Raw genomic sequence first — 144,179 nt, 5'->3', positions numbered from 1 at the left:
GGTGTGATATATTTAGATTATTATCAAATTCCAAATGAGATGTTAAAATCATTCCTTGTATGCAAGCAGAAGTGAATTTGGGATATTTATTCTATGCTTGGGGGACCTTACTGTATAAACTCACCTCTAGTACGTGATCTGTTCTTGTGAAAGGTCAGATAAGGGAAGTGGACAGTCAGTTAGAAAGGACAGTGATTATTATGGTCTGATGGCACTGTCCTCTTGGTGAAAACCTAGAAATCAAGTTCTTGTTTAGAAAGAAAAGCCTGTCTCAATATTACCAAGCACTTTTCTAAAACTCTCCTGGGTGAGCTTGGGCTGCAATGCCCAGGTGACACTGCCACAGCTCTCAGACCAGGGCTGCAGCATCAGGTCAGGATCTCAGATTTTATGCCTGGACACAAGCCATAAAAAAGAGCAACACCCAAAATCAGTTTCCATATCTGGTGGAGGAGAAGCTGAAACATCTCAGAATTCCTGTCTTCTCTCTCTCTACCCCAGTCTCTAAAAATGTAGACGTTTTGTCAATAAAATTAAAACTTGCAAGTTTTTTCATTAATTTTCTATATTTTGATAATTTCCATTGCTGCTCTCTTACTTTATTAAAAACTTAAAATTTTCACTTAGTAAAAAATTCTATTTTACATCTAGAAAAATGTTGTATATAAAATTTTCAAGAGGCACTTTCAAGGTTAAGTTTATATTCCGTTGTTAATGAGGATAAAAACAACCAAAAAGTGCCAGGAGAATGGCCTAAATTTAAGAAAAAGGTGAAATCTTCAACCAGATTGCAACCCAAACCTAATGTGAGTTTCTCACTGAAGTGATGCTCTACATTATCACATATGAAACTCTTTTCCATTTATGCTACACGGATTACTAGCAATCATATATTTGACTGGAGTGTGTACATACACAAAGCCACTTAGCTTTTAACCCAAGCAGTAATATCATCTCAGCAGGAAGCTGTAAGGATAGAAACATTCAAGATCCTGCAGCATCCATATATTATAACAGCAAGACTAATACAAGAATCTTAATAGAATTTTCTGCCTACTGCTAACAGGTTTGCCCATTAACTCTGGGAACACGGGGAGCCTCACAGGTACAAGGCAACATTTTCAAAACCCCCAAAGTGGTTTAGGAATTCCCACAGGACTTGGGCTGAGTCACCAGGGAGTGTTAAAAATGGCAAACAAAAAAACTTTAGCCCATGAGCTTGTTTCCCACACAAAGGTCTTCAACAAAGACAGAGACAGACAGGAGCCCATCTCTGGGGAGGTGACTCTCAGAAAGGAAGGGCTTACATTAACTGGAAGTTACTTTTTCCTGGAGCCTCACTCCAGGTCGGAGCAGAGGCAGTTGGGGCATGCAGCTGCTTGGCTACCGCAGTTCTTGCTGTAGTGGCCCCAGTGCTCGAGGTTTTTCCATGAAAGATCAGCCCCTGTTGGTGCTCCTTCAGCAGAGCCTTGGAACAGGGCTGTGACTTTGTTGGAGCAAACTCCAAACCCAAGCACACACCCCACGACTCTGGGTGTGCTAAAGACCAGCCAGACAATAATAACTGTGAGCAGTCACTGATGAAGTAGAAAACTACAGCTGGATAGTGGAATTCACAGTGAAAAATGAATGTCTGAGCAAGTGTAGGGTTTTGCTTTGACTTGATATTTTGCTAAACCTTAACAGATTACCGTCCCCTTCTGTGGGTTGGGGATGCTCTGGGATCCATCTGGGATGGGAGTTACTACAGGAGAATTGTCAGATTTAATCAGTTTATACCTAAAGTTTCTAGAGATGTAAATTCAATGTCAGGCCAAAGTACTGCTATTGCTTAAGTACTACAGAGCCGGTGCAGCATTTCAAATCTCAGGTGATTTGAAAAGAGGCACTGCATAAAGCATAATACAAACATTTCATGTTTGGGGAAGCTGCTGCTATGTTGCTGTTATTATTTTCTTTCATTATTTAAATTCATCATTAACAAAAACTTAGGTCATACCGAAAATTACTGCTTAATATTTTATGACTTTCACATGTTTTTCTCTTTCTTTTTCCACCTTTGTTTATGTACTTGGAGTAATTGATGCTTTTTAAAAGGATCGATTCATTTTTAAACATGAATCACACAGTAATCTTACAAGGGAAAGAGGAATTAGTCATAAAAACAATTGTGTATTTAAGCAGAGAAGAATGTGTAGAACAGGATGGGGGGGAGGAAGGGAGGCTGAGATAGACACAAAGCTGCCATAGCTATTTTAATCAGCAAAAATAATATTGTCGTGGAAAAAAAAAAAAAAAAGAAAAAAAAAAAAAGCTGAACCAGCTTCATAGCCAGCAGAGGGAGCCAGGAAAAGCCCTTCGTATCCACAGTTAGGGACTAAAGACAAATTAAAACAGATGCATCTTTTCTACCACTATTTCTCCCATCTTCCTCTCTCTAGTGTCACACTCCTGGCTGCCTAATCCAGATTATCCATTTGCACTACTGTGAAGGCATATTAAATGCAATGAAGTATCTTCAAATATTTCAACTCACTTTCTATCAGAGACCAACAGGATTTATCCAATTTATAGAGAAAACAGAGAGTTCTGCACGGACTTGGATGATTTGCCTGCTGTGCACTCTGATCCTGATATCAGAGACAACAGTTCTCCTGCAGTATTCTGCAGAGCTGAGCCACAAAATGATGCATGCACTGATCCATGGCTCGTGCTTCTCCCAAAATACCTCTCCATAGAAGACTATCCCTGAACTGAGAAACTGATAGCACACCTGAGCGGAGAAATGACTAATGCTGGATTAGCCACGGGCTCAGACATTGCTGTTATTCATCAAATTGGACAGCAGATGATTTGAAGCCTTATTCAGCCAGCAACAGAAATGACTGAAGAACTTACTGGGTAGATTAATAATATCATCTAAATCACCTCTAACTGAACAGACTGGATCACGGTGAGTTGTGAAAACCCAGGTACACTTCTTTCATTGCAAGCTGTCTTATTTACACAGCTCTGAAAATCTCAGCCAGAGCTGGGCAACTGCTCCTTTGCAATAAAATCCAGAAAACTTCCTTTGGGAGAGGTGGGTCCCTATTTTGCATCAGTTCAGCATTTCTTGGCTGCTCAATTTGGGCCCTGCTCTTCAGCTACAGAAACACAGCAGCAACTGTTTGAATCACCCAGCATCTGAATGGTCTGATCTCTCAAAGAGGTGCATCAGTGTCTTCTCCAAGTAGGCAGAAGGACAGACTTTGGGCAAATTGTTCATAAATAATTTTTTTCCCCATAAGAAAATTACTTGTTCCCAAACATCATAACTTTAATGTAGACCATCAGAGTACCTCCACTCACTTCAGTTTCACTATTGCTGTATCTTGGCTGTTCAAAGACAGAAGGTTTTGCAGGGGTCAAGTTGCAGACCTTCTTCAAGACGTTTTCCAGGGCTTCTGAATACAGATTTTTGTGCAACACTAACAGAAAGATGTATTCATATTCATAACCCTACAGGTTCACAAAAAGCATTTGAAACAAGCCATAATATTCAGCACAGCATCACTTCACTTATCCCACCTGAAGGACTTTGATCTACATTAGGCATTCACAATGTAGCAGCTATAGTGAACCAGGGACCAGGATTTTTTTTGAAACTTACTTTGTAAACAATGCTAAAGTGAAAGGAAATGTCAGTCTATTCATGAACAGGATGCTAACAGAAAAATCTGAAATATGATTAATAAAGCCTAGCTCTTCTTCAATATTCTTCTGTGCCCTTTGGACTGGCAGAACAAAAAGTAAAACCAGGCATTTTAAAAGTCTGTAAGTTGGTTATGAGTGCACTCAGGACAAAAATGTTTTACTGAAGCTTACGTCATGTGCTATTATTTTCCACTCTGACACAGAATCATGGTTGTTCAGCCCATAACAGTGATATGCAAACATCTTCAGCCTCAAGCATTTGCTCTGTGACAAGGAATACAGAGCACATTATGTTCCCAACTCTCAGAGCAAGGATAGGCCAATATTCTACTGGATGAACAGAAAAGAAAGGAAGCAAATGATTCTCCATAGCCTGTATTTATGTAGAGTCTTCTGCAATGGTATAAATGTTGTGTGTTTGGCTGCACACTTTGGATTGCAAATGCTGTTTGATCTACCAGACCTACCCTGAACACAAACATATTTCCCTTGCTGTTGCATATTATTATTTCTCTTTGGGGTTTTTTTCCTGAATATTACTTAAAAGTCTTGTCAGAAGATTTTACAATGCTGTAAGAATGGTGATAAAACTCAGTTACAAGGAAATACTTAGCAAAGAGGTCCTAACTTCTTTTCACAAATTCAGTGGTTATAATAGTCCTGGTGTTTTCCCCCTTTGCAAAGTGTGTCCATGTTTCTAAGAGATACTGATATGTGTGCCTTACCAATGTCCTTTATCTTAAAAATAGCATTAGTTACACACAATATAGCAGTTGCTTTGGTAACTGATTTTTCCCCTTTTAAAGGCTGAATAAATAATTGTGTAATACCCATTTAAATTATCACTGTATGTGATTGCATTGGTCTGAAGCAACTATTATATCATAATTTTTTCTGTGGTGCCATGAATATGCATAAATGTTGAGGTATGGCATGATTACTAAGTAAATAACTGTGTCAGCATGGCATGTTGTGATTAAAGGAAAGTATTTGGACAATGATGATTTTGAATAGAAACTGCAAAATTAACAAGTGTTGTGGGAAGGAAAACTTCAGCTAGTTTCACTCTACTGGTAATCTCCACTTTAATGAGAGTCCCAAGTGGGCAGGACTTCGGGAATTAAACCATTACATCATGTGTATTTTGAGCTGATTCCAGTCGCCAAATCCAAGCCTGTTGTTTTGGGATTCTGGGCAAAGCAACAGAAAGAGACAAATTTCTTAAACTGCACAAACTATTCATGCCTGGCCTGGAGTCCACTTCCCCTGCAGACTCCTCATCTTCTAGAGCAGCCACAGCTCCCAGCAGAGCAATCCTACACTGCACTGGTTGTACAGCACATTTACAGTGCAGTGTCCCAGGGAAGCAGGGGAAACTCCCTGCAGGCTTAAGATCCTGGACAAATTCAGGGAGCAACTAATTAACAGTCAAGTAACTCCAAGTGACTTCACTGCCAGAGTCCAGCTGATCTCAGGGAGAGGAAGGAAGACTGTATCCCTCCTGGCACAATGAACCACATGACCCAAAGCAACACCACTTCCACTGATAAAACACTTGTGACTAATGTAGGAATGCAACTATTTTACATATGTATGGACATACTTGGACATAGTTCAAAAAAAAATGATAAATCATACCACTGCATTATATCATTTCTCCCCCCAGAATGAGTGAAATACATTTGATCTCAACTATTATAACATCTTTCTAGTGACTTACTTAAAATAAAATACAATATCACTGAGACCATTAAAATGTCATGTTTACATAACAAAGATTTAATTAAGATTCAGATTATAATAATAATTTAACACTGAAGCATAGAGCTAAATTTCTTTTGCTAAATTCAAAAGGGTTCATTATCACAGACAGATGTGTCAGGAGCACACCACACTATCACACTGGGGAATTAGGTGCAGATTGGAGCAGATGACCACATTCTTGTATCTGCTGCTGAATGCTCAAGTACATCATCGCCCAGTCAAAGATTCCTGGCAGTACCAGAGAAAGAATAAATAAGGATAAATATTTCTTAAGAATGATTCCTTACAGAGATGGACCAACAGATCAAATGTGTCTCAGACATACACTACCAAAGTCAACCCAACAATTCCTACTGATTTTGGCATTAGGCCCTAAGAAAAGAAGTTGCTTTGGAAAAGCAGTAGCCCTGCCTTAAACTCTCTAGGAATGTAAGGATAGTGGGTTAAGCAGCAGCTTCAGTCTTGAAAGTCTCAGAGGTCCTTCAAGAGTGACAACACAGTAAAAAAACCCCATGAAACAGGCACAACATCAAATATATAGAGCTTTATAAAAATACACTGTTTTAACAAAGCAATTTGTAGACTGGACACAAGGAGCAGCTGATAAAGCTGACAGGAGTGACTTGGTGCATCAGCTCCAAAAAAATTTTATTCCTTCTGCATTGTTTAATACTAAGAATTGACTATTTTCCTCAAACTCTGAAAAAGTTGCCGCCACTGGGCAGTATTACCACCCATTGCCAGCTAAAAGGGCAGTACATCAGAATTAGAAGTATCCTGGTTTACTGTCTCCAAGTGCATGGTTGGATATCCTCAAACATCATCCTGACAGTGGCCACTTTAGAGGAAATATGCAAATGGGTGTTCAGGTTGTTTAATTTTTCTACTTACAGGTCCACACCTACACCTTGGCCTGCTCAGGAACTTAGAAAGAATTTCATTCACTGTCATCAGTTATTTCCCTGTGTATGTGCAGAGATCTATAACATCCTTGTTTGATTGGTTTCACACTCCCAGCACCTACGATAAAGATTTTGATGTTTTCAAACAGCCATTTCACATAATCTGATGCCCAATGGGATCTTTGTTCATTTAATGCTTGTTCCATGGGATTGTCATATCTTCTGTGCTCCTGTTTCAGACATCCCAACCTAATTTAAAACACACAGTGCCACTGACCTGCTCTGATGCTTCACATTAACCAGTGGTTCCACCAAGTGAAGTACTTCCCTTTTATCACTATAGGCAGTGAGTTTCATGTGATCTTATTTTCAACAGCAAATTACTTCCTGTTGTGAGTTCAACTGTTTGAAACACTCTGCAAAGGATCCTACGCTGCAGGAAATAGTCCTGTTCTATTTAAATATTTGCTAGTTATACAAATTACTTCCTTTCCAAATTGCTTTGCACGTTTTTTTTAGTTTTTAAATTGTTCTGTTTAATTATCAAACTGCTTTCAAGTACAGGGTAGCTTGTTTGGGGTTTTTTTCAGAATACTACTAGTTTTAAGTTATTTCTGTAAATCATACGTTTTTCTTACATGCATTTCTACTCCCACAAAAGTAATTTGAAAATAACTACAGCATCAGAAAAAGTAATGCTGGGATGTTTAAAGGGTAAAGTTTAAGTGACAACTAAACAGTGATTTTTCCATTCTGATGAAGACAGACCTTGTCATTTCAACCCTTAAAAAATCAAAATAGCTAAAAAGCTAAACATTACTTTTTTTTTTTTAAAGCCAAAACGTATGATGATTTTATTTCAAATGGAAAAGAAGGTCATCTTGGGTTAAATTAAGTGCATTAACCAAGTACTTGGAATACATAATGAAATGTTTTGGAGGCAAATGCAGAGTGACATGAGCCTAATAAACTACCAGCAGCTCTGATTTGATCCCAATGACACCACTTCCAGGTTGTTTCAAAAGGTCACTGTAAAAATAACCATGCATTTTTAGGATTAGCCCTGATACCTGCTTGCTCAGTGGACCAGCAGGCATCAAGCAATGACAAAAGCAGTTTTATGAAAGTTGAGTAGTTAGGGCTTAACTCCGGGGTTGACATCAGGATCTAATTTTAGGTGGCTCGGTCAGGCACTGGCTCTGCCCTTCCTCAGGAGCACTGGCCCCGGGAGAGCTGGGGAGAGGAGGCTCCCACTGGGACAGGCTCTTCTCCACCTGGCACCTGCTCAGAAAGGGAGGCACTGTCACATCTGATTTCAAGTGTTGACATTTCTAACACAAAAAATGCTCCAAAGGAAAAAAGGAAGTATGAGAGTGCAATGATCATTCTGCATTACTTTAATCTTCACCCATTCAAAGCCCCAAATGCAGACTTTGCCAACAAATAGGTTTCAAGAAATGCAATTAAATGTGTGAAATGAACTATTTCTAGGGTTGCTGGGTTTTTAACACCATTTACTTGATCATCTCATTGACAAATTAGGGAAAAGTCCACAAACAATTTTCATCCACAAAAAATGAAATCGTCAGAGCGGCTAAAAGTTCAGACTTCAAGGCTGCTTTCCAAAACCACCAAAGACCTGAATTATTTGTAAACTTACAGGAAATTTGTCTGCTGCGCAATACAATTGTGAAACAACTAAATTGTGTAGGAGGAGGACAGCATTTTGTAAAAGAGGTGGATAGCTCTGAAAATTAATAATGAAAGCTGCACTTAAGAATGCAGGAAATTCCTTAAGTTTCTCGTGCTGAAACTGAAATATTAAATTGTAGCTTATCTAGGCACCAGTGCCCAAAATGCTTTTGTTAATAGTGTCAATACAATCCACCTCCTGTTCATTATTGGCTATGCTTCAAAAACTTAGTCTTCTCCAGCTAGATAATCTTTTAACTTCTGTCCATTTACCGCATTTTAATCTCACAGAGCAACAGAGAGAAAGGTCTGGTTAAATGAACTTTCTACAAAAAGGCTGGTAATTATTGATAAAAGAAGCACTGTACAGTTTGGAGATCTTTTTGTAGGCATCACCAACATTTCCGAAAACTATTTGTTCCTGACTTTTTGCATCCAGGGATTTTTACAGTGATGTTAAATGTTGCTTTTTGTACAGTTACAAATTACAATTAAAACTCTTTCTACAGATTGAATTTTTTTTTTTTTTAAGACAGAAGTATGCAATCATATCTGGGAAGGAAAAGTAATGAATTTATAAAATCCATGTTTACTGATGAGTGAGCCCTAATTCTGACTGTGCTGAATAACTCCAGTCTGAAGGAACAGGAAGGGTTACAAAACATAGAGAATATTGCAGTATGAAAGGGAACACAGTATGTTCATTCAACAAAGCAAGGAACAAGAGCGTTCTGAAATTTAGGCAGAAGGCTGAGTGCTTACAGTTTTCCTTTTAATTAAGGTGATAATTTTATATGACTGTATTAAAAACAAAAGAAGGTGCCTGATCATTTCTGGGAAAACATTGCTTGAAGGTCAAATTCCACTGCAGCTGCATAGAGGTCACCTGCGTTTCATATAAAGGGCAGAACTGGCGCTGTGGTAGGAGAAAAAAATACCTCTAATGCGATTTTTCATCAGCTTTTGGATACTTACCGCATGATTATACTTAAGTTATTCTTAAGTTATTAAGTTGTTCTATAAATTTGTAAATCTGAGGAGCCCAGTCTTTGAAGAGTCTTCCAGAACTAACCTACAACCATAAAAGAAGACAGGCATTTAGAAATCTTAGCAAGCTTTGCCCATCAAGACATTTTCTGGCAAGTAAAGTTATTTCATTATTTTAAAGGCTGATGAAGTAAAAGGATGACAAAAGCCATAAATTACCTCAAATACACAATGATTCTCTATATGTTCAGTGCAAGATACCAGTCCTGCATCAGTCAGCTGAAGTCTCATTGTACTGCCAAGTCTTGTAGGTTAATATTTAGATCAGTGAACAGCCACTCCTTCAGATGGAGTCATCTCCTTCTGTTGATACTAGGCCAAAAGGAACTCTGATATTTCTCTCTCATAAAGGATATTACAGTGAGCTTTGTGCCCATCCCTCTCCAAATACATGTTAATAATGCAGTCAGAAATTATAAAGCATGTTGTTTAACTGGAGAAACTGATAGCTTGACACAGGTTAGAAGGTTCACATTAATGGTGCAGTCCCCAAAATAAGTTCCAGAGAACTTAAGTGAACATCATCACACCAGTGAAGGAAGGAATTTTTAAAACACTGTAACCAAGAATGTAATAACTATTAAGGATAATGACTCTTTAGCTCTGTGAGCTGCTAGGTGTCTGACTGAGGAGTATTTTGAAAACCATCCAACTTTGCTGTTTACAATTAACTACAAACCAAAAGATTCTCCAAAAATATCATGTTGCTTCATTTTACTGGTGATTGAGGTGACTGTCCTGCTCTGCTCTGGTGCAGCCTCACCTCGAGCCCTGTGTGCAGCTTGGGAAACCACAAAAAAGAAAGATATAAAGCTATTAGAGAGTGTCCAAAGGAGGGACATGAGGATGGTGAAGAGTCTGGAGCAGAAGCCGTGTGAGAAGGGGCTGAGGGCACTTGGACAATAGTGGGATTGTTGGGGTTGCCCTGTGTGGGGCCAGGAGTTGGACTCGATCTTTGTGGGTCCCAACTTCCAACTCAGGATACCCCATAATTCTATGACTCAAAGTTGACTGAACATCAATATTGTTACCAGATAACACAATTTAGCATTCACTCTCATTTTTCCAGAAAGCTGCTGAAGTGAAATATTTAGAAAAACATCTCCATCACTAACACAAACAGCAGAAAGTAGTCCTGTTACAGTACTTTTAGACATCAATTTTCGTGTACTGAATATAAAGTTCACCTTCGGGGCTTTGTCTCATGCTTCCTTGCTGATGCTATCTATGCACACTTTCAGGTCAATATCCCTGCTCCTTCCCTGCTCCCTGATCTCATAATTCAGCCACAAACAGCTGGATCCTCTTCCAGCCCTGAGCTGCACTGGGGATGTGGGGTTGTGGGGCAGGAGGGTGCCCATGGCAGTGCACCCAAGCAGGGCACCCCACGTCCCAGCAGAGGATGTTGGTGCAGGCCTTGCCTGCAGCACCCAGCAGGGCCTGGGATGGTGATGATGGGATTAAAGCACTGCTGTCACACAACCCAGCAGGGTGACACCCTGGGATCCACGACTGCTACATGGTCTGACATGTGAATTGATTCCAGCAGGGACACTCAATTCTAGTTCCTTAGCAGATCTGGGCTTCATGCCAAGTTTTAGTAAATCATAATTAGGAGCTCAGATGGCAGGGATTGGTATGATGATCAGATCCAAGCAGGAAACTTGGTTCCAATCCCCTCTTTTCACCAGAGAACTAGAAGAATGACCACCCAGCACTGAGAAAGCTCAATTTAGCAATGCTTATTGCTCAGTTTAACAGAGTGAATTGCATGTAATAATCTTCCGCTCTCAGAGCAATCCGTCTCCTGAAAACTTCTACTTCATCATTGCAGACTAGCTCAAGAAGAAATTATTTTAACCTTGGCATGAGAATTCTGGATAAGATATTCAATACGCACAACTGGACAAAGAAAAAGGTCATAGGAGACATACTGCTCTGAACCTCGCTTTCGTTTTTTATAGTTTTCCAGTTGTATTGGAGACTAAGAACACAGTAAGGAAACTATTGGTCAGAAACAGCTCCTCTCCTCATCAGAGCTCGACTTGGTGCAGGAGGCAGAGCACATATTACTCAGGACAGAGCTCCTGGGCTGAGGTCCAGCTTTGCAGCCCCAGCAGGGAATGCTCCTACAGCAAAGGATTTCTCTCCCAGCCAGCTGTGGCCAAACCCCATGTCCTTTGTATAATGGAACACACAGACCAGGATGTCAGAATCCATTCCAAGAATCTTGCCAGATAACAGTTAACAAGGATACTCATCTTTACATATTTTATTAAAGCTGATGGCTTTTATGTGAAGGCTTTGGGCTTTGCTGGAGAATAAGTATGAAAGAGTCTACTTTACTTCCTCCACTGAGGTTACTTCTCTAGTTTTCCAAGCAGCAGGACTGCAGCAGAGTCAAGATAAAAGAGTAGGTCATGCATAATTAAATATTAATTTCTACCACGTTTTTAGAAATGCCAATATTATTCTCAGTATGTGTGAGAACTTGAGTGGTTCAGCGCTTTTCTCAAATGTTTTACTTACAATAACCTGTTCATGATATTTTCAATAATTCAAATTTATTTTCACCTTTTATAATTAATAGGTTATCTATATAAGATCTTATTTTTCTTATGCTGCATATTTTTCCGCACCAAGTTAGTCTAATATTAAAAGTAGTTTCAGACCAGCTGCATCTTTTGAGGGAGTGAACATTTTTTCTTAGTAACTTTTTAAAGGAATTCCATCTTTGGATGCATTCTACTAACATTAAAGTACTCTGTATTCTACTGACTTAATGGGTAAATTAAACTAAAAATAATATAATTGGCAAATATCATCCCCTACACTTGGTTTAGAGCTGGCACCTCCTTTTTTTAATCAGTTATAAATAGATGTCGTATCTAACAGGATCACATTCCTTCTTGTTAGTCAGCGCTTTAATAGTAAAACACTTGACCACTGCAACATTTTTCTACTGGAGTAGTTAATGGAAACCTCAGTACAGGTCCTATTATGTATTCAAACTATTTGCCAATTTCCTCTCAGCACGTGAAAACCCTTATTTGTGAGCAATGTGCTTCATACACAGGGACTATCCCAAGGAAGGCAATTACTGAGTAAACCATATTTACAGCATAACGTCCTCCACAGCATAACAGGATCAGGCAAAACACATGAGAATGACTTTTACTGATACCAGAGCCTGCAAAGGAAGAGCCACCCTTTAAATCAGCTGTACCCAAGGCTGACCTCTGCTAAGGTAACTCAATCACTTTCCAGTCAGCAGCACAGTGATTTTATAAAAACATCTGTTTTCATAACGGACTTCAATTTTTGCTGAACTTGCTACATGTTAAATTTTTAATTCAGGTGTAGCTTCTCTTTTAGGAAATACAGAATATTGAATCATTTGAACTTTAAGATACAGAAGTAAAGAAACAGATTTGCACACATCAGTGATGTCTCCATAAGTTTTATGGACATCTACTTTCCTTTAAAGCACCTAACAGATGGCTCACAAGTTTCCAGAAACAATCACAAAAGTCAAACTTATAGGTCAAACCATCTTCTCTGAATATTAACAATAGAAATGGCTGTAATTTAAAAACCAAAAAACCACAGCCCTACTGAAGTATTCCAATATAAAAATAACATGAGCATAAAATGCTCTAACACCTCCTCAGAATTCAAACTGCTCACAGGAAAGAGTGGAAAAATCCAAAAATCATAGCAAGGAAAAGAAAAAGGTGATTAGGGATATACAAAAAGAAGTTCAGGAACAGTTGTTCAAAGACCTTTCAAAGTAGGAACGTGGAACTAAATGGGAAATAAAATTCATGTCCTAGAACACAACATAATCATCTTGCAAACTAAAAACATGATGGCAAAATTCATCTTATATGAGCAGTGATGAAGCTAAAAAAATCCTGGTATTTATGACTCCTGTAATACATAAAGGACACCAGAAATCAGACCCAAAACACATCAACAACCATCCCCATCAAACACTGAAGGGAAGATTTTAGAAGTCAACTTCAAAATGACTCTTCATGTTTTGAAAATGTCTTGTGTGATCAAACTCTTTAATTCCCTTATAGAGACAGTTCCTCAGGAACTGTGCTAATAAACAAGGAACTTTGGACTTATGTTTTCTACCTCACGAATTTTCAGCTGAGTTGAACCTCCAGCTATGAAACCAAGGAGCAGTGCCAGCTTTTGGACAAGCATAGTGGGCTGTGTGTGCAAAGATTCTCTGCAAGGCAGACTTGAGTGACTGGCTTGTATCAATGAGAGTGTCCCACTTCCTTAGACAATGGTGACAGCTTTTTTTTTTTACAGTTATGAAGGTGTTTTCAGAGCAAAATACCCACATGATTTTAGCAGAGGCTTTGCTGGCCCTCTAAGCCTATCCAGGTGAAGCTGACAAAGCATGTTGGTATGTTTCAGTGATGACTTATGCCCATTCGTTTTGTGTCATTTTGGTTTTCTTGGCATCTGACTGGATTCTTCCTAGGGCATTGGAATGGGAAAAGAAAATTGACTTCGGTAGATTTTTTTCCCCCGTCGCTAATGTTGAAATGGTAGAGCAGCAATTTTTGAGTTTGGGTGATGACTATGCAGTGAAGGCAGTATGCAAATTTGGATCTTGTTCTGAGGATGGAAGTTTGCTCCAATAGTTTCTTATGGACAGAGTTCTTCCCTCCCCTCTCATCACTGATCCTATACCTAAGCTCCCCTCACACCTCTCTGCCATTACATTTTTTAATATCTTGAAGTCTTTGCTGCTCCAGGGGAGGATCTATTCTTCTCATGTGTCTAGAATGAACATAATTGTTGTTTTTGTGAATGTTCAAGCAGCATGTCCTGGAAAAGAACTGCTCAGGGTAGCCGGGGACTGGAATCAGTTACCCACTGAGTTCCATGGTATGTTGTATCTCTGAAAGCATGACACAGCTCATTAATAACTTTTTCTTTACACCAGTACAGAATATGACTGGAAAATATATCTAAAAACTATACAAGTTCAGGCACTGTAAGGAAATATGCAATTTCTTACCTTTCATTTATCAAATTTTGTAGGAATTACCCCTAAGTTCCCAGTAATTGAACTTAACTAAAAATTGAGATTTTGCCTCTTTTTCTGAGGCCGGAGGAAGTTTTCCACACCCAGATGGGTGTTTCATTCCAGGCAATAGGAAGATTTTTGCTTTGCTTTCTTACTCATGTCTTCAGTGCTGCTCGTATCACAATGAAAAATACATGCTCAGCCAGGGAGAAGGGATTTTTCACTGCACCAGAAGGAGGAGGATTTCCACGGAGGAGTGGAGTGCTGTGTCTTCAGGACCAAACTCCAGTGCTCTGGTGCCACCTGCATTGCCACATACAAATGTTCTTTCACCTTTTTTTGGAGCCAACCCTTTCTATGGAAGTACCTCTCTCACAGTGCAGCTCCTTTTCTTTTTTCTATTGAAACCTTCTTACTCCTTGAATAATTCCTAAATTAATTGTCCCAATCACATGTAAAGGATGGGCTGGGTTATGGAATCTCCCCACAAACAGGGAAATAGCTCAAGCAGAAGTGATAAGCATCAAATTCTTTTCTGAGGGCTCATCTGAAGGCAGAGGTTAGTTCCACGTTTCAAGCTGGCCACAAGGTGTGGCCCCATTCTAAAAGAGGTGGCAATGCCTGGAATGTAAGAATAACTGACGCAGACTCTGCTCTACCTGGGGTTTTTCCATTACAGATGTGATATCTTAATGATAGGTTGGACTTGAATAGTCCTGCATGGAAACATTCTTTTGGAAATTAAAAAATCATAGTCTTCAGATTTTTTGAGAGATTTTTTTCCTCAAAAATCCTACGTAATTTTCCAGGAAGCTGTGTCACTGCTATCCAATTTTACCAGCTATTGCAAAAGTCTATCTGAGGTATCACTTACTGTTTAGTTCCAGAGGTAGTCTTAAAAGTTTTGGTGGGACTTTATTAAATTCTTGTATAATCCTACTATTCTTGCTCCCTTTAAATTCCCCATTCTTTTTCCACAGAGGTTTGCACAGCCTGTTAAAGCAAAAACCTGGAGTCAGTATAATCTAATTTGGACATTCTGATGAATGAATTTAAAGGGAAAAATTGAGTCATCATTAATTTGCAACACATTGCCAGACTTAACAGTAAATACTATCACCATAGTTTTGGAAATATCTATCACAAAGCTTATGCTCCAAGTCTTTTACAAACTGGTTTACTACCACAAACAAACAATCTCAATAATTTCATGCTGATGTAGACAGCTGGATCCCAAACCCCTATCCTTGAAAATATAAATTTAAAAGTCAAAATAACTTAGCTTCTGCCTTCAAATATTCTTATAGAAAATGAAAACAAGCGAACAGAAAATGGTTTACTGTTATTTAATTGGAAAGCAGAGGTTTAGTTTGAAACAAACACATTTTATGACTATCCAGGATGAACAAATTGGAGTAGAGAGCTAATCATTTATACCAGCATTGCTCCATGCATCAAGGATCTTTTATGCTCTTGGGAGGGCATTACAAAAATTAGAGTAATGTAGCAGAAAGAATGAGTTTGATCTTCCGTTACAGCATTATTCTATCACCCTTGCTTTGCATTTCTGGCAACTTCACAAGGAACATCTCAAAGACTGAGAGAAGTGTGCCTGCTGGTCCGAATTCACTGGGCTTATCTTGGACTGGGAGACTTCTAAAAAATATGTAGCAGATGAGAAAAGTAGTATTTCCTCTGTGCTTGCTCCCTTTCATGCAGAAAGCTGTATATTTGATGAGAGCATTTAAAACCTTCTCCAGACCCTTTGATCATGTTGTTAATTTTGTTTAATTGGCTCCATCCCTGCCTCAAGAGCAGGGAATTTATAGGATTCTCTTTACTGGCATATGAGCATCGTAAGGGGACGGACCCAACAAGTTTCAAATGGCAGTTGGGAAGATACTGTGAAAATACTGTGACAAGCAGCAAGAAGTTATGAAAGTGAACTCAGGATTCACATTTTGAACTAATTCACTACTTCAAGTCAAGGAAAAATTCATATACATTCATTATTATTGATAATAACAGCAAAGCAGGGAGATAAAGCCCAACTCATAGGCATTATACATAATCTGCTTTGCAGTGATCACAGAAGGCAGCCACCTTCAGCACAATAATCCAAGAATGCCCTCAGAGGCAGTATAAATTACAGGGGTTTGATGCTGAATATATATATATTTTCAAGATTTCCAATAAACATTTAAAGGAAAATAAGATTAAAGTGACTGCTGATTTATAGTCCTGTTCTTCAAATATCAGGATCAGAGTTTCCAAAGGTGGTAAGAAATCAAAACAAGAAGGGGTCTGCAATGTACTGCTCAGGGCAGGCCACATCCCATATCTCCAGCTACAAATAAGATCCTGTGCAGAATTCTACCAGAACATGGAACTGCAGTGTTTTGTAGGAGATGCTGCAATAGAAACTTCCCTGCAAAGTCTCACCCTTTACAACACAAAATTAAAAAAGACTTCAAGAAACTTCGCATTGAAATCAACAGAAAGTCTTTCAGTGACCCTTGGTTTCCATCACTAACTTGTAACACAGCTGAAATTAAACATCTTTACTGCAAAATAACAAGCAAGGGCAGATGAGGAGGTTCTGTAACTGAAAAATACATTTCAGTAGGAAAGTTCACTGGCTGAGTAAGCACTTCACACAGTACTTTTCTTAATTTTTTTACATATATATCATAAAACCAACTTCTCACATTAATGATACAGACATGCATATATGACAATTTTGTTCTCCATGCACATTCTCCACTCGGGGTATATTTTGTGAACAAACCTCCAAGACACAAACCCTGATAACTCATTAGAATAAAAACAGTATATTAATAAAATCAGTGGCATAATAAAACAATAATAGCTTAAGCAACACCAACATTTTGTCACCCATGTATCTCCCATTAAAAAGAACACTAATATCAATGCCACTGATAAAAGCATGACTTCTTTCTTCTGTTACACACAAAATATCACTACCATATAATTAATGCCAGTAAACTCACAGGCTGTACTTGTGTGTTGCTTTTATCCCCCTTGGAAGGAAATAATTCCAATGGTTTTCGTCATATGCAAGTTACTTTTGCTTTTCAATCCTAAAAGGAAAACATAGTTTAACAATTCATTAGGCACTGTATTCTCAGTCCAGACTCCTGTGCCCCAAAGAAAGGGGATTCACAGGAAGGGAAGGATTGCTTCTGCACTGGAGGGACTCTTGCCCGTGTTTGGTTTGCCACCACTCCATGAGGGACTGAATCCATAGTAGCACTTGCTGTGGTTGATAAACTGCTTCTGCTTACCAAGGCCCTAAAAAACATCTTCCAGCAGTTGTGGCATTAGGTTCTAACTCAGCTGAAAGTAAAAATATTTACTGCAAAAAAGCAGGAATTGCATGAAAGGGACAGATGATATTGAGCCCCTTGAGATCTGAGCCTGCTTTTGAGAAGCACCAACAACCTTTGTTACTGACTATCCACCTGCTGCAGGCAAAATAAGGCTGATTTCTGTTATGGATCAGCCCACACACCACAATATCTGGTTCCAGCACATCCAGTGATGCAATCTGACCAGAAAGGTGAGAAAAGAGGTGAGTCACTACTGTGAGATGAGACACACACGGGCACTGATGCAACAGCAAGGGGGTGTCAGTTTTTAAGTTAATGCTGGAGCGCCAGAATAGCCCTCAATCCTGTGTGCTTTGGTAAGAACACTCAAAGTTAAGACTCTCTCGCTCAGAAGAGGTAATGCTCATCTGGACCCACTTTTTAATCATGTTTCTTCCTCCTCTCAAAAGTTACTTGGGCAGGGATGAAGTGGGGCCCACTGAAAGCCACCTTCAGTACCAGAACTCTGAAATGAGGCAAAGAAATTGCTCCTTGTATCTATGAAATCATAGGGATTTGATACTTCTCCATGCTACTTCTGACTACAAGGTCATGCGTTTAAAAGCTCTGGCCTTACACTAAAGCAGATGTGTTTATTAAGATATCTTCTGCAATTCATTATCAATTCTAGAACACAACTTTTTTTCCTGAACAGAACAGTATCATTATTCATTGCTTTTCACTTGCAAACAGCTGCTATTTGCATGTGAGTGGAGTCCTGCTTCTTAAAACAAAGGAGAGAAGGAAAAAAAGTGTGTAATATTGTTTCTTATGGTCACCAGCTCCAGCCTTCACTGCTGGGTATGAGGTCTCATAAAAGAGATCTTGCAAAGCTGAGCTGTTCTTTGTGTTCTTCTGCACAGCTAAGACCACGCATCAAAAGAATGTCTTCTGCTGGAATGTCTTTTCCATACAGAAGAGAATATGAGAAACTTAAAACTCCATGATGAATGTGAAAAGTCTTCACGAGCGAAGAAGAATTAAGTGCAAGCTGCTGCAGCCTCTGAACTCTGCAGCACAGCTCAGTTCTAACAGCATGAAAGGAAGAGGTGGAGTAGACAAATGATGGTAAATTGCATGAAGTAGGAGGTTAAAAGGGAAGAAAAAAGGTAGTATGTCTTCTGGAACTGAAATTGCAGGAAAACACCAGAAAGTTGGAAACTGAAAACAGAAGTGGAATGAAACCTTTATATGCTGTGTGAATCACTGTTTGGCTAGAAACCAGGAAATAATTGCTGGAACAGGCAAACAGTGAAAAGCCATTACAAGACCCTCAGCAGGAAACAAGCAAGATGGCTTGGGAGAAGCTGCTGGGCTGGCTCCGGACAATCCCACTGATGATGCAGGTTAACAGAAAACGGAAAACAGGAATTAAGGAACAGACCCCTGCTCATGTGAGATGTAATACTACAATGATCTGACCTGACAAGCTACAGGAAACATTGACCCTAAGAATCACAAATTAACTTGGTAAGAATTAATCTGCCTAAGCCAAAAGGTGACATTAAAATATCTAAAATGGAAGCAAAGGATTTCTTTCCCCTATCCTTCCAAAAAGTGGATGGCTACATCTGGTTTTAAAAGGAGTACTTATTTTTTCCTACTTAAAAAAAAAAGTTTTCCATAAAATGTTGGCTTTTCTTGGTAAAATGCTGATTCATTAAAATAGAAAAAAAAATCATTGAGAAATACACAGAGGTCTTTAAACTGTAATAAGGCTCTAGAAAAGAGATGTCATTTGTGTCTTGTACTTCCATGAGAGAAAAATTGAAACATAACTCTAAGAAGACAATAGCAAAAATAAGATACCCTAGAAGCATTTCCAAATTCAAAACATGAGATTTTAAACCAAAATCTTTGGACCAAACATTTTTGTATTTTCACTGTTTACTTTTTCTTTTTTTTACAAAACAAAATCAAAAAGTACTCCCGTTAGTTTTAAAGGCAAACTTATAGAATAGTTATCTCCAAACAGTAGATATTTACTTAGCTTGATAATTGCAAGTACAGTTGAGTAGGACAAGTCTTTGAGAAAGAGCAGAAGGATCAGATTGCACTAACAGGGTTTAGGAAAAAAAAATGTTCTTCTCTCACACAAGATTATTAAGAAGCTGAAGACATTGCTGCACTTTATTTATCAAAGTACCAGGCATAAACATTTGTTAAAACCTCCCTCCTGTGAGGTCAGATCCCAAGTTACCAGCAGGAGGGTGCTGAGGAGGAGCTACTGCAATGTGAATGAGGCTGTGCCTCCTGCCCCGTCTCAGATCATGATCTGAGTGAAATCTTGCTGTGAAGAGACTGGGTGGCCAGTGCTGCATCTGACCACTATGCAATTAATAAAAATATTCAGTCCTCACTCTTGGCAAGTCTGACTTCTTGGTGGTCATTAAATATTACACTATTTGGCCTTTGTAACAGCCATGAAGACACACTAAAGTGAGGAGATTTTAGCCCTTGGCCATTAACATAATTAGCTCTTATTCTGTTTTTTCAGGCCAACTCAGAACACTAAATGCATGTACAATTTTCCTAGTTCTTATGAAGGACACAGATGTGAGACAATTGAAACATCTCAGAAAACATTTATCTTTTGGAGGAAATATACATTTCTTGTGCCTACTAATGTCTTTGTAATTTCACCCTCTTAAGACATAATAGCTGTCTCTTTCTTTTCCCTGATATAAATTAAAGGTACCCTTATTAACTCAATAAAATAATAATGGTGAAAGAGAACAAGTATCAGGCCCATTTTACCCTTACATTGCATAAAACTGGTATTCTTCAACAGAACTTTTCACTGTGACTGGTCTCTAGAAATTAGACCACTAAGGAGAAAAAATATTTACACAAGACTTCAAGATTTTACAATTTAACTTCATTCTAAATTAAAAACCAAAGCTTTTGTGCACACTATCACACAAAGACTACAAAGAACAAGGCTAGCAGGGAGTGGTATTTCCCCCAGAATACTCTTTCAGATTACTAAACCAAAGATTGTGTCTCTTAATTAATAGCTGTTGATTGACTTTTCTTTCATAAAGTTGTCCAGTTGGTTTTAAATTTATGAAAACTTTTGCTTTCCTCAGCATCCTGTGGCAGAGAGTTCCACAGCTGAATCCCATGGCTCTAAAGGAGCACCTTCTTTTGCTGTTCTGAACCTGCCTGATGCTACTTTCATTTCATGCCCCACATTTTGTTGGAAGACTTTTTCCATGCCACTTTGCTATCATGGACATCTACCATTTCCTTCATTTACAGGCTAAAATGTCCCACTCTTCATTCATTCTCCAACAGGATGCAGCATCATTCCTTCCATTTGGAATGCTGTTTCCATGATTTTCCCTCTTCTGGAATTCTACTGCATTTCCTTGGCGGCACAGAACCAAAACTTTGTAGACAGTGTTATGGATTAAAGTGCACAACACACAGCAACATTATAATGCTTTCTGGTTTGTTTATATTTTTCCTGATTTTTCTCAATATCCACTTTTTTGATCACTCCTGAGTATTAAACTGACACACTGAACTGAGTAACACTCAACTGAGTGATACTCTGACCCTCCTTTGAGCAGGGGGGTCAGAGCATAATTTCTCTAAATGTCTCTTCCAATTTCAACAACCCAGTGAGTCTGTGATGCAAGCTTAGGGGACAGCAGATGAAAGATTTCTGTTTTGCCACTGTCCAAGACACTGGAATCACTCCTGTCCCAGGGTTATGCACAGCCTCAGCAACCCCTGTTCGAGAAAAATGAACACAAACTGGATCAAGCACAGAAAATCATTACTAAGATGAATGGGAAAGGCAGAGCTTATCTTCCACAAGAAAACTAAATGAACCTAGGCTCAGCCTAGCAGACTGAAGCCTGAAAAGGTTTAAGATTGATGTCTGAAGTACATTAGAGAGCTAAATACATTGAATGTCTATTTTAGCTATATGATAGCATTGAATTAACAACAAATTGTCCAGGTGTATGAACCATTCTTGAAAAAAACTCAAGCTAGAAAATAGGAGAAATATTCTATGAAGCTTTTAAACAACATTTTCATCTGCCAGTATCTCTGGAAGTACCAAAGTCAAAAGCTCATTATATTTAATATGGAATTTACCAAATTTTGACATTTTTGTGAGCTCTTTCTTTCTTGAAGCTAAATGATGGGAGAGACAATCCAATTTTACAATGTGCTTTAGCTTTCATGGAATTTCAGACTGTAATGGAATATGACACTTGAAATTTCTCTATCTACATCTATCTCAAGTGCAATATATGCAGCTTGAATCTATGAGCTATAGCAACAAGTCAGAGAGAGGCTTTCCACAAATTCTGGATGAAATTCTTTACAATATAATGAGGAAAAACTTCAAAAGTCTCAGAACTGCCTATACTGAAAAAAGAAGGAGCAGCCCAGAGAAATACAACTCTTGGAAAGGGTGATTAATGACTTAGAAATTACAGTTGCTAACTCTTTCTAAGGAGATGTGACAAATGTTTACAGAGGTAAGCAGCAATTATTCTATTAGCTCAAATAAAGGCCCTTATTAATGACTGGAAACAACAACAAATTCCTTGAACATTAGATCAGAAAATTCAAGACAACAGCCTGTATTCTGCCTATTAAACCAGAAGAAAGTACAATCAAATTAATCAAACTGAACACGCTTCTACACATGCTTTTTAAAAGCTCGTGTTCCCTGACCTCCCTGTGCATGAAGCATTTAAGCTACACAAAAGTGGGACAAAGTTTGGGAACCCATTGGCCTCAGCCCACGAGAGCTGTTCAGCTGCTGCTGTGTCAGAAGACCCAGCATGTCAGATTTTATTTGAGCTGCAAAAGTCAATCCAGTAGTTAGGAAGTGCAGAGCATGAGACATTATACACCTCATAAACTCTTTTAGTCAGAGCATTCTACACAAAAGGCTTTGAGTCACTGACTTTTTCAGGACGAGTTAAGTACATAAAGCATGTCCAGTGCACTGCTGCTATGAGGAAAGGTCTGACACACCATGCAGAGGATTTGTGCCTACTCAAAAACAGCTTGGGTGGGACCCCCTCATCCTCCCACCAGGACACACATGTGCATCATGTTTTGGACATGCTGGGACAGATAAACTCAGGTGAGAGATCTGCTTGTTTTCTGAACAAAAAATCAACAGAGTTTTTCTAACTCTTTCATTTTAAACAGGAAAAAAAAAAATTGTTGTTCCAGTTTTTAGACAAATATCAGCATCTCTGAGGATCATTTTACTCCTCCTTTGACAGAGCAGCGTTACCACATTATCTCTGGAGAGGACTCAAGTCTCCCTACAATTCACATTTTAATTCTCATTTTAATCACTCTCTCTTACCAAGTCTTGACCTCACTAAGGGAATGGCACATACATCATCGGCCTCAGGGGAGTCAGTTTGAGACACTGTTTTGTACATAAATTATTTCTGAATATGCATGTAAGACATATAAAAGTGCACAACATTTAAAACTTTAATTACTATTATTGCAGATTATAGGAATCTCCCTCTTATTAAAATGGTGAACTTCTGACAGGTTTTAAATAAATTACTCCCGTGTGGTGGAACAGATCACATCTAGGAACAGCCAGTCCAGTCAATCACCATCCTTCTGTGGAGCAATAGTGATGGCAGTTGCCTTGTAAACCTTCTTTGGAGAGCTCCTGGGGAGTAGAGCAGGGGTGAACAGGTTCAAGGTAGGCTCAGCTGTCAGTGTTTTCTTCTGGATCTTTTTTAATGTTTTAATTGGACTGCTTACTAGATTTTGTTTCAGAGTCTTTTGGACACCTGAGCTGATTTAACAGTATAATTAACTCATTTAGACTTTGGTACTCTGAACAAAAATTTAATTTGAATGTGAATACATTTATTTGCTCAAGTATATTCCTTTTTCTCTACTTAATTCTCCTGTCATTTATTGAAATTTACTGCTTGAAGAACACACTTAAGTATTTCAGCCAAAAGGTCTGGCTCAATCCCATCTCATTTGATGGGAAGCCTTTGAAAGACTTGGCTGGAAGTGGATGGGTTCCTAATGGCTCCCTGAAGGAACAGCAGGTCTAAGGGGCAGCTGACTGGCCGCCACTGCACTTTTTTCACAAATATTTATCTAAGTGCCAGTATACATTTTATATTCTTCCTTAGGGTCAACAAACCCTGAACACTAAATAACTTTCTACAAACTAATAAAAGTTAAAGAAAACTTCCTTGGCGTTTCCTGGAACTCTGAAGAGAGTAGAGCTGAAGGCTTTAGCTCCAGCTTCACTACAAGTGGCCAGCTGCCACTTGAGCCATCCATTTTCTTTAACTCAAAGATTTATGATGACCAGAAATGGTTCAAAGACCACAGATATAATGCACATGGAATCCTCAGTAACCCACATGTAATAATATGAATATGACGATTCTTAATTAACCCAGATTCTACAGTTTTCATATTCTGTGGCCCAGATTTACTGACATCTTGCAGCCATTCACTGGTTATTCTGGTACTTGCCTGTATGGAACTACTAAGAGAAATTATATATTAGCCTTGTCTCTGTAACTTACAGTAACTTATTATACATAAATGGAATCATCTGGGACTGCATCATCCTAAATACTAAAATAAATGTGGAACAAATACCACCATCTAGATGTAGCTACATTTGGCTCTATCAATATGTGCCATATTCTACTCAGAATAAATAGCTCTTCAATTTTCAAGAACGACGTTTGTAAAATTCTGGTCTTAGATGAAACAAGCTTATTCCAAAGTTACCAGTTATGGAATATTACTTTACAAATTTAGATTTTCAGCTTTTCTGTAACTCCCCAAGTCGACTCAAGCATTAATGCTTTAACTGTGATGATGGTCAGATAATTCATCTAACCCAATTTAGCTAGAGATTACCACATTAACACAAAGTTTTCATTGAGTTTTCCTTCAAGTGATCAAAAGTCACAACACTATAGCTGATGCTGCATCTATCCTCTATTTCACCATCATCATTTCAGTTTATACCATGAGTCATATCCCACAAGGTCAAAAATGTTAAATACAACAGAGGATCCATTCTATATAATGCAGATCTCTGTAACATAATTTAGACTTACTCTGATACAATATTGCAAATTACTTTTGGTTTATATGTTCAAATAATAAAATTCATGTAGCTTATAATAGGTTTTGATAGTATTATTCTTATGTTACTATAACACTGAACACATTAAAACGCAACAGGATGTAAAGACTCCACCTTGCACCACTTCAGTGGAATTAAGATCTTTGTAACCAAGAGGCAGATCAACCCCAAAACATAAATTTTACTATCTACATAGTTTAGAAACATGAGACAGGAAAAAGTTCAGTAGGGCAAATAGTATAAAGTAAATTTAGTACTGAAATATATTTTCTATAGAACAGGCTGACATTTTTTTTGAAGGTTTGCAAAAGGCACTTTATGACCCATTAGGAAACAAATGCAATATTTGTAGCACAAGTGCATATACTGTAACATTTATTGAGTCTATTTATCTGAGATAAAACACATAGGATACAAAATGTGAAAGCCATTACTATGTTTTGTCCCCATTTATTTACCTGGCCAGGATACACTATTGAATTTCCCAACTCGTTTATGACGGAGTCATGGGAATATGGCAATTGCATAAATAAAAGTCAAAATGCAAAGCTGTAACCATTGAAAAAGTACAATTGCCTTTTATAGCAGTTCTTAATCTGCTCTTTCCTCACCACAGAAATACAACACATTAACGATTTATTGATCTTTGATGTCATCATACGACCTTAAAAATGAAAATGCATGGACTTAAACAAAACCTCTTTTCTATACCAGATTAATGCAGTTGGCCTTCGTTGTGACATTGTTACAGCTTCCAGGGCAAGTGTTTGCAATGCTGGATGCCAAATGTCATACTCATGGACAGAGCAATAGGAAAGAGAGGCCCCACGGATCAGCATCATTGGTTTAGCCTGGTAATGAGAAGTAACCTTACATAGAAAGTACTTGGGTACATCTGAAATAAAGCATGTCTTTGCTGGAAACAGTGATTAAAATACATGAAATTAGTAATGAAATTAGTTTTCAGCTTCCAACTAGGCCATACCCAGACTGAAGACACAAAATACCTTCTACCATGCACACATCTCAAGCTAGAAGTGCTGGAACCTCCACACAACAAGTGATTAAAACACACCCAGATCTTGGGTCCTTCCCGATTTTAGTGAATGCACAGAACTCACAGACAACATTCTGCCCGCACTGACAAAAGAAGTACTGATGATGGAGTCATATACTTTAATTTCTGTTGCCTTTTCTTTTTTTTTTTTTTTTGCACCAGTCATACTCAAATACCCCTAATCAGATAAACTGCTGAGTCATTCAGGGTGCAGCGCTGACTCATGGCTGCTTCAGTTTAGTTGTATGAAAGAAAAGCCTGAAGAAATTGTTTTAGTTAAGGAGCTGCAGCAGAAATAAAATTTCCTATGGTTCCACTCACATAAAAATAATTATTATATTTAAGTGCATAACTACCTTCTTGCCTACCTGGAACCTCAGTGAGAGCTTTACTTGCTGACAGCAAAAAAAGGAAAGATATTAATTATGTTCTCAAACAAGACACTTCCAAACAGAAAAGGTGACAGAAATCTCACAATTTTAGAAAGTGTAAAGTTCTGTACCAGTAAACAACCAATGTCTACCATGTCTTTGGTCTCGGAATTTCCCATCACTTGGAATGCTGGAGTAAGCCATCTAGAGAGCTCTTCCTGAGGTTCCAGCATTTATTCCAGAGGCTTCCCCTGCCTTTATGCCCTCCATGAACAACTGTAGTTGACATTCTACATCTTACTTGATATTTCCACAACAGAAGTAATGGGACATATGTTTTCCAGCTACAACAAGAACAATGTGTCGAGAGACGAGACTCTCAGATGAGGCAGTGCCAAATACTTCTCTGTTGCAATGATGTGGCCCCACTGATTTCAAGATGTGGCTTTAGGGATAAAAGAAAGAATGGAAATGCAGCTACATCACAGACCAGCTTTTGAATGAAGAGACAGAATATAGAGGAGTATGAGCAACATTATGGGTAACATATAATTATGTTTTAAAGCAGAACTATTAATCAAAATACTCATTAATGGAATCCCTGAATTTATTAATTTTGCTAAAGAGGTAAGCCACTAAACTGCCTTCGAAGTGGTGTTAATAGAAAGGTCAGTCAGTCATTACCAGCATAAAGTATCCTCCTGCACTTTGGAGAATTTGAATGCTTAGTAATGGATGTTAAAAGACAACCTGGAGCTTTTTCAGCATGTTTTAGCTGAAAAGGGGAATATTCTTCACATAGAAACATACCAGAAAAAACGGTAACCTTTTCACAGTAGGAAATGTCAGTGCTACACTACAGAACAACAGAAGCATTACATTTCTATTGAGGTTTTTTTGAAATGCGACCATGTAAGAGTTGACTAATGGTGAGCAGGGAGAGACACTCAGCAAATATTACAAGTGCTTTTTACCCTATTTATTGCAGATGTAAGGGATACAAAATTCCCACAAACAAACTCTACCTGTGAAAACCCAAACAATATAGAGCAAAGGCAGCTGGAAAGCCATATTTTTTATTTCATGGAAAGTTTTAATCAGCGACAAAAATATTTCTTTGGTTTGGTAAAGGGGTCTGTATAAAACATGTTCTTGATTATCAGAACTGTGAGCATTAGCATGTTTTCAGATTTTAAGTAAAAAAATAGATGTTTCAACAAAAGTTCTTCTTCCATCCCCAAACTGGTATTTAATTGAAAAGCCACCCTCTTTCCAGCAAAAAAAAAGGAAAATGTTTTGCTGAAAAATGTCCTACTTGCAACCACTGGTTTTAATGTTCAGCCTAAGAGTCTGGAAACCATTGACACTGATGAATTTGCTTGCAGTAGCACAGAAATGCTGCAAACTTCCTGCAATCCCCACCTCCCTTCAGGGACCCAGAAATAGCTGCTGAAGTCCCACCATGGGTTTAGCTGATTCAGGAGAAATGCAATCAGGCCAGGAAGAAAATGCACTGATTAGTTATTTCCCAGATAGGTGTTTTGCAGGTGAGAGCTGCAATTTTGGAGAGGCTTTTTGGCTCGTAAGAAACTCAGCCAAACCGGAGAGGCAATACCAACTGTTCTCATTAACTGACTCTTAATCCCCAAGTATAAAGTAATTTGTGTTCTGCTTTTAGGAATTAATCTAGGCCAAAGCAAGAGTTTCTAGTGAGCTTAATGCACAAGAAAATCCCAAATGCTGAAGGAAAAGCTTACAAACAAGAACATGGCTTGATACACATCTTACCACCTCCCAGATTTTTGGTCCTATTCTAGAGTTCTACAGCATTTCCAATCAGTAACAAGATAACAATGTCGATAAAGGAAGTCTGAGTAATGTGCGTGGAGAATTTAGTTACTGAACCAGTGCTCCAGATGTGGTAAACATAGCAAAATTTCTCTGGAAAATACATGAAGTGCTTTACCAACAAATTAATGAAGAAGAACATTTCTTAAAAATTCTTGTCCAGTCTCCACAACACTTGTGTACTGGACCTGTGATTGCTACAGACCAGTTTTGGACCACAACTAATCCACAGTAGCACAATACTTTTCCCTTGAAAGGATTATACTGATCCTTCCCTCTACCCATGATGAAAATGGAGCTTCTTCTTCCTCCTCCTATAGGTTAAGGGGGAGGATTTAGAAAGTTTAAAAAAAGACACTAAACTTTATTGTTATTGACCAGTCCAAGAATTACAATGTCTAAAAGCTTGTATTTTAAAAGATTCTTACAGCCATTTTGACAAGCTAGCATGGTTGCCACAGGCCTTTGAAATGCAGAAGGCAGAACAGCCTTAAGCTAAAAAAGTGCCTTTTCTTCATCCCGCTGAACTGTACTCAAGCTGAGCCAAGTTACAAATTGTTTAAAATTGACATTTTCTTCTTATACTTGAATTGCTCAGGAAAATTTAGGAACATAGGACTGGAAGGGACCTCCTGAGTCATCATATGCAGTCTGTAGGCACCATGTTATATAATTCTTCTCATGAAAGTATTGAGCTCCACCTTAAAAGCTGCTGTTCTTTTTCTGAACCCACTACTTCATTTGCAGGCTGTTCCAGAACCTCATAAAAATAAAAAAATCCTTCCTCTGATTTCCAGTCAGTTTAGACCCATTTTTTTTTCATAAGCAAAGACTGGCCTTTAGCTCAATAGTTCTTCTCCTTTTCTTGTATTTATTCCCTCAGGTATTCATATTGTCTCTGGTTTTCCCCTCCTATGCTGAACAAGCCAAGTCTTTTTTAGTTCCTTATCCTAAAATAAGCCTTTCACTCTCCTAATGAGCTTCAGGAGCACAGCAAGAATTAACCGTCTGTGGGCATCCTAAAGAGCTGGGTTTGCAGGACTAACCTAGAGCTGCCACACCACTCTTCCCCAAACCAAATCATTGACTATTCATCAATAATTCCAGTTAAGAAATGGATTAAGCAAAACTCCTGCAATGTGCCCATGTTCGGAGCTCAGCACCACCAGGGAACAAAAGGAAGACAGCGCTGGTGAAAGCTTAGATTTCTTATTTCTCAGGTTCTTTTGGAATTGATAACTCTGGAAGTATCTGCCCTAAGGACAAAACCAGAAAATATCAAGAAGGGTTTTTAAATGTCCTATAAAAAGCCACTGAAATAGTCTGAATTTTCTAGAAGCTCTCAAAAGGTTTTTAACCAATGGGGGGTAGGTTTTAAACATTTAGTGACTGCCTAGACAACAGAAGTAAGGGGACATAGTCCTTGCAACAACATAGTATACAAAGATTGGTGTAATTATGTTGCCTGTGTACTTCTTGGTGGATACAATAAACATAGTTCTGGGAAAAGAAGTGGGAAAATACAACATCAACAATAGGAAAGAAAAAACCAGAGATTATATAATCACATTTGATGAGTCAATGTTGATTTTGATAAAGAAAAACAAAAAAACACATGGAAAATTAGCTTGAGTATTAGAAAAAGCTCATGATTTCCTAGAGCCTGGAAACTGCAAAACAGTGAAAGCCTTAAAGTTTGTAGCAAAAATCACTGGATGAACAAAGTAGTGTTGATATGACAGAAAGCATTTTAATGCTCTATATTTTCTGTCTTCTATTTCTCAGGGTTTGAAATGGCGATTGTCAGTTGGGTTTTTTTAGCCTTTTTTGTGTTCTACACAATAAATTTCCTTGTAAATTCCACCCTGAATTTCTCTCTGTATAGGAATTTCAGGGTGACGGATCAGAAAGGCACCATATCTCTTTCTCATGTAGTGAACACTTCTGATGCCCTGGAGCAGGGAGAGGAGCCTCAACACTGTTCCACCATTCCTTTTGTGTGAGTCCATAGCTGAGAAGCACTGGAGAAAGGCACTGAGAGCAAGGGAATCCATGCATTTGCCAGCCTAAAAGATGAGCACTCATCAACAGTGTTTATGAATGACTTAGTATTCAGTGGTGCACTTGGGACACTCTTGTGCATCCATCATGGACACACACAAAGAAAGACACATAAACCAGAAAATTAATCCTTAATATGTAGTTTTAGCCAGCACAATGTGGCACTGCTGTGGCTCAGTTCAGCCTGACTTAACAAAATACATTCTGAAGACGCCACAGCGGGACAACAGCAATACATTTTACCAAGCAGGAGATTGGTGCTTCAATACTACATTCCAAAGTCTAACCTAGCTAAAGGATAAGGTTGGTACATCTCTTCAACATATCTCCACTTTTCTTCCCTCCCTGGGTAGCTCTGAAGTCTGCAGCAATGCAGATTAACCTGTTAAAAAAATAGAAAAAGAGTTATTTGTACTGACAAGAGAGGTGAGAATATATAACAAGAGTCTTTAAGGCCATCAGGCCTTGCATAGTTTTCAAGACCAACCACAGGCCAAAGGAGCAGTTGCTATCATAACTGATTATTCATTTGATTTAAAAGTCCTCCTGAGTCAGTTTTAGCTGTTATTGCTCAATTTTGCTGTAGATCCCAACAGCAACTACTCAGTAGCTCCTGACTCTGTAGGCTCTGTCCTCTAACAAGAAATACAGTCTCTTTTTGTAACTTTATATATTCTCTGTCCATATATGTATGAAATTTCCTCCATGTCTACTTTCACTCATGAGATACCATTGAGAGAAAGAAATATTATTCGATCTGAAGAGAAATAGCTCAATTTGAAATTAATTCTCTACTTTTGAAATTAATCTTCCTCATTACACATCTGCAGAAATAAGCTTTCTAACTGTCAAGAGGAAATACTGCTTTTTAGGGTGCCACCTTGCAACCCAGTAGTGTGCTCTCAGTGTTTTGTTAAAGCCTGCTCATGAACCCAGTTACTTCTATCCTATTAATCATGTGAAAGTAGAGGCAAGGATTGCTTTGTAAGGAATTTTACTACCAAAGAAAGGTGACAGCTAACAGCCATAAAGTCTGAAGTGTACTCATGGATTTCCTGGGAGGAGACAGCTGATACACATAACCTTCGGGCTAAGCAGGCCACATCTGAAGGTGACAGGGACATTCTGGGTTTATACCCACCAGCATCAGTCTTTTGAGACCAACAGAAAAAGTGGCTGGTTTTGTGACATGAATAACAGTTCATCTACACTTGAAACTCAAGACTCCAAACATATTTCACAGACATATTTTCTAGTTGGGAGCAGACTACTGTTTTATGAGCCCTCCTCCACTTCAGCTGCTTTTTCAGTGTTTCAATTGCACCGACAGAGTCAGCAAGGAGGCAGCTACTGAGCACGATTGGCAGCATCAGAAGGAGCCAAAGGCAGTTCCTGCCTCTGCTGCTGTCACCACCATGTGACAGCAGAGCCAGTGAAGCAATCTCATGAGTTAAGCAGAATCCATGGCCCAGCTTGTCCATGACCTCTGAGAAGCCAGCAATGCAGAGAGCCAGCACACGTGGCCATGGTGAGACATCATGGGTGGGTCAGGCAGGAGTCACAGGCAGGGAGGGAATGAGACCTGTGGACGGGAGAGGAGGTGTTTCTGGGCATGGGAAGGTGGCACACAGGGTGGTGCCAGTGGGACTGTAGGCACAGCTCTCAGCTCAAGCACTGTCTCTGCCATTCTGGGCAACCAAGGGAACATCCCCTGTAACAGTACTGGACCCTCCAAGAAACTCTGGTTCAGGCTGCAGCTCCTGCTCACCAAACAGCACCAGACTGCCAAGGCAGAGGGAGTGACCAGGCACATTGGCCAACTCTACCCCTTTCTGAATGTCAAATGTTGGCGGAATCATCAAGCAGCCATCAACAACCATGTCCCTGGGTTGCAGTGTCCTGTGCTGCTGACATGCTGGAAAACTTCAAGGATCAGACTCTGAAATAGCCTGAAACCTAAACATAAAGGCATGTGATGTGATCTACGGCACAAAGATGTAGAAAACACTGTCCTCTCAGCAATACCAAGTGCCAGACTTCAGGTGTGTTTTACTAACCTTTGTTTGTTTGTTTGACTACACATTTGAATAGAGCATCAGCATCACAACAATCATCAGCAGACCATGATCCTCTCACGAGTTCTCTTGCTTCCTGCCTTCCTTTGGCTGAAGCCACTCTGGTACTCACACACAAGGCAGTGAAGAAAGAGCACACAGCAATGCAGAGAGCAGGAGCTCTAGCACAGGATACATTCTGCTACCACCCTGTTTAATTAGTATTTGCAGTTCAAGGCTGCACAGATTACCTCCACCCACACAAGGTAATTTGAACACTTTTATTTCGTCTAACTATGTACTGACACGATGTTAACAGTTGCAATTTCAAGGAGTAAAATCCTTAGAACTGCAGTTACAGATCAAGAAAAATCTCAGATCTCTCCCTCTGGGTTCATAAAATTACAAAATAGCTGAGCATGGAAAGGACCTCTGGAGGTCATCCAGTCCACCTTCTTTTTTCAAAGCGTTAATTTCAAAGCTAGATAAGGCAATCCTAGGGCTTGGCCAGTTGAGTCTTGAAAGTCTCTGACGATGGAGAACCCACAAACTCTCTGGACATCTGTTCCAGCACTTAATCTCCCTCATTATAATTTTTTTCCTTCTGTCCAGTCATATTTTTCCCTCTTGCAACTTGTGACCATTGCCCCATGTCCTTTTGCTATGCATCACTCAGAAAATCTGGTACGTCCTCCCTATTACCACCCCTTAGGACCACTATTAGATCCACCTTAGCTTCTCTTCTCTGGACTAAACAAACCTTTGCCCCTCAGCCCCTTCTTCTATGAGTTTCTTAGACCCCCCAGCCACTTTAATGACCTGACTGCTCCCACACTGCAGCCCTCAGCACAACCCTCCTGCTCTGCACCAACAAGGCTGGGAGGGTTGAAAACTGTCCCTATCCAGGACAGTGACGCCAGGTGTGTGGTCCCAGCCTCCACATCAATTTAAAATTTGCAGTGAAGCCAGGTGCTCACCTGAGACCTCTGCATTTACTGCCACATCAGAAATCAAACTCAGTTCAGGGGATGAACAGGGTGGAGAACATATGTCAAAGATTTCTGCATTAAAGAGCAAAACCAATCAAAAACAGCAGTGAGGAATTGAGTAGCCATTTTCACAGGGATACTTAGTTGACACATGCTCTGAAATTGTGTTATTAAAACTAGAACAGAAAATTATATGTTTCATTACCCAGAATTAGAATGAGAATGGACTGGTTTGTGCACAAAAAGAGTGTAACTGAGAGGATGTTCAAGACAACAAAAAACAAACCAAGGCTGTCATCTGATGATATCAGCACCAATATTCTGCGCTGTCTTGAATGAAAAATTATCTGTATCATATACAATAAGTTGCATGAACTCACAAATAAACAAAACTCAGCTGCCATTTCCACACAGTAAGTTTAGACAGGCTGATTTGGTTTGGTGTAACTGGTTAACAGAGGGAGGACACAGGAATACAAGTCAGTGAGAAGTACAACTGCAAGTGACCAGAATGCCAGGCTGAAACATAGTCACAACTTCTGCTTTCAGGGAACTCTGAACCAGAAGTAAGAAGTAACAAGTTGCCAAGAGAGCAGAAGAAGAAGCAAAATTAATGCATTATGGAACTAGAAGAACACCGAGTAAGACTAAGTGGTGAGGGGTAGGTTGGGAGTAATCCTTGGCTCCTACCAACATGGGATGCATCTCCAGTTAAAGAGTCCAGGTCAGAATTTCAGGGAAGGTGAATTGCTGTTGCTATGTTGACATCATTACTTTACATTCACTGAAAGTTCAGCTTTCAGGTTTTGGTTTTTAATACTCCCCAACCTGCTTTGATCCAACCAGACTGTTTAGGAAATTTGAGGTTGAGTGCAGAGGTACAGACCTGACCCTCATCTCTCCTCAGGTTTTATGTTCCCTGATTTTCCAAGAATTACTCTCTATTCACACTGATAAATTAATTAGTCTTTCAAATTAAAACTAGGCTTTTTTCATTGAGCTCTTTTACCTCTCACTTTAAGACAGTCCCTCTTTCTTTAAGAAAGCCTATTATGGAGGCTGTGGACCAGTTCATGCCTCCCACAAGTGGGAGGGCTGCCATCTCATCTGTACTGATACACTCTGGTAGAGGCACTAAAGAAAAGTTAAATGGTTCATTATTTGGAAATCATTATTGCAAATGGATTTACAGTTTTTAAAAATCACTCTAATGCAACAACTAAAAAGAGTTAAATTCTTGACAATTCTGAAGTTGAGACTATTTAATGTCTAAAAATAAAAAAGAGAATATAAAAACTTAGAATAAAGTATAAGGACAAAATATTACTGGTTTCCAAGTTCTTTATGAAAAATTGTGTGAGTAACACTTTGGAAGGGTACTTTTCCTGCAAATAAATGTAATGCAAATACTGAGTCCCATAAGACCAAGTTTATAGCCCTTACCCTAAAAAGCAGTGCTAATGATTAGCATAGCTAAGTATGTAGTGTAATGCAGAGCCTGTTGCATATTCATTCATAGTGGGTATAATTCTCTTCTTAGAGACACTACCAAACCAGCAGCAGCTCTTGTATGTAAATGGAGACTTCCACTAGCTTATATTTAAAGGCATCTATAATAAAAAATAATTAACATGTGCGATATATTTACACATTTTTAAAGTGCACATTGTATGATAAGGCACCATTAAACATATATTATTTCGAAACATAAAACATCTTAGCAAAATAAACAAAAAAGAAAAATATTCCTTTAAAATTTAGCTTACATCCTCCTAAAAAAAACCTCCTGTGAATACATACATCTTTCAAAAAAGTGTGCCATAAGGAACTCTAGCTAACTTGGCACAGAAAGAATTTCTGAATGACCAGCAGACAAAATGAATGCTGCTTCTCCCTGGACTACATTCAGTTTCTCCCATTTTGCAGAGATCAAAAAGCTCTTATTTTAACTTTCCAGGCAAAGAGTATCTAATACTTATGAGTAGCTCATAATAATATTTTAGGCTGTGCTATGATATTCGAATACAACATATATTCATTTTCCTGAGTGAAATCTAACGTAATGTACAAAGGCTCAAGAATTCTATAAGTACGAAAAAAGAAGTCTCTCCTTAAAGAATGTCATCAGAAACAATGCCACAGATATGCCAATTAATTGATGAAGAAAGGGCCTCAGAGTCAGGATATGGATTTCTTCCCTGACTATGCAACTATACTCAAAACCCAACTGGAGACAGTCATGAGCGAATGTGCTCTAGATGACTCAGGACTGAGCTGCAGGGTTGGAGAAGACAAACAGCAGAGATTGTCTCCAGCCACCACTATTCTATATTTTCTTAGTATATATTTTTAAACACTTTCAGTGTATCATGGAGTTTTTGCTTGTAAACCCAGAAAAACAGACTTGAAGGCACCTTGTGGCTTCAGGCTCTCCATCCTCACAATGACATTATGTAATCCTTTTCATGGATGGGTCCAGCTCCACACTTTTTCTCATTAGTAAGGAATAATTCTTTTTGTTTTCTGAGATGTTAGGTGTCCTTGCATACTTTCAGAGTTATTATTAAAATCATGCAGTGATTTTCCTTTTCTTGGGCAACCGTCACGAGCAGCCTACTATACACCGAAGGTTTGTGAGAGGTACAAGGTGAGTCCATGATTAAAAGTCACAAAACACAGTATTGCTTAACATATACAATTTATACACCTAGATCTTAAAACCCTGCATATTTTTATGCTGGATATTGTTAGTTCAGTGCAATTTTTATAAAGCAAAGATTCAGGGAGAAAAATCAGCTTAAAAAAAATTAGCTTCCTAATGTGCTGCAATACACTGTGATCACTCTGAATATCACATGCACTCTATGTGTAAACCAAACTGAACATGTCAGATGTCTTCCCTTAAGAGAATCACTCAGATTAATCTGTGTTCCTTATAGTCTTGCTATTTATGGGTTCTTTATAATGGTTCTAATACATCTTGCCCAGATAGTACTAATAAACCATATCCCAACCTTTAACTGGCACACTTAAGTGGGCAAGTTTCAAATCCCATATTCTACTAACACTTAAAACATTCTTAGGTGTTCACACATCGTTATTTGTTGCTTAACAGAAGAAACCACTGGAGCTCCACTTCACACTTCAGTTTCAACCCACATAAAAAATAAGGCCATAACCCAAAATCTCTAATACTGGACTCTTTCCTGATGTTCAGGATGTATAGGAATATAGGGAAAACAATGTGTGCCATTTGCTCCTGCTTGATGCACATCATGATTTCCTAAATCAGTTGAAATTCAACTGCTGAGCCAGCAATTTCGAAGGCTCTGTGCACACAGGAGTTCCCAAATGAGACTGACTTCTACATACATGATCTACACTTTGTCTTTTTTTTTGCCTTAGTTGAAAAGTCAGCAAATTGTCCAACAGGAATGTTTTGGCACCTTCCTATTATCTCTGAAAACATGTCAAGTGGGAAAAAAGGCATTTGCAAACAAGAGGGAGTAGAATGTGGAAAGATGCTATTTTTGGTGCTATATTGGGAGGTACTCAATATGTTCAGGGAAAGACAAAATTTTATCCTTGGTCAAAGTTTTTTTTTTCCTTTTCCCCAATTCAGGCAAAATGGTATTGGACATGCTAAATAGAACAGAATAGACTCATAAAGTTGTAAGAAGTAAAGTCACTTTTCAGAACTGCAGCCATTAAAATGTACTGTCGACCGCAGAAAAGTTCTGTTCCACAGCGTATGATGTACTGCAACAAACATTACTTTATTTTCCATATATTACTATTTGTTTCATTATACTGTGGTATTGCAGCTTCTATTTCAAATGCTTCCTCTTGATGATAAGTTATTGCATGTTATAAGATCCAAAGAAGGGTCTGGAGGAAGACATCAATTTAGCATCAGAATCAAATGATCACAACTACTTGTTTGCTTCCAAAGACAGCATGGCACAGGGCAAAGTACATCAGGCTTTTCCCAAGCCTACTTCTTGTCACAAAATAATATAAATCAATTATTTAAAAAACATGCCGCTTTCCTAATTTTTCTCACGTTCCTCTAATTTCTAATTTTTAGATGATCTATGTATGTAAAGGACACTCTCCTCTTGTTTTGCAGTCCCTTTTTGATTTCATGTTTTGGATAATTTTTGTGATAAGCTTCCTGGCATATCCTAGCGCTTCCTCAGACCTAACAGGTGAGCATGGAGTGTAGTGGTGCAATGTTTTTATTGTATTTTTGTATGTTCTTTGTACCCTAATGGTTCCTCCCTACCTTCCCCACTTCTATTCCCAGTTGGTCTGTCCCAGACCCAAGCCCCGGTACACTCAAAATAGTTATCCCCTCCCCTTGTTCTGGCACCTTCCCTATCAATCACCCAAACCCCTCCTGGAGTTCTGGACTGTTCTGTGTCTGTCACCCAAGCCCTCCCTAATTACCCTTATATGGTCCCCGTCAATCCCCCGAGACCCTGCCCCCTCGGATACCTCCCCTCTTGGAAATCTCCTAAACCTCGATGCTCCATTGGGGCATGTGACCCCTCTCCCTCCACCCACCAAGACCATTGGACCAGATGTGAGTCCTTCCCTCCAGCGTCCCTCCCTCCTCATCCGCCTACTGGTCCCTAGTTGGGTTACGCCCCCATTCAACACCCCTTTATAAGGTGGAGCGACGCTGCAGCTATTGTTTGTTCGCCGTGGAGCTCCTTCAACGAACTTATATTGTCTCCCAGTGGCAAGTCTACCTGTTATTTTTTTTTAATCTTTCCCTTCCTCGAGGGCTGCTGACTGCCACGTGCCTGGGGCCTTCGCTCCCCTGGGTAGAGCAGAGGCTTCAGAGGAGCAGCGTTAAAGCTCCGTGCGTCCGGCTGCTCCCCACTCCTGCCGCACACCGCCGGAGCCAGCCTGGGCAGTGGACAGCAGCGGTCACTGCGACAATGGAGCCATCACAGTCCCAAGCCCTGGGAAATCCCTGATCCTGCCAATCACCCAGCCAGAACAATGGTGCCATAAGAGATTCTCCTTTCCCTGCTGTAGCTACTGACCATTTCCTGTCCTCTGCTACTCTATGAATAACCCACTAAAACATTTTTTTTTCATTTTCACTCACTGACATTTTCCATGTTCTGATAATCCTCCCTTCTTAGGTTGGCGATAGACATTCGCTACCTTGTTTCCTGCTTTTGCTTCAGTTGCTGCTGCTAAAATATTCCTTTGCCTCCCCCATTTTTTCACACAACCAAGGCTTTGCACAGCCTTCTCCTTTCGTTTGCCTTTGGTTCCTTGTTCTTCACTCATGCCTTGTTTTCCCCCCTTCTCTCATATAATTTTCATACCTTAGCACAGGAATTCTCTCAATTTCTCTGTTTATTAATTATTATTGTCCATCATTCTGGTTCCTCGTCAAGAGCCAAACCAGCCCCTCAGAGCAATTTTTCACGCAAGCTGTTTTCAAGTACTCATCTGCACTCCTTGGGGGAACTGTGTCAGTGACTGTACAGTCCCCACGTATTTGTGTAGCCTTGGACTGATTGACTAAACAGTCAATAACAAATCAATGGCCCAGATATGACAGCAGTATTTTTTCTTTCTGGAATAGAATAGTTTTGCTTTTAAGTTTATTCAGACTGAGAGGTAATTCCTTCAAATAAAGTAGTGGAAACCAGAGCATCCATCAAATCCAAAGAAGTGTTCAAATGTGACGTATTGTGCTTGGAATGCCTCCCTTGCCTGCATTACTCTCTTGGGATGGGAAATAGGAGAAAGCAGCGAAACAATAAGAGTAATGAATAATCACATACTTAGCAAAACCATTAAGTTTAGAGTCTGAAATTTGTACAACAGTCTGGATTTTGCTGCAATTTCATTTCATAGATATTACCACTGAAAGGCAAATAAAATTGGAAAAGACGTATTCCCAGAAAATCTATTATCAGAAACCCTAAAAAAATTATCATAAATTTAAGCATTTCTAGCTTTTACACAAGACTCAGAGGGACACCGCCTGCCCTGTCTAGTTACAATAAAGACCTGCTGGGCAAATGAAGGTCACTTGAATTTTTTAAAACTTAAAACATTGTCTTCTGCTAAATCACAGGGAAATACACCAAAACCATAATCAACTTTTCCTGGGTTTGACAATTGCAAAAGTCCTCTTTATACTCCTCATTCTTGACTCACAAACCACCACATCCCAAGGGACTGTGCACTCTGAAACCAGGAGTGAGTAATCAGGAAAAAGATGTTTCCCCTCTTCAAAGTATTCACTAAAGCATTCATCCTTTCAAAACTTCCAAACTACTATTTGTTTGGGTTGTAAATCTTGCAGCAACAATATTGACAATGTTACCGTAAACACTGTACAATGTCAATGAAATTGTCTAAAATGTAGACCAGGTCATGGAGATTTCTTCTGATATGGCACAGGGTGAGGTGGTCTCATTTCAACTGTCGGGAACACAGGAACAGCAAAGCCCAGAAAGAATAGTTTGATTATTAGACCTGTCTCAAAATGAAAGACTTATACTCTTCTACAGCTTGGGAAGGGACTTTTTTTAATTAATTCCAAAGACACCTTTGGAAAGAGTTGATACTATGAAGGAAGCCAACACTTTCAGAGAACTAATATTTTAGTATGCATCTGAAAAATGACTCACTGGCTCTGACTGCCATTTTGTTTACTGCTGTGGAAAGCTGCAAAATGTAGTTGTAATAAAGCAGACATTGAAGAGATGTATTTAAACACCTACTTATCGATAGATATATTCTTATATTCGGCTCAATGAGCTGACTTGTTACTGTAAACAATAAATATCACTTTCAATAAGACAAAATAATTGATTTAAGAAGAAACCATGGGGTGTGATTATTAATTAATGCGTTGTTTGGCAATTAAGAAGTATTTGCTGCATTAATTATTGAAATTACTAGGCATGGGTAGTTTACAATATTTCCTAATCTTTTCAACATTTTACATTTTAAATATCAAATCCCAACAATCCAAATATTGCTGGCAAATTGGAAAGCAGAGGACAACTCTTCTACAGTCAAGACAAAAAAATAGTTACGTTTTATGTAAGCAGTGTCTTGTCCTTAGGAGTCCGACATCATCACACGCCCCTGTAGACCACACAAACCATAAATGTCTTTGAGCTCCAAACTACCATTAGATAGTTTTTATTGAATTCTAAGTCAATACTAAACTGGTTAGCTGGCAAGTTCATAATCACCAGAGGTAATATTCACAGTTCAGGAGAAGGGGTCAAGCAAGAGCTGGATGTGCATGTGTGATTTTCTACTTTCATGATAAAAAGTGACAATGTTCAAAACACCCAATATTGATATTTTAAAAAGGAATCCTCTCAGCCAGAAAAGTCTTTGGCTTCACACTACTTGAACTGCACCAAGATTTTTGGTCATTAATGAAATTTTGGAAATAATTCAGCACTCAATACTAGCGACATTTATTAACCATTATCACATTCAATAAACCTCTCCAACCTGCGCTCAGGTAACAGTCTGGGCAGTGCCAATTCTCACATTCACATGGAAAATCAAGAGGGGAAAAATAACAAACACAAGAAGACAAACAAAAGCCACAACCATGGCAAAGCCAGACCATGCAACATCCACCACTGATCCCAGGTTACAGGGAATGGCTGCCACAGGTCTGCTGTGAGGTGAGAACAGTGAGTCTGAAATCCAGTAACAACTAGAGGTGGCTGACTACGGAGCCAAGGTGTGGAGAGCTGGTCAGAGAACACTCCCACGGTGCTCTTCCCTATCAATAAATAAAATACCTAGAGAACGTTCAACACCTTACCTGTAGAAGCACATCCTCCACAGCGTGAAGCTTCAGGAACACAACGCGAGGCTCATCAGCGTCCACAGGGAGCAGCCCTTACCTTTACGGTGGCCACGGCATCCTACTCCGGGTTCTTTGCCACACCCCGGCTCCTGCCTCCTCTAGAGTCCGTCACTGGTGCAAAGTGGGGCTTCCTGTCACCATGAGCTCATTCCTCTTCACAGCAATTCACAGCATCAGTCATGCTAGTGGATCATCTGGTCCGACCACTCTGCTCTAGGGTCATCCTAGAGCACATGGCACGGGATTGCGTCCAGACCGTTCTTGAATATGTCCGGGCTCAGGTCGCTGACGGCCGGGTTGCTGTGAGAGAAGCTCCTCAGCCTGGGGCTCTGCGCGCAGGAGGAGCTCTGCAGTGATGGCCGGCGAAGGCCGGTGGTCGGTAAAGGTGCAGCCCGGTTCACTCGGCATCACCTTCGTACGTTCCCCGTCTCTCAGGTAAGCACCGCGGGGACGCCAGCGGCCATGGGGCGGCATTTTTCCTCCCGAGAAACGACACGGACAGCTCTAAAGTGGCGATGGCCGATGGCTTCGTGTCGCCGCGCGTTCCCCAGCCGCTCCAAAATTCCGGCCACCGCCTCCACGTGAAGGGCAGGTGGCGGGAGGCCGCTGGTTTTCATATCCCCGAGCGGGCTGGCGAACCTGAAAAATGGCTGAGGGGCAGCGGGAGAGACATCGCCGTGCCCGGCGGGGAGCGGAGGCGAGAGGTGTCCCTGAGCTCCGCCGCGCTGCCCGGGCCGCCGCTCCTCGGGCGCTCCGGCCACCGCGGTTCCCTCGGCGATGGCCATGGGCGGCGGGGCGGCCACGCGGCGCCGGGGGGACGGGAAGGTGCCGGCAGGGCCGCCCGAGGCCCCGCGCCCGCCTTTCCCCGTGGTGACCTTGGGCGGGCGGCGCGGCCCTCCCGCCGAGCGCCCGCTCCGGCACCCACCCCTCCCACCCGCCCCTCTATTTTTATTTTTTTTTTAATTATTTTTTTTATTTATTTATTTATTTTGGCCGCGGAAAGAGTTTGAGGCGGGGGGGGGCGGAGGGAGGAGGAGGAGGAGGGAGAGGAGGCCGCCGTCAGAGCGGCCCGGGGACTTTCCCGGAGGGAGGGCGCGGGGGAGACCCGTCCCGGTCCCGGTCCCGGTCCCCGCCCGGGGAGGGAGGCGGCGGCGGCGGGCGGGGTGTGAGCGGAGGGCGGGGGGCGCCGGCCCCGCCGCCGCGGGGGAGACGCGGCTCCCGGCGCTGTGCGCCCGAGCTGCTGCTGCTGCTGGTTACGCCAGCCCCGCCGCCTGCCTCTCCGCTCTCCTCGCCTCTGATTCTGCGCACAGCCAGCCCCAAAGCCTGTCATTCTGCAAAACACAGTTTACTCAACAGAGAGAGCGAGTGGGGGAGCGGGAGAGGTGGAGAGAGGGAGACGGCGCGGAGGATCCCAGTCCCGCACCCCAGCATGGCTTCGGGGGACCTTTACGAGGTACCGGGGGCCGCGGGGCAGGCGGGCGGCGGGGGGGGGCGCCGGCCGGGGCGCCGCCGAGGGCAGCGGGGGCGCATTCGGAGCCGCTCCGCCGAGCCCTCGTAGTTGCCGAAGAGCGGAGGAAATCGCCGAGGGAAGGGCTGGGGTGGGGGGAAAAGGGCTGGCGTGTGTGCCCGGGGGGGGGCAGGGAGGGATGGAGCGGCTCCCCTCCCTTCCCGCTGCCTCTCTCTTTCTCTTTCTCTCTCTACTTTCCATCGGGCTTGATCTTAGCAGGCCTTGCAAGAGGGAAGGAGGAAGGAGTGAAGGAGAGCGAGAGTTAGCGGTAGGATGGGGAGGCGATCGCGGTGTGATGAGCCCGGAGAGTGGAGAAAGTCCAGGTAAAGTCATAGGCGCTCTGGACGTGCTGAATGTGCAGATTAGTGCGAAAAAATGCGCCTTAGCGCTGCCGGGAGGCGCAGGGATGGAGGCGGCTCTGCGCCCGCTGTGCAAAGTGCAGGAGCCGGCGCCAGGTTGCTTCACCTCCTGCCCGGGGTGCTGCGGGGGTGGCGGGGGCGGCGGCCGGGCCGGGCCCCGGCTCCCCGCGGGCCGCAAAGTTTGGCGGGGGCCCCGCTCCGGGCGGCCCGGGGTGCGAGGTGGGGCGGGCGGCGGCCCCCGGCCCCGCAGCCCGGCGTGCGCTGCCCCCCGGCCGCGGCGGCGGCGACAGCGGCGGGGCAGCATCGGGCGACGGCCGTCGGGTCGGGGGCAGGCAGGGAAAAAGGAGCCGGCGGGCAGTGGGCGAGACCTAGCCGAATTTTGACCTCCGGCACCCAGTTGTAATGCCCCAACCGAGAACGAGTGTAGCCACTCTTGCCACGCCAGAGAAGAAGAAGGGAGAAAGCTGAAATGAAAAATAAGACAGACTGGACATGGGTGTTTGAAATATTCAGTGCCAGTAAGTGGAACCAGGGTGGAAGGGGTAAAAACACCAAACATGACTGGATGTCCTACACTTCTTGGTCTGGGGCACCTCCTCAGGCTCCACGTTTCCTGGTGAAATGGCCATTTGTATTGAGGCTCTCTGGAGTGCATAGTGTAAGGGCTAGCACAGAAACCATCACCTTCCAGCTGGAGCTGTGTGCCAACCATCAGGGTGTGCTTGGGTGTGGAACTGCTTCTGTGGTTGGTTGGACATGGTTGGATTTATTCTCCATTTGATGATCTTGATGATCAGCTGTAGGGTCTCAAGTGCAAGAAGTGCAGTATCTGACAGGTTTCACGTAGACAGTTTTCACTTTGTCATTGTCTTTCAAAGTCTTTAGCGAGGTCATCACTAAGGGATGACACTGCTCTATTAGGATGGTATTTTACTGTGTGTGACACAGACCTCCTCTGAAGTACTTAAACTCTCCTACATGGTGTTAAATTATCGGAAGTACATGATGATCTGAATAGTGTCATTGACCTTTCCCCCCCATTTTGCAGTATCTGTCATTTAACTTCGTAATTTTAAGGATATTGTATGTCAGCTGTATTGCTGTTGTGACTCTAGAATAGCCAATGGGAGTTCTGTGAAGACCAACTTTGACCCAAAATGTTAGCAATACAATTTTAGTATTAGTAGTTTCTGGGTTGCATAGAAGATCTTTGCCTCATGTAGTCTGAATTATATTTGGATGTTTGGATTAGTTATAGAAAGAAATAAAGCTAGTATGTCTTAGGCTAATGGTAGCCATGCTGCTGGTTTAGCTCTGACTCATCGTTAAAAAATTCTGCTGTTTTATGATCTTTGTGTTGTAAAACAATGACGTTTGGTAGTTGGATGTGGGCTGTGTCACTGTGTGACATCCAAGTGAGGTTGCTCGAGTAGTCACCTGGTGTGTCCTGCGAGAGAGCAGAATCACAGCCCAGTTTGCAGGTACAGTTAGGCCCAGTCTCTTTGCAGGCATTTGCACACAGGATGAATGTGAATTTTTGGTACTGTGGTTCAAAGCCTCTGAATCACTTCCTTTCTTTGTTACTCCATTTGAAATACTTTTGCTTATCATTGTACAATATGGAAGAATTGTCTCCACCAGATCAGGTAGGTGGAAGAGGTGTGGCTGTTCCTTTCTCGTTGTGTGAGGTGTTTGGAAAATGACCTTAACTGGTCATGGTGTAAAATCTTCATCTTCATGTTGGACATGAGGCAAAAAGTACATGCAGGGCTTCAGTTATCAATCTGTCTGCATTTTGCATCTTCACTGGGAAGTTCTACTTGACAGAGGTCAGAAGAAATGTCTAGAAAGCTGAAGAGTTTGTATGTCTAATAGGTAGCAATTGTGTAGATGGTACTGGCCTCATTTAAAAAATGAATCAGTTTTGCTTCCCTGCTTTTCCCCCTTCCCAAAAAACCAACTGCATCAAGGGAATTTATTAAAAAGAAGCTCTTAGCTCTGGGATGTCCCACACCAGTTTGCACATGAGATGAAGTGCTTTGTGCCCTCAGAGCAGTCCAAGGTCTTGAACTAGTAAAACACTGGGTGGATCGCAGGATGACCATTAAACAGTTTCAGGATTTTACCTTGAAATAATTTGAGGCTGTGGGTGTAAATAAACAACTTGGGTCTTATGGTGACGTTCCAAAGGTATGGTGCACTCCTGATTCCTCTTTGACTCCTTAGTAATATCCAAATCCTTTAAGGATTCTTACTGAACTTCATCAAATAAGACCAATAATTAACTCTGCAATTTGGAGAATTTAGTACTGGCTGCAAAATTATTTATAAAGCCAATCACAATATAGAAGTCCTGATAGAGCACATGGAAAAAGTACAGTGTATATATTGCCTATATGAACTCATCATACTTTGGTGACACCCAAGAAACTTCTATAAATTTTGAAGTTTTGGAAATAGGTGTGCATATTTTTCCTGTCAGTTCATTCATTTTCTACTGTCGTGTTATTTTAAAAGGCTTTTCAACCTTTTAAACTTAAAGATAAATTCAATTACTGTCTTTATATTGAAGCAAAATAAGATCACAGACAAAATAACCTCCGTGTTTGGCTAGGTAGGTGCCTTTTTCTAGTTAGAAATGGCTTTTAATCATCTGAAATACCACCTATAACATTTGGGTTAGGACTGTAAAACAGGTACTAATTTATTCTAGAAGCAAAAGAACACCCATTAGGAGTTCTGTGTTTACTGGTAGTCAGTTCTAGACCTGTGTGTTAGAACCAAGACATTTTACAGCTAATTATTCCATTATATGGTAAAATGTAGGTGTTAGTTTTGAAGTTTTTAAGTGCATTTTTTTTCCTTTACCAGTTAAGAGTGTTGTGTGTGTTTTAGTGTAATTCTCAGGCTATATGAAATAATGGTTTGGCTTTGCTTGAGTTCCACGTGCTTATGATTTCAAGCTTTTGTGAGTGGGTGAAAGTGTCATGGAATATTCCTTTTTTTTTATCTTGCTTTTCCTCCTAAGAGGAGACCTGTTAAATATTAAAGACCTATGGTGCATGTTACCTTAGAAATAATAATCTGAAAATAAAGGACTGACAAAAAAGGGTCTTCAGAGTAGCCTTCAAGTAAGGCAGCACTGGTTTGCCTTGTGTTTCATCATACACTGTTGGATGCACTGACAGGAAATGGTCGTTCTTTTGGGGAACAGACAGAAAGGGAAATGTACTTACTCTTAAATACCAAGTTTGTTGATTCACATTAAAGTTGTCAGTAACTTGAAGTAACGTTTTTCATTTTCCACGTACAATTGGTTACATTATCTGAATCCAGACAGTTATCTCACAGACTCTGGTATTTTAAGTCTGAAATGGCTTTAGAGGGGAAAAATTCCATATGAACAGTGCTCCTAACTTTTTTCCTAGCCCAGAGCATCCTGTTTACTGCAATAAAAACCCCTTTATTGATGAATATGTGGTTATCAGTATCACAGAGATGCTCTTTAAGCTCATCTCGATGCTTTTTTTTTTTTAACATTTTGGGGGGTTGTATGCAATGAACACTATTAAACCTTCAGGGGTGATGACGTTGCAATCTAAAGTGGTATTTTACTATTGTGTCAGATTGTATTACGACACCTTTGGTAAATGATCTAAAGATTACAGCCAAATCTCTGAAGGGGTCTTAACATGTATGCATTTCTGGATCACAAAAATAAAACAGGTCTTTAAAGCTCAATAGTTATTGCATTAAAGGGGAAAAGTGACATTTTTTAAAATGGCATCTTCTTACTGAAATGATGCAATGCCCATGGACAGGAGCATGTCCACCACAATGACACGTTTCAATTCAATCTTAGTCTGTTTATGCTGCAGTGTAAGAACGAGCTGCAGTTTATTTCAGCTCATGTGATCCACCAGAAAGATAATGTACTTCCAGATAATTGCAGTATTTCCCATTTATACCTGCACTCAGGTACCAGCAAAGTCAAAACTTGAAGATAATAATGGCACTGTTTGGGCTGCTGAATCTCTATGACATGTGGAGACATGCAGATGGGAGAGAACAGGGTTGAATTTCTGAGTGCAAGGTTTGGCTTGAGATGTAGGGTTTAGAAAATCATCTTTGCTTTACAAGGAAATGCAAGTTTTTGAGCGTTGTGCTTTCCATCTTGCATCTCTTTCAATGGAGTCACTTTTTAGCAGAGATACATACTTAAAATCTGCTTATTGAACTGAAAAGCAGAAATCTATTTTTTAATTATTTCACGTGTGTTTTCTAAGACAGAGGTGACTTGGAAGAAGATGGTGTGTTTTAGTAAAGGTTATTATTTGTCAAATCAGCCTCTGTATTGATACAACTGATCTGTGGTGAAGGAGTAGCACTGACTTCACAAGCAGAAAACAGTGGCTTGAAGTAGGATTTGGGGAATATAGAACATTTAAGCACCTACTCCTTCTGTACACTGGCAAACTGTGTATGCAACATTGATTTCAGTAATACTGAGCTGGCACTCACAAGCTCTGAGATTTGGTCATCTGTAAGTAACGCCTTTCCATTTTTTTTAGTGGAAAAGCTTTACTAACAACTATTTTGAAGAATCATTATCATTGATCTATTCTCAAAATCAGTGTTTAGAAGACAACTGTCCTCAAAATCAAGTAACTTCCAAGCAGTATTACCTTTAGTCGGTAGAAATCCAGAAATTTTGTTGCCTGATGAAAATTTTCAGGACTCTGTTCCAAACGTGGTGTGATTTGCAGTGCAGACTGTATTCTTCAATCCTAAACTGGGCAATTATCTGAAGTATAAATTTGGGTATAAAGACAGTAACAAAGAATTAACCAGAGGTCCCTTCTGGCCAGGTCTTGGGACTTCTCTAAATTAAAGTTACTGAGTGAGGTTCAAAAGTGGACCTGGATAACTCTGGCAGTATTCATTGTCTTACTAAGAAATTCCAGTGTAGATCTGCATATGGAACATTTCAATGCCCATAATGACTGTCTTGTTTACCTACAGCGTCACTGTTACCACAAGCCTAACTTCCTACCTTGTAAACTGCTGAGCGTATTTTGGGACTCCAAAAACCAATTGATACCTTGTTACAATCTTGATAAAGTGTTTTATCTGGCTCAAGTGTAGCTTGCTTCAAGGTACAAGTCTTAAGTGTGCTCCTGCTTGGGAGGGACACTGAAATATACCCTTGTCACTCTTAAAAGCCAGAACATTTGAAGTGAAGATACCACCAAAGCTACTGAACTGAACAGGCTTCCTTCCCTTCAGTGTCCAGGTTCACTGCCCATAACGATCAAAAGATTAAAATCGCGTCATTTTTTCTAATACTTCCTTAATGAAAAATACAGTGCTTTATTTTGGGCTGGTCTTTGATTGAATATTAAAATCCAGCAATAAACTCATGGTTTAGTAATTGCTTCTGAAAGTTAAAATATTTAGAGAGAGATAGCTCAAATAATGGCAAAATTTAAATGTGGTTTAATATTGAAAGAAATGGGCTAATTATTTTTTTTTTAATCAATGGAGTGATTGTACTGGCCAGCTATGTTGTAAATAGCATTTCTTTGTCCATTCTTTTGACTTTTAGCATTAGTACAGTTTCTTGGCTCTGTACATTTTCATCAGTGCAATCCCTTTTTGTTGTTCCTTCTTATCCATATAATTTTCAGATAGTTTTTGCAGCACATTTATGGCACTGGCATCTTGACACTGGTAAAAAAATATTAATAAATAGTTTGCTGTTCCTTGCATTCAAACTATTAGAACAATATCATTAAAGTCAAATGTTTGTAACATACATTGTCTCGGTTTTGAAAGACAGGTGTCTGCTAAGGAAGGCAGAGGCCCCCCTTGAAGTGGCAGATATAACCCCTTTTCCCTCCAAGTTATTATATTTTGAAATCAAGAGCCTTTAGGCGAAGATGTGGGAAATAGGAATAACAGTTCTTTACTATATATATATATGTATATAACCAGTCAAACAAAACAACAACAACTCTGGCAGTAACAGCAATCACAAACCCAGTCCCAGCCTTCTCGGCTGTCGGGCCCTTTCCCCTCGGGTGCAGTTCCGCTCGCAGCCGGCAGGGGCGCTGGCGGCTCCCGGTGAGCAGGGCAGGTGCGATGGTTCCCCCGCGGCTGCAGGGGGCGCTCCGGAGCGAGCTCGGGAAACCCGCGGCTCTGGTGCCCTGGGATCCCGGGAAGGATGGGACAAAGGCTTCACAAACTCCTGGGCAGCCGATCCCGGGCTCTCAGGAACAGCAGGCTGAAACGGCAGGCTGGAACGGCAGGGACGGACGCAAATCCCGGGTGGCAGGCGAGATGTATCCAGATGGGAGAACCCCACGGAGGCCCAGGCAGGCAGGGCGAGCAGGGCTACAGTGTAGCGAAAGCTCGAAGCAGCAGCGGGGCAGGGCGGCCACAGCTCGGTCTCCAGCAGGGCAGGGAAAGCGGCTTTTGGGGTCCCGGCGTTGTTTCCAGCAGGAAGAAAGAACGGCCAAAAAGAAAGAAGCAGCAGCTCCTTTCTCTGCAGCTTCTCTCTCCGGACGCTCAGAGCGAACTGACCCCACACCCAGGTGTAGACAAAGGAGTAGCCAGGCCCGCCCCACTCCCCTTTTTGTCTTCTTAAGTACAGCTATTTGTCCCCTAGCAACATGCATATGGGAGAAAATTCCTTTAACAGGAAAAAAAACTAAGACTAAACTAAAACCCCAACATTATCCACCCCGAATTTTTTCCCATACTAACATGTTACATGAAACTTAACTTTTTTAACCATATAAATCTATGCATTACCCAAATTATATACAAATATACATGCTGATACTGATACAAGTACAGAGCCATGGGTAGTTCACCCTAAAACAAGGTCCCCTTGAGGTAAGCATCGGGTCTCTACATCCTTTTGCATCACCCACCAGGTGCAACCTGGTCCCTGAGCAAAAACAACCCCACGGATGGGTTTGTCTTTGCTCAAGGCAGACTTTACCCAAACAGTTTTTCCAAGCATACCTCTCATGTGCACCACTGGAACCTTATCCCCGTCTGTTGTTTGTAGGGGTTCAGATTGGGCAGGGCCTGCTCGGCTGGTGGAACCTCGAGTGTTAACTAACCAGGTGGCTCTTGCTAAATGCATCTCCCAGTTTTTGAAAGTCCCCCCACCCAGTGCCTTCAAGGTGGTTTTAAGCAGTCCATTACACCGCTCAACCTTCCCAGCTGCTGGTGCATGGTAAGGGATGTGGTACACCCACTCAATGCCATGTTCTCTAGCCCAGGTGTTTATAAGGCTGTTCTTGAAATGAGTCCCATTGTCAGACTCGATTCTCTCAGGGGTGCCATGCCTCCAAAGGACTTGCTTTTCCAGGCCCAGGATGGTGTTCCGGGCAGTAGCATGAGGCACAGGGTAGGTCTCCAGCCACCCAGTGGTGGCTTCTACCATTGTGAGCACATAGCGCTTGCCTTGGCGGGTTTGAGGCAGTGTGATGTAATCAATCTGCCAGGCCTCCCCATACTTGTATTTGGACCATCGCCCGCCATACCACAGAGGCTTCACCCGCTTGGCCTGCTTGATCGCAGCGCATGTCTCACAATCATGGATAACCTGGGAGATACTGTCCATGGTTAGATCCACCCCTCGGTCTCGTGCCCACTTATAGGTGGCATCTCTGCCCTGATGACCTGAGGCATCATGGGCCCATCGAGCTAGGAACAGTTCTCCTTTATGTTGCCAATCCAAGTCTATCTGGGACACCTCTATTTTCGCAGCTTGATCTACCTGTTTGTTGTTACGATGTTCTTCATTAGCCCGGCTCTTGGGGATGTGAACATCTACATGACGGACCTTCACGGATAGCTTCTCTACCCGAGTGGCAATGTCTTTCCACTCTTCAGCAGCCCAGATTGGTTTTCCTCTGCGCTGCCAGTTTGCCTTCTTCCACCTTTCCAGCCAACCCCACAGAGCATTGGCTACCATCCATGAATCAGTGTAGAGGTAGAGCTTTGGCCACTTCTCTCTTTCAGCTATGTCCAGAGCTAATTGGACAGCTTTGAGCTCAGCAAATTGGCTCGATCCACCTTCTCCTTCAGTAGCCTGTGCAACTTGTCATGTGGGGCTCCATACAGCGGCTTTCCATTTCCGGCTAGCGCCTACAATTCGGCAGGAACCATCAGTGAAAAGGGCGTATTGTCTTTCACTCTCTGGTAGCTCGTTATATGGTGGGGCTTCTTCGGCACGTGTCACCTGCTCCTCTTCTTCTTCAGAAGATAACCCAAAAGTCTCACCTTCCGGCCAGTTTGTAATTATTTCCAAGATCCCAGGGCAACTTGGGTTTCCAATTCGGGCGCACTGCGTGATGAGGGCAATCCATTTGCTCCAAGTAGCGTCGGTGGCGTGATGCGTGGAGGGAACCTTTCCTCTGAACATCCACCCCAGCACCGGTAGTCGGGGTGCCAGGAGGAGTTGTGCCTCTGTGCCGATTACTTCTGAGGCAGCCTGGACTCCTTCATAAGCTGCCAGGATTTCCTTCTCGGTGGGAGTGTAGTTGGCTTCAGACCCTCTGTAGCTTCGGCTCCAGAATCCCAGTGGTCGGCCCCGAGTCTCACCAGGCACCTTCTGCCAGAGGCTCCAGGACAGACCATTGTTCCCGGCTGCAGAGTAGAGCACGTTCTTCACCTCTGGTCCTGTCCTGACTGGGCCAAGGGCTACGGCATGAGCAATTTCCTGTTTGATCTGAGTGAAGGCTTGCTGCTGTTCAGGGCCCCAGTGGAAATCATTCTTCTTGCGGGTAACCAGGTAGAGAGGACTCACGATCTGGCTGTACTCGGGAATGTGCATCCTCCAGAAACCTATAGCACCTAGGAAAGCTTGTGTTTCCTTCTTGTTGGTCGGCGGAGACATTGCTGTGATCTTATTGATGACCTCAGTGGGAATCTGACGTCGTCCATCTTGCCACTTTACTCCCAGGAACTGGATCTCTCGGGCAGGTCCCTTGACCTTGCTCTTCTTGATGGCAAAACCAGCTTGCAGGAGAATTTGAATTATTCTCTCTCCTTTCTCAAACACTTCGGTTGCGGTGTTCCCCCACACAATGATGTCATCAACGTACTGCAGATGTTCTGGAGCCTCACTCTTTTCTAGTGCAGTCTGGATCAGTCCATGACAGATGGTGGGACTGTGCTTCCACCCCTGGGGCAGTCGGTTCCAGGTGTACTGCACGCCCCTCCAGGTGAAGGCAAACTGAGGCCTGCACTCTGCTGCCAGAGGAATGGAGAAGAATGCATTGGCAATGTCAATAGTGGCGTACCACTTCGCTGCTTTGGACTCCAGCTCGTACTGGAGCTCCAACATGTCTGGCACGGCAGCGCTCAACGGTGGAGTCACTTCATTCAGGGCACGATAGTCCACAGTCAATCTCCATTCCCCGTCAGACTTGCACACAGGCCAGATGGGGCTGTTGAAGGGTGAGTGGGTCTTGCTGACCACCCCTTGACTCTCCAGCTCGCGGATCATCTTGTGGATGGGGATCACAGCATCTCGATTTGTCCGATACTGCCGGCGGTGCACTGTCGAGGTGGCAATTGGCACTCGTTGCTCTTCCACTTTCAGGAGCCCAACTGCAGAAGGATTCTCAGATAGTCCAGGCAGGGTGTTCAATTGCCTAATGCCCTCTGCCTCCACAGCAGCAATCCCAAATGCCCACCTGAGTCCTTTTGGGTCTTTGTAGTAGCCATTCCGGAGGAAGTCTATGCCCAGAATACACGGGGCCTCTGGGCCGGTCACAATCGGATGCTTTTGCCACTCCTTCCCAGTCAGGCTCACCTCAGCTTCCAAAAGGGTCAACTGCTGTGATCCCCCGGTCACCCCAGCGATGGATACAGGTTCTGCCCCCACATGTCCCGATGGCATTAAAGTACACTGTGCTCCAGTATCAACCAATGCATCATATTTTTGTGGCTCTGATGTGCCAGGCCATCGGATCCACACCGTCCAGAAAACTCGGTTCTCCCGTGCCTCTTCCTGGCTAGAGGCAGGGCCCCTCTAGCCCTGGTTATCATTCTTTCCCTGGGCGTACATGCTCGAGGTACCTTCAAGGGGATCCGACATATCATCCTCCCTTCTGTAATACCTGGCAGCTCGGTCACGGGAGGCTGAGGCTACCTTCACCTTAGCGGAACCCCCTCGGTTAGTGCCTCCCTCCTTGAGTTCACGCACCCGCGCTGCCAGGGCAGGGGTGGGTTTCCCATCCCACCTTCTCATGTCTTCCCCATGCTCACACAGGAAAAACCACAGCTCAGCTCGTGGGGTGTACCCTCTCTCTCTAGCAGGGGGACGACGGGCTCTGACTTGGGGGCCTGTGACTCGCACTGGTGCCACACTGACCCTCCTCATCTCCTCCCTCATCTCCTCCCTCATCTCCTCCCTCATTTCCTTCCTCATCTCCTTCATCTCCTCTTTGAGGTCCTGGACCACAGCAGAGACATGAGCTTTCAGCGGGCCATTGATCATGCTGTCATAATGCCTGAGCCTGTTGGCAACAGAGCCCACTGTTTCTCGGGTATTGTCAGCATCAATCGTTGCAATGAAGGTGGTGTATTGCGATGACCCTAGCCTTGCCAGGTTCCACATCATCTGTCCTGTGCACCTGACCTTATCGGGGTCATTATCATGCTGTCCATCCTTCCCAAAGAGTACCTCTAATATTGCCACCTCTCTTAGCTGTTGGATCCCTTGCTCGAGTGTCTTCCACTGCATTCTATGATGATACTCCTGCATTCTTTCTTTGTGAATGAACCTTTCTCTCACACTCATTAAGAGCCGCTCCCAAAGAGAGAGAGGCCCTGGCTCCCTCACAAATATCTGGTCCACACCTGGGTCCTGGGTCAACGATCCCAGATACCTTGCCTCACCACTATCCAGTTGCACGCTTGTGCCCATAAGGTCCCAAACCCGAAGCAGCCAGGTGGTATAAGGCTCACGCCCCCTTCGCACAATGTCGTTTCGCATAGCACGGAGACTGTCGTGCGACAGGGACTCAGTGATGACTTCTGGCTCTGGCTCTCCTGCTGGTTGTGAGGGCCCTGGTTGCCCACCATCATTAACTGGTCATACTGATTTGGTCTTATACTTCCTCCTTTGCACAGGGGCGACTGCTGCTGGCTGTGGTTGTCCTTGTGGTTCAGCTGAAGCCTGGACGGTTGTAACATCCGTGGGTTCCACTGCTGCACCATCGGACTCACCCTCTTTGGGGCAGGGAGAGGGTTTTTCACTAGCTGAGGAGGTGTATTCCCTTAGCAATTGGCATATCTCCTGGCGCACCTGGCCCATCTCCTGGCACATCTCCTTGCGCACCTGGCCCATCTCCTGGCGCACCTGGCCCATCTCCTGGCACATCTCCTGACGCACCTGACCCATCTCCTGGCATATCCCCTGGCGCACCTGACCCATCTCTTGGCACATCTCCTGCATCCCTTTTGCCAGTACCCCCACCCAGTTTGGGTAGTCCATTTCTGAGGTGGACTGTTGGGCAGTATCAGTCTGTGGGGCGGGATCTCTAGTGTCTGGGGCTGTGGCAGGCTCTGGCTCTGGGGTAGGATCTCTAGTGTCTGGGGCCGTGTCAGGCTCTGGGGCAGGATCAGGCTCTGGGGTAGGAACTCTACTCTCTGGGGTCATGTCAGGTTCTGGGGCAGGATCTCTAGTCTCTGGGGCTGGTGTCCGGGTAGATATCCAAGCCAATCTCAACTTATCCTTGAATGCTAAATAGAGTAGGCCTATCAGCAGCAGATGGTTAGTATTCAGAGGGAATTTAAACCCTTCGAAAATTGATGGGGTGGGCCCAAAGAACTGGTTGAGGGGTTGGGAGAAAACTTCCCCTGGTGTCATTTCCTCACAGAAGGTACCATTGTTAACCCCAAAAACGTGCTCAGTGTGTGATAGCTGTTTATCCATGTGCCCACATTCCGGAGGAAGTTAAAAACCCATGAATTCCTCACCTTCTTGACCCATAACGCAAGCTGGATAACAGCAATGGTAGCCTTAGTCAGAGGACCCATATTCAAGTAAGGAGCTGCAAAGGGGAAGAATATAGCCACGGCTACATGCCACCCAAACCAGGGTAAACTAGACCACATAGTGCTGCCTAACAAGGTTCCAATATCCAGCACACAAAATAAAGTTATCGAGGAACTGTTATTCCTTTTTCACCTCTATCTCTTAATGCCCTCAGGCCCCACGTTGGGCACCAAGATCTGTCTCGGTTTTGAAAGACAGGTGTCTGCTAAGGAAGGCAGAGGCCCCCCTTGAAGTGGCAGATATAACCCCTTTTCCCTCCAAGTTATTATATTTTGAAATCAAGAGCCTTTAGGCGAAGATGTGGGAAATAGGAATAACAGTTCTTTACTATATATATATATGTATATAACCAGTCAAACAAAACAACAACAACTCTGGCAGTAACAGCAATCACAAACCCAGTGCCAGCCTTCTCGGCTGTCAGGCCCTTTCCCCTCGGGTGCAGTTCCGCTCGCAGCCGGCAGGGGCGCTGGCGGCTCCCGGTGAGCAGGGCAGGTGCGATGGTTCCCCCGCGGCTGCAGGGGGCGCTCCGGAGCGAGCTCGGGAAACCCGCGGCTCTGGTGCCCTGGGATCCCGGGAAGGGATGGGACAAAGGCTTCACAAACCCCTGGGCAGCTGATCCCGGGCTCTCAGGAACAGCAGGCTGAAACGGCAGGCTGGAACGGCAGGGACGGACGCAAATCCCGGGTGGCAGACGAGATGTATCCAGATGGGAGAACCCCACGGAGGCCCAGGCAGGCAGGGCGAGCAGGGCTACAGTGTAGCAAAAGCTCGAAGCAGCAGCGGGGCAGGGCGGCCACAGCCCGGTCTCCAGCAGGGCAGGGAAAGCGGCTTTTGGGGTCCCGGCGTTGTTTCCAGCAGGAAGAAAGAACGGCCAAAAAGAAAGAAGCAGCAGCTCCTTTCTCTGCAGCTTCTCTCTCCGGACGCTCAGAGTGAACTGACCCCACACCCAGGTGTAGACAAAGGAGTAGCCAGGCCCGCCCCACTCCCCTTTTTGTCCTCTTAAGTACAGCTATTTGTCCCCTAGCAACATGCATATGGGAGAAAATTCCTTTAACAGGAAAAAAAACTAAGACTAAACTAAAACCCCAACATACATTCATGCAAATACAAATATTTTGGTTTTGACAAAAGGAAATTCATCCTTTCTGCCTGTTGAATTACAATATCCCACTCTTCGTTTATTATTAAAACTTTACATTGGTAGTATTGCAATACTAAAAGGAAATACACTTCAGTCGGTTTTCTTCTATTATACAGAGCAAATGTAGATCACAGTACTATTTCAATACTATCTCATTATGAGTCCTGATATAAAACATTGCTGCAAATCTATTAGGTCTCTAAAGGCTTTCAAAAGAAATTGATATGATTGACCTGTGTAGAGAAGAATGATTCTTCTCATGCCTCACCAAAAAGAGGAATTAGATTGACTCTTACAAAATGGTAAAGGGTAGCAGTATGAGCAGAAGACTACAACAAAACACTAGAACAAAACCAGCATTTAAAACGTCTGTCAGAAAGACACTTCTGTCTGAAAATAGCAGTTCCCCTACTTGGGCTTTCCTAGATGTCTCACAGAATACCCCCAAAATTTGCACCCCATTCCTTCAGAGCAGCAAACCAGAAATGATGAGGATATTTTCTTCCTTCAGGCTCTTCACTGCATTTATTTAGATTTTGTTGGTGTTTCGTGAAATCATCTTATATTAATTACTTCTGTGTGCCTCATACCCAATGGATTAAGAAGGAATATGAGGGACTATGCAGCACTGAGTTCCATTGCATGCAGATTAGTAGCACCTGTCAAAATAAATAGAATTAGCAGATACATGTGAACATGTCTTGGTTTGGACAACAGTTAACATTTTTATAGGACATCTCACAGATCTCTTAGTCAATATGTACAGAAGAATGACTCTGGCTGGTGTAAATGGTTTTTCAAAAAACCTTTTTGTAAGACCCCACAAGAGCAGCTGATAACATAACAAAACCAAGCTATGGTCCGGAAGGATTGGTCATCTCTTAGACTACCTCGTTTACAGAGAGGTGTCTATGAACAGAGGTTTCAAACACTGGTATTGGGACCTGTGTTGTACAACAGAGTCATCAACTACTTGAAAATAATCACATTTACTCTTGATAATTTCTAGATTATTATTATTATAATTGTCAAGACAAAGGTTGACAGTGAAGAGCGGAATGACAGCAACTGAAATTCAGTGTTTACAAATGCAAGCTTATGATCAAAGGAAAAATAATCCTCACTATACATGCATAAAAATGAGCCCTGAAGAAGCTGTTACTATTCTGGAGAAATCTTGGAATCACTGTGGAAGTTTTCTGGGTGTATCCATGTTAATATTTTAATTTGGATCAGGTGCATGCTTTTGAAGTGAATCTCCCCGTGAGCCCCAGTTGCCACACCTCTGTTTGCATCACGGCATTGTCTTGGAGAGCAGTGACCACACTCTCTTCTGAAGAAACCAAACCAGAAAATGTGTTTCAGCTCCTAATGGGTGTCTAGTCCATGGGACCAGACTTCTGACGAACAGAAGTTTGCATGTGATTAAAAAAGCAATTGAGAATGAAAGAGAAGCTTATCGTCCTTGTGTCCCTGGGGAACATGGTGCTTCCACCTCTGCAGTACTGCACCCGCTGCCAGGAGACGCAGAACTAGAAGTAATGCAGAGAAGGGCCATCAGGGTGTTGCAGGGGATGGAGTGGCTGTCAGGGAAATGACACCTTATGACAACTTTCTGGCTGGGTAAAGAAGTGATTGAATGGTATGGAAAAGACAGATGGGGATGTTTAGTTAAGTCAGAGATGAATGCTATTTCTCATTGCACAAGAAAAGATATGCAGCAAAGGAAATAATTAGGCAAGTGGTGGAGACAAGGGAAGTACTTCACAGTATTTAAATCTTGGAAGTCTTTGCCATGGGATGTTGCGGAAATCAGAATTGTAAATGGTTTCAAAGAATGGTAAAACAGGTTCTTGGCGGATTGATCCCTTTATGCTTTTCAGCACAAACCAATCTTTAAACTGCTAATCATGAGTAGCTGTGAGGGCAGAGCAAGGGCAGCACTTACTCTATAGATGCTGTTTCCTAAGCATCCAGTACTAATTTCTATTTGAATATACAACACGTTGAGCTAAGTGGACCTTTAGTCTGACCTCGTATGGCAGTTCTTAGTTTTGTACTTACTACAGTCATTAAACAAACATGGTTATTGACTAAGGTGTTGATACAGTCTGCAGAGATCACAAACACACTTGCCTTACAAGCTGTATCCTAGTATTCTAATTCCTAACCCTTGTCAATTAATATCTTTGCAAAGCAAAGGACAAATCAGAATAGTGAGTTCAGTTTCTGGTTTAGAGCCCTCACAGTCTAGATTTAGAATCATAGAATCATTAAGGTTGGAAAAGTCTTCTAAGACCATTGAGTACAACCATTAACCCAGCACCACCGTGTTCACTGTTAACCACGTCCCCAGGTACCATATCCACATGCCTTTTGAAGACTTCCAAGGATGGTGATTCCACCACTGCCCAGGACAGCCTATTCCAGACTTCTAACAAGTTGCAGTGTGTGGTAGAAGCAAACAAAAGAGTAGAAGAGAGGAGGTGAACTGAACACTGAATCAAACATATGTAATACAAATGAAGTTTTATCTCCTTGTTGTAGCTCTACTTAATAACTGGGGATAAAGGGTTAAAGATAAACTAGAAAACATTCCAGTAAATGCATGGCATGAGGCAAATGATTGAGTCAATGTTACTGGAAAGTTACATTAATGGAATAATATGTTTCTGATGAACAAAACCAGGTTTCTCCTACGAGAAAAGCATTTCAGCATCTAAAAGGGTTTATCCACAGCTTTCCCACATTTATGATTTTGGATAGTATTCATAGGCTTCCTTAATACTGTACAGAATTGTCTGTACAGTATCTGCCTTACCTGAATATACATCAAAAAGCCACTAACTTTTAACAAACCCATCAAGTGGTTATTTTGTTGTTTGGGGTTTTTTTCCAGAAATGGTGATTACTAATATACTGATATATAAACAGTCTAATTTCTAACTGACCAGCCTGACCTGTCAAATTCTTTCACACATACACAATGAACTTTTTTGTGACATCACTTGGCAGTTACTGCAACAAAGGAGAGAGCATTGCTCATGTATCTTATTATTCTTAGTAGTACGAGAGATCTTAAAGTGTGACATTGCACAGTTTTTTAAAAGACTACTTTGTAAAATTTGTTTTACTCTGCTAATGAACTTGCCTTTAAATGTTATGCAGTTGAAATTTGCTCTCATATTTTTTTGGTTTTTGGGGAAGGGACAGTTTTGCAAAATATGAAATGACATTAATACACCTAATGAATTTGTCTTCCAGAAATCTTTTGTGATAGGTTTCAGGTGTTTTAGCACAGGAAATCTGACAGGAAAGGTGCTGGAAAAATGTTGAGAAGTAGGGCTCACATGGAAGGAAAAGCCACGGTAATGCTTACAGGGCTTGTAAATGGGTTCTGAGAGAAACTGCAAAGATGTTGATCACAAAGTGTTTTGGTGATTAATGTAAGGGAGGAGTAGCAGACTGCAGTGCAAATGGGAATGCATGAATTTAGGATGGCACAGCATGGGAAGGCCTTCATTGATGTGAAGTGACTGAATTTATCTCTACATATGCAGAGGAGGTAGCAAACTTCTAGGTTCAGCAATGGTGCAACACAGCAGTAAAGCTATGAAATTTCAAATGAAATATTTCAAATTCCTATTTGAAATTAAATAGGAATATGACTCACATATCAAAATCTATACAGGGAGGAGGAGGGAAGCTTTGGGTCCCAAATTAAGTACTAGGAATTAGAGGGAAAACTCCATTTATGTACCAAAATGATTTCACATGATTCCAGTGGAAATAACCTGGAAGTGCTTAAAGGAATGATAAATACTGGCTGAGGAGGGGCAAGTAGAACTGTATGATTTGTCTACAGTAACTGGCAGTAAGAGTCTGTAATAGAGTCCAGGCACATAAACTCAAGCTTTTCACAACCTGAAAATTTGAAAAGTTGAGAAAAAAACTTCCACTATTGTGTTCAGTAAATATTAGCACTGGTTCATCCTTTTCTACTGTGCTGACAAGTCAGAACCAATGTACTACAGCAGTCAGAAAAGGAGATGGTAGAGATGATGAAGAACTTGACAGTGTTATATCCATTTGGTCACAGACCAAGCAGGCTGCCTGTGTGGCCTAAAGGAACGAAGGAGCATCAGGGAGCTCTGCTCCTCCCATGTCCTCACTCAGCATTTGGAGGCCATTGGAAGGAGACTCATCCACTGCCTTTTCACCAGCAGCAAATGACTTCCAGTGCCCTTCCCATGCACTTGCATCAGGTGATGGGTTAAAGCAGGAGTGCCAAGGTGGCCTTGTCATCTCTTCCTGCTGACTAAGGTCTATGTGAACAGTCTGTTGTATGGCATTTATCAAATGGATCAAGATAATAAAAATTACAAGCTCCAAGGAAGACACCCTTTTTTTTTTGTACACATCACAAGCTTTGCATTATTATTCTCATCAGTCTTTTGTTAAACTGAGAATGTGCTTTCATTGAAGAGCAGCATGGCTCAACATGTGGACTAGCAGTTGTAGTCCATAACCTCGTATGAGCTGCCTCTTGCTGCCTCAGGAAGCATTAAGAAATTGCCAGAATTGATGGAAGACTGTTCTTTCTCCCAGCTGAATAGCATCTCCCCAGCTTTGTCCTGGGCACCACAAAGGATGACAGATCTTTTTCCTGCATTGTTTGACCCTCCTGTGCTTTGGCTTTCTGACATGACATCACTTTCAGTATTTCTAGTGAGTGCCTCTCAGAAGCGGTATCAGATATTGCAGTGGCACAGGGTGACCACTTACTGACAAGCTGCTGTGGGCTGTGATTTGAATTGTTCTGCAACTGTGCTGCTGTTAGTTTTTGTGCTTCATCCACTCATGTCAAACACCACTGACAACCTGCTCTGTTTAGGAGAAAGGCAAGTCTCCTTTTAACATGAACTGAACCTTCTATTTGTACCATGAATGATGCAATTTCCTCCCCTGCTATTAACTGCTGATCTTGTAGCCTATTTAGTTTACAGGGAAAAGAAGGTCTTGTTACTGATCAATAAGATATGTAGTTTACATATAGTTTTTATTTTGGCTATGCAGTTTGCATTGCTGGTATATCTTAGGTTACACAACCCTTGATTTTCTACAGTCCATTTGAAGATACGTGTCCAAAGGACAGTTGATAAACCAAGGACAATATTTTTTAATGGTTTTTTTAATCCCCAAGCCACAAGGCAGAATTCCTTTACTTAACTGAAATAAATTCTGCTTTAATGTAACACTTCTGTAAGATGTCCGGATTCCCTTATTAATTCTAGGAATTTGTGGAGCTCAGAACAGATTTAACAGAACTTTTCCTAAACATCTTTCTTACTTCATGTGCAGCTGCTGTTGCTCCTGCTACCACCAAAAGGCAGCCATTCCACGATAATAAGCATCTTAAAAGTTGCAGTGTAATGGCAATTGGTCTTTCCAAGTTCTGGGTTAGACACCAGGGATGTTGTTTAGTAGTGAGAAATCACCAAGGTATGTTTTGGATGTGCATTTAAATACGTACACTTTCACAGGCATTGAGGGGATATCTGGGGATTGCCTACAGGTATTTAGTAGTTGATACATCACTTATTCAAGATTTGGAAAGTACTTGAGAAGTAAGCCTCAAGGTTAGCAGAGGAGCTGTGTGATAAGCCTTAGATCTCACAGAACTGATAGCAAGACCTACCTTTTCATTCCTCCTCTGATTATATGGTAGTGCAATACGGCTTTGCAGAGACAGATACAGCCTAACTGAGGGAGACAGAGGATGAACCAAGGCTGGTTTACAGTCAGTTTTGAGGCTCTTTTTTTTCTTTTGAAGTGACTAGTCTGTAGCTCCATTTCTGAGAAGGTTACTTGAACCTGTGACTCAAACAGAGACATCTCTGTACGGGGTAAGCCGGTAGCTGCAGCACTTCTGGGACAGAAACTGCCAACTGTTCAGAGCACGTTCCCCTCTGCAAACATGGTGGCAGCTGCTTTCGATCTGTGGCTTCTCACTGCTATTGTGTGAGGGAATCACACTCTGAGTTTCAAGAGCCACAACAGAGAGTAAGTAAAGCTGTGGCTCATTTAGGACTGGGTGTTATTTTAATGAGCTTAATAAATCCTATACGGGACTGAAAGTTTCTTTGGAGTTCTCAGTCCTGCAAACCAGCGTTCTCAGTCTGACCTTTGAGCCTTGTACACTGCAGAGCTCTGAAAAACTGCACCAGTTCTATGCTGCACCAATTTCAGCAACATCAGCAACCCCAGTGTAAGTAGCTCACCCGCTTCAGCAGCTGTTCTCAGCATCGAGTTGATCAGACATTGTACTGCAAAGGGCTTCCACTGGCACGGCTCACCGTGGTCACAGACACTGAAGTCCAGGAGGTCCACACTCATGTAGAAACAAAATTATTTGCTTTGTGAAAGAGGTACCCACAGAAGACACGGAGTTGGAATTTTGTTAACCAAACTCATCGCATGATTGAAGCTGAAACGTTCATGAATGTTAATACTGTTCTTGTAAAGCATGAATGGCAAAGATTCATTCCATCTACAGTATGGACACTGACCTTCAAAGGGAAAAATTCATTGCAGCAGCATTTATCTCACTTTTGGCAAAGCAGGGTGATGAACTGGTACAATTTTTTTAAAAAGTACTATCACAGCTGTTTTCTGGCTATGTTACAATTTTATTAATGGATGTGTATTGTAAGTTACCTATCCTTGGACAGTCTACTCTGGAACAGTCAAACTAAAAAATTGCTTTTATAAAATTATTTCAGTGTGCTTTAATACCAAATGCTGAGAAATATGGTAGATATACTAAGAAAATTAAAAGCCCTAGGGCTAAGTATTTTTATAAAAGTAACTTTAAAAACAGGACTTCAACCAACCAAGTTGACCTTGGTTGTTACAGTGCTGGAGAGCTTTGGTTGTGCAAAGCTACGAGTATAGCACTGTTTGAATAACTTATCAGAATCTGCCAGTGGTGTAAGGTTGTGACTTCTACTAACACTAAATCTACAGCTTTTGATTCAGATGATTAGGGAAATGTCCAACATGCCAGTGAAAAGTTTTTCAGGTATCTAAAACCAAAAGATACCTGTGGGTTTGGCCCTTAAGTGAAAATATTCTCAATTTTCCAGAATGCTCCTGGTGCAAAAGGTTGTGTCTCTCTTCCAGGAAAAGGATGGCATCCTAGAACAGAACAGGATTGCTGCATCCTTCCTTTTGGTAGATGTGTGCTGCTCATTTTTGTGTGAGTGTAGCTCAAAGAAGCAGTAACTCTCCCATGTGGTATATGGATACGGCAGTCGCTTCACCAGCAGGGATGTACAATTTGGGCAATACACACAGCCATTTCAAGAGCATTCCTAATCCCAAACCACATGTTCTATTCTGAAAGCTCTACAAGGAACTTCTTCTTTATTCATCCCTGCCCCCTGCTCTTCCCATCCCTTCCCTTTGTGCTGCCAGTGGCATTTCCCTGGATATTGCTGGCCTTGTCTTTGGGAAGTCACCTAGCAGCCCTGCCCATGTCCAGCTCTCTGGAATCTCACTGCCTCTCTCTACTGCTTCCATGCACAGGAAAGCCTGGAGAATAAGACAGGCTGTCCACAGCTGACTCCACAGAGAACTTGGCCTCAAAACTAAACTCAGTTTAGTATTTTTGAACGTCATGTAGGCTACAAAAGTGCTGCAAGGACAGGGAAGTGTCACTTATGTATCTCCCTCAGTCCTCCCTCACACTTGGCTGCCCTGGACCAGGGAGTTCATGTGCCACTAATGCAAACACTCACTGAATTTACCCCGTGGAGTTCCCTGATGATGCAGAACTGGGTTATTTCTGTGGAAATTGATTCACTAGTCATGAATTTCATTTGAGAAAATCATGTAATTTTTGGTTCACTGTCTGCTCTAAAGTGACAGCAGTTCTTTTACATACCCCAACAGGCTCAGCAAACTATTTAGTCAGTTTGAGATTGAGAAGAAAACGCTGTTACATCTTCATTTCCCAAATGCAGCTGATGGTGAATCACTTGTGCCTAGTGAATGGTCTGTCAGGTCAGCAAAACCAACCCCTTTCTTATTTTTGGGCACATATATCCAAAAGACACTTATTCTTCGGATAAAAAATGTGAGTGTACTTTACTATGGTAAAACACATATATGAGACACTAACTCAAATTATTTAACTCCTTACACTCTATTAATGTTTCGTCTGTCTGCTTTCAGAACACTCTTAGAGTGTTGTGTTTCAATTTGTTTAATTGGTATTTTTGAATTCATGGCATAGGGTTTTAAAAACCCAAACACTGAAAAAAATTTTTTTAAGGTAAACATTTTAATTTTTATAGATCTGCATCTTTCATAGATGACTTCTTTTTAAGCTTTCTCACTTAGGTAGTATTATAACTAAATAAATTGGAATACATATTTAGCACTTGAACTTTTTGCAAATGAGCAAGGCTGTTGTTGTCCTGTTTCCAACAGAGTGCAGATCTATGCAGATGTAAAGCAGTTTGTAGACAGATGTGGGCAATTATATAGTTGTTTCCAGTGATCCCATATAGCACAGTGAAAACATCTCTTTGGCCATGTGACTGAGCACATGGGTACAGATTTAAGACAATAAGTAATAAACTTTTTTGCATAGCAGAAGTAAAACTGGAGCACAGAACTCAGCATGTTTTCCTTGCATTTAATTTGTCCATTTTTGTTAGTCAAAATTGTGCTGTTTTAAGAGGAGGTGCATTGTTTTTCTAAGCAATAAAACAAAGAAAAGAAGTTACTTATATTGATCTGGTGAATGCAGTTATTATAGTCCCACACTTCATAAAAGTGCTCTCCCCCAATATTACACAAAATAACATGAATTTGAACTTTAAACACAAGTGATGAACCCTAACCTTTAGGATGAAGTTTTAGAATATGACTCTAAAGCAGCTACAAAATTTTAGACAGAGCCATCACATTCGCTCCCAAATTTTACAAAATGTAAAGAAACACGTAGACCATCTGGTCAGTAAGTTGCAAACCACTTTGCAGGATTTAATGTTTGGAAAATTAAATTAACTAAGAGATATAAAAAGTGCCAGTGGCTGGAAGTTTGCCCTTCAAAATTAGAGTTGAGACACACCTTTTAACATTAAGGTGATAGCATTTATTTATGGGACTTTGATTCACTACCAGCAATGGTGTACTTTCTGTGAATCACTTCAAATTAAGACATGATGATGTTGTAATATCATGGTTTAAGTAAACCAGAATTTGGGACCTCATGCAGAACATGGATGAAGAATGTTCCTGTGCAACCCAAGATGAGTTCAGTGGGTACAATTGTCCCTTTTGGCCTTCAAATCTGTGACTGTGAGCCTGTAAATAATGTCATGGCACACAAATAAGCAAATCTGGGCCCTCATACTGAAAAGGACCATGGGTTCCTCTTAACAGAGTGGCTCTGGGACTTCTTTGGTGCCCAGGTATGCAAAACTTATTCTAGATCTGTATTTGAGTTTTAATCTATGTTTACTTGGGTTTTTAGTGTTATCAAGACACTACATCCCCAAAGGTTTATAGCCACAGAATAAACATCTGTCAAAAAAGGAAAACTTTGGTGACATTGAAAAAAATTTTGTGGTATCATTTGTCATCTACTCCAGAAGGTCACTATTATTTTAATAGTTTTGTGGTTTTCATTTTAGATTATACTATACATTTACACCTAAAATGCTAGAAATCTCAAGCTCAAATATGCAGAGTCTGTCTCACCATTATTTTTAGATCATTTAATGAACAGGATATTATTAGCTTTTATGTTAAACAGTGGTTAAAAATCTATAGTTTTAAGAAAGGCATGGTGACCAGCTGTTGGAGAATGAGTTCTAGTGTGTGAATAAAGTGCAGATCGCTCTAATGGAGCAGAAACTTCCAGCACTTCATGCTGTTTCAAATAACAAGTGATTTCAGACTCTAATTTTTTAGAATTATACTTTTTTTTTCACTGTACACACAGCATAGTTAGATTATGAATGGATGCCCTTCATTGAACAATGCCCACAATTACTTACATAATTAGATTTAATGTCGCTGACTTATGAGTCTGTGACTGGATGGGCACTAGAAAAGGGAAAGAACCAAAATCATAAAATGCAGATTCTGGGGTAAAGAGAGCTTGAAAAATATCTTTACTCCTTAAATATCTCATTTTTTAATCATATTTTTTTAAATGCCATTAAAAAAATTTGAGGCCAAATAGATTTTTTTTGTTGAAGATAAATTGTACTTCTGACCCTTACAAAAAATTGAAGTGGCTTATTGATTAACTTGGACAGGACTGTCCATTTTGATATGTATGGTATTATGAAGAGTATAAAAAATGAGCTAGTACATCACCAAAAAACTGAACGTAGAAAGATTTCAGACATTCTGATTATCTTGAATAAAAATTATTTGATATTCTATAGCCATCAGAGGAATTTATTAAACATCCCAGAGTGCTCACTTGAGTAAGGAACGTTTCCAACAAAATATAGGAGATGTACAGGTGATTCAGACACTTTTTCCTCCCTTACTGCCACCTTTGGAAGACTCTTTCCAGCCATTTAGAGAGAAACTGGAGACTATTCCATCCATTTTTCCCCAGAGTCATCTAACGAGTATTTATCCTTACTCGTGTCGTAAAATATCTCTGGTTACCTCTAGAAGTAATTCACAGGTGCAAACTTGCCTTTTAAAACCTGCACTAACTATTTATGATTGTTGCATTAATGGAATCAGCAAGGCAAGAACTGTAAAGATCCTGGAGCATATGGTGCTGCCTGTGCTGCCTTTGCCCTGTACTGCACAGTCCATGTGACATTCAGCAGCCAAGGGCAAGGTCTTTTCCAGAATAACACTGAATTTCTGCACAGCAAAACTAACATCTCTGACTTTGGGGCACTAGGCAATCATTAGCACTTTTCTGACAGACACTCTGTACTAGATTTTGTGATTAACATATTCTGACCATTTAATTTCAAGAACAAGTCAAACGTTATGGCACACTATGTATTAAAATGCTCACTGCTCTAAGCTCCATCTCTAATGCTGCTAAATACTAGCAATGATCATTAGTATCCCTGTAGTAGGATAGGTTTACATGGTGCTTTGTAACTATGAAAATAACATTTCAGAGTGGTAATTGGGAAAATACACACTCTCTAGGGAAATCCTCTGATTATCTAAAGACAAACTTGGTTTGTATGAATCCTTCTTGCATGACCACAAAAGTTTCTTGTTTCCTTGGAATTAAAATAAAAAATTTAAACATGTGCACATCATCTTGAAATCTTCAAAACATAAAATACTTTCTTATTATCTAGAAGGAAAGTTTAGTTATTCTAAATACCTTATATTAGTTATTAGCCCTAAAAATATTCCAAAAGGAGGAGGTTTATGTTCCCTCATTGGACTACAGCTGATAAGCATAATAAAACTTTTCCCAGTATTTATCAATATTTCTGCTGAAGTACTAAGAGTATAGCACCTCTCCATTGTGGGTGTTATTGTTTATTTCTGTGATAGTCTTTCTATGTATGCCTTTGTACACAACTTTCTTTGGAGAGAAACAATGGTTGAAGTGTGATCAGAAATTCCATATGTTATTCCAGAGCCGTATAATCCACATGTAGTCCTTTTCCCGTGTATTTATCTTGTGAATTTCTTACCCCTCCCAAATATGCCAGGAACCTTTTGGTTTTGTCAGGCCATTATACTGCATAATCTGCTCCCAAATGTGAGATGCAAAGGGCACCAGTACAAAATGCACATATACAGCACAAGTTAATCTTGGTATTTTTTCCCATTTTTTATTTCTCACTAGGCTTCAAAACAGATCTGCTTCACTAAAATTTTCATTTTGTACATTGCTCTACATACAAATTATTTCAGTGCACCTTTCCCATTTTCAACACCAGGTCTGAAATCACTTCATAGAGTGGGTGTTCTTTTTGGATGAGGCACATAAAAACAAAGAGAACAGTTGAGATGGTGACAAGGAGTAGAAACACAAACTCTGACCTTGAAGCCCCATCTAAGCGTCCTATCCTGCACAACACTCTGTTACTACCTCAGCACAAACCTCCAGGACAGGTACAGGAAACACAAAAATATTTCAATTTGCATATTTCCTCTTACCTTTGTGGTAAAGGTTTGGCAACTTATCCCTCTTATCCCTGTCTTTAATTCCATCATATTGGATGAAAAGCAAATATACAGCTGTTGCCATGGAGCATGTTGTATGTTCACACCCCAGCTTAGCACATTCCTTGTTCTGCTTATACCATGAATACTGAATGTTCATTCAAACACTGAAAAGGCACTGAGGAATGACTTCACAATGTATCTCAGTATTAAAAAACATCCACTTAATGACTAAGAAAATCTTTTTAACCTTGTGAGCAGCTGACCTTTGTTTTCCAACCCATCTTTCCTTTGTACATCTCAAAGAGTAGATGGCTCTTGCTGTATGACTGAAGGCCAACAACTCTGATGGTACCAGGTGAAAGAAAGTTGGAAGTTCAGAGCTGCTTGTGTGAAGCTCCCTTCCAGCTGCCTGGTGAATCTAAACCCAGATTAATTGAGTCAATTCACACATACACACTTCCACAGATTGCACAGAACTCAGTTTTCCAAATGGAGATGCTTTTCCAAGTGGAAAAGAATAAATGAAGAATTATTAAATTATTAGCAAATATTTTAGGCAAAATGTATTATAGAACCATAGGAATTTAGGTTGGAAGGGACTTTTGGAGATCATCTGATCCAACTTCTTGCTTAAGGCAGCACCAACTTAATTAGGTTACTCAGGGTCATGCTCAGTCAGGTTCTGAGTATCTCTAAGGGTGGATATTCCACAGCCTCTCTGGACATCTGTCCCAGTATTTGACCACTTACATGGTTTGTGCTGGGCATGACAGTGAGGACAGCAGAAGATTATTATTGACTCATTAGAATCAGATTAATTAGCTGTGCAATTCGTAAGAGTCCTAGAAGTTAAAACTCCCTTTTGTAAGCTCATAAACCATTTGCAAGTGGGATCTTAGTATTAAATGTTTGCTGTACTAAAGTGGGAATTTAAGCTTCCATTCATGAAGTATCTGGAAAACAGTTTGGGTGTTGGAGCACCAATGTGCATTGGTCTCTGCACTAACCCTCAATTAATAACAAGCAGACAGCTGCAGCCTTCCCCAGCTCCAGTTTGTGACTGGCATAGTGCCACGGAAAGAACATACACTAGCCCAGTCCCAGTGAGACAAATGTAGGGAATAAATCTCAGAAAAACCTACATTTATAAAAATATAATTCTGTAATTGCCCTATTCTATGGAGGGACATGGAACAAAGCCCTTTGCCACATCATTGCTGCAAATGCATCCAGGAGCAGCTGAGGTATTCACACAACCGCCAAGTTAGGAATCTGACTAACAAATACGTGGAAAATTTCCTCAGTAATATATTCACTACTTACATATTCAATACTGCTTCGAGCACAGACATTTCTAAATGGTTCCTCAGCTTCATCGGAGTTCCAGTCTCACCCTGACGCTTGATGGGTCTGCACCATCTCTGAACAGAGACAGAAGGTAGCTGCAGCATGGAGATGTGCACATGCCTCCACAGGAACACTTGGAGTCATCTGGCACATGTTTGGAGCAGGATGGCAAGGTCTGTACCTCTCCACCAGAGAAACCCCAGTGTTGTTCCTGAGGACCTTCCTGAAAGGAGTAATGGATTCCAGTTTATAGCAACCCCTATGGCTGGAAGTGCTGCCAACACTTGGCTGAAACCTTATCACCAGGAATCATGATCATTTTAAAGAACTCAGCACTCATCAGTTAACAAGTCCTTGGCTTGAGTGAATTATCAGGGCTGACACAGGACTTGCTGAGATCAAGGAAGGGTGCTCATCTGTTACCAAAGGCAGCTTTCAAGAGATGTGGGGTCTGAGGACAGCAGGAGGGTAACCTGTGGTTGTCTCCTCGGCAGCACCATCAGTGATGGCAGCTCCCAGGGACTCTGCAATGCCAGAGGAGTTTCAGGGCAGCATGTGGCCAGAGCATGCCACACAGTGTGGTGTGGTCAGCCTGACTCACTGCAGACCCTGGGACAAGCACAGATGTGTCAGTGCCTTTCACCCACCCTGGCAGCAAACGGCCGCCTCAGAGCCCAGCTAATTGCTCCAAAGCACACTTATGTTAAATCAATGGATATGCTTTCACACCCTGCATCTCTGTGTTTAAAGCACTGTCCCCATGTTTTAAATGCAGGTTTCTCATTAGCTGCACTCTAAGATAATTTAAGATGCAGCTGTCTGATGAACATTGACAGCTTTCATAACTGCCTTTACTGCTGTCCATAAGATAGTTTGTTCCTTCCAAGCACCAGTAGGAAGTTGGTTTTGCACTGGGCAGAATTCAAATCTCAAACACAAATTAAATCTGCAGTGAAAACCAATGCAATAATTGAGGCCAAAAATTGGCCTACTGACCCTGCTCATCTGAATGCTATTTCTGAGGGTATAATGATGTATTCTTCTTCCTTTTTGACAATTACTCCTTCACAGATAATTTTTGAAATTTTCTGTGCCATTTTTCTGTGATGTTGCTCTGGTATCCTGGATACTTAGTTGTAATATTCTTTGCTCCTGTCATGCCATTATAGTTGCCTAAAGCATGTTTCTTTATTCCCTTTTCTGCTCTACCTTTCTTTTTGGCACCTTCCTGTATTCTGCCACCACATTAACTTCATTTGTGTAACCAAGAAAATGAAGGATTCTACTGAATTCTGAAAGAAAGCTTTTGTGTTTCATGAGTTTTCTTCTCTTATTATTGTACACTTTACAAACTGCTACTTCAGCTTTTCACTCAAAGGATCACCCCTCCACCTTCTGTATTGTACAAAGTCATCTATTTTTAGCCCCTTCCCTTTAAAATCTATCCCTGCATGGCATTATTCACAAATTTGACTTACTACTTTTGCTATATGGATGTTCCAAACCAATTGCCCTCTTTTCTAGTCTGGATAGAAAGTATGAAGGGGATATATGATTTAGCCTTCTCATATCACCTTATCCCTGTCCAGTCACTCATATAACGTGGACAAGGTTCTGCATTTTCTTCTCCCTTCTGTGTTAGTGATGGGGAGAGATTACTGTACTCCTTCACATTCAGGCCCGTCATCTGGGGATTATTTTTGATTTGCTTCTTTGTCAGATATGTATTATTGTTGTCCTGGTTGTGGCCAGGACAGGATGAATTTTTTGCAGTAGCCAGGAGAGGCATGGCCAGGACCCTGATGTTGTTCTATGCCACCTCACATCATCATTGCTAGGGGCAGGGAAGGGGACTCTCTTCCAGGAGGAAGGGACTTCTTCCAGTCAAGAAAATGTGGCAGAGGGAGCTGTCTAGTATTGTTTATTTACAGGGAGTTTTTCTGTATGAATTATTTATTTTCTTATACCTCTTGTTGCTGTTACTATTAATTTTTCTCATCTCATTGCTGTTTCCAGTAAATTGTTCGTATCTCAACCCATGGTCTTTGCCTCTTGTGCCTCCAATTGGAGGGGGAGGGGGAGCAGAGGGTGGTTTTAGTGTGAGTACTAAATTGGAGAATATAATTTCTAAGCCATGACAATCATTTAAAAAATAGTTATATCTCCCTGTGTGCTAGAGCTACAAAACGCATACTGCCACGGGAGATTCTTTACACAAAAACGGCTGTTTCATATCCCAGATCTTGGAGTAACTACATCTATTCGTCCATTTGTCTTGTTTTCCAACCCAGAGCCTTCATTTGTACCAAGCTGTCATTTCAATCCTTCAAAATCTCTGCAAAACTGTTGCCTTATCCTGCCTTAGACATTGCTGTAAAATCCACTTCAAGCCCTTTAATACAATGGCCACTTGGACTGACCAGTGTCCCCTTGTAGCCCCCTCTTGTCCCTCATCTCCTCCTTGCCATATCACCTTTGCAGAGCCAGCAAGCTTCCCTCCTCAGCTGGTAAAGCCTCTCTGAACATCTGAAATCCCAAATCCTCAGCACCTATGGACACATCTAGTGATGAAGGGCTCCCCAAAACCAAGGCTTTCACATCCCTGTGCTCAAGTTTACCACTTTGCTGTAAAAGGTCTAAGAAAATATTTTTCTACCTATCCCACAAGAACATGTGGTTTGTTTTATGACAGTCGTACCAGTAGCATTTGTAAAGCAATGACTCACTGAGTGGTAGTACAGCAAATAGTTCAAATATTTGTTTATGCTGTATTATAGCTAAACCTTTGTATTTTTTTAATGTGAAATCTTCACTTCTGACTAAGCTTTGGGATGGATGTAGAAGTGTTGAACTGAAGTCCTGGCCTTGAGCTGAATCTGAACGAAGCCCATATAGTGAAGAAAAATACTGGGTAAACTGTACAAAAAAGCACCAAAAAAAGCCGTAACTGAACAAGGTAGAGGAGAAAAATCTGCCAATGAATATAAAAAACCAGCATTAATTTTTTTTCTAATGATTTCAAGTTAAGTTTTTATGCAAATTAATTATTGCTTCCTGCATTTCTGGAGTTGCTTTAATGTTGAAGAGCACCTTTAGTGATAGTCATGTTTTTATTTTTTAACTATTACTTATACATTTCAAAATCTGTTTGGAAACATGAGTATTTTTAACAAATTCCAGACAGTTCTATTGAGAGAACTGTGACTTGTTCATATAAACACTGCTTTGCTTAGAAATCTCTTCAAGTTGTTCTCCTATTCCTATAAACTGCTTTTAAACTAAAAGCCAAAAAGTTCATGGTTTAAATCCCAGGGACTCCTACTTAGATTTTACTTGCATGTAAGTTAATAAGGAATAACTGTGCTGACTTGTAGTATTGTAAAGGAAGTATAGGCAGAATCAGAACCATACTAGGTTGTGCTGAACCTTTCTTTGCTTATAAACACACACATTTCCCACACACACACTCTCGGATGGTAGAAAACTGTAAAATCCCATTGAATTTTGCAGAAATGAGTTGTGCCAGCAACTCATTATTGTGGCTGTGTTCAGAACCGACCACTTTTTAGCATAAAGGACACCAAGAATTTTGAATGTCCTGCTTCTTGCTTTCTTTTCAACTATTAACACTGAAATACAATAATGAACTGATTTATTGTACAAAAGAAAACAGGGATTTGATAAATAAAATGTGTCACTGTGCTTTAAAATAAACAGAAACCCTCATGTTCTTTGGATTTCCAAGTATGTTGTAGGTGATGATTAATGTCTGTAAGTCAAAGGGATTTAAACCATTTATGGAGGAAGAGATCTAAAGAAGTCTCTCCCACATTGCATAACAGTTTTTTATGACATGGATGCACTCTTGGATGGCAAAGGAAAAATTCCTGCTCTTCCTCCATATAAAGAATATTCTCAAGATTACCGTAACCTGCTGCTATAAAGGACTTTTTCATGCACTTTTCTTGCAACTTTGAAAACTCTCACTTTCCAAATGAAAGCCTAAAACATTTTTAACGAAATTAATGCATTTAGGAAGGAACAGCTGTTTGCTGTGCAACCTATGAGCAACAACCCTGGACAGAAATACGTTCTGTATCATGAACATGTCCAATATGAAAGGGTTTGTATGATGTAATTGCCTACAATGACAGGGACTACACAGGTTGACCAAAAGTCTTTTCCTGATCCCTGTCTCATCTGTCAAGTTTCCTGTTCTAGGGGACACTATCAGCTTGTACAAAAACACCCTCCCTCCGGTGCAAGATTAATGTGTATAGTCTTACTCCTGTTTGCTCCAAAACCCACAATGAATGTGGCACTTCCACCACAGGTATAGTTGATACACGTACACTTCAATCCTATGAAAAGAAAGTGATGTACATTACATCCTTAAATGTATAGCGGGAGAGGGAAATGGCTTTAACAGACTTAAGCATTTAACAGCATAACAGATTTGAGCACTCTTAAGTTCTGACCAGGAAAAAGCTTTTGGAAACAAAACAAGAGAGGACAGGGTTATGAAAATAGGTCCTGTTAGTAGAGTCAGCAGCAGGGACAGATGGGACCAAGGGGGAACCAGGGCCCCAGTGTGGGACTGGAGATGCAGCACCAGGACAGGTTTGGAGAGTCAGAAAGGAACAACTGAGAGACCTGACCAGAATTTCAGTTTCTAAGAGACTAAATTTCACAGAAAGGTGGGACTTCTGAGAAAACTGGCATAAGGTCACTGAAGATATGAGTGTTCATGGAAGCTGTGGTTGGTTCAGGCCCTCAGCCAGGGTTTCATTGGATCTCCACTGCTAATGAAGGGAAACTCCCTCTGCCAGAAGGCCCCTTACACAAATGTTGCTTGGGGAAGGTAACTAACAAAGTGTACTTACGCAGACAAAATGTTGGGCCAGAAAAGTTAGGAATGCGAAAACACCACTTTGAGCAGTAACTTCTAATGGCTGCACCACTTCTGTAAATGCCACTGATGGTTTTCCATCTAAACCCCAACCATGGAATCTCATAGCAGGAAGCCTCGGCAGGGGCTTCATCTCTCAGGAGGGGAAGATCAAAGGTGCAGGACAGGGAGCAACAGGAGATCTTACAGCATTTATTTGTTTCGTTTAAGTCTTCCTAGGTCTGTGTTGAAGGACACATACAACTGATGGAGTTGTAATACCAGGCTGATAGGCTTTTCCCAGTGAAAATGTAGAAGTTCCAGGATTTCCCTAGAAAGTTTAACACCTCTTCTAATTCTAAGAAACTTGGAAAATAGAAAATTAAAAAGAGAAAAAAGAAGCTGAATAAAAAGCAGTGTCTTTTGATGTTAATGGGCTGTTCACTGGTTTTCCTGGGAAGATGTCATTTGATGTTTTGCCTGTGAGTAATTCAGATGAGGAATGGCTTCCCTTTCATTTTTAAGACTATCTAGCCCTTTCACTTTCATTTTGATCTTCCAGCTAACAACACAAATTTAGTACTGAGGGGGTTTCATAGCTGGACCTAATGTGTGGGTCAGATTCTGAAGAGAGTCCCAGCAGCTATTCCACTGTTATTTTCCTAACATGAATACTGGCTGCTTCAGAAGATATATTGCCATAATTTTGTACATCTGGAACAAATTCTCCAATTACCAGATTTTGTGAAATCAAATACAAGAGAAATAAAAATAAGTTACAAAGACAAGAAGACGAGATTTACCGCTAATGAGATACAGTATTTCTCAAAGCAAAGGTAACAAAAAGGGGGGAGGTTAGGGCAATACCGAATTTTTAAAAGAGACACATGTAGAATCAGATGGCCTTTATCTCTCTCAGAAATCTTACTGCCTTTCCTTCCTTGGCACTTTCTTCAAATACCCTTCCAACACCCTGAGGCACAACATGGGACAAAGACCTCCAATGAAAAAACCCACATAAACCAGTACAAGTCCTGTAATCATAGCAATGAAAGGCAGTTTTTCGGGTGTCTGTCATGCAGTCGCTCTGACGCTCTGAAGAGTTCAGTAACAGAGACCATCTGAACACCACCGATTACAGTTTAAATTTTTTACATGGATGTGCATGGCAAGAAGAGAAGATGACATGTATTTATTTTGGAAATCCCTAAGTAGATATGCAACCTTCCAAACCTTTCTAGAAGTTCATCTCCCAGAAGGTGTTTTCTGGGAGCACAAGGATTTTTATCTCTACCCTTCAGAGCTGTGAACTGAGATGAGTATGCTGTGCTTTGACGTTATAGTTACAGCTGTAGAAATAATTGCATAGGAATTACCCTTTTTTAACTTAGCCTAGATGTAATTTTTTTGATAACCAAACAAAAACATTGTGCAGTTAAATGATTTTGACCCAGAATTTTCTTTGAAGGAAGAGTGAGGGGGTTGTTGTATTCTGCATATGTAAGCACAACACTTAAATTTATGAAGCTATAGATATTTGTGCTGTAATTCACTGATGTATATTTTTTATTTCACATGAACTTTAGAATGCAGATATATTTTTAAAGGCTTTTTATTTATGATTTTCATCTTAGTTTGTGCGGCTGTGTATAGAGCTCGGTTTAAGGCTACTTGGAAGCTTAAAATTGTGTTGCAAATGCATTTGCACAGATGCCATGTTCTCACTCTATTTGTTCTCTTTAAATGTATTTATATGGTAACATATCAGAACCTCAGTTCATCCAGAATTAGCCAGCAGGGGCAGAGAGAGAGAGAATCCAGGGAAGTGATGGTACCGATTTCTAGCAATCTTTTAACTGTGATACCTCTACAAAGTTTGTTTGTAGTCATAGCACTTTTATTAAATTTAACTCCTTCATTTTCCAAACCAAATAAAGTGAAATCATGGATTTGGAAACTGTAACTACCAAGGTCACTTTTGGGAACATGTTACTCAGTTCTGATTAAAGATGGAACTGAGGGGGAAAATGGAAAATCAGACACTGAAGCCCTAGATATTTTCTGCATATTCTCAGAACCATGTATTGCTTATTCTAGGGGAGGATTTAAAGTATTGTTTCTATTAATCACTAGCTGTCACAGAATTATTTCTCATTAAGAGAACTGATATGATTTGTGCAACCTTAAGTAAATACAGAAAGAATATTATTTTACATAGTACCTGTTAAAACAAATACACATCATTATAAAAACAAAGTAGTGATGTTTGTTGTTTCTGTGGATTGTGGATAGAAGGAAAATGGGACAGACAGTAGCAGGTGTGGCTAAAACCCTGATATTTATGCCTCCACTAAAGCGCTTCCCAGTGGCACTCTGAAGGGGATAAATATTACTGAAGAACTTAAAGCCCTGCACTAGAAAAGGGACCATGTTGAGAGGTCAAGTATGTTTGATGCTACCCTCAGATGCATTCAGTGAACAACGAGGCAGTAATGAGGACAGGAAAATATCTACTCAGACTTTTTATGCATCATTAGTCAAGCCAGTGGGTATTATGGTTGAACTAAAAAAATCAAGGAAAACAAACTAATTTTGGATTAAACCAGATTATTTTCATTTTCTGCCCAACAAAACAATAAACTGAAAAGAGGGTTAAACAGAAACAAAATATTTTGTCTTCAGTTTATTTAGTCCTTCTTTATTTCAGTTAGTTAAATTTGAACATTGATAATTTTGTTCTGAAAATGCTGTAATGAAATGGTTAGTCTTTCCCAAATATATTTGTTTTCTGAATGTTTTTTCAGCAACTATTCATTAAATTTGACCCAATTTCATAAATACTTTTATTCTCCCTTCATGATGTGTTTAACTGGTTAATCACATTCTCCATTGCCATTATTTTGTTTCCCAGGAACAAAGACTACTCATATTTTCTCCTTTTATCCTCTTAATCAAAATGCAGGCTGCCTCATCACCAAAATACTTGAGTGTTTTCCATATTAAAAAACGCCCTCCACAAAACCTCTTCACATGGAGCAACAACGTGAAAATAAGAAATCTGTGTAGTTAAAAAAAGGTGAAAAAAAGGTGAGGGTGAAGAGATGGTTTTTGTATGTGATCCAAGAAAAGGTGAGGTATTTGTCCATCTTCTCTGAGGCTCTTCCTCCAGTGAGCAAGTTGGGGAACCAAGCTGGTGCAATCTCGCAAAACAAAGACAAGTATCTCCCAAGTAGCACCAACCTGCCATGGAGTTTGTGTTCCAAGTCCAAAGTCCTGAATTAAAAGGGAGGGGAATGCATGTGTTGTTTATCTGGTACAGACAGAAAAGCAGTAACCCAGACTCTCCAGTACTGATAGCTGTGGTCTACCGAGTTTAGAAGCAATTTAATTTTTTCCCCAGGACATACATATATGTGTTTTGCTCCTTGGTATAGCAAGCTGCAGTAATTAAGGTAACAAATCCACAGGCAGCCCACACAGAGTTCCACGGTTCAGTGTACAGTTTTTCTGGCTAGTCCGTGATAGGAACATGAAAGTATTTTAAAGCCAAGGATAATTTGGACAGCTGCTCTCTATAAAGTCAACAAGATCATAATAAGTATACTATTAGTTTGACAACTGAAAGCCACACATCCCACATGAGGACAAAAAAAAAAAGCCAGTTCATTTATTTTGTGAAGCCTTTTCCCTCTTTTCAGACAAATGATCTCAAACTTGCCCAGGCTGAGCTTCAGTTAATTGTTTTGCCTCTCTGAGCAATCCTGAAGGGGACTGTGCTAAATTTAGAGTAAAGAGGATGCCTTGCTTTGCCTCTGAGGTGGTTCTGTGTAAATATTTGATAAACCAGAGCACCAGAGCTGTTTGGGATGCTGCAGTGGGAGCCCTGGAGATGGAGGAAGGTGTCCACTACAACTCAGAGACATCTTAGCACAGTTCCCATGTAAATGAACTGAGATAGAAGTATAATGTTTAGTTGCTAATTACATTTAGACTCCTTTGGGGAACCCACCAATATTTCTATGAATGTACAGTTCCAGCCAGTGAACAGACAGAATTAATCCATTGGTTTGCTCTAACAAGGGACCTAAAATGAACAATTACTTACACTGCTGCGATTGCCCTTCTTCAAGGTTAAATTCTCCATAAAGATTCCACTATTGCTCTTCACATGAGATGATTTTTCTTTGAAGAGCAGTGAAAGCTATTACATGATCTCTCCACTTATTTATTCTTCTAAATTAACAATACTGCTTTGGGTTAATGATAATGACTTTTTTTTCATTAGTGGCATCTTTATCCTTCATAAACCACATATTAAAAACAAAATATAAAAATTAAAGAATGAAAAAATAAAACCTGGGAGAGTCTTTGAAGGTTTCCTTATCATAACTGATCTTCCAGCATTGACTTTTCATGGCAGACATATGTAACAAAAACTGTTTGTTCTAAAAACCCTCCCTACCTTCCACACATTACCAAATATTATTCTACTACTTAATTCCTACTGCCATTACAACATTTTTCCTAATGACTTGATGTGAATTTCACTTGGTGCAGTTTAACCCCGACTTGCTGTCCACTAGTTGTGTTTGGATTTTCCTCTGCATTCTCCCTCTACCTCAGACTTGACCAGCATCCAGGTTCCACAGCATCATGATGCTGTTAATTCACATTCAGGGTGCAGTCCCAATACAGTCCCTTAGCTTTTGCTGTAGAAATGTTCCTTACACTGGCATTCTCCAGAACAGGCTGATAAAATTCATTCCTTCCATGTAAGATCCCTGCCTTTATACCCTTTGTTTGCTTTTTTATTTTTTAATTGGTGCATTCAAAAATTTTGTGTATTTACTCAAATACTGTGTTCCTAAAAATACAAATTTTTATAAGTTGGAAACAGCAAAGTGGATGTACACTACTGCAAACAAGATCTTTGCTGTAAAATACTGCAATTTGTCGTCATCAGTTCTCTGTTCAAGGTAGTTTCAAGATACAAAGAGGACTGGGGAAGCTTATAGGGACATAATACGTGTGGATTCAGGAGAATGATCAGTAACTAACAAAGCAGCAAAAAAACCTTTCTTTGGCTCTTTGAAACAAGACATAGCTAAGGAATATAACAGTAATAGTCTCATTTTGCAACCAGATTTTCAAAGAAATTGTGCTTTTATTGATGATCTCAGACTCTGTCTTGTTTCTTCACATTGGAGCTACTGCAAGTGTCCAGATCAGATTTGAGGATGTGTTTACATCTCTTTTAATGTTTTCAGAAGGGGCAGTGGCCTTGCTGTCAAAATACTACTGGGGCTCTGCATTTCGCTCCTGTACTGCCAGGTCTGTTCATGGGCATTCTTTCTAATACAGTTTTGGTTTTTCCTTTTAGGTAGAGAGGATTGTAGACAAAAGGAAGAACAAGAAGGGCAAATGGGAGTATCTTATCAGGTGGAAAGGCTACGGGAGCAATGAAGACACCTGGGAACCTGAACATCACCTACTCCATTGTGAGGAATTTATTGATGAGTTCAATAGACTACATGTTACCAGAGAAAAGCGATCCAGGCATGGGAAACAGGCCAGTGCACCAAAATTATTGCGGGAAAGCCGAGGGTCATCTGTTGAGAAAATATCACATAGACCTTCTGAATCTGGGAAGTCTAAAGGATCAACACACAAAAGGAAGAGAATTAATCCATCTCATCAAAAACAGAAACGAGGATATGCAGCAAAGCCAGGATCTGCAAATGACAGGGCTGCTAAAACTGTTACTTACCGAACTACTCCCAGCGGTTTACAGATCATGCCACTGAAAAAGCCACATAATGGTCTGCAGAATGGAGATGGCAGCCATGAGAAAGATTCTAGACATTTTGGGAATGGCTCACAGCAGCAAAACGTGGATTTAAATGATCACGAAGGAGAACAAAACTTGCCCAGTGTGTTGGAAGTCGGTAGCGATTCCCCTGTTGTGAATGGAATTGGTATGTGATTTAAACAACTCCTCTTTGCGGGAAGGGGGTGTTAATTGCAGCAACTGCAAGTACGGCCCAAAATGGAAAATTTGGAAAAATTGTTGTCACACAAGTGATATGGTGAGAAGCACACAAACAAATTCCACACTTTCTCCATATATTATAGACTTTTTTTATCATTTGGCTTCTCTCTTTCCTTTTCTCATAGAGTGACACGAAGCAGTGTGGGGTCTGTCACGTGCCTTTGCAGTGTACATCCCTATGGGAAATGAGGATAGGGCAGGGAGTAGGAATGACAACTTATACATACAGTAGGTATGTATAAGGCTGCAGCTCTGGGTTTGTGTATCACCACATAACAAATCACTACTCGGTTAGGTGTGCTCAAACGCAGTGGTCTAGAGAAACCAGAATTATTTTAGAATTAATACCACTCTTGCTAAAGTGCCCTGGTAAGTATGGCTGAATAAGATTCAAGTTCTCAGTATCAATGCTTGTCATAGTCAGGAACACTCAGAACAGCCAGGTCCTTGTCTCTGACAGTGACTGGACACATCGAAAGTCGTAAGACCTTAAGAGGAAGGTACAAACAGTCTTGAAGTGAACAAGAAGATATAGGAGAAATTTCTCTCTAATCCTCATAGTTACTCACTGGCTTAGTTCTCAAAGAATAAGGTTTATTCTCTATAAAAACTATTCAGCTTAATGGAAATTAAATAGCTTCTCATTATCTATATATGTCCAATCTTTTTGGTTTGTTTGTTTTTAATCCTACCAAATTTATAGCCTGTCTCGGTTTCAAGACAAATTTCAGGAGAAAACGCCCTGGAATGAGCATTTCCACTACGGAGAAAGGGCTTAAATAACTCCCTTTTCTACTGCCAATGAGAGAAATGGATACCGGGGGGTGAACATGAAAAAAAAAACCTGTTTATTAACAAAAAAAATTGAATAAATGCTAGATATTGAAATTGAGGAACCTTACCCCTTCCCCCGCCCCCCCCCCCCAGAAACTCAGTAACAGTCTTCTCTTGCCTGCAGGTACTTTCTCCTTTGTGTAGTTACAGTCGCAGCCGGCAGGGGCGCTGGTGGCTCCCGGCCGGGCAGGGCAGGTGCGATGACTCCCCCTCGGCTGCAGGGGGCGCTGTGGCGTGAGTGCGGCCGTCTCTCTCCACGTGGCACAGCTGGCAGATGGGATGGAGAAAAGGCTTCCTTTACGAGCCCCCAGGGGCAGCCGATCCTGGTGCCCCCTCTGGACAGCAACAGGAGCTGTAGCAGGGACCTCAGGAGAAGCAAGCTGGAGCAGCAGGACCTCCTGGCAGGCAGGGGGTGAAAGCTAGAGTCTAGCACAAACCCAAAGCGATGGCAGTGGTATGTCAGGGGTTGGGCAGCAGCAGCCTGGCTCCCGAACACAGTAGGGAAGAGGCTCCCTGGGATTTCTCACAGGGGCGGGCTGTGTGGAGGGTGGGGGGGCAGCCCCCCGGTGAGAAAACAGGGGTGTTCCTGGGTCCTGGTGGGCACGCACTGGCTTTAGGCTTCCTGACAGCAGAGCAGCAAAAGAAGCCAAGCCAAGAAGCTCAGTCACAGTGTCAAAGCAAAAAAAAATAAAAAAGAAGAAAGCAAAATGCGCAGAAACAGCAGGATCCCTGGTCAGAGATACCAGACACAGTCGAACAGCCTGCACCAAAAAGAAAGGGGCCACCTCTCACCCTGCCCCCAGCTCCCTCTGGAAACCCCGGCCTGGCTCCCATTCATCGAGATAGCCCTAGAGCCAGGGAGGATGGCGGGTGGGGCAGGAACAGCAGCCACTCCAGGCACAAACAAAACAAAACAGATCAAAACCCCCAAAAATGGTAGGGGATAATAAACCATCCATAAGAAACAGCCTCAATGGTGTTTTGTGACAGTAATTTCCAGGAGTTAACAATAAGATGCACATTTTATTTGATCAGGTTTTGGGATTTTGTTGGGGGGGAGTTGACCTTTACTGTCACTGAATAGCCTCCCATCCCTCTATGAAGGGATGAAGTGGAGGATGCCGTGTCACTCAGTAGGCAGTCCCACCCTTTTCAGATTTCCTACCACATGGAAGACTTTACTGGTTCCTGAGAGTTTTGAGTATCCTCTTGTGCCATTGCTGTGGGGGGGGTGGTTTTAATACCTTTTAAAAACGGCAGGAGCTGTTCCAAATGATTTCCGACTGCTTACTGATACAGTGACGATAGAACTTTGGAGAATTACTTTTTCTGCTCTTACACACTGCATAAAGGTTTTCATTGACTGATCCACAGTTGCTCTTGGGTTTTTTTTCCTTCCTTGCTCCAGTTAATTTAGAACACAGCTTTATGTATGATCCCTTTCACTATGCATTTAATCTGCTTTACGGTTGCCAATTCACCTTTTGATTCAGTGAAGCTCTTCAAAATCTTTCCTAGTTTTCACTCTACTTATTTTGTATTGCTTTCAAATTTTCCTCTCATATTTCTCTTCCCAGTTCATTAATACATACATTAAATAAACTAATCCTTCTGCAGGTCCTTGGGACAGCCAACTTGACATGATGAAAAGTAACCATTTGTTCCAATTATTTATTTTTATTAGCTACTTTCTATAGCCCATGATAGTACTCATTTCCTTAACAGCTTCTGGTGAATTGCCCTGCCAAAAACTTTTCAGAAGTCAACATAAATTATATCACCCCACTTTCCATTTTCCACCCTACTGGCAACCTGGCAAATGCTCCTTGATTTGGGAAGGAGAACTGACCTTGCCCAGTCTTACTGGCTATATGTGATAGCTACTGGGATCTTTCAAACCAGGCATCAAATATACTATTAAAAACTCCCAAACCAGCAAAATACATGGTCAGATTTAAATGCATTAGTACTCCTGATGGTGTCAATGATATTTAAAGTGAAAGCACTTACAAGTGTATTTTGGCTTTTGAATTTTGTGGAGTTTGAGCTCATGTAAGAATGCCTAAAAAGTTACCTGCTTCTTTAAGACAACTTACATATCTAATTACAGATGTGTATAAAGTTTTGGGGTCTTTTTTTACTGTTTCTAATGAAGTTTTTAAAATTATTTATTCTACATTATTTGTAGGGAAGTTCTGATACAAAATGTATCTTTGAAATGCATCAATTCCCATATTCTAGAATATTTTGTTTAATGAAGAGCTAAAGGGTCACAAAGAACTGTAAGGTCAAATGAGCCTTTCCTTTGTCCCCACAAGAGCTAAGGAATGGCCTCCAGCACTCCTGATTAAATAATCCCTGTCAGAGAGCTCTAGTTCCGTGGAAAGCTTCTTTGCCTGAGCAGCCAGGTGTTCTCTCCTGGCCCAAGAGCTGATCTCTGCAGCTCCTTTCAAACAGTTCTTTATGATGGCTTTTGCATTCTCCAAATCCATCACTTGTGTTCTGTATTTTGCTCCCCTTGCATTCTGTGGGCAAAAGTAAGAGATCTTTAAATCTCTGCCTGGTTCTTTTCTGAAAAGCCCATACTCAGCAGCACTGCCAAGGTCAGAAATCCCTCGAGTCCTGCTGTGTGATACCCAGCACATGCAGAGTGGAGAAAACTACAAAGAGGAGAGATGAGACTGCCAGAGTAAGAGAAAACAAACTGGTGAAGAAGGGTCAAAATGAAATTACTAGGTTTTTTCTTAATATTGCCCTGAAAGCTTGAGAGAAGCCACATTTCTGATACAGGGGTCTGAAATGTCAAGTGGAAGAAACTTGCACTACTCTTCACCAAGTCCAACAATTTCCTTAACTCGCTCAGTATTCACACTCGCATAGAGGATGCCAGTGTGATTCTGCCCTGTGTCCCATTATTATCACAGAAACCCACTCTAATTGGGATCAATGCCACACTAAAACCAGGCTGAAATTTTACAAATTACAAATGAAGAAAGTTTCAGAGAAAAATGTCCAATTTGTTGAATAACAGAAATTTTGTTCCAAACATTTTGGGTTTCAAAACTTTCTCCAAATCTGAGCCAAGGTCCTAAGGCTGTGTCCCTGGGGACTGGGAGCAGTGTGGCAGTCTGCTTGGCAGGACTCCCACGTTTAGCTTGGAGGCAGCTAGCTATGCCAGAGGTTTCAGGCAGTCTGCCACTGAGTCTGGAAGTTGAAAGTCTGGCATGCCCCATCAGCACTTGCAGGGCTCGCAGGCACTAGATGTGGAACAAAGAGGGAGCTTGGAGGACCTGGTTTGGCTCCCAGAAGCTGTGGCTCCTGGGCGGCCCTGTTCAGAATCTGAGGAAGCAGACATTTATGTCAGCTTTGAGATTGCCTGTATGGAACCCAAATGAATGTCAGACTCATTTCACAGCTAAGTGTAAGACTGCACAGAAAATATAGAAATTTTAGGTTTGTCTTGAGATGAAGCCTAGATTTGGAAAAGTCACAAATTCCATACAATTTGAAAACCCAGCTGTAGGCCCAGCTCTGCTACCAGTGTGGGCCTATGCTTGAAGGTCTCCAAAACCCACCAACCTGAACCAGTATTGTTTCATATTATAATAATGTTTAACCACCAGTGCATTGAACCAAGCAATATAGATAGTAATGTTTAAACTAGAAGTAATCAAATAATAGTTATTTTGTTTGTCTGTCCATGCCAGTTCTGTTCAAACAAATAACAGCTATTTGAAAACCAGCTTTTGATGACTCCTTGAATGAATTTCCACCAGTCTGTTTGGTTTTGTGTATAAATCCACTTGGGTACAAGTGTTTCTTCAACCTCTAGACAAAAATCCCACCAGGAAGCTCTTTACCCCAGAAGGATGAGTGTGCACCTACAGGTGTGTGCACAAAATGATCAGTGCACCCCACTGGAGGCCTGGGACCTTGTGGAAGTTGGGACAGATCTTTAATACCAAAAACTGTCTTCTACCTTCTATATGTCCTGCCATAAGGAGAGCAGAATCATCTTTACTGACAGTTATTTAAGGGTCTGCAAATTGGAAAATATTGAAAAACTCTGTGAAGAACATCCATTGATGCTCCCAGAAGCTAACAATACTGTTCTTTCTGATTATATTTGTTGTCTTCTGTTATTACATTTCTGTTTCTCTCCAGATACTGTAATTGAGAGTGATTGTTTTGTCAAGTTTCTTGACAGAATCAAAAAACATCCCCTTTTAATTTTCTCTTTCCTTTTTCTACATCGCTCTATTTCTGTACCATCTGCTGAAGAACTTCTGCCTGTCATGTATCACTAACCACTGTTTTTCTCCATTATGAAAATCTTTGTAGTCTCATGGTGTCCTTGATTTAAATACTCTCTGTGACTTAGTCACTGCTTCCTCTTGGTTTTTTAGCTTATTCTGTTTTATTTATTCTGAAAGAATACTGGCAGTAAAAGACAAGCAAACATGCTTGCTCTCTCAGTTTGGATAAAAACTCATTGCTTTTAGATATCTTACAGATGCTCCCTTAGTTGGAGAAGTCTGAAATTATTAGTAAATTATCAACAGAACACAGCTTTTAAGTATGTACAGTATTAACCACTACCCACAAGAAAGACAGAAAAGGGGCAGTTAAAGGCTATGGGGAAGACTGAGGAATGCCAAGCTGCTTTACCAGGGAGAGTGAGGGAGCATGGCTTATTTCACCTAGAAAACTTAAAGCCTCAGCTCCATCATCCTTTCCATTCAGCATAAATGCATACTGCTAATAAAAGCAGCAGTCCAGCTCTCCTTCCCATGACACCCTAATCGGTATTCCCATCCCTCCCTCTGCACCAGTTTTAGTACTCGAGGCTACAAGGTGAACCTGATCTGTTTGAAAATTAACCAGTTTTGCAGGGTGAGTTTTCAGCCAGAGCAGATCACCAGGCCAATTCATGGTGTGGCTGCTCATACCAGTACTGGGTTTGCTGTGGAGGGTGGTGGCAAAGGGACTGCACTATTAAACTGGTTCTGTTGGAACACTCAGAAAAGATGTATCTGGAAATAACAGTAGCTTGAGGTGTCCTCTACCAGTGGGCAGAAGCAGTGGAAGGAGATGTGGAGCTCCGAGTCCCCCAAAGCACTGAGGGTCAGTCCCATCTTTCCTCTCTTTCCTTTCCCGCTATTTGTCTGCCTCAGATTTTAGAATACAATTTTCTAATGAGTTTTCTGCAATGCTTGGTAGAATGGAGCCCCAGTCTCAGACCCTTTGGCACTGGTGGAGTAATGTAGAAGATGCAGGGGTGGGCAGCTAAAGTGAAGAGGAATAAAAGAGGCTTCAGTTAGGAGAGGGGATGGCTGAGGGGGGAGCATGATCAAAGTTTACAAAATCATCAAGGCCTCAGCTATACTAAATGCAGAACTGTTGCTCCTGAAATCCCTTGATAGCAGAACTAGGGACCACTCACTGAAACTGGTGGAATGTCAGATAAAAGCACAGATGAAAGAAAATTCTTCTCTGTGTAGTGGCTACCCAACTTCTCAAACTTATACCACAGGAAGCTGTGGAGACAGACAGTATCAACAGGCTCAGAAGGGGATTAGAGAAATCCATGAAAAGGTCCACAAGCAAACACCGAAGGAAACAGAAAGGATGAGCCCTCGCGTATTTCTATACAACACTTAGGGGTGATACTATGGGAAAGGCCTGCAGAAAGCAACCAAGCTCACATTTTCTCCTTAAATAGCATCCTTTACTGCCATTCTTGGAGAAGGATTACTGCATGCAGCAGTGGCCTGGGAATATCTTAGATCCCCTTAAAAAAAATTGAAGCTTCTTATAAATATAAATGTTAGTTTAGGTATTCCACAAGTTCTACTGCTGATTAAACACAAAGTAATAATTAAATTCCCAGTAAAGGAAAGAGTATTTTCTCCCATTCTGTTTTCTTTTTGTACTTAGACTAAGCATCAAACACTTACTTACTATTAAGACAGTAAACCACACTTAGATGTAGCTAAAGCTTCCTTAGTTAATTTGTGGCATCCTTAATTTGTTTCATGTGGAGTATAAATTGCTTTGAGTCTTTGAATGTCTCTTTTTGCCTGTCACAGTTATTTTTCACCTTGACATACTCAGGTGCTGCTCCCCTTGTGTGCATTGAGCAGGTGCTGACTATTGACCCTCATGCAGGGACAATCCCAGTGGCTCCAGTGGCTCCAGAGCAAACCTTCAGAAGCTCCACCACCTCCATGCAGCAGAATTGGCCTGGTTCCACATCAGTGTTGTCTTTGGAGTGTGCTGATCATTTTCTCCAGTTTATCGGATTAAACAAGATTACAGGGATGCACTGGAGACACGGAAACAACAAGCTATTCACTATATATTGTTCTGTTAATGATCCACTTTTGGAAATGGCACTTTTTCATTTATGTTTCTCTCATATTTAATTTAGATCTTTCCTCTGGTTAAATTTCTTTCAGCTGGCTTCTAGATACTTAAAATACTGTGATAAACTCTATAGATTTTAACATCATATATTCATTTACAAACTGAATACATAAAGAATAATAAAACAAACCAAAAAAATTACTGTGAGGCTTTTTGTTGAGCTGGATTATATGAGTGAATTAATCTTTACTATTCTCTATACCATCTGTATTTAAAATAGATGTGGCATAATCTTCCACTCTAGGTAGATAATCAGTACAGTTAGTCTGACACACCTTGCACTCAATGGGCATTTGTGCCTCTGATTTTATAAGTTCTTCACACTTTTTTGGGAGTTTGAAATCACCACAATTCAGTAGCTTATTGCTGGTTAAGCACTAAATAGATAAAAATGCAATATTTAATAGCCTGCCTCAGTCAAATAGTTAATTTGTTTCAGCACATTATTCCTAATGACACTGGTGTTCCATTAGTAATTTCACAAGTTGATTTCTGTTTGTAAGTATACATGTCAAAATAGACGCAGTAGCAAAATCTTAGGAAAAAGAAGAAACATGCCATAGGAAATTATTCATAACATTTAAATTTCAGGCACATGGTAACTTCTACCCTTGTAGACACTTTTTGTCAAGAAAACAAATTTCCAACTCTCCTGGTTTCAAATTACTTTTTTTAAAGTGATGATCTAATGGAATTTGCCGATGTTTGCATTGCACCAGGTAAATCCTCTGTTCAGTATAACCCAGGCAATGCTTTAGATGGTATCTCTTAATTCAACAACAAAAAAGAGTTTTCTGATTGACTGAACAGACTCCTGGGCAAAGGTGGATCCCTGTGTGTAGATGTGTGAGTACCCACATGCACACACCACATGAGACCCAGTCACACACTGCTGAGCGCTGGCTGTATTTTCACATCCCATCTCCTAACTGCAGTGCACATACAGGATTTCACACACTGTGAACAATTCCACAGGCCACTGCCAACTGTGAGGTGTCAGACAGATCAGTTACCTACGTAAGCATCGAGCTGAAACATAGCTAATCCAAAATGAGGGTAAGTGATTTTGGTTTAGAGTCATCTGTCATGAATTCACTGTTCAATTCTATTCCAACAGAGCATTTCTAATTGAATGGTGGGCACTTAAACTATAAAATTTAAATCTGTGTTCTAATATTCATGTCATCTGCCCTTTAAAAATTCCTGGCTATTTGAAACCAGGAGCTGGAACAGGTCAGCTTTGGCAGGAGTAAAGAACAGAACAAACAAAGGTGTTTTCATTCAGCTCTCTCTTGGCCTTTCTTAAAAATGGTGCATTGTGGGCTGGTGTCTATTTAAACACAAACCAGTGACTTTAATCTCTGTCCCTCAACAACCTGTCTCTGCTTTATTTTTAATGGCGATGGTGTGAAACATCTGTAATTAGAAAAGGATTATTGCATACAAATCTTGTAAAGCTCCTTCAACCCCCCTGCTCAGCACTGTTACCAATCATCCCCTATTGCCTATTACAGAAACACTGTAACCATCAGCAAAGGAATGGTTTGCAGTTCATACACAGTATAAGTCAGAATAAACTGTCTTTTAAAACTGACTTACTATTACTCTCACTTGTTTTTAAGGAGGAATTACATCTTTCTCATAGTTCTTCTCTTTCCCTACTGCTGGATACTCTCCAAAATGGCATCAGTTCCTTGGGTCTAGAGGTTGTCTGATCAGAGAACAAAAAGTTCTGCACGTTGGAGTACAGAATAAGAACAATGGCTTGAGGCCACATTTGACTAGCCAGACACATTTTTTATTTATCTCACTGTATTTTATTGTTGTTGTTGTTGAAACTAATAGAGAGTATCGCTCCACTTCTTTGATGGTATAGAGGTAATTATGCTTCGATTCTTTCCATCTGCAAGGTTCTTCTCTGGCCAATGGAAGCTTGAATCTACACAGCACTGTGAAAAGGAAACTTGATGGAGAGAAAGATTATGTCTTCGATAAGAGACTGAGATACAGTGTGCGACAAAACGAAAGTAACTGCCGCTTCAGGGACATTGTAGTCCGGAAAGAAGATGGTTTCACACATATTTTGCTGTCAAGTCAGACTTCAGAGAACAATGCACTGACCCCAGAGGTAAGTATTTAGCCCTAAAAGCCAAAGAAAGCCATCCTAATGTGTGGGTAATCTTGCAAACACTGCACTTGAATTCAATTTTATGTATTTTTTTTTCCTAATTTATGATTTTAGAAAATAAATCTAGAGTACAGACATATCTAACTTTTTTACACTTGGAATTCCTATCCAAAAGAATGCAATGGAAATTAAATTTTAATTCACATCTGACAAAAAAAAATTAACGAAAGAAATGGCAGATTCAGTATTTCCAGCATGGAGTTGTGTGAAGCAGCTTTTCACATGTTGAAGTTACTGATATTTACTATCCTTAGGAGAAATCTGGTCTTTCTGCTTTTATTAATTTAAATAGTGCTCCAGTTGTATACAGAGAATTTCAGTTTATATCCTGAGAAAGCCATTCTAAATTCTATCTTGATCTCTAATTACTTTTTCTCTGAATCACTGTATGAGTCCTTATTTTTGAAATCCTAATCAATTAGGGGCTCTATCCCTCAGCTGAATTGCATAAAATCATACCACATATAAAAGATATTAATGAATTCCCTTGTTCCAAACATAAAGGCATACATACATGGATCACTGGAAGGGTTGAGGAGCTTTTCCTTCCATTCCCTGTGGCTGCAATGCCTTCTTATACCATTCCCATGTTAGAAGAAAAGGGGTGTCCATAAGTGCTTGCATCAGGGTGGATGTCCTGGAGAGAAGAAAGCATGCCTGAGCCCCGTTCCACGTGGGCAGTAATGGCCTGATGGACAGGGCTGCCTCAGATCACAGAGGGAACACCAGGAGCTGCCTCCCAGCACCAGTCTGGCCTGTCTGAGCAGCCTGCAGGCAGAGTTCCTCCAAGGGCTCCCCTCACTGAGGAGATCTCGGCCTTTTCTGCCCCCAGACACTCCAGCACAGCTCCGTCCTACACAGCAACTTCAAGACTGTGTGAAATACCAGTTTGAGCACCACCTGAGGGAAGAGTAGATTGTAGCTTTGAGGAATCATTTTATTCAATAAGAAAATGAGTAACTTTGAAGTTAATTACTTACAACTGGCAGGTATGATGAATCCCCTTCCCAAATGCACACGTACACGTGGGCAGTAATACACTGAGCGATATTAAATGGCTAAAACTGATGGTACATAACATTTATCACTCCTGGTTTTTAAACTACCAAATATTTAGAAGGACTATCTTGGTAATTACCACAGAACACCAAACACTCACTTTTAACACTAATTCCTTAAAATGCATTAGATTGCATCAAATCCATCATTCCATCTCTGTCTTAATTACCACTAATTGACACTGCAGGTAATTTAAGTGAAGGAGCTCAAGGGCCTGAAAAAATGTAAAATCATGGACTTACTGTGTTCAGTCAGAACAGACATACATTTACATTTCTGGCTGTACTGTTCCACATCAGTAGTGTTCAGGTGCTCTAACCAGGGGATTAATTCAGGCTCTTTGGATCTGCCAAACCAATCAATTTCATCCTTTGAAAGTTTTCAATATGTCAGGAACCCACCTCTGTGGAAGAATAAGTGATAAGCATGTAATAGTCCTCTCCCTGCATCACCAGTGTAGACTATTTCTAGAACCTTTATTGAAGCTCACTTGAAAACCAGGAAATACATTTTAGAAAACCACTTTACTGACCAGGATGGTCAGGAATTAATCAGGTAATGAGTTCTCCTCATGGAGATTGTCTGTTTAAACCTCATCCAGGCCAAGAGCAATCACAGGCTCTTGCCCTTGGAAGACTCATGGCTGCAAATGTGAAACGGCTTCTTTGGCCTCAGTCCAGGCTGCTGCCCATGATCATTCACACCACAAAATCCAGCACCTCCAGGATTGGCAATTTCACATTCTTGCTGGCAATTACAGCAAAAACCCCAGGAACTGAAAGGAGGAATGTGTTGAATGACTTGTCCCTGCAGTTTGTCACCCCTAGCCATAGGTGAGACAAACTGATAAAGTGTTTTAGGGAGGTTTAGAACATTTTCAGTTTTGATGCCTTTTATTCCCAGTGAATAGAAACACACAATTCCTACAAAATGAAGAAAGTGTGTTTCATTTTGTGTAAAGAAATGCTAACTTCAAGCTTTATTAAACATTCAGTAAATTATGTTTGCCAAATAGCAAATGAGTCATTTATTCAGAGCAGGTCTACTTGAAGTGGTTAAATAGTGGCCTGGTTATACCCAGCCATCTACATTAAGAAAAGAAAAGGTGTGCACTGCAAACAATCATTTTAAACTTTTAAGCTTATACAAAATTCCTCTCACCCCTCAACAGCTCTGTTTCCCTTTGTGCTTTATCGGACTCTTCAGATGAAATTTATTAGCTGTGTTCAACCATTGGCCTCTGATATTTATGCCAATTTGATTAAAATGACAAAGAACTTATTTATGCCAAAAAAAATATGAAAGTCTAGAGAAGTCTACCTGACTCTTCATCCTGTGTTGTTGGTAACCCCATTTTTGCAGGTGATTTTAGCATGAAATGTGCCAATGCTCTTTCCAGCAGCCTTTGAACTTATTGAAGTTGGCTCAGTGCCTCTTCAGTAATTGAGTTTTTTCTACAAAAATGTTCAGGGCACTATAGAAATTCTTTCTTATTTTTTACAAGAGCTTATAAAACTTCCAAGACAGTGTCATGAAACAGTACAGCTTATACTTACTTCAGTATCTTAGGCTTGCTACTTTTAAAATTTGTTTTTTAAATATATTTGTGAAATATTTCACCATTATAAAATCCATTAAGGCATTTCTTCTTGTGGGACTTTTGCTGCTTCTGAAGCTCTTTCTCCAGTGATGCTGCTGCTGTTTTAACTCAGCACATCTCAAGGATCCAAATTCTGTTTCAAACTAAATGGACCCATCTGCTGTTTTTATTTAACACTACTAACAGAGCTAGGAGTTAATATTCCCCTGAATTAAAAGCAAAACATTCCCTAAAAAGCCAGAGTTTCCATCGAGGAGTGACAAAAGTACCTCAAGTACTTTCTCATACACAAGAATCAGGTTTCAAATTTCTGGCCATGTGAATTACAGGGTTTAAAGTTCTGCCAGGTGCATTTTGGAGCAGTGGTTTGCTTCACTTTTCCTAACTTAGAAATAATAAAAAAGAGGCAGGTACAAGTTTATTGTTCTCTCTGGTTCTGCTGTCATACAACAGTAAATTGTGGGTTTGGGCCAGTGCTTGTGCCTTCAGCTCTAGAGGTTCCCAAGTCCTTTAGGTGCTGGACAGAATGGACTTGGAATCTGTTTGCACATGCAGTAACACAGTTTATTTATGTAAAAAGGCACAAGTGGGGAAGAGGTTCTAAGAACAATGGAATGGCTTTAAAATTTGGATTTATGGTAATATTTACAGAATAATTACCTTTAAGAAGGTGAGCCCTCAGAGACTCAGAGAAGTTAAATTTTTTAACTAGTGCTTCTATTTGTGTGAATAAAACTTCTGTTCAGGATACTTTGTGTAATTATTTATGTATAAATTCCCAGCTCTTTGATTTTCCCAGAATGTAACAAGATGGAAAGCAAAGGGCACCAAATGCCTTTGGAAATTTCCTTCGTCCAGCAAAGGGCCCTAAAATAAGCTCTTAGAAGTTTAATGAAGTTTTTAACTGGTTCATGTTTATTTTGCAAAACAAGATGTCCTGTTCAAAAATGAACCAGATTATTTTCTTGAGAGGATTAAAAATATAAGCAACTTCTGAGAAGGTGATAATTTTATTATATATTTATGTTTCAATAAAACAGTAAGTGAAGCAGTAGGCCTGTTCTAAATTTACAGTCCAATCAACTATCATAACCTAAATAACTGGCCCATACTGTTCTGTAAATACTTCCTCAGAAATTTTCATCAAATGCATTCAAATAGAAATACTGTCCCCACAACTGAAAATTACCTAAAAGGCCATAAAAAAGCTAATTAATAAAAGCATGGACCTGGAGAATATTGCTAAGGAGCTCTGGAAATAGTAGTATTAGATCTGGTCCACTAGAGAAAATAAAATTTAATTGGACAAATGCCATAGTTATAGCAAAATGGGGAAAAGTTTAAGGACTATGGAAGAAAGAAAAAGAATATGGAACTGACAAAGGAATGTAACTAAAGACAGGCTGTATCTCTGTATTTGAGAACTGAATTCGTCACCACAGTAAATAGAAATTTGTCCTTAAAAACAGAGCAGTTCTGAACTAAAATTATAATTACTTTACAGTACTTCAATTTAAAACACACTTTGGCAACCCGGCAGACAAACCAGCTCTTTTATCATTATTTTCCTGTTTGTAGCTTCCCTGTTATCCTAGAAATAGCAGACAGAAGTACCCATCCCCACATAACCCATAACCCATGGGGAAAGCCGAGGCTCCCAGAAGCAGCAGTGAACAGCAGTTGCTGTAACCAGGCTGAGTGACAAGGGGAGCCGGGGAATTTTGCACTGCACCAGCAAAGGAACCATGGCATAGACCAAGGGAGTGAGAATCGACTTGGCTGTCATTGCTGGATTCCAATGAGCCTCCAAGCGCCTTTGGATGATAAAGTTAATGACAAACTTCGAGCTGCTTAGAAGAAAACATACATTTGGGAGTCTGAAAATGCTGATACATAATGGTTTCCTGGTTTCTTTTGATAGAAACAAGTGGAGCAGTTGAACTAAATTTCCCCTCCTGCTCAAAAATAGTAACCAAAGCCTTCCCACTTTCAACCATATCAGAAATTGACTCAGTAACAGACTTTCAATGTCATCCTCTCCAGAACACTGAAAAACAGTGATGGCAGAATATTTGGTTTTTTCCCATAATAAGTGTAACCTCTGCTCAAAAATTTGGATGGCTTTTAGATGGCTTTAGTCATCCAGATCAGTGAGGGGTGAGATAAAAAAGAGGCAAGTTTGTAACAGTAATGATGTGTATGAAGGAGAGCACTGCTAACAGCAAGGAGGTGGCACATAGGCAAATACCACTGGAGGAAGGGGAATAATAAACTTGCTGAATGGAGTATCATGGCATCATATTTAATGCAACATTCCTCACTGGATAGAAAATGTTTGACTGGTATTCCCTAATGTTATTTATACATTCACCCTAAGAAAGAGCAGATTCTGAGATCTTCTAAAGTGAATTAAGAGGACAACATTGCATTCACATGGAACTAGGAAAACCAAAATACATACCTTTTTTTATTTGACTATCTACCACATTCTAAAGTTTCTCTTTTAACATTGAACAGAGGTTTTAGGGGTTTATCCCCTTTGTTTCCCCATTATATGTGGAGTATTGCTGTGTTTCTTCCAGCTGAGGGCTGAGACAGCCTCTGAGACTCTCAGAATGAACAGTGCTCCTAAAATTGCTGATGACATTTTTGTACCTGCATAAGAATTTCAAATACACTTCCAAATTCTGCAGCTTTTAATTACTTCACTTCCACCCACTGTCACACACTCAGTATTACAGGCATTCTGAAGTGCTCTTGCAGAAGTGAAGCATCTAAAAGTTCACCACCTGCTCTCTCATGCCCAGTCCCAGCAGCCAGTAATAATCATCTTTACACAAACCCCTAGGGAAAGCAGCACAATCCACAGGATTTCTATTAAAAGGCTACCTAGGGTGGCATCAAGAAAACTTCAGTGTTTAGGGACATTTCTTAAACAAGGCACTTTAGAGATCTAAAGAAGTTTTGGAAACAGAAAGTAGTGAACAGAAATAATCACAGGCTAAAATTCTTGGGTTTCTCTCACATGGAAACTCTATTTAAATCCCCAGCCACATTTAGCTCTCTCTTACCTAAATTTACACCAGCAGCAAATCTTTTGGTGCAAAGGAGAAAAATTTGAGTCAGCAGGACCCTGTCTATAGGAAATACTTTGACATATGGGTATGATTAAGGATAGGGGGTGTCACACTAGATGGAATCATGGCCCCTGCAGTGAGGAGAAAATCGTTACAGAGAAAAGGGGGCTGAAATGAGTTACAGCTCACAAACCACACCCAATTGTGACCAAACAAGAAGTTACCCATCAGAAGTTTATGAAATAATATTTCCTTTTAAAAATCATTATAAAACAATTCTTTGCTCAGGTGAAAGGCCATTTTTGTACAATACCAGCAGCTCAGTTCTATACAGATTTTTATAAGGTTTGACTTACGGTGCAATTAATAGCTTGATCCATTTGTAAAACAGAGTCAAAATGTCTCTTTTTCAAGAGACTTTTTTGCTTTAACTTTTGTAAACTGTAAAAATGTCACTGACCACAGAAAAATGAATAATATATTTGTCATGTTGATGTATATGATGTCCTCTTGTCCTGCTTTGCTCTGGTTGAAGTCATATAAACCAAAGTAGTTAAAGAACTGAAAACTGATTTTGCTTACAAGCTATTGAGGTTAATAATAGGCTTTTGCTGTGATAAACATGTTCCCGATGATACAGTGGTGAACACTGAATGTACACAGTGAAAACAAAAAAGTGATATTTGGAATTATTAAATTGCAATCAAGTAGCATAAACTGGGTAGAATTTCCCATACAAAAAAGAACAGCCAAGTCCTAAAACGTCCTTGAGTTAATAAAGCATCAACAAAGCACTGCCAAATATAAAACATTTTGCAAACTCTCAGTGTTACCATTCTAATGATTCTAATATCATTCTATATTAAAATTATATATAATTGATGTAAGTATTAATAGTGCCCAAAATTTAAGTCTCTCAAAATCAATAAGGTTTGTAAAAATAGGGAAATGATATTGCCACGGCATGCTTGTCGAATTGTTTACTTTTCTTTATCCACAGATCATGAAGGAAGTTCGGAGAGCATTGTGCAATGCATCAGCTGATGACAGTAAACTCTTACTTCTCAGCGCAGTGGGAAGTGTATTCTGTAGTGGCCTAGATTACTCATATTTAATTGGCAGGTTATCCAATGACAGAAGAAAGGAAAGCACTAGGATTGCAGAAGCTATAAGGTGACCCAAGCTTACCTATGATCTCTAAATTATGAAATGCAGTGTGTGATTATGAAGATATTTTTCAGGTCCAAAAGTGTTGTATATTTAAATGTTGATTGCATTCTAATTATAGTCCTGCAAATTTGTTTAGTAAAAAGAAACTTGGACCTTTCCATATTAGATAAGAAAGCACATTTATTCCAGTGCTAATATCCACAGGGATTTCTTTTATTCCAATTCTCGGTATTTAATATTTCAAAGCATTCCTCAAATTCAAATACAGCTTCGTTGTTGTTTTTTCAAATTCAGTATTGCTTCATGTTCTAAAGTGGTTCCTGAAAGGCAGATCTTTTACTTGTTTTAATGTTCATCATTTTCATGAATTTCAGCCCAAGTGGGAATCCATGGCTTACTCATATTCTGTTGAAATAGCACTCTGCCTCTGTATTTCAGAGCCTTACTCGAAGGGTCTCCACTCTTCTTCTTAAATTTAAATTACTTAATATATATGTAAATGTAGTTTTATTTTTGTAACTAAAATGTGACTTTCCTTATATATATATCACATCACCTGAATAGAATTCCAGGGTTTATGCCATGCAGTCTGCAAATCAATCTGCACAACACATCACCAAATATTCCCTTATCCACAAGGTAGATTTTTCCAGTATAAATCAACATTATTCCACTAAAGCCAGTGGTATTTCACCAGTCTGTATCAGGAGAGGATTTGGTCCCTTTTTTTTGTCCCCCATTTCCTACAAATAATTATTATTCTTCTGAGAGCTTTAAAACTTTATGCAACAATTCTATGAAGGAATAGTAAAGATTTTTTTTTACAAGATATCTCTACTTTGGATTTATTCGTATAACATAAGATCAGGTTTAGTTATTACACAACATACATTAACCACCAATTATCTTGGTTACAACTACTGCAGATCAGTTTGGATTCTTGGTTTAAAACTTTTGAAATTCTCAAGGTAGCAATTATTTTGAAAGAATTTAAAAGATACTTCTTAAATGTAATAAGTTACAATCTGTTTATAAGATCCTAGCTGTGCTTGAATATCATGAGTGATATTTTTTAAAAGTGAAACCTTTTGAAGGACACATCCTCATTTTATTTTTTAAATGTGAGGGGGTTTTTAACGATGTGGAACCAAAAAAAAAGTGAGGGAAGAAAATCACTGTTCTTGTTTGAAAACACAGGCACACTCACAGTCCACTAAAGATACAAATTTAATATTATTCTTGTAAAAATTGTGCAGTTAGGTATTATTATATATGCTTACATTTATTTGCACACATCTAATATACAGGTATACTTACCAATTCAACATTTAAATTAATACAAGCCAGACTGTGATAGTCAGTTTTTCCACCCTTGGACTTACAGAACACTCTTGAAATACTGGTACAATGTACTGCTCCTTGTCAAGAATGTCGGCTTCAGGCCCACTGAAAATAGATTTTTATTGTACTTCTGGAAACAATACCCTATGTTTTCCATTTAGCACTCTCTGTGCTTTCTGTGAACAAAGGACTCAACTCATGGAAAATACACTGTAATAAGAGAAGAAAAAGTGTGCATTGCTTTTTCAGTGGTTTAGATGTCCTAAAACACATCCGCGGATCTCTGCCTCCACTGCTTTACATCAAGGTAGACGTGTATCAAAATGAAATGGAACTCTTGGTTACCATGTGTTTCCACTTGCCAAAGCGTGGCTCTCCTATACCAGTCACAAGTTACAGCTGGAGTTTCAATCCCCATCAAGTCTCCTCTCCCATGCAGGGTTTATTCATTGGTGGTGCTGTGTCCTCGGCCACTGCCAGCGGGGTTTGCAATAAACAGATGTGTGGCACTGCAGCTCCTCTGCAGGCACTGGTCACAGATCCATCACCGATCCATGACAGACCCACCAGCCTGAGCTGCCACCATCCACACTCCCTCCCAGAGCAGGGAAAAGGCAGACAGGCTGCACAGTGTGGCCTGCAGAGCCCTGAGATCAGCACACTCCCTGGAAGGCATTCCCAGCACCGAGCTCACACCATCATCTGGGCAGCGTTGTGGCACCCAAGCCTCACCACTCTGGGTGTGCTCAGAAGAAAACAGACAAGGACAAATTTACTTGTTCAGCTTCTTTACAGCCCTGGATGTACTTAAAAGCACTGACCAGCAGCAAGAGCCTGAAACGGTGCAGAGGTGTCTGAGCATCCCAGTGTGTGTTCGATGGTCAGCTTCCCAGATATCCTCTAGCCAAACCAGCAGCCTTCTGCAGACACATTTTCCTATCTTTAAGCATCTGGATCTACTGTGCAACAACAGCTGCAATCTGAAATCCTTTTCAAAGACTGCTTTGAATTGAAACAATTATCTTGTAGCCCAGAAACTCCATGTGTGAACTTAGTTTGGAGACCTGGAAACGTGCCAGGTTCAGGGTAGAGAGGTGACCCACTGAAACAACGCACCAAAGAGGAAACAAAGATAAATGTAGTGCTGGTCACTGCGGCTTCTGGAGACCAAAGGCAGGCATTTGCTCCCGTCATAATCTCCCAATATTGTAGCCTTCCACTCCATCCTATACGTAGCATGTTGCACACCCATCTGTTTTACCATCATCTGTGCTCCCCATTCTTCCCTCATGACAGAGGCTTGCTGTACCCTCTCAATGTTATCTTCCACTCTCTCCCCATCTCCAGGTCCTCCCTTCCTTGCTCACTCATATGAAGACTTCTTTCAACCTTTCCCCTCCATTAACGTGTTCTGCTTTGTTCTTCCTCCACATTATCTGTTTCCTCTCCACATCCCTAATTGCTTTTCCATATTCACTTCCAGTCCTGTTTATCACCATGATTCCTGCTTTTCTCCACAACACTGTTTTTATCTGCCTCCACATAGTCCTCAAATTTACTGCCACCATTTATCCTTAGTTTGCTTTCTTTTTACCTATCATTCATCACATCCCTGTTCCTAACTGTGGTCCTACCTGGAAGGCTTACGTAACTACTGAGGATCTCAAAATTCTGGAATTAGTGAGGTGCAATGATCCAGTCACAACTCAGTCATAAACTACCAAAGAAATAATGAGATAAGGGAACAGCATTGTTTCTGCAATGAAAATAAACCACAACTCTCCTTAACTCTGCTCTCCTCTAGACAGAAATAGGCTTGAACAGACAAAAACAATGTTCCTTATTTCACTCTCTTTGTCTTGACAGTGATCTCCTGGTTTATTACTGTGAACAGAGCTGCATCAATTCTCTATTCTCCCATGGTCAAAAATTAACTCCTTACTAGAGGACTTGAAAACCAGACTGTATTAATTGAAAATTTAATGCTGGGTCATCTCAGACTCTTTGGCCTCATTTAAAATACAGCCAGTGCCCCTGCACTTCTGCCCACCTGCCACATGGGCTCTCTAACCTGCAGGGCCCACCTGTGCTCAGGTACAAAGGCGTGGATCCTTTTGGCCTCAGTGGGAGAGCAGCAACTCATCAAAGGCCACATTTGACAAAATTTTCTTTCCTAAAATCTGTCAGCAAAGATGCACTCTGGATCTAATAAATACCCAGTGCAGGGACAGAATCTCCTCTTTTGCTTGGAATTTGATTTATCCATGTATTTTTTCTAAAGTAACTGAGCATCTCATTTTCCTCCATATACCTGCTGTGCACTGAGCTGCTGGAGCCCATAATTTGCCCACAATTACACTCTTGCTTTTTTTCTAATTGGAGTAAAGGCTGTTCCATTCAACAGATGTCTTTCCACAGTTGCTGGTAGGTAACTTATTTAAAAGATCTCCTCATTGCACAGAATTTAACATATTCCAGTTCGTTCATCCAGATAAATCTGATGGCATTTAACTTCCCTGTTATTTCTCATCACATTTACTGGGGTAGTCAGGCAAGGGCATCTGCTTTGTAATGGCTTTGCTGAAGATTTTTGCAATGAAGACCCAACAGATCACTTGCCCTGTTCAGACATTTCTCTCTGTGACTCCCCTTTGCACATCTTGTTCTTTCTGCTGGTGTGCCATAAACATTGACAATCTCCCAATCCTCTGATGGGACTGGCAGTAACCTTTGACACAGAATCTTAAGAGAACTTTTTGAAAAAAATAAATATTCAGTGATCCACCTATGAGTGTCCTGTCTTTCACACTGTAATATTTCATCAGTAGCCAAACTGGGTCCATCCCAGCCAACTATGGAGCAAACCAAGAAGTGTCATGTGTACAAACTCAGGAGCTACTGGTCCAGAAGTAAAACTAAACCCAATCAAACCTTTCTGCAAAAAGTACAACACTCAGTGCAATCCACTTAATCAGGTCATATACAACATACACAAAACTATACAATAGCCCAGGTACTCAGAAAGATTAAATAACTAAAAATAAGCAAACTTTTCCATGTGCAAACTAGGAAGTATCTTGCAGTTCTGACCTCATAAAACTGGGCATTTGTTGTGTTCTTCTGTGGTTCTAATTTGTTTTCAGATTAAGTACTTTAAACTTGGGTATTTATGTGTTACTTCTGTATTCAAGACCTTTCTTTTATTTTTTATTTTAGGGATTTTGTAAAAGCTTTTATTCAGTTTAAGAAGCCAATTGTGGTTGCTATCAACGGCCCTGCTCTGGGGTTAGGAGCTTCTATTTTACCACTCTGTGATATCGTTTGGGCAAGTGAGAAGGCTTGGTTTCAGACACCATATGCAACAATCCGACTCACTCCAGCTGGCTGCTCATCATACACATTCCCACAAATTCTGGGTGTTGCACTGGTAAGGTTTCCTACCTCAAACTGCTGAAGAACCTTTAATAAATTCCTGTTCTTCTTTCTCTCTTTAAAAAGTAAACAATTTTCTTAATTGTCTTTAATGGAAATCTGTGGAAAGTTCATCTAATCACTACCAACTTCTTATCACAAAATAACCTCAGAATTCAATGTACAACACCTGCTGTACACAAGAAAGATTGGACACAGGTTAAAAAAGCAAAGATTGTCAACATCATGGTAGAAAAGTGAAGAAATACATTAGCAGAATAACCTTGGAGAGTAGTTGTCTGCATTGTGTTAGGAGTGGGCAGAAATACAGCCAGATGCAGCTCTCTGCTCTTTAAAGATAATCCACAATGATTCCAGTAAGACTGTTTAGCTTTTACCAGTATAATAAATCAGAATTTGCCCCACAAATATTTCCTACTGGATTCCATGGCTCTCGACACAGTATCACTGACAGTTACTCCTGTAAGATCAGCAATAGAGATTCACCATGCATGCCAGCACATTTCTTTTAAATGAAACCCATGCTGTGCTCTGGCCACCTGCACAATCCTTAAATAGCTACTGAAACTCCTTTTAAAGTATTTTGCAGTATGGAAAGATACAGAAGAACATTTGTAATTTAATCATAAAAACAGCAGGCAAGTATGAGAAAAATTTTAAGGGAATTACAACCCAAGATTACCAGAATCTTTTGGTTCCACAGGCAAATGAAATGTTGTTCTGTGGGAGAAAGCTGACAGCACAGGAAGCCTGCAGCAGAGGACTGGTGTCACAAGTATTTTGGCCAACAACATTTAGCCAAGAAGTGATGCTACGAGTGAAAGAGATGGCATCCTGCAGTGCAGTGGTAAGAAATCAAACTCCTTCATTAAATGGCATTTCACAGAGGTAAGGTGCACTCCCAAGGCTCGTCACATGTGGGCCCTCAGTTTCCACAACCACACCTGTGAAAGAAGGCTGACATCAGGAAACCTGGATAGGGATCGGTGAGGTTGTGTGGTTCCTCATTTTTCAGGTGCAGGGTGGGTTATTTCCTTTTCCCATCTTTACATTTATTCAATGTGAGTGGCACCTCCTTGCCCCAGATTTTGAAAGGGGCTTTTAGGACAGGTTTCCTTTATGAAGGTGTAACAGTCTGGAACTATACAACTGTACTGGGAAACCTCTGTAGGGCCCGTAAGAAAACAGATTTGCCTTTCAGTTTGTCCTGGCCTACCATGTTTCAGCTGAGTCTGCCTTCTTTTCTGCACCTGCACAGTTCCTGCTGCTGCAGAATGTTCTACACAGCACCCCAGAAGGGTAGGATAGTGCCAGCTAAGCTCTGCTGTGAAGGAGAGGTGAGATCCAGACAAGAGGGATTTGAACACAGTCTGGTCACAGTGTATTATAACTTTCCTTTTGCGTACACAACAGTTGAAAGAAAATCCTTTCCTATCTTTACTTCCTAGGGGTTTTTCCCCTCAGGCAGATATACTCCTATTCTGGGCATATCCTTGTTTAAAAAACATGCAGTGAAGAAAGTGATACTGGCTGCAATAAAACTGCAGTAATTAAAGTGAAAATTGTTATCGTTTCTTGCTATATTTCCTATGCCTGAAACTGTCTCGGCATCCCTCAGTTTCATTTAAAAGATCTGCTGTAAAAGGAGGTAGAGACACAAGAGATTTTTAATTAAACAAAGTGTAGATTAGATCTCAGAGAAGACATTGAGAATGAAGCTCTCTGGAAATGTAGCAGAATTTTATTTGATGGTGCTGATATAACATGTATTATTTGAGTTGGGAAAACCTCTGGGCCTTACTGTGAAATCTTCCTTCCCTCACTGCTATTGGCTGCCCATGAAATTTTCTCAAGACCCTTTAGGAAAACTGGTGCTGACTTGTGGACAAAGATAAACCTCCAAAGACTTGTTCACAAACAAACCACAAAAAATACACAGGCCCCTTGATTTGCAATGAACACCATTTACTTGAGTTAAAGACAAATACTACTTTGCAATAGCAGTGTTGAAACCTGCAACAGGGAGGAACTGGGCTTAACATGAAGGTGTTGAGAAAGCTGAGTGAAAAGACTGCACCTCCCTTCCCACAGAGCACTGTATTAGTTATATTAAATCTTCTGTCCTCAGAAAATCAGTAATGTAGGAATTATTAATGGGTTTGCCTGACTAGTTGAGTTCCTTGTGAGATACATACTGGTGTTGTATATTTCAAAATTAATTTTAAAGGAATCAACCTCAATGTGTTTAAACATGGGTCTTGGAAAAATGAGCTGACTATGGGAGCAACCATGGACCTGCAGTTCATGCCTTGTAGAACTTGCTACAATTACTAAGGGCTTGAGATTGCACATTCTCTTGCAAAGATCTCTGGTGATTTGTTGTATCTGCCAAGTAAATCTAACTCCAGAACACAGTCAGAGGGTGCTTCTTTTGCTCAGCACCATTCTTTTATAAAATATTTCACTTTCATAAAAATGTAAGTAAATAGGCTTTAACAGGGTTTTGCAGTAAAGGCCCTTTCTTATTTTCTGTTTTGATAAGGAAATAATACATGAGGGAAAATTGTTAAAGATGATGGACATCCACATTTGGGTTTCCAACATGTCTAACCTTAAAGGCCCCCTTCCAGAAAACAGGTAGCCAGTATATTGTGCCTCACACATTTTCATTTCAATGTGAGGGAGGTCAGCTCCTTCTTGTGCTTCATGGCAGACCTTCAATTAATCTAAAGTACTTCAGAATCCCTCATTCTTTAAAAACCTGGCACTAACCCATCAACCTCAATTCTTAAAGATGCTGACTATCAGCAAGTGGAGTTGTGGCTATAAATCAATTGTAATTTCTGGGCCCAAAGAAGTTATTTAGATTGTAAAACAGAGTCAGTAGTCTAAAAATGCTGTTCACGCCATTATCCATAGCAATTTTCTCAGATTCAAAATAAAATACTGAGTCGTATTTTGACTTTAGGTATTGGAAGAGTCCAAATGTCTCGTGCGGAGCTTCCTGAAATCTGGACTTGAAGATGTGAACGAGAAAGAGTGTCAGATGTTAAAACAGCTGTGGAGTTCTTCCAAAGGACTGGATTCATTATTCAGCTACTTGCAAGACAAAATTTATGAAGTCTGATGTCTTGGCCTAACTTAAAGAGAGATTGCTCCAGTTGTGACCAGAGTCAGACATGACTGTGTTTGAGAAGCAGAGGCAATGCATCAGTGAGGAATTTGTGACAGTGATCCCAATGCCTGTGGCTGTGTGGATTTCCTTGTGAGCTACACAGCTGCTTGCAGCCGGTTTGATTTTGTGTAACCAAGACGTGGGCAGGAGTTCAGTGCACATAACCTGTGCAGAGGCTGCATCTTTCACATTGCTCATCCACATCCAACTCTACATTCCATGTGCTGAGAAGCACCACTGAGGCCCAGCAAGGCTCACCCACCTGTAAGGGTTTATTTTGTCTGTCCTTCTTAACTTATTCTTGCTGTTGCAGCACATCTGGGCTGACACAGAGGGCTCAGTCTAAAATCCGGGTCAGCGCGACCTTTCGTAGACCCAAAAACCATACATTAGAAATATGTTAATTATTTTTTCTAAGTTCTAACAGTTTAATGGAAAAATCTGATAATTTATATGTATAATATGTAAAGTTAGTTTACAAAAACAACTAGAATTTTTTTCTTTGTTGAATTTATTTAACTTATTTATTTTGTGTTCATATTCAGCTGTTTATTGATCACAGATCTTATTTTCATATTTCCCTTGAATGAATTAGTAGCATCACATGAGAATGCAAACACAATTTTAGCAGCAAACTGAGTAGAAAAATAAAGAATATACAGAAAACCCACAGAATGTTGTGGGCAGCAAACGAAACAGCCACGTGCATGCTCCTCTATGTGTGAAATTGTCCAAAAAATGTATGAAACAGATTCATTTGCCAGGGTTAAGAGAAAAAAAGTGGATTCTGACACAGTGAGTCCCCCTTAAGTCTCTCTTCACTTTCTGCCTTCTTGAGGAGCACTGAAGGGCTCGCCAACCAGATGCTTTATTTAAGTTTACTATATTCCTGTTAGCCGGATATCAGTAACAGGGTGAGTGGTGCCGTTCTGTGGCATCGTACTGTTTTTCAGGTTTAAACACCCCTTTTGGTCTGAAGTCTAAAAGCAAATCCTTATGAGCCTTAGTCTAGTTGCCTGATTCCTCAGGTGTGAGATAATTTCTGCTCTGGAGGCCTTTGGGTGTGGGCCAGCAGTTTATACAAGGTGCTAGGCATTGAACTAAGTGGGGGCAGAGGTTTTGTTTTGCTTTTCCCAGCTCTCCACATCTGGCCACCCCACCACCTGTTACAAGAACTTATGGCTATCCATAAAAGCAGTCCACAATAAACAAGAAAAATCCAATCTGCTCTTTTCGAATGTGATCCTAGTACTGTTCAGTGACACTGACTGACTTCTGAACACTGGATCTCTCTCAGTTCTTTCCTGCTATGGGCAGTTCATGTGGAAAGGACAGGAGCATGCTCTGAGACTTCACCTGCCATTATAGTACGCCCAAATTGAAACCTCTTGAAGCAGAAGCTTTGCACATTTGTTTGCTTTGTAATTTGTGCACTTGCTCTTCATCCTTGAGCTCAGTGACTTATTATGGTTTAAACCTCTGCAAATGAGGCTGCTCAGCTTTCTCCCTCTTAGTATTTCCATAAAGAGTTTCAACAAAGCCTTTGTAAAGTTAACGAACAGGTGATTACAGTAAACAGTAGCCTTCAACACATTCACGTAACATTTCATTTTCCACAAATAATTAGAAGTGCTGTTTTTATGCTCTAATTGTACCACTGAATTTTAAGGAAATCATTACCCTAAATGCAGAAGTTCTCATGGAAATTCTTCATTAAAAAGACAGAATCTGGCTTCTAATTAGCCGGTTTAAAATGTTTTTTAAAAAAAACTTATCAAAACCATTAGCTTATTTTAAAATGACTGAAAGAGAGCTCTTTCAATAACTATTTGAAGTGATGGATGCACCACTTGTTTTATACCAACACTTGCTTTTGTCTACAACCTGCCAGCAGTGCCGCAGGGTGCGCTGGATCAAGGTCTCGGGCCCCGGCATGGCAGGTGCACACGGAGTCACCTGGAAAAAGAGGGATCACCCAAGTGAAAACCACTCTCACACACACACACATTTGCACAATCAGGCCTCCAGCATATACCTTCAGAAAAAGAGAAAAAAGGCAATGGAAAGTACCACGATTCCTCAATTTCCTTTATTTCCTTTATTCCCGTCCAGAGAGCCATAAGTCCTAGTCATGTGTTAATAAGATATTAGAAGTTTATTTCAATACTATGCTTAGTTTTTGTAGATAAATATAGCAAGATTGCTCAGCAATGTGAAGGAATGCGTTCCGAATGAGATTTGCAAACAGAGAAGAATCTTACGTTGTTGGATCTTTTAAACTGCACCATTTCATCTGAATTTTCAGATATCTGTATCTTAGCATTTTTTATGACAAAGGAATGGTTGAAATACATTTTCTATAATTATTTTTCCATTAAAGCAAGCGCTAACCATAGTTAACATTTTTAATTATTCATATCTATACAGTTACAATCTAGTTTTCATGGAATCTATTTTCCCTTCAAAAAAGAATAATAACAATGTTGAAAGCTTCTTTTCCAGTATTTAAATATCAGAATCTGAATTTTCTCTTGTGTTTCTATCCTTACTAGGTATTCAGATATCTAGATGTACTGTACATATTAGTCTGGGTACCTTTACTAATATTCACAGTATTTAAGATTAAAAATGCAATTTGTTGTTTGAGTATGTTATTTTATTCTTGTGTAAATTGTTTTGTACAATCTTTAAAAATCTACAGTTTTGCATTTGTAGATATTAAAGGTAAGCAATTTATTTTGTGTTGTCCTGCATGTATATTTTTGCTGTAGATAAGTGTTGCTTAGTTTACTATTTCAGTACATTTCTGTTTAAATAAATAAGCTTACGAACTTTAATACAGTATATATTTTCAAAATATAAACTTTTATATTTCTGTGGTAGGTTAGGGTATGCGTTTTAGGCAATCTTTTTCACTACTATGAACTGTTCTTTTAATCTATAATATAATGGTTTTGTGCCAATAGTTTTTCATTAGAATGAAATGCTCTTTTAATGCTAGGGATGAACAGACAATTTTGGTTGGGGTTTCTTTTATTTTTGGTTTTGGGTTTTTTAATTATTTTGCCAGCCTTTACAGTTTTAAATATAATTTATAAATGTATTGCATTTGTGAATAAGCCTTACCATTAGGTACAAGAAATCTTTAAAGCTGCATAATTGCTTATGTAGCACTAAGGACTTCCCCAAATAATTGCTGTAAGAAAGTTAGCAAATCAGAGTACAGGGCCTTAAGTTTTTCTTGTGAAAAGGATAATACGGGTTGTTTCTTTTGAACAACATAGGTAGACTTGTCAGCATGGGCTTTGTTATATATAAACTGTGCATTTGTGCTCCCAACCATGGTAGTTTAATCTCAGGCTTTGTGTGGCTGGGTCTATAAAAGTCAAATCTGGCTAAAGCCAGCACTCTTTAGGAGACACTAAAGAAGTTTACATAAGAGACTTATAGACAATCTTATCATAGTACATTTGGGTACTTGGTATCCTCGATGTGTTATCTGTGTCTGCCCAATTAACCATATGTTTTAAGCCATATTAAATCTCTTTACTGCTATTTTAAATACTACACTGAAAGTCATTCACTAGCTTGGTTGCTCACAGACAGGATTTCGAATTTTAGTGAATAAAAATATTATGCCTTCCATAAAAACAAAGGACCAAAGAATTGCATTATTCTAACAAAGCATTAGTTCCTTTGCCAGTGAACTAGTTTGACATTTGTACCGAAGATCAAATAGTCTCTTTCTGCTTCAAACACTGCGTTCTCATCCATGTCAGGTGTAAGGGGGAAAAGATGTATCCACTGAGCTATTGGGAAAGGAGTGATGTTCAGCTGGGATGGCATGTCTATTGGTAAGGCTTATTACCAAACCTCTGAGATGAAGCAAAGAACCAAAAATTCACAAGTTATGTCAATGTAAATTTATTTTCAGAACTTGCACAAATAATTAATTGTAGAACTTTGCAAATTAGGCCCTTAAGTTATTTTGTCAGAATGCCATGGAACAGACTAAAACAGTTTCTAATATTTGTAATGATGAGTACATATTATAATATTATAAGGGTACAGGCACCCCTATATCACAGTGTTGTAAATATTTTCTGAAACTGGTACAGTACTGAGGGACTTGTATCTTCTGATATATCAAATATTGACTGTCTAGATCAAATTGTACACAATTTATTTGTTGATGGTCCTGTAACTAGTGTATGGACACATTTCTGGGTGCCTTAGAAGTTGTATTTTTCATGTGTGTTAATATGCAGTATTTATACATTGTGAGAAGCTGCTTTGAATAAAAACATTGAAACTTCATTTCAATGCAGTGATTTTCAGTTTTACATAATCAGAATGAACGTGATAAGTGGTAGCCATTATATATGATAATGCTATTCATGGGCTCCTGCCTTTCCAAAGAGACCAGGCACACAGTGGGCTTTTCAAAAGAGATTTTTTTTTTAAATGGCAAAACCCAGGGCACTAAGACACACTGCAATAAGAACTCTCTGAAATCAATTATGATCCATTTCAATTACCATTTCTTGATCAAATCATAGAAAACCACCAAGAACTGTCTCACAAACACACTTCTAGGACACCTTCTCCACTGTTATCGCTTCCACTATTTGCTATTGCACATCACCTAAAATATTCCTGCCCAGAGCCAGCTGTTGCATGCAGGATTTTGGCTCCACATGAGGGAACTGGATTTTGAAGTGGTGTTTTTCAGGAAGGCCAAGATTCAGCCCAGCCCCAGCCTGGTGCAGGAGAAGGTGGATCAGCCTGTGGTCCCCCCCCATGGCTCCAGACAACATTTCTGCCAGGGGCTCTTGTGTACCAGGGGATCCTTTGCCCATAGCATCCATGAATGCTGTTTCCAATCACATATCTCCCATGGTTAGAAGAGTAATTGTAAATTACTTCTGCCTGGGGCAGAAAAGGAAGGATATTTTTACAGAGAGCCAGGGTTAGCCAACCCAGCTATACAACAAGGTCTGAAAAAATTACCTACACTTCATTCAAAGGAAGCAATTATGTTCTAGCAATTATATTGGTTGGCTTTAAACTGACAGACACTGTTAGTAAAAACTGTGGTCAGCTATTTGGAGCAGAGGACTGAGAAATCTAGTCTTACTTCACTATCAACAAATCCAATTATTTATTACAGTGACTCTTGTCAGGAATTAACTTATTGTAGCTTCCACTGGACTGTGAGCAATGTGCACATGATGAACAGGGTGTCATAGCTTTCCTGTCTAACAGTTTTATTGATAAGTTTGGTTTAGTTTTGACACAGATTGTCAACATGGGAATTTTATTTTAAATAACTCATTTTTAAAAGAAAGCAAAAATTCTTTAAAATTAAAAACTTCATCCAAGTGTTTGGGGAGGGTTCAAGCTTTTTCAAATGTCAATCCTTTTTACAGCACATTAATATACAAATTAAATGGAAAAGGAACATGTTAAGTAGATATAAAGAATTAATTGCATGTTTTAAAAGAACAGGAAGGTATTAATCCCAATTAAGATATAAAAACAGGTCAAAGCTCTACATACACTAAGATGTACCACTTCTGATTTTGAATAACAGAAATAATATTGCATATGGCAAGAACAAGGAGAGGTTCTGAAAGCAAATGAAAGCATGTGGAAAAAAAGCAGACAATTTTAAACACTGGGGGATTTCAAAGCAAAACAATTGTCAGAAGTTGGACTAGGGGACAGTTTGCTTGCAAAGGAAAAAGTCAGGTTTGATTCTGGACATATTGACTTCAGGAATTCACCTCTCCTTGGGTGTCTTATTTGTCATGAAACCACCTCAGAAGAAAAATTTAATCAAACATAATGCATCTCTTCACAACTCTGACTTAACCTCAAAACCAATCTCCAGTCATAGCATGGCGAGTTTCAGATTACTAAGAAAGCCACACTAAAAACCCCCTGTAGAATTCAAACCATTTGAACTGTGTTAGCACCACTTTGCTTTAATTTATACTCTTTCCTTGGTTTCACAAATTTGCTCATTACAGATATATAATAAAAATAGAACTGTTAAAAACTTTGTTAAATTCCAATTATTAAGTCCATCTGGTGTTACTCAGTAATTTTCATCTGGAACAGTTAAGAGTACTATGGGAGAAAGAAGGCAATTTTCATTTTGAGAAAATGAAACCTTTAGTAACTTTAAAAATTCTATGTTAAACTCTATCACCTTTCCTTATCACTTCCTGACACTGGTGTCACTTGAACAAACCCCATGATTCTAAGTCAAGAGCCACCAGCATCAGTGGAGATCCTCCTCTTGACTTCGCCTGCTTCTAGATAAACCCAGTGGCTGACAGATACCACAGCAAACTCCTTCACAGTGATAGTACAGGAATATCTTGTAGCCATCTCTTCAAAAGATAAAGTGCTCTGATGAGAAACACATAATTAGCATTGGAGGAAGGGTTCCATTAGTTCAAAATTTAACAGCAGTGTCTATGAAGTCTTGTATAAATTTCAACGTTTACAGTGTTATTGCTGACTCCTGTTAGTAGAAAGTCATGCCGTGCTGTGTTTTAATGTTCCTCAACCCTTCAGTCACATTTATCAATTTGAATTCTGGATGACTGTATAACACATCTGTGAAACTGATTTTATACATTGGTCATACACAGAAATATATTGGTGAACAACTGTAAAGAGAAAAGTGAAAATGCTCTTTGCAACCAGGAGTCATGTTTGAAACGAGGGCTGTTGAACTGCTGCTGCTTCCTAAGATGTGAGATAAAAAGCTGCCATCTAACATTGGAGTTTCTAGAATGAAAAATGATTTAAACACTAAGCAGCAATCTTGACTTGTTAGAATTGAGTTAATTACTATCATCTAGAAATAAGTTATTCACAGTCATCCAGAAATGTGTTTCTGATGTGTCTGTAAATAAGTACTACGCTATCTATTACTCCAAAAAGATCAGCAATTTCCTACTGCTGTCCTTCCAGACGCCTGGTTTCTCCTTATGCTGCCCACGAGGCTCTGGGGTATTCACTTTCATTAAATGAATACAGGAATTCACATTAAACTCTTCCCATGCCTAATTATTCAAGATCTGCATTATTTTAGCCTCTTACTTGTTTATTTTGTATGCATCTGCGGCAACTTTGTCAGGGGCTCAGACTCTGGCAAACAATTCCCTTCAAATCTACTTTTTGCCCATTAGACTCAAAATGAGCACCAACTCCAAACTCCTGCTGGCTGCACTGCCGATGGATGCTCTTGCTCCAAGGGCAAAGGTCAGATTAGCAGCATCCTTCTGGTTGGACTGTGGGGTGCAGAGCTGGTGACTGCTTGACTCGAATCCTCCCTTCATTTCTGAGAGCAAGCCCCAGACATGGTGCTGATAACACCCACCCCATCCCCAGCACTGGGATGTGCCTGCCTTCATCAGACCAGAAAAACAGCACGTTTTATTCTTCATGTATTTACATGTAGCAGGATGAAGCAGACTTATTTTCCTGGATGCTAATGTGATGCCAGTTGGAAAGGAACAACCCAAAGCACATTAGACCTGGTAGGACTCATCTTCCATACATGGCTGTCTCTAGTTAGAACACAAAGACACTGTCTCCTTCTAAATGGCGCTTTTTAAATAAATGCTTTTCATCCAGAAAGATACTCAAATATCAAAACTGAGCTTTAAAGGAACAGTCTGCAATATGGCTGATTTGAAAGGCTAAAACTTTTCCCAACCATTTCAAGTATCAGAAAATCCAACAACTCTCCATTTGTGATTCAAGCACTTGGTAAACACACTCCACAACTGTACCATGGCTGTGTGCCAATGAAATGGTGAGTCAGCAGGCAGGGGAGGGAATCAAGTGTCAAGAATGCATTTAACCCTCACTCAGAGAACATTTTTCTTACCAAGAAAATGAAAGCACACCATAAAAATGCAAAAAATTACTGGAATTTTTTAACCACTAACACAGGCAACTCTCTCAATTTTCTTCCAACTTTACAGAATTTCTCAAATTTTAAATTAGGACAAACACTTAAGAAAATAGCAAACAGTAAACTGACAAGAATGAGGTTCATGAACGCATATCAGTGCAGTCCTAAAATCCTTACTCTTGACCAAAATCCCAGTGATAACCCTGGCAAGGCTGAGTGCCAAAGGGTTTCACGAGAGCATTAGAATTGATAATATTTAATACTTGCATAGATATAAAAAGGAGTACGTTTTCCTAATGAAAATACAGTTCAACTCATCTGTCCTATTCCCTAAGGAGTATCTGTGCACACTACTTTGCTACACAGTGTTCTTGTGAGTGGTTGATGAAATCAAAAGATGTCCTAAATAATTTTTAAATTTACCCCTCGTAAAAAGTTCCCCACTGAAGCATCACTGTGCATGATCACTCTAGGTACTCTATTCAGGATGGAAAAAGAGCATAAAAAGTGAGGATTAAAAAAAAAATTGGAAAGAGTACTCAATCTTCCACCTGAAGATTTGAATACTCATTTACAAGGTTGTTAAACACTGCCAAACCTGAATGACAGGATTTTATACCTATTTTCTTACTCACTCTTCACAGGTGTAAATAACCACATTGGACACCTGTGGAGGAGGGGAAAGCGGGAGGGGGGTGAGGCTCCACTTATTACCTTCAGAGTGTTAGTTAAGGGTAATTATAGACCATCTGTGAATTTACAACTTGCCTCCATTAGGGAACAGATACCGTTTCCAGTTAAAGGCTGAGGACAGCCAGCTTTGCTGTCATCATGCTGCTTGAGCCTACAAAAAGGAGTTTTTTTACACATCTGGCCCCACTGACCTCCATGGCCTGAGCCATCTCCTCCAGAAACTCAACTTACAGCCAGTATCATCTATTTACTGTTAGTCTGTCCTGCCCTGATTAGGCCTGGGCTGTGAAATGGCAGAGATAAGAATTAGTTTGTACAGACATCTAATATGTCCAGGGTGGAAATACAGTAAGCATCCCTTCACAGATCTATGAAGGTCTTTTCTCCCATCTAATGGCCCTAATAAAGCCTTAAGCCCAAAGTTTAGACAAAACCAACACCCATGGCATTAAGAGACAAGGCCTGACAAACCCTACCGGAGTGGTCAGAAAGACTTTCCCCCCCGTCCTTCAGCCCTGTCTTTCTGCCAGTTGTTAACAACTGCAGCAGGGGCTGCAGATTACACAGACACATCTGAGCCAAAGGAGATAAATTTGAGCTGACTGTGAGCTCAAATGGTTGACTAAAATCTAGGACAACTGAAACATGGCAATGTCCCACAGAAGAACACAGCAGCAGGAAGATTTTCTCTTCAAACACCACATTCCCCTCCATGATCTTACCAACTGGAAATACAGAACTATGACTAAATAATAACTTTATGAGGAACTGATGTCACTCACTGTGAAGGATTCTGTCATGGGTTGCACTTGGCCTACACAACTGTGAGAAGAGAACCAAGTCCTGCAGAAGTCCAGTTTTGAAAGCAAATTCCCCCTGCATGCATCTTCTCCATCTGAGATTCCTAAAGAAAGAGGAATGTAAAAGATTGGCAGTGTGCAGTATTAAGCTTGCAGTTTATGGAAGAAAATCACAACATATCTTTCTTGTATGCAGAAGGCTCTAAGTAATCTTCCATCATTATAGCAATACTAATTCCCAGAAATCCTGCAGAGCTCCAGAACTCCCTAGAGCACTGTTTTATATACCCAGCACCCCTCCATCAAAAATGATCTTTAAAAAACCAAATTCATTTAAAAATAGGAAATTCTTTATCTTTTCTCCCAAACCCAAACACCTTTTTGGTTTTCTGCGTGTACATCCCTGGGAAATGACAACATCTCCAGGTCATTCCATTCTACACTGCTTGGAACGTATGGAACACACCAGGAGAGTCAGAGACCAAAGGAAATGACACATGTAGTGACACTACAAGGCTAACACAATTGTTGATTTAGCAGCAGAGCTTGGTGGCTTGTTGTATGAAGGCTCTTCACCCAGACAAGAATGTGAATTATTGTTGAGAATTTTATTTGTATAATTATCATTTTTATGTAGAAAGCATTAGCAGATACTGTTTTAAATAATTTCAGATACTCAGCACTAAGTAAGTGGCTCACTTTCAAGAACCAACCAAGAAAAAACATTCCACAGAATGTCATATATTCCTTCAAAAGGCAAGTTACATTTCACTAGCATGGATGCTTAAGTGGAATAAGTCTCAGTATGGGGACTGTTTTCAGCAATAGTTGTTAATTAAGTAGTAAAGTACTAATAAAATGTTTAGGCAGGTTGCATTTAAATAGCAGTATAATGATACGTAATTACTAAAAAGGAGTGCCAAAACCATTCTGCAACAGACCACATTCAGTTTTCATGTACTGTGCAAATCCATTTGAAAACAGAAAGGATTCCAATGTCCACTGTACAGTGGCCAGGGCACAGGCAAGGTCTGAAACTTCCGCTCTCAGTCACAGAGGAGAACCTCTTACTTAAAATCACACTCTAAGATTCTCTCACAGAAGCTACAGAAATTAAAAGAAAATATTCTAAACACATACAGGAACAAATAAACATGCAGTAGCAGTGAGGCCAGCAGCTCTTGTGCAGGGTCATGATGAAAAACCACCAGGAAAACAAGCAAGAGCCTGTGAGGAAGGATAATACTCACAGACCTCACCACGGGGGACATAGCAGGAACCTGTCTGTGCAGGATGTATCTAAGGGTGCGGCATCCAACTCAAAAGTAAACTTGGTGGAAAATGTACCAAAATGTTCTGCTGCAGCAAGGTATGGGGAGATAAGTATAATTCTTCATGGGTAAGCAAAAAGTGCAGTAGGCAAAAGGAACTTGGCACAGCCAGGATGAACTTCAACCAAAAGAAAATGCAAATATTTAGAACTTAAAAATATGTCAATGAAGATAAAGGCTCAGTGGAAAAAACGCATATGGGTAAAGCTGAAATGCACAAAACTGCCACCATAGCAGAAACTACATAAAAATACTGTAGAGACAAAAGTTTATATTTTAGATATAATTTATACCATTATCTCTAGAAGATAAAAACCAGTAACACCAAGTACAGGGATATTCTGATTTTCTAACAACTCCTCTTGTGATGACAGTAGTTCTCAAGTTGTGGTATAAATGCAGTAAGTAGCTGACAGTCTAGTAGGTCCCAAAATTGCTTACAGAACCTTTATATTCTTTATAAATCTTTCTATTCCTCCATAATAGCCATTGGTGTATTTTAGACTAATTAATGACAGGCTGCCACAAACATGGCCCCCTGTTCCAGAAAAGGTCCTGTTTGTTCTTCAATCAAATCTAAGTAGCATTCTTATAATTACTATGGTGACAAATAGTTTATAAATATATATAATAATTTTGAAAATTTCAATTTTACTGTCTGAGAAGCTAAAGCTTGGCAGGCCCTTCCAATTTAAATTATTTTATGATTTTCAAACTAACACAGTACATCTCTACACCACTGAACCCCTCTGACTTCCCAAGGCCAGAGCTGCACTTGTGTTTAAGGTAACCCATAGACTGACATCATGGCAGCAATGGGGCTCCTTCCACATCAAAGACCAGGCATCTCCTTACGTGATTTTTTCAAAATTTGCATCAGTGGAAATTAGGCACCAAATCTACAATGCTGCTTTAAAAACCACTCTTTGTGTCTGCCCTGGCAAGATTTCAGTGTTTTGGCAAAGCCTTTGTTCACCTAGAACTGTGCCAATAATCCCTTTTAAAATACCAAAGTGCCTGCTGTTGTGAGCACTGCCTGACTCCAGGATGGCCAGTGAGAATGTGCTCAGTAATGAACCTTTCAGACAGTCAAATTCTTAACATGTTCATGTGCTTAAAAACATTCTTTCTTGATCACAAACCTTCATATCACCTTTCAAAAAACAGAGGTAGGCTGAGATACTGGATTTGCAGAGATTTGGATTATTTTTGCCTCTGTATTACTTGCAGACAATCTACAAAAACACTAAATCATTGGTCTGGTTTTTTTTTTTTAATTAAAGCAACTGACCACAGGTTATATGCATGAAAATAACTATCTCTTTAAAACAGGAGGAAGGTCTTGTTCATTTGACAAGAATGATTCATTTTCTAGAGATTCAAATCTTACAACTAGAAAAATAGGTCATCTTCAACTGATATAAAAAGAATTATAACCAAGCAAGTACAAAAAGCTAAACCCACATGCTTGGGGTGAGGTTCTCACCCTGTAAGTCAACTAATGCTCTAAAATGTTCTCATTTCTATTCTGAAAGACCTCCCAATTTTCCCTGTGTAAAATCTGTGCTTTGAACATTAAGAAAGATGACATTTATATTAAGGGAGTAAGATTTTCAGCAGGTTAATGTTCTACTTTGTGAACAGATTACCAAGAAAGAACCTTCCCTTGTTATAAAAGGCATTTCTGTTCTTTGGATTCAGAAAGCTGATTTCACCATGTAACTGAGTCATCAAGGAAACTGCTGAGCAGCACCAGCAAAGAAATAAAGATCAGGTTTCATCTACTGCTGCTCGATTCTGCACCTTTTTTTTGCTCAAACCCATTTGTACACAGCCACTTCAATCTCTTCAGAACTCCCCTTGTACAGCAGTTTGGTTTCCAGATATGATAATCCACAAAGTGACACTGACAAAGCAGAACAGGAACTTCATTCCCACCCTCCCAGGTAAGTGTCCTGACCCATAAATCCCAATGCTGTGTTTGCTCTCTCTTACCAATCTTCTAGAATTAAGAATTATAAAACTGAACGGACAGTGGGAAAATTCACTGGTTCTTACATGTGGCAGCAAGGTGATCAGTAACACCCAAATCCTTTTCCCCTTTTCTTTCCCAGTCTTTGATGATGGCATACATGGTGGTAAGGGACACACTTATGTGGTGGACTTGGCAATGTTAGGTTTGGTGTTACGGTCGGACTTGATAGTCTTAAAGGTCTTCTCCAACCTAAAATATTTTATGATTCTATTACAATAGAGATGAATAAACTCAGATTTGTCTCCATTGCCAAGATGCTGTGGTAACATAGACAAAGATGGTTCCTGTCCAAGGAGGAGGAAAATTCACCATCAGAAATGCGGTTATAAATACAGATACATGGAAATTTAATATTGACATTGCTGTACTAAAATCAGTAAGAGATTTTTCACCAACTTGAATGGATCAAGCTCAGAGATGGGAGCCAGCTTTGCTCATCAGCCTCTACCTAGCCTTTGCACAGTCTCATTTATTACAATCATCACATTAGAGGGAGGTCTTTAAGATCAATACAAAGGAGAAAGAGACACAGTAGGTTTGTATGAGATGTGAAAATGGGGTTTGCAGCTGGGGATCAAGAGACAGTAAGACAAAAGACAAGTAGGAAAAAGCACAGGTTAGCAGGTGATACAAATCATTACAACTCCAGGAGAACTGTGAAACATCTTCATGAATACAGGGCTTGGAAACTAACAGGGTAAAGCACAAGGAATGAAGAGGTTGAAAAAGGGGCTTTATTCCAAGAAAAGAGGATGGTTGAGTGCATTCTGTTATAAAGAGATTTAGGAGAAATAAAATGTTTCTCTCAAAATCAGGGCATGGAACTCAATGGATTTGTTGTCAGCCTGCACAGTGAAAGGCACTGGGTAAGAGGGCTTTCAGTGATTTGAAGGGAAGTAGCGACTCGCCTGAACATGAAGGACAGAGTAATGCATTTACATTTACTGATTTACACTGTATTTTGAAGTCTGAAGCAACAATTGTTAAAACAACCACAGAAGTTTAAATATTGAGTGTTCTCAGAGTACACAATTACATTAATAAGTAAACGAGCTGTTACTGGGTATCACATGATTGATTTTTGGGTTCATTGCTATGAACATTTGATTCAAAAAACATAAAGATACTTCCACTGATATCAAGACAAATGAATTGGGGGCTGCCAGCCAAAGAATGTATTTTATCTCAAGGGAAGGGTTGCTTACTCATCTCTAGTCAACAGCCCCTTTTAAACACACTGGAAGTAATTTTAAAACCCCAAGGAATGATGGAATTTAAATGATTTGTGAGGGTGGAGACTGAGAGGTTTTCCTACATGACCAGTTATTTACCAGAAAAATATCAGATGCTCTATTATCATATTTATGATAATTTTTTTCCCCAAATTAAACTCCAGCCAATACAGTTAGACTCACCACAGCAGATCAAATTTGCTCTCCCTTTCTTTGCAATGTAAATTTGTTGCAATCTGCTATTTACTTTTCTCATGGTCATATTTTTGAATAAATCAGTGCATTCAAATAATTCCAGTGAATAAGTTAATACTTCAAATGAAGTTAAAATAAATTCAAATGAATCAGCCAGCTTAGAGAGACAAAACAAGTAAGCAGGTTAAGGTGGTGGGCTTAGCTCTATGAAACCCAGGTTCAACCCTCTGCTCCAGCATGAGGTGCTCCACACATGTGGTGTGACATGTGAATTGCTTTTGGTATCAGTCTGCAAAATATTTAGGCACTTTTCACTGAAACCCCCTAAACCAGACTGAAGCAATGAAGAACCCTAGTCCATCATCAGTTTCACAGAGCCATCGAATGATTTCAGTTGGAAGGGTCCTTAAAGATCATCTCATTCAGACCCCCTGCCATGGGCAGAGACACCTTCCAGTACACCTGGTTGCTCCAGGCCCTATCCAACATTTCCAGGGATAGGGCAGACATAGCTTCTCTGGAAAACCTGTGCCAGTGCAGGCACAGTAAAGAATTTCTGAGTAAAGAATTTCTGAGTAAAGAATTTCATCCTATGATTCAGTCTAAACCTGCCCTTTCAGTTTAAAACCATTGCCCCTTGTCCTGTCACTATCTGCCCACATAAGAAGTCCCTCCCTCTCCTTTTTATAAGCCCCCTTTAAAGCACTGTAAGGCAACAAAGGAGGTCTCCCTGGAGCCTTCTCTTCTCCAGGATGAACAGCCCTAGCTCTCAGCCTGTCCCCATGGCAGATGTGCTCCACCCCTCTGAGTATCTTCATGCCCTCCTCTGGACACCTCTTACAGATCCACGTCTTTCTTGTGCTGTTTCCCCTTGTATTCAAATTATCACAAATTGTAACTCCAAAACTGTGATCAGCTGTTTAAGTCAAGAGAGAGACAGCAAAACCATAAGCTTTTTAAAAAAGCTCAGATATCAGAGGGGAATGGAGACATATTTTTGCTCTACACATGCACACCACTCTACACTTGAGTTAAATATCTCTTTCTGAGATACTAAGGTTCCTCTGAAAAATAAACATCACACAGATTAACCATCCATCCATCCATGAGATAAACTCAAATTTCCAGCTCCACAGTTAAGCAAATGCAAAATAAAGTGACTAAGAAATTAGTCACTGAACAAGTATATTTGTAAATAAATTATGTGTATTACATTAATGGTGTCTACAAATCTCTTTTGGAAAGGGCATAACTCTCTAAGGACTGAAATCAGTGATACAGCCCAGGCTAATTTCCATAGGTCAGGATGACAGTCTTGGACCCCCTACTGACATCCTAGGCATTTAACCTGCGCTGGATCAGCCCCTCAGCAGACAGCAAGCAGGTACTCTCTACAGGAAATCTACCAAGGATATAAGGAAACATTCAAAAGAAAATGAAGTCCCAAAAGTCCTTTACTATAAAGACAGACACTGTGGATGGGTGAACCTCAGCATTTAGCTCCAATACAATGCAGAGAGCTGCAAGGGAGTACATATTTCCATCTGGGCTCAGCTCCAATTTTATAATAATAACCTGGCTCTTTTTTGTAAACAGAATCAATATCCCGTTTAAAAGTATTCTCAGAAGAGCAGGAAATTAGAAAATATTAGTATGAAATTAATCAAACTTCTCTTCATGAAATATTGCTCATGTTAGTGAATAATTTTTTTTTTTTGTTTTTTCAGTGTATAGACACATGTACATTGAAAATGCTACCCTAAACATATGAGCTATGTGCCCATTTGAGATATACAAAGCTACATATTTCCTTCTTATTAAATCTGATTCCATGAACAGAGTGCAATTTCTACTTTCAGGGATTATGAATTATAAATATGATATAATTTTTCAGGATGAATCATAAATAATAAGTTTCTTTTTGCTCTTTGGTATTTCTCAGAAATATTGGACGTGCCTCTAAAAGTAGAAGGGGCAGGGAGAAGCCATGCAGGAAAGCTGAAATTTCCTAAAACATTTTATTTTATTACTGGCATACTAAATCTCCATTTCCCTGTCCCTGTCAGAAGACTTCAGAGACTCAGATGTCATCAGTTACATCATTGGAGGCATTCTATTCCGTGGCTTAAATTTTTACATAGCTAAGGAATTTCTAAGTTCTCCACAGTTTTTCTTTTCCAGAAGGGTAATAGCAGTTCCCAGTTTAGAAGAAATGTGTCCAAGGCAGAGAGAGGCCTCCCTGGGGAAAGAGCAATGAAAGCAGGGACAAGGACGAAGGCCACAAGAGTGAAAGGGGGTGAGGTTTGGAGGAACAAAATGTCCAAAAAATCAGAAGTGTGGTTTGGATTGTGAACCTGATGAATATTAAAAGTATTCATAAATTATTATTTGGTCTGAATGTGGATAAGAGGCATGGAGATAAGAGAGGAAAAGAAAGATTTTGCAATCTTTCTCAAAATCTAAAATCACAAAAAATCTTCTCTAGGATGAAAAAAAATCTTTGAAAATAAATTAGTTTATAAAGCAGGCTTACTGTGCAAGTCTAAATTTAACTGTAGCAGTCATTACCGAGCACACTTTAAAACATCACATCCAGAGAAGGTCAGTTACTTACTTCACCCAGGCTGTCATTCTAGATGTCAAAACTTTGCTTCCTTGCTGCATCAAGCTATTTTAACTTTTGAACTGAAGAGCTTCAGGGGCTTTGGCATTACCTATAAAGGAAGTTACACTTGAGTAGAACATACCTGAAAATATCAAGTGCATAAACCAAACACCATATTGAGAATTACTTGCAAGACTGGTGTTTTATTTACTAAGCCTTTTTCCTTTTGTGTCTGCACATTCACAAACTAACTTTTTATGATGTCTACTGGAACCCAGTGTGAGAGCTCACTGTGATGCCTTTGAAGCAATAAGTAAACATTTTTAACTGTGTGTGCACCAGGTTAGCTGGGAACTTCCCCTCTCCTGCCCTGCAGCCAAGATCAGCTGACTGTCCCTGAGTGTGGATTCCACAGGCTGAGTGGGAGAGAGACATGACAGTTCCCTGAATTACTCACTCATCCCAACATACACTTGGTCTTTTATTACAACCTACAGAATTCACTCACGGGAAAGAAAGTAAAGCTATTCACAGTCTTCAACATTTCTACCCTTCCACTTACATATTTCAACAACTTGCAATCATCCCTCTTCTCTCTGTTATCTTTAAAATGTTCAGGTACTCATACCACCAAAACTGGAGATACATGTCCTCAAAACTGGGCACGTGAATCTCTGAGTTCTAGTTTGCAGCTCCCAATTTATACACACAAGTAAAAATGTCCACAAATTAAAACATAATGACTACAGATGCTCAACTGTACATACCTGCACATTTAGCACAAGTAAAGGCAATTTGTTCTAGAAAAGGATAATACAAACTACACTCTCCATTGAATATACTGGAAATGAAACCACAGATCATGGCCAATGTTCTCTTCTATTGTGCTGTATCTCTCGTAAGTGTTTTAAAATAAACACTAAATTAATTGCTTAAAGTACTTTAAACATGCCTTTGGGATGCTCTGTGGACAACTGCAGAAAGTCACAAGTCCCAAAATATACTCAATACATTTGAAATATTAACTTCTGTTAAAATACAATTATTTTCTATTGTTACCTCTGTGAGAAAAAATTGCCAAAGGATATTTGTATAGAAAAATTCACTCTTCTGTGTCACTGATTAAGGCTCCAATACAGCTCCTCAATCAATGCAATACAATACCCACAGATACACTGTATTTTTTTCTACAGTCATAACCACAGTAAAACCTCTAAATCAGTAGAGAACTCGCTGATAAACACTAACATTCTAGGATGCCTTTTTATTCTTATGCACTGAGAGAAGTAGAGGGATATGAATACAGTCAAAGGTTAAACCAAACTGTCTTAATTTATACACAAATACAGGGTCAACATGGTAGCACGTTTTACATAATATAACATAACAACACATAACCACACTGACTAGGCAGGGAAAACTGAATTTTCACATCTTGAAACAAAAATCACACTTGTCTTTCACACTCTAAGCTAAGAGCACCTTTACTGAAGCAGTTAAATGTTCTTGCTCCAGGTACAAGGTATCATCTCCCAGAGCAAGCCTGTCTATTAAAGAGGTTTCATTGCAAAAAGTAGTAAGAGGTTACACAAAGTGACTGTGAGTGCATTTAGGAATGATACTCAACCTGATTATTTGCTTTATACTTTAAGTAAACAAATCATTAGACCTGAATAATAAAGCCTCTTGCACAATCCCATGTCTGGGAATTGCACAGCAGCAACTCAGTAAGCCACAGCTGAGCTACAGGAACACTCTGGCCTGGCAGCCCCAGCAAGGGAAAGCCCAGCACAGCAGCTCTTCTTTCAGTTCACAATGCCTTTGCTAGACTTTACACATCCATGCCAGTCATCTGTCTAGATGGAGGAGAACAGCAGATAAATACGGAAGAGAACTAAACCACATTTGGCAGGATAAGGCTTTTCAGTGGGAAGGGAAAGGAGAGAACTTGGGAGGTGCTATGCAAGGTGCCAGCAGAACTAGTATTTGGAGAAACATCCCATACATTATGTAGTACCACATGGCCCTAGATTATGTAATTCCATAATATTCTTTTCCACACTCCCTATTGCTCAGGACAGAAACATATGCAGCTTGGCTTGTTCAGAGAAAAAGGCTCCCATGTTATTGTTGAAGGTCACGAGCATATTTGAAATGGCAGGGAGTGGGCAGAGAAAGGCAAGCAAAAAGAAACAAGTCTCATGGTTGGACACCTGCATATCGCAGAGTGGAATGGGATTTCATCCCCATCTCTGATTTACTTTCTCATCATTGGAAAATCTTTTGAATCAAACTTGTCCCACAATTTCAGAGCTTCTGACTGGGTACAATGGTTCTGAATACTGACCAGCTGCACTGGAAGCTGTTCCCTGATCATGGAGTGTATGGGCCACAAGGGAGTAGAAAACACGTAATTTGAGTCCTAGGTGTCACAATTTAGGCCATCAGAATTAGTATAAACAGTTATTCATTTCCTTTGCTACAGTTTATTACCTGTAAAATGGGGGTGGTACACACATCTCTCAGGCTGTTTTGAAATAAAAGGATAATCCAAGAACAAACATGCAAGAAAGCCTCTGAAGGAATTAATCTACTTGTCTATATGGTTGAGTGTCAATATTGTGCATAGGTCAACTGAAAAAATCAGAAAAGAACAAAATACCAAGTTGCTGTCCATTTTAATGTACAGGGAATTCATTCACAAATTTCACTCTTGAAATGACAACCTTTCCAGCAAATCTGAGAAAGTGCTTTTACCATTTTGAATAAAACATTTACAGAAGGGATACCACTCATCATTAAACTCAGCTGACATATAAACCTACAATGAGCTGGAAAGCAGCAATCAAAGCTTCAGTTTTTTGATGGGGGCATACATATACTGAAATTCCCTGATTTTCTGAGCATGGCAAAGGAGGCTGCAGAGTATTTTGCACTGCACATCTTCCTCAACATCACCACTTTTCTTAACAGAGCCTATTTTACTACTGCACTCACTCTGCTCCACGCAGAGCAAGAAGTACAGATGAATTCTTGCTGTTACAGAGAAGAAAACCATGAGGCAACACTAAAACCTCCAAAAATAACTTGCTCCTTTTGAACTCTGACTATAAGTACTTCAGAAAACACACACACTCCTGGAGAACCATGTGTTTATTACTGGAATCCCCAGCTTCCTTACCACAGTCTTTTGTATATGGATATTATCAGCATCTGCAAGAACAGTTTCCACCACTGCTGAAAAGAAGAGGAAGAAGCACAATGTGGAACAGAAAAAGTATGTGCACAGCATATTATGCTAAAAAACAGCTGTGAATGCATGCGTTCATGTGCAAGGATTACTGCAGCAAAGCCTACAACCACAGATAAAATTAAACTGATTTTTTTTCAGCCTCCATAGTCCTCATGTAATATAAGATTTTTACTTTCCCTTTCTGACATGCCCTAAAGCTTCCTGCATTCTGATCCTGTGGTCTTTGGCAGTGCTTAGAATGAACCCAAAGCCTCTTGTTCCAGTCAGTTGCACTTCATCAGATCTACCGGGAAGCACCAATACTCAAACAGACCTATTGGGGAGACTCTGAGCTGTCTGCAGCATTTACAAGATCACAAATGCAGCTCATTGTACATATTTCAGTTATTTCATACTTTATGTTTTAATTCAGAATTTGAGGGGTGGGGTAAATGAGAATTACATTGCAGAAGCTGGTTGATTTGGGAGTAACCACAGTACTTTGTCATAATATTTTTATACAAGGAAAGCCAAAGCCAAAGCATATCATATTAAAAAAATTCTAACCCCATTTCTTGTTTCTTATTGATCTGTAGGAAACAATACCAGATTTTTACTAGTTTGTATCAGCTGCCAAAAACAACACTAATCTATCCAAGCACACCAACACTCAATATCCTTTTATAGGTATAAGTGAACACAGCAGGAAGCTGAAATCACATCAATTTCTCAAATTTGGTTTCTCAGCTTTAAAACCAACACATGATCACAGCTAAGACTTTTGTCATTTTCACAGCCTGAATGAAGCATGAAGCTCAAAGGCAGTTCTTGGATTGGCTATTCCTTCTCTCAAACTTCTCAAATAATACATTTTCTGCTTGTATTTTTTTTAATGCAGATATTTGCAAATCATTTAGATTATCATGGCTGCAAGAAAGATAGACATAAATATTCATGGCAGCAAATATTGTAAGGAAAATTCCTCAGAACAAGATCCCCAAGTCGTAAATTATATACCATGATCTAGTAAAATCTATAGAGCTATCATAATTTAAATCCATGGAGAATCTTGTTCATTTCACACATCTACTAAAATATTTTGTCCCTTGGTCATGATACAAACATCAAATTTAGGATGCTTTCATTTTGAAGGTCCTCTAGTGAACATTACGAAAGGCACTGAACCGTACAAAAAACAAAGCATCCAGATGATATAGTGTCACTAATTTCAAAACATGCAGCTGATTTTTATCACACTTCAATAATGCTTCTAATCTCCCATCATAAAATATAAATCAGATCTATGAAAGGCTAAATAACCAACTTCAGCTGCTATGATCTGCACAAAGACTCTGCTTTAGTAAAAGATATTTGCTTCCATAATTTTTAATACATCCGTTTCTGGTGTACTAGATAATCATTTATCCAAGTTTTAATTTCTAAGCTCTGTGCTGCTGACATGTTACAGTATTTTCAAAAATGAAAATCAAGAACAAAAATAGGACAACAAAGACGATGGTGAAGATGATCTAAGAAAATCTTTCTATTTGTTTTACCTGCCATGTGTTTTATATCGTGTGTACTGAACTTCCGCAATGACAAGAGTTCATATTAGTTACTTATTATTTTCTTAATAAGAATAGTCATAACAGACTGGCTGCTGGTTTGTCTTCTGACAGGATCAAGAACTCAAAGTTTAAGAGTACACACTATACACCCACAGGAGATGCCACATAAAGGAACGTGTTTCATTTATTGGCGTTTAAGGACATTGCTCCCAATCTTTAAGAACGGAATGGAAAGGTTTGCTCTGCAGACACACATGAAAGTGTCCCAGTGCTGATGGGGACAGCTGAAAGCTGTCCAACAACTGCTGCTCCAGAGCAGAGGCGAGCAGTAGCTTCACTGAGCTTCTGATGGGAAGGTTCAACACTATGTGAGACCAAACGCTCACTCATAGCCAGGTTTCCTCCAAAACTTTGGTGACAGAGCTGGAGAAAAGAAATAAGAGTTCACACTTTGTTAAAACTTCTTTTTTTCTGTTAAAGCAATGCCACAGGTCCTTAATCAATGCCTCGTTAAGGCTTAAGGTCACCAGATTGGCAATACCATAAACCACAACTTCCGCCATCAGCTCTTCCCTGCTTTTTCTTACTATAAATCCCCAGTGGCCTTGATCCAGAGATGGGAAGAGAAGATGGAGCTATTAATTCCTGAAGAAATGTCATTCAACTAATGGGAAAAAAAGAATTTTGTTGCATTTTCTTGCAACCATGAAGTAAGATCTCTGCCAATCCTTTAACTGACAGTACATTCAAGTGTATTTTCCTGAGACATATCATAGAAAAACTTCCTTGGGCTCTGTATTCCAACCAACTAATATACTGCATTCCAATAAACTAATATACTGTACAGGAAAGGATAAGAGAGAATGGGAAATTAACATGGAGAGCTTTCCACACCAAATGAGTACCCAAGGGGTTTGCGGGCAGCCATCTCTTTCACCAGACTCTTCCTTCAGCTCTGCAGAGAAGAATTCGGGGTATGGACAAACTCCCAGCTTGTGAAGACTGTGTCGGTGGAAAAGGTTTATCCCCAGATGTTCCTCACCATCAGCTGCAGAGGTTTCTGCCCCTTCAGAGCAGCTCCCAGCTGTTCACTTGCACCGGTACCAAAACCACTTTAGCCAAAACAAAATAGTTTAGCACAGACCTGCCTCCTAATATTGTTAGAAATAAGCTGATGAAAGCTGGCAATACATCCCCTGCCCTTCCCCCTCCAATGCACTCATCCTCTCCCTCATGCAAGCAACAGCACTTAACTGACCCCTTCAGGCATCACAGGATGCTAAATAGACAAATAATGATTTTTTTATTGAACAGGAGAAAAAACAGAAGAAGGGGGAAAGTAGGAAAGCCTTCTTCAATTGCCTGTCTCCTGAATTCATGTCTCCTGAATTAAAGTAACCAGCAAGCCATGGCTTTTTCTTCAGTACAAAATGGGAGAAGGAAGGTTAATTTATTTCACTTAATGAGAAATATAATGTTTCCTCTTTAGCAGATAAAACACAGAATGGGCCAGAAAAGAGTAAACTAAGTATACTGCAAGACAGGTCTAAACTATTCTAAGTCTTCCTCTCCTTTAGGATCAAGATCTTCTATCCTTCTCATGACAAGAAAATCTTTCACTGTGCAACCATTTAGAAAGACTATTCTGATTGGTTTACTTTACATTTTTCAAACCTGAAACACCAGAATGAATAATTACATGTGTTCACCCTTTCTATTAGTTTAGGGCCCTCTAGGGCAAGCTGTTTAATTCTTGCCTTTAAGGCTAAACACTATATTTCCTTCTTGAGAAGCAGTTCAGAGAATTGCATGGGTTTGATCAAGAAAGATTTGAAATACAGAATAAAAAGAATCCTTCATTATGAGCAGATGCTAGGAATCTCTTCCCTCCACCTCTTTTTTCTGTCTTTGAGAAAGACAAATCACTAAAAGTTTAGACATATAAAAAATAACAGCAGCATCAATTTTGAAGCAATGTGTATTTCAGCAGACAGCACATCAGTCAGTTTGGTTTATAGAACCTGAGAAATGATATTTTAACTTTTACTGTTGCTTCTGTCAGAGCAGAAAAGATGTAGTTTCTCTGCTTTGGAGTACAACAGATAATGCTGTCGTATTCAAAATTATACTTATTGCTTATGCATATAATAACTACAGCATTTGTCCTGCATTTAATTTTATGTCTGTGTTCAAGTGTTTTCTTGGTTAAAAGGAAAAAAAAGGAGAGAAAAAACAGTGCATGTGTGTTCTGCATGTAAGTGCATTTTTTTGATGTGCGGTGTCTAATTTGTGGGGGGAAAAAAAAAAGGAAGAACTGCTGTGTATTTTAGGGAAGGTAATTCAAAAGCCTTATAGTATTAACCTAAAAGCTAATTACCTAATTATCTATCTAACCTTATCTATAGCAAGTGCATTTCTGCAACACAACAGTAACAAGCTGAGACCAAAACTTTCTGAACTTTTCAGTTCTCCTGCCCACTGCATAGATAACCCTCACCAAGTGGTGTTGGTCTTTTTTCACATAACTAACATGTTTTAATGCATTCTGGGTAAATCTTGTAGTGACAAATTTAACCCATTCACTAAACTGCCCTGCACAGAACACTCCAGTATGAGCTTTTCTTGCAGAAGGTAAAGCCTGAGCAATCATGTTTGTAACAGATGGCAAAACCACCAGGCTGGACATAATACTGATAGGAACCAAGAAGAGATGTCTGCTCCATTCCACACTGAAATGGCAGGTGGAGGTGAACCCCCCATACAGCCCATCCCTGTCACCCCTCATACAGCTGAGGTACAGCTGAGGTGATTTAGAGTAGCAAATAAAGCATTGTGTGAGGTCTGTCGTGCAGTGGGGGTTACCTAAAGTGCAAGACAGTCCCTTCCCTCCCTCCATACCTGAAGTCCAAGCTCTTCTCATTCCACCACCAACATTAATCTTTCCTCCTGAGACATATATCCAGAACAGCTTAACTATATATCCTAACTCCTTGTATTCCATTCCAGAAACATCAGCTCATTCTCCTTCCCTGAAAGCTGGCTAGCTAAAATATTTTAAGTGCCAAAATATTAGTATTAAGCCAGAAATGCATTATTCAGCCAGTCAAACAATACCTCGAAAGAACAAGTACAAGTAGCACTGCAGCATGATCAATAACATCCAGAGGACAGGAGCAGAACGGACGCTTGAGGGTCAGACTGCTTGAGCTCGCTGACAATCAACAAAGACTGGATACAACAGGTATCTCTGGCAGTTGAGGCACTTCACAAATATAGTGCCCTGGAACAACATACTCTTTGGCCCTGATGGAAGTAACCCCTTTAAACAACACTCTCACCCCCAAAAAATCGCTACCATAGACAGTCTTGAAAATTACTGATCCTACTCCATGTGTTTGAAAAATGCCAATAAATTCTCATCGTTTCACTTCCTTCTTCCTCTGCCTAGTCTATTTAATTGTAAGCTCTTCAGGGCAGAAGCTAGGGGTGTTTTAATGCTGCAGTGAAGAGTACTAAACCAAATATGGCTTTGAGCACTACTTTATTGTCAAAACAATAAAGGTCTACTTCATCCAAATATTGTTTGTTTGGTAAAAAAAAAGTGGCATCTAGAATATTCTCCTTTTCTGTTTCTTTGTTGTAAAATTAGTAAACCTTTCACTGGGTTCATCACTAAAACATGTATTTGACTCAAAGAAGACTCCTAATAAGACTTCCTCAAGATGCTACTCTTTCCTCACTGCTATGACTTTTGGCTGCTGACTATTCCTTGTTTTGCAGATTCCTCCTAATTTCCTCATGTGTGTGCATGCTTACATGTGCATGTGCACATTTCCTCCTCCACTCCAGAGTTCTTCAAAGCAATTACAGTGCTCCCAGCCAACACACAGAGGCAGTAAGGGAAACAAGGAAGACAAGCTGACTCAGAGTGGCTGTGAAGAGATAACAGTTCAGTGGTTCAATCAGCACCAGCGCTCCCAGGCGCACGCCCCTGCCAGCAGCACCTTGTGCTGTGGTTCTACAGAACGAACCAGTCCCTTCCCCCACTGCAAGAAACCCCTCCCTAACCTTCAGCTGCCAGATGGAAGTGACAGCCAAGAGTCAGCTCTTCCTTTGTTACCAACATTCATGTATTGATCTGTATCCCCCCAAAGCACAGAACTCCAGCTCAACCTCAGCTCTCCCACCACAAGCCAGTTTAGGTCTTGGGGCAAACAAAACATTGAAGCCTCATAACTGAGACCCCCTGCACAACATTTCTCTTTACTCCTGAGCCAGTTTCTTACATTTACCAGTGGATAACCCTGGCCAGGAGCCTTTATACCATGTCTGTGAGTGTCGGTTCAAGCTGAGAGGAGGGAAGATGAGAGATGATAAAGTGGCACAGCATTTCATTTCTTTAGCTCTTCCAGCCCCCTTATTATTGCTGGAATATAACATCATCTTTTTTCATATCCTGGATGGTCCTGACCTTATATTTTAACACCAAAACTCTCTGCATTACTGTCCCAAAGAACAGCAACAATAGATACCAGCAGAGAAGAAAGAGCCTGACCTAAATGATGCAAAGGAGAAAAAACACTGAGAGCGCCTCTATCCTCATTGCGATCTGCTTTTCCTGCTTCACCAGGATTACGGGCTACATTTTTTGTTGGTGTGAACCAACACAGGCTACATCTGCATATGCAGGGCTGACATCACAAACCTTGTAAACACACAAATGTCTAGAAGGAATTTGCATCCTTCAACACCATGCCAGTGCCACCATCTCCTCAGACATGCTTAGTAAGCACTGCCCCAAATGTTTCAACTAACTCTGACAAGGTACAAGAAAAAGCTGTAGAAGTCTCTAATTTGACAGAAATAGGTTGCAGGGCTGGAAGATGGCCACCTGTCCACAAACTATTGGAAAGCACAGACAGACATCTTTGCGAGATTCAGCTGAAGTCTACACCCATCTCTACCTTTTCATCAATATCCACCAGGACTGTGTCCTCCAGAAAAGGTGGATTAACACCGCTAGGGAGAATTCCATAGCGATTGTTCACACGGCTTCTGCTGCAATACAGAACCTCTGGCAAAGATAAGTTTCTGGTGTCAGCAAACTGTCCCTGTAGCTCAGAAAAATGAGCTTCATTTTATGGCCCAAGAACCTCTGAAGTAGATGAAATGATATAAAGGCCGGAACAGCTGCAGTGTGGATCTAGGAATTACACAGCTGCTTATGTGACCATGGAGAGCATACCAAGAGGCAATGCAAAGTAGAGGTGGAGGTAAAAAACAATGCTCTGGACCCTTCATCCCACCTCAATCTGTCCCTATGGAAGCAGCCTTTTGAATTTAATGACATTCTACCTGTACTTCACACAGGTACAAAGCAAGCGGTTCTGGAGCCACAATTCAGGGCACAGCATGGCACTTTCCTGAAACTGCTTTGTCACAAAAGCAGCTCCTGTATCCCAAAACCCATGTAAAGTACCTAAATCAGCAGTTATTCTCCTGATTGAACAGTTTTAACAAGAAAGGGTATTTTCAGAACAGTTTTAGGTATCGATGTGTGCTAACCACTGGCAGTAAAAAAATCATAAAAACCTTGAAGGATGATACAGACTTTCCAGGTGTGAAATATCCACTTCTCTAAGAGGCAACAACGGCTACAGCGGTGAATGCTGAGAAGCCTCTGCTGTTGTAAATGTCGTGTTCTTTTAATACAATCTTGCTTTTATTTTCACACAGAATCCAGCCTCTTTCCTGCACTAGTAATTTTATGCCTTCTAGAATGCAGTACTTTAAGAAACACTCAACATTGTGGTGAGTTCCAGAGAACTGGTGATGACATTATATTGTCAGCACCAGTTTTAATATCCATTCAGCTGGGATATTGAACAGACATGGGGACCTTCCTCACAGACATACAGAAATAAAAGGCCTCTGTTTACTCCTTCAACAAGACCAATATATGTATTAAAGGAGATTCAAAGCAAAAGTAAACTGTATTTCAGAAAAGCCTATGTGAATGGAAAATCAGGTACATTGTTTTAAATATCACAGCCTTCTCTGTGACATGACGATGCTGGTGTGTCTGAGTTCTTCTGACTCACATCTTTTGTAATATGTCCCATACAGGCAAGTCACTGTCTTCCAGTCCCACTGTCTTTTACATGAATTCACAGGAATCTGATGACACAGAGAAGTCTGCAGCTGGTTTTGGTGGTAAACTCCCTCCCTGAACATCCATGTGCAACACTCCATGCACGTGCTCCTCAATACTGTGCACAGTGACCCTGCCCCAAGGAGATTCAATCTAAAAGCTGTGTGGCAGAACAGTCATGGAGCGTGAAGGGAGACAGGAAATGTGGTTCCTGCCAGCATTCAGTACTGCACCAAGTGGAAGCACTCACTTCAGCAGCCTATAGATTCACCGTAGTTAAATTTATAATATTTCAGTGCACAGGGCTTTCTGCTTTTTTCCTTTTTAAGGCTAGAAAATGAGGTTACTGTGGACAGCTCAGGTATCTTGTAGATGCTGCTGTGGGATTTGCAGTACCAATTAACTTTTCCAAGTAATGAGGTATAATTCCCCCTGAGAAAGCCTGTTTCATCTGTGATATACTCCCCACAGAAACATGGAAATCTCACAGCCAAGGCTCAGATTCATGAGATTTTGGTGGGTTTTTTCAATATTCTTTGAGAAGCTATAGGAATAAAAATTTGACATGGAAGCCCTTCTACTGTTTTCTCTTTGGGAAAAACACTATATAATCCTTGAAAAGTGTTTTAACAGTAAGAAAGGTAACAATATTTTATAATCAGTGCCCATATAAAACTAAGTGTATTAAAAAGTGCAGACAATCTCTGCAGAAAACAATGAAGATAAACAACAGTTGGGAATTAGTTTAGGGCTGCTCCTATAAGACGGCTCAGTTTCTCTCATATTAAAGGTAGTGAAATTAAAAATTTACTCTGGCTTTTATTCACTGCCACTGTAATAAAACACCCCAACAACTTGGCAGCAATATAAATGGTTTCCCATCAACATGAATAGTGTCAGTGTGTGGACCTCTATCTACTCTTACTTGAGCTCAAGTAAATCAGAAGTTAACCACTTCAATGTGAATTACAGTGATACAAGTTTAAGAAGGAAGGAATCAGACCCGGACATTGATTCTGCATGGCCTTTGCTAATGAAACCAGCTCTGTCATTGTTTATACCCTCACTGAATGCTCTCACAATCATTTGGATACAATAAACAGTTCTTGCAGATGGCTGACTGCTAAAGAGGAGGAAAAAAAGAGGTGTATAATGGCCACACTAAAAGGCTTTGATCACAACACACCAACTTCATAAACTTGTGTCCTACAGTAACACAAGTGAACATTCAGCCGACTACAAGAAACAAAGGAGAATGTGGATGACTTCATCAGCCATTAAGTCTGTTGTGCCCTGATCTAACAGCATGATTCAAAATTAAAATCAAGGAAATTTGTCAACAAGCATTTCCTCAGCTCAGAAGAATCCTCAATTGTTGTGGCTTTTCCTCTGCACCCATTTGGGAGTGTCACATAGACAATGAATGGGGAGGATTTGGAGCAGACCATCACTTTTTACCAATTCCAGATCAATAAAACCAGTCACTGAGGCAGAGGTTCAGCCTGTATTGGGTTTAATTTACTCTGGGGACTGGAACAGATATACGCCATCACACTCCAGCAGTTCCATCTCTTCCTCCTGCACCGAGACATTCCAGGCTTGTTCAAACACAGCAGAGCAGCCTATGTGAGTCTAAGTCACAGCGGTCCTGAGAAGTGAAATCCAGAGTGGCTTTCTGTGGCTGTGGAAAGATGTTCTTCAGCAATGGGAGTTACGTGGAGAGTCAAGAACAGATTAGATGAATATTCATTATTCAAAGTAGGATTAAGAAGTAAATGGTGGTTTCAGGATGTAATTTATGAGGGAGAATGACACAATCCCATACCATTTAAAGAGTGCCTTCTCAAACTGCCCCCGTACTTTCACACCCACACTTTTTCCCTTCCCTTAAATGTTAAAGAGCTGGAGAAGAGGCCTCATGCACAGAAACTGCATATGGATACCTACCCATTTTTTCATATATTTGTGAAAAAAATCTGAGCTCTGGAACATGCAGGAAAAAAATGGCACACAGAACAAATTACTTCAAGGCCTATTTTACTCCTCTAGCCAATAAGTATTTCCAACTCATACACGTGGCAACATACTATTTTTCTGATCCAGAACCTTCTCATATAAATACCAAGCCAGTTTTCAATACCAGTAAGAGTATTTCATACACATCTTAACTGACTTCACATTTTGCTTATCAATGGATTCAATCATTTTTCAGCAATTAACCTGTTGAAGTGTTATTTTTAAAACTTCTGCATTTAATCTGATGAACTGCAACATAAACTAAGATCTTTATTCTAGTTTCATCCTTAGAAATCTACTTTTTGGCAGGTGTTCAAGGCAGCGTTTCCATAAACTGCAAGTGCAAATATGTCTCACAGAATGCACTGCAAACAGAGGATTGAGGAGACATTTAAGAAAACACAACTGAACAAAACAATGACCTCGATTACAGGGGTAATTTGTTTTATACACCAGTATTTTTATATGCCAGTATTTGTTTCTGAACAAAACTCTATTATTTCAGGGCACTCTGCTGAATAGTGTAACAGGGAGTTCTCCTTGTACTCCAAATTTTCTGGCTTTTAAGGATCTCAGTCTAACAGAAAATTTCAGGATTTAAAAATAAAATCAACAGAGAAGAGAAGAAAGAAACCAAATTAAAGCATGGAAAGTAACTCCAAGCACTTTACCCATGGCTGGTAATCTCCACTCTATAGACATGGGTAAAGCAAAGGAATGGAGTTAACCTGCCTAAACTCACAGCCCAAGTCAATAGGACAGTCAGGAACAGAACACTAATTCTCCCTCCTCACCTAAACTACAGCTCTTAGAAATGGGAAAAAATATTCACAAAAAGCCTATTCCTATAAACAGAGCATAGGAGAGGACAGTCTCATTGAGGTAAATACTTTTTTGTGGAGATTACTGCTTGTCTCATCAATACCCCAGGGACCACCTTGTCTGCACCCATAATTAGGGCAAGCCCCTGTGTAACTGCATGAGGTCATGTTTTTCTTTCAAGCAGCAGTAAATTATCATGCTTGTTATCACTCCTCTATACAGATCCTCTCAAAAATTAAATTATCTCTAGGGCATCCCTTGCTATTTTGTCATTTTCAGTATCACTCTTAGTGTAGTAAGAAAAAAGGCCAAAAGATTCAGTATTTAGGGTTTGAGAAACAAAAATATTAATGCATTAAGGGGGGAAAAAGAGTGAAAGAAGTAGATCATCCTGGAACTGCCAATTTTCTGTATCCTTTGAGGATTAGATCCAAGCTTATAATTTCTGTGAGCAATTATCTAAATAGAAATGCTCTAATTGCACTAGGATTGTGTTTTCTCTGGAGTGTTATTTCTTTCAAGTATCCTGCTGTTTATTTATATTCAGCTAAATAAAAGGTGTGCTGAGTTACCCAGTGATTTACACTGCAGTAGGGATGTTACCAGTGGTACACAGGAGACAGATGGTGTAGCACAGAAAGCCCTCTAGGCTGTTCTAACTTACTAGAACTAAGCCCATTCCAGTCTCTGTCTTCTAAACTCACAGTTTAATAAAGAAAACAAAGCAATACTTCCTGGATGATTGCCAATGAGCTGCTTTTTTGCCTCTGGAATCACTGCCAGCTCAGGGAAAAGTAGGGAGAAAACTAGGTATGATGCACAAGTACCCAAGGAAAACAGCTTACCCGGCTTGGCATCCCACATGTCTGGAAGTGTGTTAGAGGAGAGCCTGGCATGGAGGCACAACACAGCCACACACATTGTGCCCTCAGCAGCGACAGCAGCTTACAGTGATCATTTCAATGTGCCTCCATGGCTGCTCTAATCAATATCATATCACTGACAGAGGGAACAGCACCAAGGCAAACAGCCAAGACAAAAGACCCAACATTCTTTAGAGTTCCGTTCATAGAAGAACAGAGAGGTTACAAGGGCTGGCCTCTACCGTTCCGCACCATGCGCTCCATTGCCTAGGAAAAGTTCTGTCTGTCTTAAAGGTTATTAAACCTGTAAAATGTGCACACAGTGGAGGGGAACACAAAATATCTCCTTCACAGGGAATTGTGGTGATTGTTTAAAAAGGGCTCCTAGTCCTCCTTCTCCAGAATCACAGCAAAATGTCAGAAGAAAAAGCAGCGAGGGGAACCTCACAGTTCACTGCTTTCAGCTTGAAAACCAAAATGGATCTCATTACCCTAGAAATCCTTAGTGACAACATCAGGAGTGGGATATAATCCTTAAAGGGTCAGGCAACAGAGGAAGTTTTCTATTGCACATATTCGTATCAAACACTACTTACTATCTTAATTTGTGTTTATTTAGGTTTATACATAGTAATGGAGAAACAAAAAAAGCAGAAAGGACCAAAACTAAATGAGTTTAGAAAATTCAGGAGATTGCATGAAAATTATAGTTTCGGAGGCTCTAAGTATCAAGTCAGGAATAATTCCCTAGAAATTTCATTGCTTTTTCCAAATTCCAGTCAAGAATAACTGCCTTATGTTAACTTAGTAAAGAAACAAACCAATCACACATTCCTCCTTTTCTTAATGTGCCATCGTTAATGGACAACTCAACAGGAGGAGTAAGTGAAGAGGATCTCTATCTGGTTTTGTGCAGAATAAATTAATTTTAACTATTTGCAAACAGGACAACAACTTTTCAAACCACGGCTCTGTTCTCACTTCAAACCAAAAAAACATGACAAATGGGAGTTTGTACAGAAGCCTAATTTTTGTACCAAATTTTACCATGCAAAACATGCACAGAGCACTTGTTGATGAGCCACAGGCATCTGTGAAACAGGTCCCAAGAATAAAACACAAAAATATGTTAACTAGCAACTAAACCCATAACAGCAAATACATTCCAATCCCTGTCAGGGACTGAAAAACATATATTTCAGAAATACACCTACTTAAAGCTAATTTTCTATGCTGCCATGAGCATTACCATCAGCGAAACAATATCTCCTTGCCTTACCCTTTAACAATGAGGAAAATGACTGTGAGTAAAATAAACATGATAATTTCTTGTCCAAAGCTGTCACTCAGATTGATGGAGCAATTTGGTTTTTCCACAGCTGAATTAAAGGAGAGACATATCTGATAATTTTACTGCTTTTCTCTGTTCCTTCAACTGAAGTGAGAACCTTCAGAGCCTGGGACATCCAACACCAGAACAGACAAGTCCTACTTATGCATATGCAAAATGTGAATTCGTGTCAAAAAAAGGGTCTGCTGAACAGACCAAATTCAGAACTACTCATGAGGGAAAAAAATTCTACTTTAACCAAATGGAAGTTTTTCTAGTTTATTGGGTTTCTACCCATGAAGTCCATGGTTCACTTCAGCTACTTAAGAAATATTTTTGCTTCACAATATCACAATATTTTCACAGAGAAAATTTTCTAAGTGCATTTTAATGACTAAGCCTTTGACATAAGAGGGATAGATAAGTCTTTGCTTCCTTCTTGTTCAAGATTATTCCCTTTGAATTATGAGCTCAAGGACACAAAATCCCCATATGGAAGCAGAAATCCACAATATGAATTGAGGGGGTTTTTTTCCTCCCAGAAGGAAGAAAAAAACAAGAAAAAAAGCAATAAGACAAAGGGTCCTGGAGAGCAGAGCACTCAAGAATCCCAGTCCAGTCTTCAGTTCTTCCATGCTTCATTTCAGCTGAAAGGGCAAGAACATGCCAATGAAGAGCTTGGTGTTTGGAACATCACACACCAGTTTTGGGATCGACCTTTTGCAAGTCCTGCCTGCTCACCATTGTTTTTCTTCTGGCTCCAGAGGACTTCCAAAATGGTATTCAAAGCCAGATCTTTCATGGCATTTTAATGACCTTGGGATCCCTAGTCCTTTGATGAAAACCAGATCTTCTATAGGCCGGAAAAGGTTTATGCACACCTGTCGTCAGGACGTTTTGCTATTTTTATACAGATATCATGATATTCAGTGGCAGAAAGAAAGCCTTTCTGAAACAAACTCATATTTTGCTTAGTCTTCACCAAATAAAAATTTTACCACCTAGTTTGTGAAATGTGATTACACAATTGCTCTTGCCAAATTACAGCAATCATTCAAATTTCCAGAAAAACATGTCTATTCAGGAATACCAGATTTAGAATTGAAAACCTGGAGGATACACAGTAAACCAGTACTTTAAATTCCAAACATAGTTGGTAGCAAACCATAAAATTCTATCAAGATTTTACTTCACTTACTCTTTATAGAATAGCATTGCATAAAAATTTGAAGTTTTCCATCTAGGATGGAAAATAATAGTAGAGATTCCTAATTTTAAGACAAAATAAGAAGAATAGTTTTCTCTACAATTAATTTGGTATAAATTTTTACTAAACCATTCAAGGAAGAGCCAGTGTCGCAAAGGCTCTCAGTCTCCAAGATACTTAATGAACAGCCTCTGGATTCTGAAGGCACAGTTTGTATCTCAAGCTTAAATCCTACTTTATCTCTGCTTCATTATCTCCATCTCAGTGGCAGACAGTTCCATACTGTTTTCCATGTCATTGCTGGGTGCAGCAGCATTGTATTTCTATTTATTATTAGTGCAGTACTCTCTCATCACACATCCTCTTCTGGCTGCTTCAGTCCAGCCTTCTTAAACATATTCTTTGAACTGTGCTCCCAATTTCCTGTGAATAAGACTCTCTTATATGAAGATGTCTCCTATGATAGCCTTCTCTTTCTCATACACATTCAAATATCAAATGGGAACTGTATTTCTCCTATATGTTAGTAATTTTTGCACATTCATTAAAAAAAAAATCAAGCAAACTGAAGCAGTGTTCCAGTCATAATTCTCACATATACCAGAAAAAGAGGATCAGCTGCCTTCCTGACGGAATTTCACCTCGAGTTTTATTTGATAATGCCGCCTGATACAACCTAAGGCACTGGTCCCTTTCCCAGGGAACAAACCCAATCTGTTCTGTCAGTGTCCAAGAAACAGGCAAGCTTGAACAGTTGTATCACCGTAAGAAATCATTCATCATCTACATTCCTAAATACTCTCTCTGCTTATGGAGAATATTTTCAATCCCATTGAAATGGCACTGGTGACCCAAAAATCCAGGGAAGTAAACTGTTTTCACACACTTTTTTCATTACTTCTCAGGACCTTTCATCCACAGCAGGCAGAGCACAGGTGTGCAAAAGCAACCAGTGGTCACATTCTATGCTCTAGAGCAATAGCAGCTTTTCATTTAATTAAGAGAAAATATTTAAAACCATCACTGCCTCCATGAACTGTTCTTCTCTAATACAAATGAAGGGAATTACCATGGTGTCTATGATCGACAAGTTTTTCATACTACTTTTCTCCTGTCTTAAACCACTCTCTAAGTGAAGATGTTTAATTGCAAATGCGGATGTAGCTATACTAAGATGGCACTGCAGGCTCCAGAAACATGGAAAGCACCAGCTTTGAAAACTTTACCAGTTTGAAACTGTTTAAAAGTTTAGGAAAACAAATGACAAAAAGTGATACTGAAATTAAATACACAGAAATAACTGCAAGGCTACACTAAATGTATGTGCTGTGTACCACAAAGCCAAGGGGACAGGATCAAATAGGCCTGCATTAAACAAGGGGGAGCAGGGTGGAAAAAAATACTTCAGGAAAACAGAACAATGGCATAATTTAGCATATTTGTACTTGGGTCAGATCCAGCTGATTGCTTTGGAAAGGATTCTTCTCAAAGTGAAAGGTAAATGGAGGAAGGGAGCTCAGGAAAGAGGCAGGTGTTTGTGTTTAAAATAAATTATTTGGAGAATGCAATGAACAGTGAATGTATTACGTTGCAGTAAACACTCCAAATACCTCAAAAATACTACAGCAGTGTCTTCATTGCCTTGGTTGTTATTAGGTAGATGGCAAACAAATGTTTCTTTGTGGAAAAAGAACTTGGAGCTCTGCCAGGAATGGTCATCACGTTAACACACATTATTTATGATTGCATAAAGTGCAAGAATATTAGTCACTTAATGAATAGCTGGAGGACGTCTGTTAAAAGACATGAAATGATCATAACTTGTTAAAGAAGGTTGAAAATGAGAATCCTTTCAGTCAGGAAGCTGCTGCGAGTCTCCGCCTCATGTCTACAGAAATGAAGTTTCAAGCTTCTGCCAAAACAGACATCAATGCTGACCTTTGTAAATTCAAGACTGAACATTTTCTTCTCCACATCTCTTACATACCCCCATTGACATCTTTGACATCACAAATTACCCATCTCTCCCTAAAACTTGCATTTGGTACACAGTTCATACTGTGGGCTTCCTCCTTGCCTTTCTTTTTAGAGCTCCATTCAGTGGTCTCGTCTTTCTCATCCTCCCTTCATACCCTGTGGACATTTTCCAAGGGGCTCTTCTAACCCACCCCTTTTTCATATTGTCTATTTTTACCCTTCTGTTGACCTCATTAACTCATATGGTCTCTCCTCAAGCAGGGGCCGACAGCCCTCAAATATTCCTCTTTTGCACATCTGTACCCTGCTACCTTTCTCTTGGCTCACAGATACTGCAATAGTAAATATAACAATAGAATTACACATTTATCCCACCTAGCCTTCTTCCAACCATCACCTTCTTCTCCAAAAGAAATCTTTTACCCAACTACACATGAAGGTTTTGAGACAGAGCAGTCATAAGATAGATGTTTTTCCTTTATGTATACCTCACTTTTTTCCACTTTATATTGTTTATTCTGCATATTAAAGAAGGAGAAAAAAAGAGCTGTCTGAGAAGGAGGAACTCTTTGGATTTATATTCAAACAAGGAGATGAAACAGGACAAGAAGAAACAATAGCTTTTTGTTGTTGTTCAGAAGATAACTGAAATTTTGTGAAATGCAGAGCTCTTTGTACCTGGAATCTAATTACATAAAGTGTTCTGTACCTCTGCCACTGAATGCTGTGGGTTAAAGGGTTTGTTGCTCAGGGGTTTTAAATTGTGCTTTTATATTATTTTGGCTCTTTTAAAGCAGCTCCCCATTTTCCTAAAGAATGGCTGTTTCCAGCCATCAGACTTTGCTACCTCTGCTACAACAACATGACCGTGCCTGGCTAAGTACTTGCTCAATCTATTTATTCAGCTTCCAGCACAGCTCAGCACCATGTATCACATACATTGTGCAAAAATTTCGCTCAAGCATAATCATGGTTCTTAAAACTCAAACTTTGCCACACAATGACAAGGTCTCCACATTACCAGAATTACTTTCCCTCCTCCTCCGCCCCCATCCAACTCCTCATCAGTCTCTAGCATGACTCAACCCTGTTGAAAAGCTGTAGGTTTACAAGTCATTTCATTTCTTTCAAGTGAGATACATCATATGGAGGAAATAAATAAAATGTTTTCAGTGCCTGGTCCCCGGTGGATAATAGGGTCTATCTGGTTTCATAAGCTGCTTCTAACTGACAATTTTTCTACATTAGTTTTGGCTTAACCAGAGTGAAATCCCCATTTTGAAGCCCACTCTCTGATGGCAGCAGAACCTCACCCAGTAGCACGTCAACATTTCCTTCTTGCTCTTTGGGCTGACCAACGTATTTTGGAACTGTTCCTGTTAAAATTCCCGCCTTATCTCCAAGACTGCGGGCAGGGTAAAAACTGCCTTTGGACAAATGCATTTTTCCTAAGGTCCTGTGCTTAGAGCCATCTTTTACTTGCCAAAACCCCAGACTTCAGCTACACTCTGAGGTTTTCAACACATTTTTAACTATTTCACTTCCAAATCCTAGGCAGTTTATTGGCTACCCAGGAGATACTTGTGTATGTGTTCTTCTCTGTCTCCCTCTCAGTGGCCTGTGTTAAAATTTATACAAAATGGAGAGGCAGGGGGTGGGGGGTAGCAAATTACTATCATGTATCATCCTAAGGAAAATGAAGTTAAAGTATCTTATTTTCAGTAGTCATGAGGGATTAAAAGCAGAAGCAAACATTTATCTGGATCAACTGATAAATCATTATGATTGCAGCTGCTTTTCCTCCCTCCAAGAGCTTCATAATGTTAAAATTTTGAGGATGAATTATGTCAAGTTTTGAGTATCCCCTGCTAGCTGCTACTTGCCCTTACTTTTAGTCAAATTACTTGAACAGCTCACTGTCAGCACCGTGCAGAATTAAAAGCCCCATTGGAAAAGCATCCCCAAACCTACAAAAATAATTGCAGAAGAATCAAAAAGGGCAGATGTGAAAAAAGAGCAATGAGGGCTAACAGAGGAGAGATGGTTCATTGAATTGAAAGGGGCCAGGTAGTAGCTGAAATTTCAGTATTATAAATAGGACATTATGTAGCTGAACTAAAAATAGGAGTTTTATTTTTACTTGATGTTCCTCGCTGCTGGCTGCTGACCTAGAGAAAGAGGACTCAGAAAGGAGAATTAAACAATTCCTCACAACCATGCAAAACAAAACCACTAGCCAGGTGCCAGTGCCTATTTGTAAACTAAGAAGAACACAATTTTCTTAAACCAATTTCAGAAAATGTCTAATTGAAAGAATTCCCTAATACTGCTGAGAAAAGAATGTAATAGAATACAACAATTTCTGCAGAAAACCAACTGCAATTACAAATTCCCTGTCTACATACTTGCTCATAAGAGAAAACGGCTGGTGTATGTACTCTGATTCCTTCACCCACTCTGTACGTGTACAAGTGCTCTCTGTGCTGGAAGCACTCTCTGCACAGCAGTAATAACACATTATCATTCCAGTACTCGGTTTCAAGTCAAGACTAAGGGGCCCAGCACAGGTCTGGAAGAAAATGCTCTGTCAACTTGCCACCTGCCAACTATCTCAGGACAGTATCTTTTGTTCTTCCCTTTCCTAAAGGCCAATTTTACAGTTAAACAGAGAATCCTAATTTAGGTATGGTAAAATGGAAGCTTTTCTGGCCAGCTGCTGAGGTGGTTGTTCATACTTTGTTTCATTTTAAAAAGAAAAAAAAAAATTAGCACAAGCCTAAACCACCAAATCTGGATTTAAGTTTCAACCCCATGCATCTAATCCTCGGGACAAAGGAGACTTGAAACCATGGTTTTGGTTCTGCTTACAAAGATAAGAGGAAGTTGTAAAACAAAACCAGATCTGAATCTGAACTTAAGCTCACAGCTGTTTCAATCCGTGGCTTTCGGGGGAGCCCATCACTAGCTAAAATCTAAAGGACTCAATAGACTTGAGGTTTCCCTGGTCTGATTTTGGCTTTATCTGCTAAATACTGGCTCTTTGCAATGTACAACAGACCCCAAGGGGCTGTGCTCAAGTATTTATCCATCACCACTTCTGTAGAAAACTCAAATGAAGATGAAACGTGGTGATTTAATTTTGAAGAGTAAGCCATAATTACTTAAAAGATTTTATGGCATCAACAAAAATAACTTGCAGCACTTGCCGTTGCTGATCAAATTGAAATAAGAGTATTTATTATAAGAAATTATTGTAATTACTTAAGGAAAAACACTTAGCACTTAGTGTAGTCCATATCTAAAAAATAGTAGATCTAAATCTACTAGTCAGTCATCCTTTCCCACAGACTGAAAAATACCAAAATTCTTACTTGCTGTATTTGTACAC

At 40.2% G+C, this 144,179-nt stretch overlaps 1 protein-coding gene and 1 long non-coding RNA gene across 2 annotated transcripts; one reads left to right on the top strand and one right to left on the bottom strand.

Moving 5' to 3' along the window:
• The first annotated feature begins 42,115 nt into the window (after window positions 1–42,115).
• On the top strand, window positions 42,116–109,115 carry CDYL2 (chromodomain Y like 2). The gene is made up of 7 exons (XM_048316567.1): window positions 42,116–42,384; window positions 79,828–80,422; window positions 89,667–89,884; window positions 96,681–96,853; window positions 101,408–101,618; window positions 102,327–102,470; window positions 104,592–109,115. The coding sequence occupies exons 1-7, from the start codon at window positions 42,361–42,363 to the stop codon at window positions 104,748–104,750; spliced, it is 1,524 nt and encodes a 507-aa protein (XP_048172524.1). The 5' UTR covers window positions 42,116–42,360; the 3' UTR covers window positions 104,751–109,115.
• A 983-nt stretch (window positions 109,116–110,098) lies between these two features.
• LOC125332039 lies at window positions 110,099–122,647 on the bottom strand. Its single transcript, XR_007206355.1, has 2 exons — window positions 121,635–122,647; window positions 110,099–114,331 (listed from the first exon to the last, which is right to left on the bottom strand). It is a non-coding gene; the product is annotated as an uncharacterized LOC125332039 (long non-coding RNA).
• Between the last annotated feature and the right edge of the window lie 21,532 nt (window positions 122,648–144,179).

This window comes from Corvus hawaiiensis, chromosome 12 (genome assembly GCF_020740725.1).
Source record: "Corvus hawaiiensis isolate bCorHaw1 chromosome 12, bCorHaw1.pri.cur, whole genome shotgun sequence".
NCBI lineage: Eukaryota > Metazoa > Chordata > Aves > Passeriformes > Corvidae > Corvus > Corvus hawaiiensis.
The sequence above is the reverse complement of the archived record's forward strand: the minus strand, read 5'-3'. Positions and strand labels throughout refer to the sequence as shown.

Bases quoted from the DNA above. Each gene is read 5' to 3' on its own strand.
- CDYL2 (XM_048316567.1), top strand. From the start codon at position 42,361: ATGGCTTCGGGGGACCTTTACGAG. The intron at 42,385-79,827 runs GTACCGGGGGCC...TTTTCCTTTTAG, and splicing joins CTTCGGGGGACCTTTACGAG to GTAGAGAGGATTGTAGACAA. The intron at 101,619-102,326 runs GTAAGGTTTCCT...TTGGTTCCACAG, and splicing joins AAATTCTGGGTGTTGCACTG to GCAAATGAAATGTTGTTCTG.